The following is a 144,179-nucleotide window of genomic DNA, read 5'->3' as shown; positions in this document are numbered from 1 at the left end:
CTCGCTCTGAATCCTCTCGAGCGGAAACCTCTTCCTCTCGCTGGGTAGAACTGAGGTTGGTTGGGTGGCTGGTATCCTCCACCAGCATTGCCTCTATATCTTGAAAAGGGGTGTCAGTTGAACCGGCCGGAAGACTGCCCCCTTCTTCCGGCCCTTCCAAAAAGGTTGTTGTTGTAGTTAAAAACTTTCTTCATGTTTTGGTGCACTTTATCTAAAGCAGTAAAGGTAAATACATATTTGCCCAAGCTTTTTATTAGGTCTTCTCCAATATGTAAACCTTTAGGATTAATGGAGGTTTCCTTATCAGCCCAATCGTTAAGTTTAGGGCTAATTTTTGTCAAAACTACTCTTCTTCTTTCAGAATTAAGTCCCGCATTAGCGTTGCCTAGAAGGAAAAGGTCCCTTTGGCTCCAGCCCCGGATGGAAAGGGTATCAAGAGGGCAGCCATTAAAGTAGCTTTCTTCTACTGCGTCGATAATCTTGGATAGGGGGCCTAGAATGTCACCAACTTTATCTTGGCAGATCTTAAGGGATCTTTCCAAGCCTTTACGAGGGTCTCTTCCGAGTTTAAAAAGGTAAGTAATGAGGTCAGGGTCGAGGTTTGGAGTCTGACAAACTTTACCTTCTATTGAAGGTCTTGTGCACTCGGCTCTTAAAAGATTGCGAGACTCCTTTTCTAAAGGATTTCTAAGCCATTTAGTTATTAATTTACATACGTGCTCATGTGGGCTCAACTCAGAGCTCTGGGGTATAATCAATATTTTTACTTTTTTTATGCCTCTTACCCCTTGATTCCATGAGATCATTGTCCTCCGTTGTGTCGAGATCTGATAGATCATCATTTTCATGAGTCAAATATCTTTTACATGACATAAATTGAGAGAGAGTGAAAAACATACATGATCTCATCTCTTTATGGATACGTTTTTTGATGGCATCATTTGTGAAATCAGTTTCTATAGCATTACTATGAATTGAATCCGAATCTGAGTCAGACATGTTTGTTTAAAATATAAATGTCTGATCCTTCGTTTCTATAAATATTTAATATAGATGAACTCACCCTTTTTTTTTAATGTTCTATGTATTAAATAATCTTGTAAATATCACCTAAAATCTGTTTGGTGGTGGGGGGGGGAGAACCAGATTAAGAAAAAATGTTGGTAATTTAAATATTATTTCTTGTAAATAAAGCTTGGAAAAAACCATGCGCATTAATAAACAACCGATTTGACGCTCGAGCAGGGTTGAAATCCATTGCTCACATCTCAATCAGCTGTTTTTGCCGAAGAAACAAAGAGAAAGACCCTTGGCAGCCTGCGTACGCTACACGGCTGCTGCCAAAGCCCATCCCTCTAATCCGCGCTTTTTGCGGTGAATAAATAGAGATATAAGTACAAGGGGGAGAGGTGTCTAGACGGGCGAGGCTCTCCCCTTAACATCCGAAAAATGCTGGTCAGTGCTCGATCTTCAAGTGTTTCAAACGCGATATTCAAATGTTTAGCTTTGAAAATGAAATAAGGACAAACATGAGGGAAAGGAAGACGGAAGCCAACCTCCGTAAATTGGAGGTTGGAAATCCGAACATAAGGAGGGGTAGGCGTTATTCTACCTAATATTTAATGTAAAATAGGCGCTGTAGGGATAAAAGAGAGTTAAGCAAATGGACAATATTAACAATATTAAAATACTATTAATAAAATACTAATATTAAACTGTAAATTATACATAAACAATACATTTCAGGATCTAAAATGAAGTTGACTTATTTGCTTGGAGCCGCATTTAAAAGAGGCTGATTGCCTAGTGCTTCTTAATATTGTTGGTTCATATGTATTCTAAGTTGGAACTATTGCTTTGTGACATATGCGGCTATGCTTGGACTGCATTAAAAGTTGTATGCATAATGGTAGCATAATGGTAGCCTCCGGTCTTGTAATGAAATTTAGATAGCACACAAAAAATCAGGTTTAAGCTAAATTTCCCTATAAGGGCCCCCAAGACATATTTAGAATTCTCCCTATGTGTCTTACGCTTGGTATGCTTCCACCAACTGAAGATTGTGTGAAATGGGGTACTGCTTTTACTGCCATATATACCTAAACACTCCATCAATTGCTGTTTTGCCTGAAGTGCTAAAGCAAATTCAAAATGAATATGGAGTGGGCCCCGTCCTGGACTTGGTGATGAAATTAATTTGCAAATGTGAAACAGTATCCTCAATAAGATTTAAGGGAAGGAAGCTGCATTGGCAATGGGTCAATGGCTAACAACTATTCCGGTTGCAGATCAGGAACGTGAGGTACTAAAAATTGTTTCTGAAACCTATGCTTCTATAGATTGTAATAACTTGTGAACCAGGTTTGCTAAGCCACAACTTAAAACTAAACACGATTCAGATACCACCAAGCAGACACCAGAGTCTCTAAAAAACACTGGGATGAAAACAATATAAAAGATAAATAGAAAACACGGAGTAGATCACCCCAACAGGAGTCCACTGAAAAACACTAATATTTATGTAACCATGATACAATTTACTGCCTAATTGGTAAGAGTATTTTGATACATGTCCCTCTCGTTCCTTTCAGGTCTCTTTAGATAGACAGTTACATAGAGTGGGACGAGGTGAACATAGACTTGAAGAGTGTGTGAAACAAAAAAAGGACTCGCAAACGCTCTTTTGATATCATCACAAAAAAGGAAGAAAAACATTCATAGCAAAAACAACATTGAAAAACAGGAAAGTGGCAGGAATTTCAGCTAAATATGCCACAAATCCTCAAGAAGCTTCTCCTGAACAAGACGTGGGCAAAAACACTGCTAGACAGTGCAGCAGAGGTCACAATAGTTTGCCAGAACCTTCAAGAGTTTCTGGTAACGAGACAGGCTAATGACTATATTCAAGTTGAAACTCCAGATCAGCGGCTGAGCCCTCTTGATAGACTTTATGATATATGCACCCAAATTGAGAGTGACTTACTGAGTACTATTAAAGTAACATTCTGGCAGAACTTTAAAAATGCTGATGACATCCTCTTGGCTGAGGTAGATTGGCAACAAGGGGGCATATTTACTAGGGGATATTGGCACCAGAGCATCACTTTTCACTTTTAGCGACGTTCTGGTGACGAGACACCCTTTTCCATATTTACAATTCAAAGCGGCGATAAGCCACTTTTTCTGGCTTAACGCTGCCTTGTGAATAAGGCCCCTTTACATGCATCACTTGGTGTGAAAAGGACGAGCAATTGTTGTTGCTGTAGCCATTCCACCGCAACACTCATTGCTTTTGATGATGCACCGGATTTATAAGGAGGTGTAAATCTGAGGCATCCCGAAAAACTAATGCCATGCAAGAGTAGGAGTTAGAATGGCGAAACAAGGAGAAATACTTTTATTTTTCCTCATTGTTGCTTTTTCTATGTGTGCTGCATTTTGCAGCACACATAGAAAAAGAAAATGACAATATTGGTGTTCCTTCATGCACATAAACAAACATTAAATAATGATGATTTGCTACTTCTATGTGTGTTGCATTCTGAATCACACATAGAAGTAACACATCACCATTAGTGATTGTTTATGTGGAGTAAGGTTCACCTTCCTGCACATAAACAATCATTCCCTACAATGCTGTAGCCAAACCAGATCATTCCTATTGCATAGTCTAGGGCCTGATTTAGAGTTCGGCGGATGGGTTGCTCCATCACAAAGGTGACGGATATCCAGCGAAACATAAATCCAATAATGTCTTAACCCCTTCGACGCTGATGACGAGCTGGGCTCGTCATGGCGTAGCCTCCTCGCACGCTGATGACGAGCCCAGCTCGTCACGTAAAGTGTGTTTCCGCAAAACCCAGCGTGCGAGCGGAATTCCGCTAGCGCGCATGGTGTTAGGGGATTTATATTTTGAAGGGTGGGATATCCGTCACCAGTTTGAGTACCTTACCAAAATCTAAATCAGGTCCTTAGGGTATAGACATTTGAACAGTCATGCATGCACCTTTGCTGTACAAAATTCACACAGCACATCTTTAATGAACAACATTGTGCGTAAAAAGTACAAAACTACATTGGAACTTTTTTTCTGTCAAAATATAGCACCTGAAAGCAGATATTTGACTGTGTTTACTACTTTAGGTTCCCAAAGAAACTTTTGTGAACTCCCACAAGAGAATAAGAACAGCTTGGGTCTTTTTGCTCCCTGTGTCAATTTTACAAGAAATTGACTCAGAAGCATTGTCTTGCATTGATGACAATTATTTACAGATGATTTAACACACACTTGGCCAGAGTGGATCATATCATTTTGGGATTCGCTGAACATGGCTACAAATTACATTTTAAAAAAATCGAATATTACTTTGCTTTTCTCAGTGTCCTGTTTTTAGGATATGAATTATCAAATGAAGGCAGACGCCTTGCACCACACTTTTTAGAGAAGTGTGCTCGCTTACAACCACAAAAGACATTAAAGCTACAATCCCGTTTAGGTTTTCTAAACTTTGGTAGAACATACATAACAGATTACGGACAGCAGGTTAAACCGCTGTATGGTTTAATTTGTCCTAATTTTAGAGACAAACATGGGACTACAGAACACACCACTGTTCTCAGAGCATTGCAAACAGAAATGCTTGCATCCAAACACTTGCATACTCATGTGAACAAAACTAATTTAGGCATTCGCCGCTTTGCGAGTGTTACTGGCTATAGTATCATCACCTTTAATAAAGGTGAAACAGTGCCAATTGCATATAAATCACATTTATACTTCAATGCAGAAATACATTTTGCATCATTTAAAGAATTCTGACTGCAATTCAAACAGCTGTTCTAAAGTCACGTCCATTGACTCAGGGAAAATGCATAATTGTGGTTTCTCCCATTCCAGCCTTACAGGCTGTCACAAAACAACAAAGTTCCCTAATGCTAAAGCTTTGCAGCCATGATGGATCACTGGGCCACTTCCTTCACAGTTACTAATGTTGACTATGTCTCTGACCCTGCACTCAGAACAAAGGAATTTCCCTAACACGAACAAGATTACTCCATTTCCAAATAAATGTTGCCTCTAGACCAGTATGTTTTATAATCTACACTATGGCCATTCGCAAAGATTTCCCTGGGGGCCACCAAGTACTGTCTGTGGCATGCACTTGGGCCACACCGATGCCAGGAATGTAGGGGTCAGGATGATGATAGGTGGGCATAGTGGGATGCGAAGCAGATTCATGGTGTTGACAACAAACCAAGCCTTCATGCAACTTCTGTTCGCCACCAACGCTCTATTCTCATGCACTAAGAATTAAAGTCAAAGCATTAACTTCTAATGTTAAACAAGAGATGGAAAGAGATACTCATTTGGTGGCTATATTGCAAAATGTGAAACCGAAACCCCTGGCATAGGTCCTGATTTCCCACTTGACAAAATTGTGTGATCCAAGGCAATTCGTTTATTCCACTTTGCCTCGAATTTCTTCATTACCACATATGAGAGCCCCTTAAAATACAAGTTCAGGATGTGTGCTGTACAAAACCTTCCCTTGTGTTTTATTTAATAAACTATAATGTTGTCCCAATTATATAACAATCAAGGCTACACACAAGATGCACCTGACAAATGTTGTGCCTCTTGGTTCACTAATGGCATTGTTTTCAGAATGGGGGTAGCATGACCGTTTCATGGTCATGTTTGAAAACTTTCACTGCTAATAAATGCCTCTCAATGCAGTGATATAATCTGATCTACTAAGGTAAAACACTGATGCATGTTAATAAAATACACTTCATGTAGTTTACAGAGAGTTTATAATGTTTTTACGTTTAGGTCAATTTTATTTAAACTAAAGGGGTTCCTAAAGGTAAGTTGTCTAGGACACCTTCTTTTCTTCTTTACCATTACTTTAGTTAACTAGAGTATGCCATTTTGTTTCGCAGCTTTCTAAATATTCCTGCTCTGTCTGTTCACCAAGGGGGCCAAAAATGAAATATCAGGAGGACCGCATATGGCCTCCAAGCTGTGCTTTGGGTATCCCTGATCTACTCTTATAGGTCAGCCCAGCCCGTAGTTGGTACAAACATAAATACTCAGCAGCATGCACTGCCGTGAAGGGTGTCATGAAAGACTGTGAATTTCAGGCACAGAAAGTAGATATCAAGAAACTTTGGTTGACTATGCCGTTCAGCTGGCTGAATTGTAAGCTTTGGGTCTGTCACTGCAGAATTCAGATAGATCAACACATATTGTGTGTGATTCCTATTACTGCATCCAGTCCTACAATGATAATTTGCACTGATGGTGCTTAAATGGATTCAGAGACTCTAAAGGTAACACTATGAGCCCTAAGTTGCTTTGTGGAAAGGTGGCATCTCTTAAAGTTGCTTTGCCATGGGCTCATGTAATTCATGCATTGGGCTATCAACGTGCTGGTATACACATGTAGGGAATTCATTGGCTGATGAATCTGCTAAAGTGGCAGTTCAGACAGCTTTAGTTGCTGCAATTACTTGTTCACATACGGGAATAGATGATAACATTATGGCCATGGTCACTGCTTTAGCTAGAGGTACGTCCACACCAGAAAAAGATTCAAACAAAATACTCCTATCTGTTGCGTTCCTAAAACATTCAATTTGCCTGCATACCCGGGGTGGGTGAATACGTGACTGCAGGTTAGAGCTAATATTTGCTGCACATGAAGGATTCGCTTCTGCCCATGATTGTTTGGTGGCTAAAGTTTTCTTGTTACAGAAATGCTGGTGGTGGCAATGTCTTTATCAACATACTAAACAATCTGTCCTTGGCTGAGACATTGGCCAACAAATTTGAAGCTCCACCGTTGCTTGCCTACCACAGACATACCTTCTGGTTTCTAATAAACCACTAAAATGGGTCTATTTGGATCATTGCAGAGCACTCCATTCAGATGGTGTGTTTACATGTATATTATTGGCTGTTGATTGATTTCTATAAGTGTGGCCACAGCGATCAGCTGACGTTCAAACTGTTATGAAAGATTTGCAGCTCTTTATCAGTACATATGCAGTAGTTGCATTCAACTCGGACCAGGGGCTGGACTTTGCCGCGAAGGATTACCCAGATACCATGGGTACCTTGGATGTTGCTGTGCATTATTCCTCTACCTATCATTCTGAGGAAAATTCAATAGTGGAGATAAAAAACTGAGACTTAAAGCAGTCCTTAACAGCTAGAGTATTAGGTTCAAGTCATAGTTTGATCCATCACCTGTATGGAGTCCAGATAGTTTTAAAAGTTACTTAGAAGATCTTTGGGTTGTTAGACCCCCTATGAGGTCCTGTTCAGGGTCGAGATGTATGTCACAGATCTTGATAGCCCTGTCACAGTGGTTACTGATGCACACTTTGACATCAACAAATGTTTCACTGTCTTACAGGAATTACAAGACTTCTAAGATGAGCACTCAAATATGAATACTAAACATTCTGCCACTGATGAAATGAAGAAGTAACTGGCAACTTCTGGCTGGATTCCTCAAGTTGGGGGTTTAGTCTGGGAAGACGAGAGAATTCAGCCCATCAAACCGTGCCCCGTTGCCTGCGCTTGCTGCTCAAGGTACTCAAACTGTGATTGTGCCACTGCTGGCTGGTTGCAAATAGAAACAACACTTTTCCATTGATTTAATAAAGCTCCATGATGTGACCAGTCTTAAACAATAGGCATTGAGGGTGTCTGTGTAGTTCCTTATCTCCTCTTACTACCCTGCAACAGATCCCTCTACATGCACTTAGAAGTTCTATTTTAACTACTCCCTAGCTGGGGACTTCTGATGCTGAACATGCATTTGTGCCTATTTACACTGCAGCACCAAACAATGAAACTATATATAATCAACCACTTTAGGAGTTACCAACCTGGTCTCCTTTACTTAATGAAGTTCCTGTTTTTGCACATTCAACCTCCATTTACTTTGTCGACATCTTTTCATGATGGATGTGCACTTTTTTCTTGGTTTAAACAGACTTATGTGACTCCTCCATGGTTTTACATTTGGATTTTTTCTTCCTCTGGATTGGATTTGTTACAGTGTTTTTTGCTGCTAAATGGACAATATCAATCAGAACGTTTTTCTCCAAAACTGGTAGCTGAGGTACTTACATCTCATTTTTCATCACCTAAGGTCAGAAGAGACTTTTCCCTTGTGAACATTACTGCATTTCCTGTCCATGATGGTATCGTTTTGGATAAGGTCCCATATGACATTTTGACAAATGCTTTGAAACAAATCACACCCATAGAATGGTTACAAATTCTGTTTTTAAAATTGCAATGGCCAATACAATAACTCCAGGTTCGGTGTCTGATAAATGGGATGCTGACACTGTGTCTAACATGTTATCTGAATTAGAATCCTATACACTATTCGAAAATTAGGATTTGTATTTAAATTCTGCAAACTATGGTGAAATGTTTTGCTATCATCAGTATGTTCATCATTACTTAGAACTATTACACCACATGGTGTTTTAAATATGCACAGTGGAAACACTGCCTAACACCACATGTGGTGAGTCTGCAACAGTATTTAAAAAAGTTTCCTTACTTTAATAGTCATATCCCTACAGACCTGTTTCGTTTTATTATAAGCTTCAACCTTCCCAAGCAATGAAAAACATACTGACACAAATTAAATTAATTTATTTGGATTCTTTTATTTCAAAATTGACTGTGCAGGGTTATGATTATTGGAAAAACAATACTGATTTGAAATCTATTTGCGGTACAAGACACTGGCATATCCAGGGTATTGATACTTTATTGTAGGCTTGAACAGTCCTGGAGTAGCTAATGTAAAGAATTTGAGCACACCTAATATTCTTTAGGTGGCCCATTTTGATAAATGCAAACAATACACTAATATTACAGAAGAACAACTTAATGAGATGGTGCAGAATGGTACATACAACTTTTTACTTTATGGTTCAGATGGGTGGTTAGTGTGGCAGTTGACACTAATGACTGCAATTCACATTTTTAAACTTGTCTGCTCTGAAGCAACATTTATCGCTTCTTTCATACAACATGCACTTTCTTATTAGGTCCTAGATCTACACATTCTAAACATTTTGTATCTGCAACATATAATGAACTTTAAAAGAAGCTGCTGAAAAGATGTGACAAATTGATACCGAAAATAAGGAAAATTTAGAAAAATCATTAGCTGTTGTTGATGATGGCATGACCACATTGTCTACTCGCATCGAATAATATTGTGTCATCTGTATTTGATATCATACAAAATTACATGTCTGCACTTTTACATAGTCAAAGTTAGATAAGTTTGCAATTGAGTTGGTCATTGCTGACTGTAAAATCAAGCTCAGTGTCATGAAAACATCTGAATGCAACAGAATTGTTTTTGCCGTGTTACTTGTCATGAATGTAACAGGTTGCTATGTTTCATATAGAACATTTATAGAAACTGCATTTTACCGTAGCAGATACTGCGTCAGAAATATGGTTGATACATGGGTTTACTGTTTTGAGGATCTCTACCCTTCATATCTCTCTTGTCTCAAACACTTTCAAGTAGGAAGATATGAATGGATGGGCGGTAACTGTCTGCATGAGAGCTGGTTTCTTCTTTTCGATTACAAATGTGCGAGTGGTGACAGAGAGGTTTTTCTTAGTGGGAATTAATGCAGAATTTCCTTGAGCCATTCACTACTTTGTATAGAGATAACACTGCTTGGAGCACACACTGCGTCCATGGCTAATTTTGTGTGTCAGTTGAAGGGAGTTTCTGTCCCCCTGATCAAGCCAGTTTTTTCATTACTTTTTAATGGAAGTCACTGTATACTGATCGACCAAGGTTGTTGTGGAAGAAAGCCACATGTCCCCTACATTGTAACAGTTTTCAAGGTTGTGACTTGATGTATGAATGTATAATATCCACCTATGCACACAGAAGGGGAACTTGTCTTGTGGCCATCAGTCCCGACTTCTAATGTTATTTTTGATATGTGAAGTCGACTTAAAGCCTTATTGTTTCAAAAAGGTGTGGCACTGACATCTGCCTGAGAAACTTTTGATCTCAAAGTTGCCATCGTTGTTGCGCACTGATTGGACACAACATTTTTTGTGAACTTGTGCATCACATTTTTAATACTTCAAATACCGCTTTTGTTGTACACTTTTTTTTAAATGATTGTATCTGGATTTGTTTAGGTATTTCAGACTGTGCTTTGGGCGATTCCGCCTTTTATACATTCTCTCTTTCCAAGAATTTCTTGAGACATTTCACCTGTATTATCCCTGTTATTTTCTGTTTTGGTTCTATTTTTGGTGCTCTGCAATGGATGTTCCACAACAAGATCAAATGGTGATGGAATTACTGCAGGTCCGTCTGTACCTGAAACGCATGGTGCAGTACTTTGGATTCCCTTTGCTACTGGAAAATAATGACAACTGGTCTTTGTCTTTTCAGCCCGTGTGGTGTCAGTGTATACAACCTGTGCTTAACTGCCTCTGCTGCTCTTTCGAAAGTGCACCACACATATGCCTTGCTACACAGTTGGTGCAAACTGCAGATATGGATCTGCCCATGTATCCCTTAAGCATGCATCTCCAGTGCTGTCCTATGTTGCTACTGCTGCTACAAAATGCTTACTATGAGGTTCCCATGCCAGATTGGATGGATGCTTCTGCTCCAGGATCAATGGTATGTGGCTCCTCATCTGAGGCTGCACTTCTGGCACCCCCACCCTCGACTATTGCTGACGGGACTGTTACTGATCAAGTTGGTTCTAAACTGCTCTTAAGGCTAAAGTTGATCTGTCATCTGAGGGTGCAGGTTACTTCCAATACCCAAATGACTTTCTTGAGATGGTGGAGCATTCAGAGCTGCCATCCAGTAGCGTGGATGCCTCAAAATACACTTGTTAGTACAGCTTTTTTGCTTTTAAAATGTTTTTATTAATCTTTAAGTAGTTTGATGGATTTTTTATTTGGCATTATTAAATGGCTTTTATTGTGCCTGCATTAGTAAGGTTTTCGATTGTATTATGGTATGCCTTTTAAATGTTTTTATTGTGGCTAGTTTTTAGTGAATAGGTCTCCATCACGACCATGGAGAGGGTGTAACATGACATGTATTCTCAATTTTAGATTTGACTCCCTAAGTTGACATCTCTTTCTAGTGGTACCTTTTGTCACACGTTTCTGCTAATGCAGAAAGGGGCTGTATATGTATTTGCAATAGGCACTGATGCCCTTTAATCTGTACAGTTAGCTCCAGGGTCATACATGAAGAACACAATGCCAAAGTTGTTTTCTTGTGCTCCCTAGGAGACACTTCATTTCAGCTAGATGATACTAAATGAGCTACTGTGTGCCTCGGCCACAGTTGATAAGAGCAAAGTTCATAGTTCATATAAGTGCTATAAAATAAAATAGTATAACAGCTTCTGTCTAGAGCTCTTGGAGAAGATCATTACCATGCTGGGATTATCACTGAACTACTGCTGCCAGTGACTGACCTGTAGTCCTGCTGACTCCAACCTTCATCCTTCTAAGAAAGATAACTTGTGACTGGGACCATCTTCCTGACACCTAGATCAAGGTATTGGGGCTAGGCTATCCCAATTGATCTGGCACAATAGGGCTCCTGCTATGCTCTCTTTAGTATAGTATTAGATACTGATAGGAGTGAGCAGGCAATCATTAGCAACAATTAACACTGTTAAATTGTTCATATTGTTTACCATTATACCAAAGCTGATTACAGTAACATGTCTCATCTTTCTTATAATTGCTGCTCATGCTTTTTATGCAAGAATACAAGTTCCAGTAAATATTTGAAAATTTATTGTTTTAACTTTCATGTGTTTACATGGGTGTTCAAGAGTGACAAACAAAATGGTTACATCTATTTCCACATTCCTTGAGAGTGTCCTGTTCAAGGTTGCCAACAACATTTTTTTTTTAATGTTTATTTTAAAAGTTGTCACCGGAATACACAGCTATACGGCCGCAACCCTGGGGCCGGCAGCTTGTCAATGTAAGGCATTCTAGATAGCTTTGTAGCCTACATCCCGGAGGCAGGGCAGCGTCACAATTCAAGATTGTAGCGTTCATCTTCGTGTTGTAAGTGTACTCTGCGCACCAGTATTCAGAAACATTACACAAATGTTATAACAAAGAGATGTCTACTCTGCCTGCCGCTGTCTGGACCCCAACTTCTTACTTCAGCTTATGGCCATTGAGCCTATCTACTGTCCCCCCACTGAACGTGCTCACTCGTATTAGTCTCCCCCAATGTCGTCTGTTTTCCCATCTAAGTCATCTATGCCATCTGCCGATCTGAGCTCCTCCAGTTGCCCTGCAAGTTGTGAGTACCCCATTTCGCAAGAGGACGCCGTCTACTGTGAGACGGGGAAACGGTCCCAACTTCAAGCGCTGTCATTGCCTCTGCAGTGGTATCCTCCCCCTTACTATTCAAGCATGTTGTGTATAGCCCCCAAAGGTTCTTCGGCCTACTCCGTGGGGTGAAGCAGTTCTCTGAAGTTTTCTGATTGTTTGCAGCAGTAAAGGATAGCTCATGACCACTGGGACACCATGGGTAGGGGGCACCTCATCCAGCACATAGTTGCTCTGCGTTTTGACATCAATAAGCCCATGTCCACCAATCTACTAATTGCCTTCGGTAGTGCTTTAGAATATTCCAATAGTGCCACAGCCGGGTCGGGGGGAACCTCCAAAACAACTATGGCGCTCAGCTCATAAAATACCCGTCCCCAATACTGAGAGACTCCCAGGCAGTTCCATGCCAAGTGTATGAAATCTTCTGCCGGAGAGTGACATCGATCACACGTTGCCTCCTCCCTCAACCAGTATCTCTGCAGCATTTCTGGTGTGAAATACACTGTGTTAATGAATTTGAAATGTATAAGTCTGTGTCTACCATGTAATGATATTAATTTCCTGTTGTTGCAGCAGTAAGACCACATGGCATCGTCTATCGTCACATCAAGGTTGCACTTCCAGGCCAGTCTGGCCTTCGTATACTGGTTTGCTCTGTGGGACATTGCCAGCTTATATGTATTGGAGATGAGTTTCCGAGGGGACTCAATTTTAATGAGATACGTGAGCTCCCGCTCCTCCGGGGATTCGTCCATGTCATCCCCTAATTGTTGATGCAGCGCCCTGCGCACTCTGTGGAACTGGAAACGCTGCAACACAGTGGGGGCTTCCACTATAGCCTTGGCTTCATCCCACGTCTTTGCAGCACCACCCAAGAACAAGTCACTTGCTTTATGTAGAGCTAACGCTTGCAATGCATGCGTGACCCCTCCGTCTTTACAGGGGGCTAGCCAGCCAGCCCATCTAGTTTATTGGCATTTCCGGGGAGTATAATAGTGCCCTGCTTGCTGCTGTAGCAGGCAATGCCATGCATGCCTTGTTGCGTTGAGGGATTCCAGTATCCCTGTTCTGTGATCTATTGGTTCCAAAATAACAGCAGGTAGTGAGGGGGGTCGGGGAATAGCCTCTCGAGTCGGAGGTTCGGAATGTCTTCCGCGCCATAGATCCAGCTGTGTGCTCGCGCTCCCTGTGCGGCTCCGTAGTATAGCTCTAAGTCAGGTCGCTCCAAGCCCTCCCAAGTGGTATGGTAGGGTAAGCACCCGCCATTGTACTCACGCCTGCTTGCCTGCCCAAGCCAGTCGTATTAATGATTTATTAAGTCTAATGAAAAAAGGAGCGTGGCATCACCATCAGGATATTTACAAACAGAAATAGGAACCTGGGCAACACTACCATCTTCATGATCGAGACCCTACCAATGAGGGACAGTGGCAGGCCTATCCAGGTTTCAACATCATCTTCTAGTTTAGCTACCGGCGTACCGTAGTTTTCGCGGAACACAATTTCTGAGTCTGTGTGTAACCTGATGCCGAAATATCATACCGAGTTATCTGCCCATTGTGGGGAATATCCCATCTCGAACTGTATTGTTGCCAGGGTTAGAGGAAAGGATATACATTTTGACCAATTAACCCTTAACCCCGATAATGCTCCAAAGTGCACCATCTCTCTGAGGACCGGGGACAGGTTACTTTCTGGGTCCCTCACATATAGCAATGTATCGTCCGCATTCGTAGAAACTATGATGCTATAGGTTGGGAATTGAAAACCTCTATGGCCGTGGTATTCACGTAGAGTACATGCCAGAGGTTCAGCAACTAAGGCATACAGCGTCGGCGAAAAGGGGCATCCCTGCCGGGTTTCCCTGAAGATAGGGATTGCTCTCATGACCAGATTCCCCAAACGAATGCAGGCAGATGGTGCATTGTACAACATTCCAATCAATTGCAAAAAGGCAGGGCCTAGTCCCATTCTGGTCAGCACTTGACGAATAAAAGGCCATTTCAAAGAGTTGAAAGCCTTCTCCATATCCAAGAATATCGCAATGGCCTTCGTGTCTCGTCGAACATGTTGCATAGTGCCAAATACTGTCCGCAACTTGTAAGTGAGGTTCCTGTCCGGGATAAACCCTGCCTTTTCCGGTGCAGCCAGTTCCGGGGCTAACAGGGCCAGGCGTTTGGCAAGAACCTTGGCAAACAGCTTGGGGTCTACTTTCAGCAGAGACAATGGCTGATAAGAGCCGCACTCCTCCAGAGTCTTACCAGGCTTGGGGATAGCCACTATTATCGCTTCTCTCATGGTTTGTTGCATCGCACCTGTCACGCATAGGTCGTCGAATAATGTTGAGATATGGGGAGCAGTATTTCTATAAAGGCCTTGTAAAAGCGGACTGTAAGGCCGTACGTTCAGGTGGCGCTGGCTAACCGCATCCCCGCCAGTGCCTCCGTGATCTCATCCCTTTTGATGGGATGCATTAGGAAATCTCTATGTGTATCAGAGAGGAAGGGCAACTTAATGTGCTCCAGGTAATATAAGATTTCCTCATCCATGTTTGACGAACGGGAAGCATACAACTCCAAATAGTATTGTTTGAACCTGTGCGTAATGTCCCATTCTTTCGTAAGTAGCTCGCCCTCATCCAATCGGATTGCAGTTATTAAAGTTTTACTGCATCTGGCTTTTAGCATGTTAGTTAGCACCAATCCCGGCCTGTCACCTTCCCTGTATGTACGCGCCTTGGCATATTTTCCCATGTGTTTCACTTCACTATCCGCCGTTTCCTGATACTCTGCTAGTAAGCCCTTCATAGCGTCTGCAACCTCCTTGCCATTCCCAGCCAACTGACGTGACTCCAGATCCCCTAGTTCCCGTTCCAAAGTCGATAACTTCTGTCGTATGGAGCGGAGTACCCCCAAATGTTTATTCATGGCCACCCCCCGAATGTACACTTTGAAAGCTTCCCACACCATCTGCAAACTATCCACCGAGCCAATATTAGTGGAAAAGTATGTATCAATATCTTCTGCCATCTCTTCTATGAAGACCAGGTGCAGAAGCGAATATGGGGGAAATCGCCTAGTAAATGTTGGTATTGTTTTCTTAGGCGTGGACAAAACCAGTAAAAGCGGTGAATGATTGGACAAAGTGCGCGGTAAGACCTGACAAGCGAGAATCCCAGACACGAGGGACAACAATGCCAGCCAATAATTGATACGTGTATGTAGGTTATGGTATGCAGAGTAATGTGTGTAGCCACCGTCATGTGGATACATCTCCCCCCATACATCCATGAGATCCTTGCTAATCATGACGCTTTCAATAGCCCTGGCCGCTGTTACCGGCCTTCTCACAAGACCCCATGATCTATCGATCTCAGGGTTTCTAACCAGGTTGAAATCGCCACCCCAAAGTATTTGTGTCTCCCCATCTCCTCCTATCGTGTTAGCTATAGTTGCAAGGAACTCCGGGCAGTCAAAGTTTGGACCATATATATTCACTATAAGCAATTCTAATCCCCCGCCCTGTAATTTGAAGATCACGAACCATCACTCCTTGTCCGCGGTTACCTGTTGTATCGTGTAGTCAGATCTGGGATTGACCCATTTCATTACTCCTCTACCGTGAGTTGAGAAGCCCGAGGCATTGTTATATCCCAATATTCTTCTGTTGTGCATCATTTGGCTATGTAAGGGGAGGTGAGTCTCTTGTAGTAAATCGACATCAATATCATGTCTGTTTAGGTAGCTCAGCACCTTACGGAGCTTATGTTGGTCGTTGAGACCACTGACGTTCCACAACAGTGCTCTAAGGGAATCAATCTCTCTTGGGGTAATAGTTCTACTAGTTGTGGCCATTCTGCATCGCTACATGTCCTGTCATGCGCACTGTACCTGTGTGATGTACGTCAAACATCAGCTCAGTTGACATCTCTAATAAAACTCGGTCGCGCAACATCCCTTGTAGGTTCCCCCCCACTCCCCACCTCTCCCCCAAGCTTAGTTAACTGTGGAGGTGTTTACACTCATAGGCAGAGGTCACTCTGTATACTCTTATCTGCCAAACCGAGGCATTCTCTCGTCCGGGCCTCCGCACACCGATTTATTGTGCCTACAGCTCACAATATAGGCATTCCACGGCCATCTGTGGTGAAGCTCCATGCCGCTGTCATGCCTACCTTTCGTACCAGTGACTTACAAACAAAATTGCTACCCCTGAGATCTGCGCTGCACCTAAGATAGAATCCCTGAGTTATCCTCTAACCCAGTTAACTAAACCTCAGCAGGCACTTCCAGTGCAATTACATAGATAATAAGGGCCACCGGTTACAGTCTGCCTTCTCCAACATGTACAATAACAACACAGTATCCTGCGCCACCTCCCCCCGCCCCCGCCCCAGCGATACTTATCAGCAAAGTGCGTATAAATGAGTCTTAGTCCTTCTCCTCAAGCGGGCAACAAGCCGCCCCGTCCAGGAGCTGTCGTTCCGGGCTCCATCTCTGTTCGTTAGACCAGTCTCACACATCCTTCTGTAGAGCCTTCGAATCAGTAAAAATGTAGGAGCGCCCCTGTTTGTTCACCCGCAGTTTAGCCACAGCATGGCGTAGTCCAGGCCCAGGTCACGCAACTGCTTTTTCATGGGTGCAAATTGTCTCCATGCCTCCTGCACTTGTGCGGTAAAATCAGGGTAAAGTGATATAGACAATCCCTCATATGTCAACTCCTGCTTGTCCCTCGCCATCTGCAAAGCAGCAGCTCTGTCTCTGTAATTTAACAGTTTTGCTATAATCGGGCACAGCGGGGGCCTGGCACTAATTAGGGCCCTAATGAACGGAGCGCTCTATCCAGCGCAAACATGTTAGAGAAGACCTCTGTCCCTAAAATGCTCACCAACAGCATCTCCACGAATTGTTCCGTGTTTCCTGTTTGCGTCGTCTCCGGTAGTCTCGTGATTAGAAGGTTGCAGATTCTCGGGCGGGCCTCCAAATCCTCTGCTTTAACTTTCAAAACTCGTATGACCCTCCCAAGCTGTTTATGATCAATGTCTAGTATGTTTTGCACCTCCTCCACCTTCGTGAGCCTCCGTTCAGACATGTCCAGCCTCTCAGCGTGTTTGTCTAGCCTTTCTCCCATTCCGTCCATCCGATATGAAAGTGCTTCGATTTTGGTGCCCAGTGAGGTGATGCTGCTTTGTAGACCTTTCTCCATTGACAGCAGCATGCTCCGGATATCCTGTTCATCCCCCATAGGAGCAGAAGTCCTAGTGGCCTCCTCTGTCGTGGTGTCCTGCGACTTAGAGCGTTTTTGCGCAAACGTAAGCTTGGATTGTGTCCTGTCCGTTCTTCCCATGACCTCCAGGTGCGTGAATTGCAATAGGACTATCTTTGGTGTTTCCAAAGATGGCAAATCAATAGCGGGCCGAGTTGAGGCCCCCCACTGCTGTGGACACTTATTTCGTCACAGTCCTGTATCAAGAAGGAGTGCCCCACTGCGCCAGTGCGTTGCCTTGCCTCCAAAATGAGGGGCTGTGTGTGTTGCTGCTTAGATGTCTGCCGGCCCCCAGATCCCAGCACCACCGGTGACCATCCTACTGCACTGTCTCTAGTGTTGTCTTGCCCACGGATTCCTCACAAATACTTGCCCCCAAAGCGTCCCTCCAGTCGTATTCCTCAATACAGTTATGACTCCTCAAGGGTGTACGTGTTAGTGGCTGGCCTATGGGTTTATTCGGCCGTGGTTTCACTTTAGGGAGACGTCTCAATACTGTGCCTCCGCAAAAGGACAACGCCAGTGCTGCATCTGTATGCCCCGGGGGACCGGCCAATCCTGCCCCCTTCCCTGCTGGGATAACTATTCTGCGCCACACCACCCGCTTTTCTCTGTGAGGGGGGATGTGGGGTCAAGGATCTAGGCCCTGTCCTGCTGCCCTCTTGCCCAGCACTGAGTGGTTGCCTCTGCACAAAATGGCGGCTCCTTCAGTCGCAAGGGAGCGCTACACTCCACGACTTCCAGCTCCTGTCTCCTCGGTATCAGTGCCTCTCAGCGGGTGATCTCACCGGGTGTGGTCGCATGTGGCTCCCTCGCTACATCAGTGGTGCCCAGTCCTATATTGTGGGCCGCCACGCTATCCCCAGCACCAGTCAGGTGGGCGCTACAGCGGCTCTGCTCATCTCTCACCCCAGCCCGGGGTGATCGTAAGCTCTTGCCAAGGACACGGCTACATGCAGCTGGTCTCAGTCGATTTTGGGCCCCCGAGTCTGGGAAAAGGTTGCAGCCAGCAGTCTGTCACCGCTTGCACGCTGACTTCCCTCTGCCCCACGCTGTGGATGGTCACAGGGGAAAGCCGCTCAGTGCTTTCTCTGTTATGGCCTCCCTCCACGTACCTGCGATAGACCAGTCAGGCCACCAGTAGCTAGATTTCTGCTATGCATCAGCCTGGGACACTCTCCTGCGCCGCCGATGCTCCGGCGGTGCTGTTTACGTCTCTGCAGGTGTCAGAACACAATGCCCAGGGAGTCGGTCTCTGTTGTTGGACTGCCTCCCCACTCAAGCAGACGACGCTCCGCTCTGCACTGCAAGGGAGCCTAGGGGATTACCAGCAAAACACAGCCTTATCTTGTTGAGCTCCGGGGCGGGGGAGTTCAGGAACAGCTCATTATGCAGCGGCCGTGTTCCGACATCCAGATCTCTGGTAATCAGCTATGTAGTTGCCGCGAGCTGCGGCATAAATGTAGGATAAATGACCGGTGTTGCAGAGCTCAAGGCTCAGGCAGCCATCTCGGTCTCGAGCAAGCTCCTCCCCCTGCCAACAACATTTGTTACCCTGGTTGGTTTAGGAGTTAGATGTGGTACTCTGAGCTAGTCGGAAGCCCACCAACACTCAACGATAGTATATGTAGACTAAGTCTCTATACTATATTTGTGTTGATCTAATGCACAGTTCTGCAATGTTTGTTGGAGGCATATCATACTAGACACCCAGGGATGTCCAGGGTGGTGTGTCTCATGTGGGTCTGAAAATGATTTCTAACCACAATGCCCTGCAGACTTCAAACATGGCCTAATATTGCACATTTTCCTTATTTCTGTGACGTAAACTTCTCTCACATATCCCAATAAAAATTATTCCCCAAGTGTGTCGCTAGCCCTAGTCCCCCAACAGGAACAGATCAAAACAAGGTCACTGAGTGTCCTTTTGTGAGGAGTCCCATTGATGTTTGTTTGTGACGTCCGTGTTGAGTGCACAAAACCCAGCTACATAACTGGGGCTGCATTTGTAATTGTACAAGTGGGGAAACGCTGGTTGGTCCTTCTGTTTCTCGAAGAACATGTCAAAGAAATGCAAGAAAAATGTGCAAGGTTTGCAGGGCATTGTGGGAAAAATACTTTGTTGGATCCACAAGAGGCACACCCGCACTGTACTTCCCTGAGTGTCTAGTTTGAAAAATGCCTGGGTTTGTAATTTGTGCTTGGTGGTTGCCTAACCCAGGCCAAAAAACTTCAGCTAGCACTTTTGTTGATGTTGCCACATGTGTCTTGAACCCTGCCCTTTTTCAGACATTAGGCCCACCCACACAGCTATAGTACCATTTTTATCATGCGATGTGGGAACTCTGAGGCTCCCAGCAGATTCCTAGACTTTGCAGGATCCACATGAGCCACCCTGGAGTCCTCTTTAAGTCTAGTTTACAAAATTATCTAGAGTTGGCAGATTTTCCCTAGAGACAATTTACACATTGGCAGAGAAAGACAGAAAAGACACATTTTACTGCACAACCATGTACTCCTCAAGTACAGACACATACTGTTCAGATTTGTCATGAGGGTGAGTGAAAAGTTCAAAATCTAAATTTTGTTAAGAAATGATTTCACCAAAATGAAAATTTCTGTTAATAATATAATTGAAAGTACTGAATACTGAACCAATGACTGAAAGCTCTTAAGTTGTAAAGCCACAGCAAGACACTTACAGCTCAACAGGCCTCTCACACACCTTTCATGTGTCACTCACACAAAACTATTGACACAGCCAGCTGCGGAGCCAGCACATTCCAACACTCACATCAACAAACAGCGCCATTCAAAGGCCCATCAGTTTCATATGTCAGCAGGACTGACAGCAATCAGACCACCTGGTAGCCTGCAGAGTGTGTGGACTGGCGTTTGGCTGGCAATGTGCATGTAGTGAGCAGCAGAAGGTCACTAGACACACACCACATTCCCAATGCCAGCTCACAGACTCTGCCAGCCGGAGGCCAACCACACAGACGTCCACAGCACACACCACCGGCCAGATGCCAGTTCAGACAACAATCACACTGTCTGAAATCTGGTGGAATGTAAGGACGGACGTTTCGGCAGTGTGTGTGTGTGTAGTGACTTGCTGCTGGTCACAATACACACACACTGGTAGCCAAATGCCAGTTCACAAACACAGCCAGCTGCACACATCACCAGCCAAACACCACTCAGACATCACCATGAAGCTTTACACCACTTTCATTTCTAAAACATTCTGATAATGCACAGATTGCAAACAGACAAAGCACGGACAGGAAGAAGTAAAACATCCACCTAATAACAGCAATATTTTTTTCAAATAGAAAGAGAAGCAACCTATTGGAAGAAGTTGAAATATCAACTGACTGCATACACAACAGGTGCAAGTAAACACATCAAACTACTGCCAACGAGATACCTACACAGAACATATGTAGCAGTACAGACCATAGCCAGGTTCCTTTTACCATTGTGGCTGCTCCCAATAGTTGCATTGTGTATTGTACAATTTAAAACATGTGGGCACACCTATGCCAGGATTAGATGGACACTTAGGGCAGTACATACAACTCTCCTTTTGTCCTTCTCTTCGGACACATACTCTACATCTACGACAAGGAAAACATTTTTGGGGTGTTGGAGGAATGTATTCAGTAAGTTGGCGGTCTTTCAATCTGGCTGCATCTTCCACCACTCCAACTCTAGGAACACTTCCTGCTCAACTGCAGCAAGGCTGCCTAGTACAGACTGCTAAAACTGTAAAAACGTCATCTTGGAATTTGGAGCTCGATCTTTAAAAACAACGTACGCATTGAAAGAAATCAAATCAAACAAATGAATAGCCAACTTCTTATACCAGATGTAAGACATTTGAGCAGCATTGTAAGGCTCCAAATTTGTATTTACTCTTTCTACAATGTATGTGCTTGTTATAGTCTAAAATCCACACAGGTATGAGCACTTCTGCTAGCTGACCTCAAACAGTCACAGGTGAAGTGCTTTCATCATGAATAGTTGTGAGCATTTGGACATCTCTTCCATCTGAAAATTTCGAATCAAGTAGTTCATTACTACGCAAGGGTGCTCTGTCCCTTTGAAGCTTTTTACACACAACGGTTTATGGTTAGAGCAACGTGTGCTACATGCCACAGTGTCCATCTTGAACACTTCCTTAAATAATTGTAACCTGTGTAAAAATTTGCCTCATATAAATGGTTACCTTTATTACAAAGTCCTATGCTAAGTTCTCACACAATTTTTTCACAGACTAAAAAAGTAAAAAGGGCAACCAGGGAAGCCAATTGAAGAATCCCTACTAGTTTACATCCTGAAATTATGCACATATCTATTGGCACTTTCGCACTACATATACATCTTAATACCACATCATGCTCTCTTGCTGGGAATGTATTGCCTAAAAATGTAGCAACCTTTGAACAAAGTCAGAGAATCATCTGCAGACCTATATCTTCCTGGAACATAGATCCCTTGGAAATGATCTACTAAATGGTCAAGAGCTGCCAGAAACTTGAAGAGACAGCCACAGTCAGGATAATCTCATGGCACCACTGTAGCATTATCCACAAAATGCAACATCCTCTGCAGAAACAAATATCGATCTCGACTCATGGTCCCTGGAAATGTAGCAGTTGCCATCAAGGGGCTTGTAGACTAATTTAAAGACAATGTTGGCTCTAAACCCTGCAATACCACTAAAGGTAGGCAAAACAAACTGCACCATATAAGGGGTAACTCAGGGTTCAGCACTTCCAATGGGAGGCCTTGCAGCACCCATATGTAATCCAGCTTGCTCTTGCTACACTGCTGGCATATCAATGTCCTCCTCTAAAAGTGGCACTGCATCAGTGCTAATAGTGGATTCAACATCAGATGATTTCTCTAAGACAGAAAATTCACTGCCAGATTCTTTAACTTGATGCTCTGCCTCAAATGCAGAGTCAGACTCAGATCCCTGTTCAGAGGCAGATTCAAAAAGCACACCAACAATCTGCTGGACAGTCAGCCTACATGCAGCCATAATGCTTACTAATGAAATGCAACAAGAAAACAACAATAAACAACCCTATGTCAAATTTAAACTCAACAAATTGTGGTTGTATCGAACAGTAAATATAATTATTGACATATGATGATCTAGAAATAACTATCAATGCAAATCACACAGTGCACTTTATACTACATAAACTACCTCACACTTGCCAAAGACAGCTATACTGAGGATTCCCTGCATTTACTTAGACACAGGAAGCACTGACAATATCCCAATATAGAGGACAAACAAAAGAAAATTACACACAAGACAACACAATAAACATCTTGCACAAATCCAAAGAGAATACGACACGCAATAAAACAGAAGCTAAATCTGCTGCAATTATTACATCATTAAAAAAACACACATTCCTGCAGATCAAAGATATTCATTTGAAGTAAACAGTACAAAAAAGCTTTCTTACTAAACACATGCAAGTACACAACTGCAGATCAACCAGGGCCAAAACCGCAGGCAGGAGTTACCACAGAGGAAACAAAAGCTTGGCACTAGAATAAAAAGGAGAAATTAACGTTAAAATCACACATGCAAATGATGACAAGAAATAAAACACTTGCCATTATAAAACACTATGGGGGTCATAAGGATGACGGGCGGACTTTGTCGGAATTCGGGACCGCCTGCCATAAGGGCGGGGGTCCCGTGGGGGTATTAGGAACATGTATTAGGGTGGTGCTCTCTGCACCGCCCGCCACAATGCTAAAAATGCATTTCAGCATTTGCATTAACAAAGCATCAGGCACCGCGCGGTGCCTGGCGCTGTGTTAATGCAAATGAAGGGGGTACCACGGTAACCCCCGTGTGCACCCCCCACCTGTACTTCACTCTGGGGGCCCACAGGAGGCCCCCAGAGTGAAGACCGCACGCACCTAACAACAACCATCGTAATATGGCTGGCGGTGTCTGATAGACACCGCCACCATATTATTCCTTTCCTGCCCCGGCCGCAAGGCGACCGGGGCGGAAAAGCGGCGGACGGTCTTTCGGTCCGCCGAGGTCCCCCCGCCATACTATTATGGCGGGGGAAAACTAGTGTGGATGTCGGGCAGATTGCCCCCGCCAGGCTGGCGGTGGCTCCCACCAGCCTGGTGGGGGCAATCCGCTGGACATCATAATGGGCCCCTATGAATTTTGTCCTTCAGGCCAAATCAGCATCACAAACTTCCAATCTTCCCCCAAGAGGGGCACAAAACAAAGGCCAAAAATTAACATGCTAGACGAGAGGAACCCTTACCCCAGTCAAACACCAATTCACACACACCGCCATCCAAACGCCAGCCACACACATTGCAAGCCAGAAGCCAGTCCACATAATAGCCAGACAATTTGCAGTACACACACAGTCAGCCAAACGCCAGTTCACACAGACTACCAGCCAAATGTATTCCCTGGTGTCTTGTGGTTTCCACCCCTCCACCTCCCGGGTTAAAGATCGGTCAAAAATCTGCCCCTAGGGGGTTGGGGTAGAAAACAGCCACAACGTGTAGTAATATATTTGGGCAATAACTCTTGCTTCAGGGGCCTCTTCTCGACATGTAAATAAAATATTCCCTGGTGCCTAGTAGTTGTTTGAACCAATCGGGTGCAGATTGGCCAAAAAATATGGCTGATCTGCATCCAGAGGGTACAGAATACAGACAAAATACTCTGCCAATAATAGGGAGCGATCATTGCAAAAGGGACAGTTCCCCAACATGAAAACACAGTAATCTCTAGTGCATAGTGGTTTTCTGGCGCCCGTGGTGGTAGGTTGGCCTAAAAATATGACTCTAAGATCATCCAATAAAGGGCTTCTCATACCACCAAAGACCAGGGAAAAAAGGACTGAATGTTTCAGATCTAGCACATTCTACCTGGAAAATTCTCCTGGAGAATGAGGGATTTTGATCAACTTCTGGTGTTCATGAAATTACTGAAGATAGTTATTTGGCACTTTCTTTTTTATCCTTTTTGTGGATTTATTTTGTGCACTTTACAAGAATAGCAATTGCTTTACTGTCATTGTGTCTAATTCCTTTGGGCTCTGACACTCCAGGATTTAATCGTGAAGGGCTGAACACTGCTTGATTACATTTGACTAGCTCATACAATGAAAATCATGTCACTTGTTGGTAGACCTTGGAAGCTCCCACCATAGAAAGAACCATTTATGATTCAGCAAGGGAAAGAGACAGATCAGTACAAGCTTTCCATCAAGGAAGCTGGGTGTAGTGGGTTGGTAGACTAATGAGTCCACTGTAGGGGGTAGGTATGCAATCTCATGGTCGAAGGTTCAAATCCTGGTGGATCCACTCAGCCTTTCATTCTTCTGAGATCAATAAAATGAGTACCATTGAGTATGCTAACATGAAGCATCTGTTATTCAGCCCTTGGGTGAAGTGGGCTTTAAGAATACATGGTATGTTATGTTATCGAGCCAAACTAAAACATGTTTAAAGACATGCTGCCAATGAAAACAAAACTACGACTAAGGCATAAGTGACACAAAGCCCAAGATTCTGAAAACTGTCACGGAGCTCAGGGCAGCCCCCAAAGAGGCTTCACTGCATTACGTGACAGGGAGAGAGCATGAGAGAGCATGAGAGTGCCATATTCACAGAGATATGGCACTCTCCTCTTTCTAACGCCTGCGTGGATTTCAGCTGTATACAGTAAGCACATACCTTAGAGCCATAGTGCTATGATACATGCCTAAGTCTAAAGCAAACAGTAAAGTACAAAGTTCCCCAGGGAAGGAGTGGCAAAAAAAGGGGGGGGGGGGGAGTAGGTATCAGAAGATAGGTGACTGGAAGGGGTCCCTTGTCGGAACTTAGAGAGCCTCACACACCCAGAGTATTAGGTGTGAAACACACCCTAACTGGAGGGTGTCCAGTGTCATCATCGACTCACTGCCCCTCGACAGACCGGCGCTGCAATGTCTGTCGGAGCACCAGGAGGCACTCTTTTGGCGGGGTTCTTTTGTTCCTAGCCGACGGTGGGTGTATGTGAGGATGAAAGAAGTGTAGTCTGTGCAAGTGTGGGTGTAAAGTAAAAAAGGGTAATCAGTCCACACTGACTTTTATTAACGTGGCTGATTCCCTGGTTAAAAGGGGTGAGAGGGGAGCTAGAGACCGTATAAATATACAGCAGGCTAACTCAACCCCCTGAAGTGGTCAACATGTTTCTCGCCAACCGGCGATTTGTCAGGACCTCAACAAAGTACTACACAATAACACATGCTCATTCACTTTGAAGAAGGCAAATACAACCTCTCTGGGTCGACGAACAAGAGGGCCAGGGGGTCCTGCTCTATTTAGGCGACCCTAAAGGAATGGATTAGAGCCTCGCAGCATACTCCCGTGAGGCCAGCGCTGTAAGGTCAGTTGAACCTTGGATCGGGCGCTGGGTCGGCGGCAAACCTACCCTCACGCTCACGGCACCTGGTCGGGGTGCGGAGCAACTGGTCCAAAAAAAAAAAAACATGCCTAAGTCTAGCATAGGTTTTGTACAGGAAGGCTACCCTTTTTTTTTTTTTTTGTCTGTCCTCATCTCACCTTGGCACGTACAAATGAACACTCGCAACCCACTGTCTGTCCTGGGCGCCCCGGGTTGAAGTTCTTGCTGTACCCAGTGCCGACCCGGCTACCCCTTTATTCCGGGGCCAGGTGTAATCAATGGATAATTTCGGGATTTCTTACCAGCCTCATTTCCTTGGCCCATTCCATCAGAGGTTGCCATACTGCGCTGTTCCTATTGTGTGCTGTACTAGTTTCTAAATGTGCTATTCTTAGTACAGATTGAAGCCATTTTTCGTGTAGGGGAGGGGTAACATCCTTCCAGACTTTACATATTTCCCTACGTGCAATTAAGATAAGAGTAAAAAATAAAGATACCTGTGTCTCCCTTAACCCATTTTTAAGATCAGTCTCCAAACCAAAAAAAACCCTTGCAACATTGAAACTAAGTTTCATCTTAAAGACACTCTCCAGTGTTCTCTCGATAGTAGCCCAAAAAGAGCCAATGATAGGGCACTCATAAAAGATATGGATATCATCGGCCTCTGGCATGTCGTATCTGGGGCATACAGGGGGTGGGTTGACAAATTTAGCAATTTTTTTAGGGGTGTAGTAAAGCCTATTTATAACATAGTAGTGATTCTTTTTAAGAGAAGCAGATTTAACAAATCTATAAAGATAATGAAGGGAGAGATTATACAGATCAGCTGAGGGGACCTCCAGGACAGAGAGTCTCCATACATGATGTAATGGTGGAGCTCGAATTTCATCCGCCTCAATCAGCTTCCTATACAAAAACCCCACTTCTTTCTTCCTATGAGTTGGGGCCAAAAGTGCAAACTCGATGTCCCAGTTTCCACCTATGTTGTTTTTCTCAGAGGAATACCATGAACAGAGTTGGATATATTTAAATGTTGAAAGGGAATCCCCAATCCTAGACCGCAACACCTCCCAAGGATGTACCCCCTCTGATGATATTAGGTCAGACCAGATTGTTATTCCCGCTCTCCTGACTGATAGAGATAGGCTCTCCGGAGACATTGCGGAGTAGCCGGGGAGTCCCATATAGGGACAAAATCTGAATAATATTTTATACCCCAATACCCCTTAACTCTATTCCAAAGAATCAAGGCTGATTTCAATACCTTTAGGCGAACCTTTTTGTAAAATCTTGGCGCGCCAAATTTATACAAAAATCCAGGGCCACCCCCTTCCTAATCTAACATCGTATTCAAAATCTGCCCCCAATGAGAGTTGTCTGGACTACTTAAAAGGGTGCGAACATTTTTTAGCTGGAAAGCGAAGGCATACCACACAATGTCAGGGAGTGCCAACCCCCCCTTTATGAATCTTCTTTTCAGTTTTTTCCAGGACATCCAGGCGGTCTTATTTGCCCAGATAAAACTACCTATCTTCCCCTGGATCTTCCTTAAGATTTTATCATGGAATGTTAAGGGAATCGCGTTAAATAGATAGGTTATTTTGGGCAAAATAACCATTTTGACCAAATTAACGCGCCCGTATATTGTTAAGGGAAGGTTTTGCCATCTAGAAAATAGATGGTCAATATCTTTAGCCACCTTTTTCAAATTTATTTTCGCTATATTATTAAGATCAAGAGTAATTAATATGCCTAAATACCTGAACTGGCTGCTTGTTGCTTTCTCCCACTGGTCGACACCCCAGCACATTATTTCTGTTTTTGAATTGTTAATTAAATAACCGGAGTATGGACCATAGTCCTCCATAATCTCCTCGACTCTGGGGAAAACCTCTGCTGGATTACTAGTATAAACCAGTAAGTCGTCTGCGTATAATGCCAACTGGCAGCAGTATTCCTTTATTCTAAAAGGCGTAATTTGATCGTCTAGCCTCAATGCCTGTGCCAAAGGTTCGATATAGAGATCGAACAAGAGGGGTGAAATGGGACACCCCTGCCTTGTAGCCCTCCTTATATCAAAACGTGATGATAAAGAGCCGTTCAGTAGAATTGCCGCCGAAGCACCCTCATAGCATCCTCTTATAGTTTGAATAAAGGTCTCTCCAAACCCCATAATAGTAAGAACATCCCATAGAAAACCCCAATTGACACGGTCGAAAGCCTTCGCCGCGTCATAGGCTGCCACTGCTAAAGGCTCCGACGTCGTTATGGCAAGATGAATATTACCGATCAACTGTAAGGTTAACTCATGGATGTATCTCCCCGGGATGAAACCCTTCTGGTCCGGGTTGATCAGAGACGGGACCAGTTTGGCCAATCTCCCTGCCAAAACACTAGTAAAGATCTTATAATCTGCGTTCAGCAGGGAGATTGGTCTGTAAGAGTCCGCCTTGAGGGGATCCTTCCCTGGTTTTAAAATTAACACAATGGTAGACTCTTTCCAAGACGGCGGAATTCTACCGTGAGCACTATATATATAATTAAATAATTCACAAAGTTTTGGTACCAAAAGATCCTGAAGCGTTTTATAAACTTCACCTGGAAGGGCGTCCGGCCCTGCTGCCTTGTTATTTTTGATTTTTTTTATACACAGTTTTATCTCTTCTTCTGTAAAGCGACTATTAAGCATTTTGCTGCCATCCTCTGTTAGGCCTAAGAGAGCCTTACTTTCCAACCACTGTCGAGTCATGGTGGAATCTGGAGAGGCCTCTTCTTGATATAAATTCGAAAAGAGGGAAAAAAAATTTTTTTCCATATCTTCCTGATTATAAGATAACAGGAAGGCTACCCTTAGTAGTAGATAGGGTTTAGCATAAAAAAGCATGGGTGGTTGCATGGGAATGCCAATGTACCACCCATGTAACGCCCTCTTGACAATGCAAAGCAACATTTCGTCCTGTTTGCGTTACTTTTCGATACAAACCAATGCTAATACCAATTAGCATTGGTTTGTTAATCCCCAAATAGGTTTAGAATAGGGGTATTACAAAAATATCTCTAACCCGGAGCTAAACCTTTGTAAATCTGGGCCAAGGTGTTGATTCATTAACCTAAGGACATCACAGACATCCAATGTTCTTTGGAAGACACAATCAGCAATTTAGTAATGGATGTGACTGTTCTATGCCTAAATTGAGGAATGTTTCAGAAAAGGGGGTGGTGATGAACAGAATAGTCTGAATTAAGCAGACCACTCTTTCCCAGTCCAAAGATCAGGGCTTGATCCATCACCGTTATTTATCTCAATGCACCATCCCAGCTCAGAACCTGGCTATATGCAAATCAGTCTGTCCCTGGCCCAGTGCATCATGGGAACAGGGCAGACTAAACTACCAAGCCAATTCTTCACCAGAAAGGAGACAAGCTACCGGGGACCGGTTTCTGGCATGTGTTAGATAAAGTTGCCGAGGGAGAGGAAATTCAAACTTGTTTATGAAGGTATTTTAAGAAGATACTATTTTTTGGTCTTTTTGCTGTTTAGCAGGAACACAATACCGGAATGAAATTACCAAGAGGGACCCAGCCAACACAATTATTGCAAAATAAATACAATTATAGAGACTTAAAGTTATGGCCCTAAAGGAAATTGATACACTTGTACTAAAACTCTTCAAGAATATTTATTTTTCAGGCTACATCAGACATTCAGTACTAATAGAAATACATTGAAGGGATACCGAGGGATCAGGGCTTAACATTTTTAACATATGTCTATATTCCCAGCAAAATATAATGGACTGTGGAAATGAACATCCTTTTGATTTGAGATCTCAATTGCTACTTGAGATTAGGCAATGGAATTTGGGATCTAAACTGCTGGTCATCTGGTACAGCAAAAATGCCTTCCACAGAATGACAGGTGATGGAAGAGCTTTGTAAGAGGGGTTAATACAGAGGCTTTTGGGTTGTAGAACAGAAATAACACAGGTGCTTGAGCTAGTGGAAACAATGGTGGACAACATTAAACAGAGTGACCAAAGGGCCAAAAATGTGTTACAAACACCAATGGAGATGAAATACGGTACAGAGGGAGAGAGTGTCACATTGCCAAGCCTGCAGAGTGGTTAAAGGTAGCCAACCACCCTGCAGGCTGCCAACCCAATGCCTTGTACAGCCTTTGGTGACATGGCATAGGGTTGGCCTTCGGGCATCAAGGACCCACGCCCTGGGTCAAAAATTAAGGTGCGTGTGACCCTCCTCCCAAAGCCTTACTGGCCCTGGACTGCATCACTGCGTCAACATTTTAAGGGTAGTGGGGCACACTGCCCTTCTATTCGACCATCAATGGGCCCTGGAGACCCCATCTTCCTGAGCCAAATACAATAAAAAAGGGGAGGTGGACACAAGGTCCTAATCCCCAAGCCTTATTGGGCCTGGGTACACCATCCCTGGGTCCATAATAAAAAGAGAAGAGGGCCTTTATAGGCCTACGGACTCCATTCCCTAGAACCACATGTTAATATAAAGGGGACAGCAGCTGCACCCTCCTCCCAGAGCCTCTTTTAGCTCTAGGGAACACATCCAACAGGGCAGTATTTAGTTAGAAAGAGAGGTGTGTGTGACCCTCATCCCAGAGCCTTATCAGGCCCATGGGACCCCATTCTTCAGCACCTCCATTGATTATAGGTGGGTACCCTCATCCTGTGTAAAATTTATCTATCTATCTATCTATCTATCTATCTATCTATCTATCTATCTATCTATCTATCTATCTATATAAGGAGAAAGGGCATGAGAGAGATAAAGAGAGAGAGAGGGAGATATTATAATGTATGTCTCCCAAAAAACAAACAAGGATGCCATCCTCAGATTGAATCACTGACAAAATATCGAAGGTCAGAATATCGACCTACAGAAATATCACAGCAAGAATATCGAAATCAAGAATATCGACATCCTATCTACATTATGGTAAGTACAAAAATATCGAGAAAAAAATATTGATGTCAAAAATATTGTTATTAAAAATATATTTTTTTAAATATATAAATGTTTGTAAATAAAGTAAATAGTACATATAATTAAAATAAACATAGTTAAAAATATTTTAAAATGTTTATAAATTATAAATAATATATATATAATTTAAAAATACATCAAACATATAAATATAATATATAACATATGCTTACTTATTAACATGTTTTAATAATTATTTTAACACCATACATTGTTTAAAAAAATCTTATAAATTACAAATACATCTATACACATAAAACAATAATGTAAATACACATTAAATAAATATATGTAACAAATTAAAAAAATATATATTTTAACCTTCTTAAATCAATTATATATTACATTAGCTAAAATATTACAAAAAATATTATCTAGCAAGGGGAATAAAATTACTATTCCAATTCCAAACAGTGCAACAGTAGTGAAAATGTTAAATAGTATAGGGGTTAAACTTACTATTTCCAGTCCAGGGAGTGCAACAGTAGGGAAAAGTGTTGGATAGCGTAAGGGTAAAAACTACTATTCCCTCTCCAGGGAGTGCAACAGTAGGGAAAGTCTTGGATAGCGTAAGGGTTAAAATTACTATTCCAACTCCAGAGAGTGTAACAGTGTGGAAAGTGTAGGATAGTGTAGGGGTTACATTAACATACTTATCAATTAAATCATGTTTTTACACCATCACTGCTGCAGCAATTCCCCTCCTGTGCTGAGAACCTTTGATTACCATTGTTCATGACGAGCTCAGCTCGTCATAAGCACACGACCAGTGTACTGCATGACGAGCTGAGCTCGTCATGAGCATCGAAGGGGTTAAAATAAATAACACAAATAATAATTAATTAACAAACAAATTGTTAATAAATATCAATAAGATTAAATTAATATTTACTTAAATAACATTAAATTACTTCCCACACCATTCCCCCATTAACACACAACACATGACACATAAAAAAACACTTATCAATTAATCAATTAATAAAAATAATTAGCAAATAAAAATTCAGTAACAATAAATTAATAATCAATAACAATAAATACAAATTAATAATACGTTGAGTATAATTGATATAATTATAAATTAAACAATTAATAACAATTAATTACCAATTAATACTTAATTAACAATAAATTAATAATCAATAACAGTAAATAAAAACCTATTAATAAATTAATTAATGTATTACTTCCCACCCTATTCCCCTATAAACCCACAACCCACTACACATACAAAATCACATAATTAATTTAATTATCAACTATTCAATTAATAAAAAATAATTACCAATTAATAACCAATTAACAATACATTAATAATCAATACCAATAAATATAAACATATTAATTAAATATAATCAAATTACTTCCCACCCTATTCCCCTATAAACCCACAACCCGCTCTGATATTAAACCGCAAAATGTACTTAATTTTTTTTATTCATTTCTAAATATTTAATACATATATTTATAAATTATGAAAATACATTCAAATAAAATGTTAAACATATATGAAATACATACTAAAATACTTAACACAATTTTTTTTGATATTATTGACAACAACATTTTTGCTAACGATATTACTTACTTCTATATTACTTACTTCGATATTTTAAAAAACTATATTACTTACCTTAACGTCAATGTTTTGGTCAACAATATTCTTGACTTCAATATTCTGTCCCGACGATATTAAAAACTCAATATTAAGGTAGGTCGATATTTAAAAATCGATATTTTGGCTGTGCACCACTCAGATTGTGTTTATGTGCTTATTGGCAAACACCCTTGGGGGGCTAGAATGCTTTGGCCTCATATTGCCCAATAGGTATGAAACTAGCATAAAATGCCACATAAGCATGGGTGAATTTTGCGAATCTGGCATTCGCGAATTTGCGTATTTGCGAATTCGCAATCCGCAAAATCCGCAATCCGCAAAATCTGCGAACTCTCGCAAATTTGCGTTTTTTTGGGGTTTTTTGTGTTCGCAAGGGTTTCTGCCAGTTCGCGAGGGTTTTGTACCAGTTCGCAATTGCGAACTTACTTGTCGGCTCGCAACGGTCGCGACTATGTTGTTTCTACATCTGGTTCATCATCACAGGTTCACAGCACCCTCTGTATCAACACTGCCACCCTCTGGTTCATCACTGTAGATTATGGGGCGGAAAAGCAAGCACACCTGCCCTGCTTCAACTGATGAATTAATTTGGGGTTGATTTATTAATGTGTCACTGAACTTAAACTTCCAGTCTGGCACCTGCTTCCTTATCTGTAATTTGCTTTCTGTGCAGTGCAATTTTTTTTCCCAGGACCTTTGTGGCCTACTTGTAGCTATTCTATGAGCCTGCTGTGAGGGTCAGAGCAGGGTCATAGAATAGTTGCAAGTAGGCAACTGAACTCTGGAGGGGCCCCTCAGGAAGCACTACAGGGAATGGTTACTAATGATGAGTTTGAACTTTTGCACCTGCTGAGTGCTTTCAGTTTTGCAAAACTCGTTTTTCTGCAGAACAGCAACTGTAATGCCCCAAACAAACTTATTTGTGAAAGTTGATTTCTAATCCAAAAGTGATCCAAAGAAAGTCAAAAAGGCCTCAAATCCCAAAAAGTGCAGGCAAATGTCAACCTGAGGACTTATTCTGATAAAAATCATAATTTTCAGAAGGTTTATGCTGCTTGCTGGTGTATTTCTTGTGCAGAATTGCAAATTTTGTAATTTTGCGAGTGCGAGATTGTTGCTGCCCGCCGCATCTACGTGTTCGCAATTGCGAACTCCCGCGATACGTGATCACGGCGTACTCTCTGTGCAAGGTGGCAACCCGCAGTAAGATCCAAAATGGCGCAGCACTCACAAAATATCGAGAAAAACAACTCGGCAAACGCTGAATGATGGTAAGTCAATGCCGCGCGCCGCAATATTGTATCACCAAGCAAAAAAATCTGCCGCGTGCGAATTTGCGGATTTTCGGCAAATTCGCAAGAGTTCATGGATTGCGAATTTACAGAAAATCCGCGAAATCCACAAGCGGAACGGATTTTACGCCCATTCTTAATGCTACACCATGGTTCAGGAGAGCCTCATATAAGGTCAATGAGGAAGAATCAGTGCTTCTCTGGCTGCAGCACAACAATGCATCAACAACATAGAAGGCATTAGTAACCCTAACAATGAAGACTTCAACTTCTAGTGCTGTTTTTCACTTAGAGTGATGAGAGTCATCCTTTGCTGTCCAGAGCTTTTCTGTTCTGCTGGATAAAACTGTCTGCTAATTCTAATCACCAGAAACGTGCATCAACAAACATAGAGAAGAAGTGGCTTTACTGCCAAGGCTGCCAAATTTGGAAGCACTGGAGAATGTTCTGATTTCAGCGTTGGCTCATGATCCTGCGATTATGAACAAATCACAATCTTCCTGTACCTAAAACATGAATGTGACTTTGAGTAATATAACTGGTAGTCATGTAACACTTTCCAATTCATTTAAGATGAGTTCGGACTATATACTGCATAGCAACAGGCCAGACCCTGCAGCCAACCTTGGGTCATGAGGATGTCTGCCTGTGAGGGGGTTGGCATTATGGATGGTAACAAAATATTACTTTAATATTTAATTCCTCTAGAAATTCACTGGAAAAAAACAAAGGTTAAAGTAACATTATAGTTAGATGAAATTTTCAGTATCAACGTAACATTTTAATCTAAAAAATCACAGAAATTCAACAGTTATAGTTATTCAAGTAAATTGGTGACCTATAGCTCATGCCCCGTCAGCACTGCTACATACCTCACATGGATAATGTCACTGCAACCTTTGCAATGAAATTATTGATCAGAAAACTGTGCATGGTGGGGACGCATGTTAGTTACCTTAGGGCACGAGTTATAGTTACGTGAGATAACAATAACTGGTGAATTGTTACTGAATATTTCATCTAACCCTACCGTTGCTTTAATCTTTGGGGTCCATTAGGATGTCCGGCAGTGGCTCCACCGCGGTGATGGCAGTGCGGAAAAATGAATTTTTCCGCCAGCGAGAAGAGGAACTCACGCCCGCCATATAAGTATGGCCAAACATAGGCCAATTCCCATCAACCGTGGCGCGACGCGCAGCGCCATCAAAGTGCGCCCACTACAGCAGTGGTGGGAGCCAATGGAGACTCACCGCTGTGCGGAATGACGTCCGCCCCGCTCCACAAACAAGCAGACGCACCGCAGCGGAGACAGTGCCCAACCAGAGACGGCGGAAGGTCAGCAGCCCAGTCACGACCGCTATGGACCCTACTCTACATGTTTTTCCAGTGCTGTACCTGCTACATCACCAGCAACTCATGGACTGCCGCGGACGCCTCCGCAGGGACGCAACTACACAAATACAACACACAACACACGGGCTGACACACCGTCAAAATCCACATTAGATACCCTGCTGGGGACAGGAACACATCCCCAAGGGCACCCACACACGACCAACCTGCCACCAAGTCACCCCTCTGCATCCTGGACACACATTTTCCGCGATCATGCAGCAATGTCCCAAACACGTCACTGCAGAAGTTAACACAAGGGAATACATGCCCACAATAAAGGAGGCAGGGCCAGTCCAAGTCATGGGCAGGGCACAAAGACCCCATGGCCACACCTTCCCCCACCACACATGAGCACACCCCATGAAGGAACATGCCATGTGCCCATCCTGTGCACACCCATGCACAACAACAAGCCTGGTCAAATCACACCCGGCACCACACAGAAAACAACCAGGGAGACAGCCACAGCAAGAGTGGCTGCTCAGGAACTGGCTGTGTGTCGGGGACAGCAGGAGCGCCTGACTGGGGAGACAGTGGCCCATATGAGGTAGGGCTATCAGTGGCTTGGCAAGCCGGAAGGCCGCTTGGACCAGGTGGTATAGTGGCACATGAAGGTGGAGTCATGCAGAGTGTGGGTGGGAGATGTTTGAGGGGTGCCTTTCCACTTCTTGGGGATTCAAAATGGATTCCCTGTACTGGGGTTAATGGGAACAGGTGTGGACACAACAGGCACACGCACCAACCGAGCCGCATCAGGTGCAGACACTGGCACTCCAACTGGTAACGTGCTGGATTCTGTGGAACGCTTTGTCTGGCCCTCCTTCCCCTGTTTTCCAGGTGTACCCCCTACAGTGCCCTCCTTGCCCTGTTTGCCAGGTGTACCCTATACAGTGCCCTCCTTCCCCTGCTTCACTGGATTTGGAATGGGAGTAGAGATTGTGCAGTTAAGTGACTCTGAGCCCTTCCTATGTGAACCCTTGCCATGCACCACCTCCTCAGTGGGCACATAAACTGCATGCCTTGCTTTGTGTAAAGCTTTAGGGACAGGAGAGTCCTTATCTAGGGGTGCCTCTGAGGCTTGTGAGCCTGAGGTCTGCTTCTTTGCTTTTTGGGCCTGGCTTTTCCCTGATGGGCTTTTGTCTTTGCATTCTGGGCTGGCTTTGCTCTTCTGTGGGCATAGTGTCTGTGAGCGGGCCCGCTTGTTTTGTTTCTGCTGGGTGCTTCGTGTGCTGTATCGTGACTGTGACGCATGTGAACCGTGGTCACTATCATCAGACGTGGTAACTAACTGGGGTGTGGACAAAGGCCCTGGAGCAGGAATGGGAGTATGTGCCTGTTGAAGGGCAGACGTCACTGTGGACGACAAAGCATGGACAGTACAGTGCAACCCACGCACGTCGGAGTGTATGCCCTCCATGTAGGCAACCACCTGGGCTAATTAGTTGTCATGGTCACGAAATGCATTGAGAAGACCTGTCTGGCTCACACAAAGCTGTTGCAGAAGCTCAACAAACTCAACACTGAGGGCAGCAGGGGGGACAGGTGTAGGGGCAGCGGTGCCAGGTGTGAATGAAACTTGTCCCCTCTTACTGACACGGACATGGGCAGCACCAGAGGAAGTGGATGGGAGGGTGGGCACTGGCCGCTGTGTGGTAGAAGATGATGTAAAGTCTCCATTACCTGTGCCCGCCAACATGGATGCATCCCCGCTGGCATCAGATGATGTGGTACTTTGTGTCTCAGGCATGGAGTCCTCCTGCATACTCCAGTCCCCCTCTGATGTGCTGGTGACATCTGTGTCACTGGGTTCCTGTGCAACTGTAGTGCTAGTCTCACCCCAGTGGGGTCCGGCTCCTGTCCCTCCCTGACCACTGGTGAATCTGCATGAGAGAGATATGCAGGGTCATGTTAGTGGCAGTAACAGGAAAAAAGCAATGCAATCAATGCAGTACAAAAGAGGTCCAAATCTACCTATTGCACACAACACTCTTCAATCACATTGCGGCAACTCACTACATAGACCCCAACAGTGCATGTAACCCTGATTATCTGTCATGACTGAGCCATTTTAAGGCCACACAGCACAACACCCTGCTGTGGCTGAAGTCTACCAGACACACAACTTGCTCTGCCCACACCTACGGACATGATGGGGGCACACCACTTGTTGCCACTGACAGACCTGGATGGAACAGAAGGGGACAACCCAGACACCGATTACAACATGACAGTCAAAAATGGCAAAGAGCCCATGCCAACCACCATGTTGCACTCTGGGGCCCGAAGACTAGTGCACATTGTTGTCCGATGTCTAGACCTCAACATTCATGGTGCACGCCAAGGACGCATTGATGAGCTCACACTTAGATTGGGAACACTGATGTTCACTCCCAATTTGATTCCCCCAACTACCCCAATGCTGAAGAAAGATGAAGAGCACAACTCAGACTGCAATGGAAATGCACAGCATGGAAGCTTACTTTCGTAGGAGCAGTTTGGGCAAATGCATGATACTGGCACCCAGCACAGCAGCCACTTACAAAACACTGCTCCACTCCACCAAAACACATAGGCCAGCGCTGGCACAGGCCCTGTCCACATGCAGCTGCTCCCAGCCAAAGTCACCCTCACCAAATACTCACCCCTGCCTTGCTGCTGATGCCGCTTCAGACATGCATCCAGCTCAGGTTGAGTCACCGCCAAGATGCGGCCCATCAGTGGTGTCATGCTGCGCCGTGCCAACCACCCAGTGAGAGGAAGAAGCCCCAAGGTCATCTCCGCCACGAACTTTGCCACCTGGCTGATGTCGTCCCACCTCTTGTCGCAGTGGGTGTGCCGTCTGTTACATACCCCCAGAGCTGGCACCCTTGCTGCAATTGCCCTCCACACAGCCTTACGCTGGTGTACCTTGAGCTGCAGGCATGGGAGACAATAGGAGGAAATGATCAGTGACTCAGTGTCATGTACCAACATCTATCAGTACAGCAGCAAGACACAAACTCATTACAAAATCTACTATCTGTCCATCCCACACTGTGGTACACACATCTCACATGGGCACTCTGCATGTGCTAAGCTGATGTGATTGCATGCAGTTGTGAGTGGGTACAAAGTCCTTGCACATCTCACACACATGCAGGGTGCCAGCACTGAACCCCCTATAAAGCTTGCACACATCTCCAGTCCTTTGCATGTCTGGGCACCACAAACATCACATATCAGCCCGTGTCTGGGGGTGGACTCATTGTGTTCAAGACAGTGCAGCACTCACTGTTCATGCCCTGTGAATTTCTCAGTATGTCATGTTTGTGGAATTGAGGGACATGGACTCACAAACAAAATATTGATCCACACAAGTCTGGTTGTGTGCAATCTATGGGGCTGAGATGGTGCATAGCTGGATTTGACCGTCAAAAACACAATAGTGAGGACACAGTAAGTGAAATGATGTGACCTCGTCTTGGTGGGCAGGCACTGTGCTGAGTATCTGGGCTCACACTGGGATGGACAACAGTGCCACACAAAGCCATTCATCCAAGCAATCACTGTCCTGGCACCTGCATGACCAACATACTGCGTCACTGTATGCCTTACAATGCAACACACTTCACTCATAACTACAAATGCAGGCAGGGAGACCTGTGACATTGAAACCCACTCTCCTTCCTCTGGAGACAGAATGTTTGTCAGCTCATGACACAACCCCACACCCTCAGGCATGTACTGCATCAGTCCAACTACATGTGTGCCCCCCTGCCCTACACCTCCGCTTTTGATGACTCACCACAACATTTGGGACACCATACAGCCTTGGGTACTGTGGGAGCACCTCGTTCAACAGGACCTCCAGCTCCTCGCTTGTGAATGGACTGGCACAGATCTTCTCTGTCCTTGCCATCCCTGTGGACATGGAACGCCTGTGGTGGAATTGGTGGTGATGGGTCTCAGGCAGCAGGCTCAGGAGGCAGCAGCAGATGAGGGATCTCATGCAGCAGTCTCTGGAGGCAGCAGCAGGTCAGGGTCTCAGGCAGCAGTCCCTGGAGGCAGCAGCAGATGAGGGCTCTCAGTCAGCAGGCTCAGGAGGCAGCAGTAGGTCAGGGGTCTCAGGCAGCAGTCCCTGGAGGCAGAAGCAGATGAGGGGTCTCACTCAGCAGGCTCTGGAGGCAGCAGCAGGCCAGGGGTCTCAGGCAGCAATCCCTGGAGGCAGCAGCCTGGGGTAATTCCAAATGTGCCAAGCTGCAACAATTGGTTGTCCATGTCTGTCTCATTCAAAAGCATCCAATGACGGCCTCCGTGGTGGCGCAGCACGTCTGTCGCGATTTTCAAAATTTCATCATGCACCACATGCCACCACAATCTTCGTTCCCATTGACTCTAGGGCATGCACCATGGCGATGACACACCGTAGGAGCCCGCTGGGCGCTACCGCGATGGTGCATCTTTCAAAAGCATCTAATGTCCGTCTCAGCGGTGGTAGAGCACGCCTACCACGATTTCTAAATTGCATCATGCCACCGCAATCATTGTTCCCATTGGCTCAAAGGCATGCTCCATGGCGGTGACACACCTCAGGGGCCTACTGTGTGATACACTGATGATGCATCTTTCAAAAGCATCCAATGTCCGCCTCCGCTGTGGCGGAGCACCCCTACCGTCATTTTCAAAATTGCATCATGCCACCGCAATCATTGTTCCCATTGGCTCCAGGGCATGCTCCATGGTGGTGACACACTGCAAGGGCCGCAGTGCGCTACTGCAATGGTGCATCTTTCAAAAGCATCCAATGTCCGCCTGCGCGGTGACAGAGCACGCCTACCGGGATTTTAAAAATTGCATCATGCCACCGCAATCATTGTTCCCATTGACTCCAGGGCATACTCCATGGCGGTGACACACCGCTGGGGCCAGGCGGTAGCTACCATGATTTGGGTGCTATACAATCACATGAGGCACCGCGATATGGGTGGCGGAACATGCCCACCGTCATTTGGGCATGTCTCCATGCCGATGACTACCACACGTTTATGAATGGGGGGTGCTGGTGAAACATCACCGGGGACAGGTGGCAGCTACCTCGATCCTTGCGGTGTAAAGTTGTGGTGAGCTTTTGATTCTGTGGCGACACCTCTACATCCAAGAATGTGAGGCGGGCATTGCTAGAAGAGATGGTGAATTTGATGTCTGGGTGTCTCGTGTTCAGCCAATCATGAAAACAAATTAAAGTTTCTGTGGTACCGTTCCATTGACACCAAATATCATCAATGTAACGATACCACGTTATGATGATCACCATCTCTTCTAGCAATGCCCGCCTCACATTCTTGGATGTAGAGGTGTCGCCACAGAATCAAAAGCTCACCACAACTTTACACCTCAAGGAAACAGACAAAAACACAATCCTCCACTATAAAAGCCACCACCCTCAAAATCTAAAAGCAAATCTCCCCTACAGCCAAATGCTTAGGATCAGGAGAAACTGTTCCAGAAAGGAGGACTTTGAAGCCCATGCAGAAATCCTAAGTAATCAGTTAAAAGCAAGAGGCTACCCGAGCAAAATGCTCAAAGAATCCACCAAAAGAGCATGGAATACACCAAGGGAAGAGCTCCTGACCAAGAAACAAAAAGCACCCTTGGAGAAGCTGGTATGCGTAACGACATTCGGACCATACACCAACAGATTCAAAGCCATTATCCTAAAAAACTGGCACTTAGTCTTAGTCTGGGCTAGACATACAATTTGAAAAACCACTATTTGCTCTCAAAAAGAACAGAAGTATAGGGCAACAGTTGGTTAGGGCAGATTTAGGAACAAGTCAGGCCAAATCGGATTTACGTGCCCTTTGGAGACTCAAACCAATAGAAGGACACCACAAATGTGGCACATGTTTTTCCTGTGCCAGTACAGTCGAAGGTACAGATTTCAAACACAACACCATTAAGTGGACACACAAAGAATTCGCAAACTGCAAAAGTCGCAATCTGGTTTATGCAATCACCTGCCCCTGCCCCAAATTGTACATAGGCAAAACAACACAACAAATCAACCAAAGAATAGCCCAACATCGTTCCCGAATCAAACAAAACATAATCACAGCCCCAATGGTGCAGCATTTTCAACAATGTGGTCACACAGAAAAAGAATTCAAGTGGACAGTACTGTCCGCAATTAAAATTCCCACACGTGGAGGAGATGTTGAGTCATTACTATTACAAAGGGAAGCATACTTAATATTAAAGTTCAATTGCGTGGTTGATGGAATGAACGAACTGACAGAACTACAGAGAAATATATACTGAACTCCGTGAACACTGCCCACACGACTGTATCCACCTGCGAGTCTGCAATTTACATCCACACTCGCAGGAGCAATCACGAAAGGAATCATATGTTACATAATACAGCCCGGTTCAATAAGAACTACAACTCCCAGAAGTCTCGGCCACATACATAAGCATGTGACTGAAGTACAGACTTCCGTGACCATTTTAGCGCATTCGGAGGAGCACCCCAAACAGCAGCAGGAGCCAGTGAGGCAGAAATTAACCAAGAATAAGGTGAGCAGACACACACTCTAAACTCGTAAATTTAAAATCGTGCCAAAAAGAGTCAAATTACACCTAGTCTCTTGATTTATTTACAGCAGGACAGAGTTCCCGCGGTAGCGCAATCATTAAAGGAGAAGCACCGCGACCAAAAAGAGTGCCGCCCCAAGTAAGCCGCTTTTAAACAATCTTATACATTAAGCTCCCACTAACTGAGACCCACAGACAAATAAAACCTGTCTTTTTTCATCAGATGGGGTAAAACACACGAAATACGCCACAACAGAACCGGGCCACATTACAAGCTATTCCCAAGTAAGAGGTGATTCACACCATTGTTATGTAAAACAAGAAATGCCTTTCGTTCTGAAAACAGGGACAAACAATGTCTCCTTTCATAACTACAGGTTAGAAAATTTCCTCCACTGCATCTTGATGACTTCACTGCGCAGGAACAAAAAGGTACTCCCATGTTCCTGTCAGCGTTAAGTAGAGTTTTAAAACAAACAGGAGTAGGCACTAAATAAAGTCTTTTTTATTCTCTACACCATCAGGTACCCAGGTTGCCCTGAAGAAAAACCCGACACATTTAGGAACGGGTTTGGAAACGCGTCGGCTTTCTTAAAGGATTCATCCCTTTTTTCACCAAAGGCAAAAAATATCAGCCCCAGGCTGTTGGACTTAATTTGATTTAAATATAAGCCTATGGTGACTTCCAGTCCAAATTAGCTAAAGAAATAGGCAGGCAGGACTGATTTAATTGTTTCTGGTGTACCTATGAACCAAATGATTGTACCTTGAACGCATGAAATTTTTATGTCATTTATTTGCATATAACACTTGTTTTCACATTTTGAACAATATTTTCAATTATGTTTTCACTATAAGTGTTTAATGTTTATGCACAGTTTATGTAAAGGTTGTGTGGAAACCTCGTAACCATAAAAATGTTTCTAAATATGTAAACATGTGAAAGTATACATGAGCTTTCTAATTAATTTGAAGCTTTGTTGCTGACAATTAAAAAACAGCACTCAAACTCGAGACCAGGCACCCTTGTCTTTTTCCAAGTATACAATCACATGAGGCACCGCGATTTGAGTGGCGTATCAAGCCCACCGCCATTTGGGCATGTCTCCATGCCAATGACTACCGCACCTGTGTGAATGGGGGGTGCTGGTGACACTTCGCCGGGGACAGACGGTAGCTACCGCGATATGTGGGCCATACACTGATAAGGGACATCATGCACACTTCAACAGTGTATAGTGGACACATGGTGAAGGGCATATCATCATGCACACAATGCCAATGTTCCATTGACTCCACTGGTGCCTACAGATGCCATGGTTGTGTATGTGTGACATAGATTGGTCTGTAGTCCCTCACATGTCACGAATAAATCAGATGGTTGATGAGGCAGGACAGTGTAGTAGTGGACTCTACAATGTGTACACATATCAATGTGATGAGGTGCAGTGATGACCTTGGCAATGCTTGTCTCACTGTATGATGTAGTTACTTAAATGTGCTCTTCTGTCTGCTCATACACGCAATTGTCAGTTTACAGCTAACTGTGGTCATAGTGTTGTGGATGTGTGCCAAGTTTGATAGATGCAATGAGGTGTGACAGGTACAGCAGGTAAGTATGAAACAGTGGTGTTGATTTGTTACACATTGGCTGGATGCCACACTCCCAGGCGTGCACCAGTGAAATGTGGCCATATCTCTATGTGCATTCACATTGACCTATGTGTTGTTTGAGGTACTTGTGCATTGTAAATAGAGAGGTGTGCACCTTGTGTAGCTCAAATTCCACCCATGTAACCTGGTGTGTCACTCAATTATCAAGTCAGTCTTTGGATTTGCTGTGTGACCCAGAAGGTGATATGCTGTGGCCATCTCATGATGTATTTTATTGACGTGTCCACTTTCATCTCAACTAGGATGCGGCCAAATCTGATTTGTCACTTGACAGTGCTGGAGGACATGGAGGATATGGCGATCATTTTCAAATTCTGTTGTGATAGAGCCACCCTGAACACCCTTTGTGATATGTTGGAGCCCCACCTGCAGCCTCGCCGGACATATCCAACAGCTTTTACCCCAACTTATAAAGTGATGGAAGCACTCCATATTTTTGCCACCGGATCTTTCCAGGAGACTGTGGCCAGTGCTGGTGGGATGTCTCAACCGATGTTCAGCATGGTGCTGCGTGATGTTCTGTCCGCCATGATGATATACAAGGACAGATCTATCCATTTCTCCAGGGGTGCTGAATTGCCAGCTGTGAAGTGGGACTTCTATCCCCTAGGGCAAATCCCCCATGTTGTTTGAGCCATTGATTGCACACATGTTGCCCTTGTGCCACCAGAGGCTAGTGAGCACATATTCCGCAATCCCAAACATTACCACTCCATTAATGTGCAAGTGGTGTGCTTGGCAGATTTGATCATCTCGCATGTCTGTGCAAGATTCCCCGGCTCAGCCCATGACTCGTACATCCTGCGTAACAGCATTGTGCCCCGGCTGATGGCTAATCTGCTTCCTGAGCATGCATGAATTGTGGGTGAGTATGCCTAGTTGTATGGCATGCTGGGTGTGTGACCTGCTGCCCTCTGCCTGTGCAACATTGCAATGTCTATTTGTCATACCTAGGTGACTCTGCATATCCCAACCGTCCATGGCTGCTGAGCCCACTGAGGAATCCCAGGACCCTGGCTGATATCAGATACAAGGAGGCCCATGGGAGGACACATCGTGTGGTGGAGCGTACTTTTGGTCTGCTCAAGTCACGTTTCCGCTGCCTGGACAAAACAGGGGGTGCACTGGCATACTCACCCAGGAAGGTGTGTCAGTTCGCAGTGGCATGGTGCATGCTCCACAACCTGGCTATTCGCAAGGAGATTCCCCTGCTCCTGGATGATGATGAGGACCCAAGGCCCCCGCCTGTACAACAACCTGAGTCTAGTGAAGAGGTCAGTGGAGAGGAGGAAGGTGGTAACATGCGTCAATCACCCGCTACTTCACTTGAAGGTGTGTGACAATGTACAACATAACCATTGTCTGGTGATCTTGCTGTTGTGGTGAAGTGCTATGTGCGGATAGAGAAAACTGACAGTTGTCAACTCAGCTGTGGGTGGATATGTTACTGTGACATGTCATTTGAGAACGTATATGGGATGTGTATGTTGACCATTGTGTTGTCTGCATGTTGGCTTATGCAGATGGTCGGTCTTGTGTAATGTCTCTGATGCCACACTCACACCAGTGAATGTTGTTCTGTTGGGTTTCCCTAGGTGCCTTGAACTTATCATTGCCTACATACAGTACATACTCCTGATACATTATGGATATGTTGAAGACTGTACATCCTGCACTAAAGACAAAGCTGACACAATAAAAGTTTGTACAGTATTTTATTTTTAAAGTTGACATGTGAGGGGGCGTTAAATTTTACGTAGAGGTGGTGATGGAGCAGTGAGTTGACAGTCATGGTAAATGAGATAAAAGAGTAGATCCCACATTGATTTGGTGACCCAGTCCAACAGACAGATGCCATTCCCAAGGCAGTGTGAGAAAGGACAGTCCAAACAGTCAATGCAGTGGGGAAGGGGGTTGCCATCAGGGCTGGCTCTGTGACTGGTATTTGGCAGGTGCCTTGCCTCCAGAGACTCCCTGGCTCTTCTTAGGATGGCCCCTTGGTCGTTTGGCAGAGGGGGCCTGCTGCAGGGCCAGTGGTGTCTGAGGATTCACCCCTCTCTGTGGGCGCAGGGGATGATGGTGAACTGTCATCCTGCGGCTCACCAGAGGGAGGTGGAGGTGTTGTTTGGGACGCTGGCCTGTCCCTCAGTAACGCCACTTGCTGGCCTATGAGGTCCACCAGTTGTCTAATGCGAGTGTTGATGGACCTCATCAGCAGGACGAGCTTGCATAAGAGTTCATCTAACCGGCCACTTTGTCCCTGGGCCTGTTGTTATGCCCCAAGGACTCTGGTGATGTGGTCCAGGGATTCGGTCCAAGCGCCCTGGTATCTTGGGGTGACCCCGGCCCTCCTACCGACCTTGCCGCCATGGACATGTCACCTTGCCACTGTGGGTCCCTGCACACTCTCCCTGCCATCCTCAGTTGGTGGTCGGGGGTGGTCATCCTCTGCAACAGAGATGGTGTTGCACGAGGCACTGGTGGTGGTGGTGCTGGTGGTGGACGCACAGGCCATAACAACAGGGGTCTGCCGTGCAGTTGGTGTTGCAGCAGATGTGGTGGTGGGGAGGATGGGGTTCTGGGACCTGTTGTTCCCTGGCACACCAGATGGTCCGGCCTCTAGCTCATTGTCCTGAAAATCCTGGGAGTGCTCATCAGAGAGTCCATGTACCGGGGGAGACTGGCTCTGCAGGTCATTGGTGTTGTCCTTGCAGTAAGTTCTTGGTCATCTATGGATTATATGGGAAATGGAAATTGCAGTGCACTCTGCAAGCATTGTGTTAACTGTGTGTCATCCACTGTCTGTACACTACACAATAGACTGATCTTCACATCATTTACTATGTGCATTACTGTGCCTCCTAACATGATGCAGTGGTGCATACATTATTTGTACATGGTGTGAGGTATCAATGCATGCCATGGAACTTGTGCAGGAATCATGTTCAAAGGGACCTGTTGCCATGTAAGGACCAGCACACCCTTTTTTCCTTGTTGACTCCTTGTTGATTTGTCTACACTGGCAGACATCAAATCTGGCCATGGAGAGGGCAGTGTATTGTCCTGCATACCTTTGTCTGTCATGTACATATCTTAATTTGTAACCCGACACATGCTTTCTCTTTTTTTAAATGGTCTTTATCATTTGTGGCCCATGGCAATGCACTCATCAGTGTGTGCTATGCATGATTGTGTCCAGTCTTCCTTGTCCATCTGCATTGGTGTGTGACTCGTTGGTAGCTGTGACAGTTCCCTTTGCTTACCTGTATGCACACTGTGCATGGCAAGCGGGTTCGGTGAGCATATTTGTGCTATGAGAGGGCTGGTATTGCCATATGGCACAATTTCTTTAGTGACAAATGTGTGGGTGCATATACTGGCTACTTACCTGTGATCTCCTCACATTTGGATTGGTGGGATGGCAGATCTGTGAGTGCGTGGGGGAGGATTACATTCTGCTCAATGGTGTCATGGGACCAGAGAATATGTCTACCTACCTAGTAATTTAGTTGAGGTGATCCATTAGATGACACATGCCTCTTGTGACATGGTGTGCTCCATCTTGCTGTACTGAGGAAAAAGGGAGCATGGTAGGAGTATGGATGCAGGCCTCTTACCCCCAAACAGCCCTCCCAGGTGAGATGGCTACCAGTACCTACCTGTTAGTTCATTTGGTGTACTGCAATGGCTGCCAAGTGCTTCTGGGTGGGGTGGAGGAGGGATCCATCTTGATGATGCAGTGGGACAGGGGGCATGGTGAGAGTAGTGGTACAGGCCTCCCACCCACAAACAACCCTCCCAGGGAAGATGGCTACCTACATGTTAGGTGAAGCTGAACAATGCAATGGCTGCCAAGTGCTTCTGGGTGGGGTGGGGGAGGGATCCATCTTGATGATGATGTGGGACAGGGGGCATGGTGGGAATAGTGGTACAGGCATCCCACCCCCAAACAGGCCTCCCAAGGAAGGAAGATGGCTACCAACCTGTTATGTCATTCGGTGTACTTCAATGGCTGCCAATTGCTTCTGGGTGGGGTGGGGGAGGGATCCATCTTGATGATGCTGTGGTACAGGGGGCATGGTGGGAGTAGTGGTACAGGCTTCTCCCCACAAACAAACCTCCCAGGGAAGATGGCTACCAACCTGTTAGGTGAAGCTGAACAATGCAATGGCTGCCAAGTGCTTCTGTGTGAGGTGGGGGCAGAATCCATCTTGATGATGCTGTGGGACAGGGGGCATGGTGGGAGTAGTGATACAGGCCTCCAACCCACAAACAGCCCTCCCATGGAAGATGGCTTCATACCTGTTAGGTGAAGCTGAACAATGCAATGGCTGCCAAGTGCTTCTGGGTGGGGTGGGGGAGGGATCCATCTTGATGATGATGTGGGACAGGGGTCATGGTGTGAGTAGTGGTACAGGCCTCCAACCACAAATAACACTCCCAGGGAAGATGGCTACCTACCTGTTAGGTGAAGCTGAACAATGCAATGGCTGCCAAGTGCTTCTGGGTGTGGTGGGGCGAGGGATCCATTTTGATGATGATGTGGGACAGGGCAAAACAACACCACTGGGTGTGGGCTCCCAAAGGTAAGGCCAAGCTACTGACCTATTAATAAACAGAACAACTGCCACTACTGTTTTTCCTTTTTGTCCTATCCTATCAGAATTGTGATGGATTAAACCCAGTTGACTGCGGGTGAGTGTTCAAGATAGCCTGGCTGATGAGGATTATGAATCCGAAACCGGTCCCAGGATGCTTGTTTCCGGTCCAGGGAAGACATGGCTTGGCAGTTCGGGCTGGACTGTTCCCATGAGGCGGAGGGTAAGACTGATTTGCATATGGCCATGTCTGAACTGGGGTGGCTGAGTGAGCTAAAGAATGGTGATGGATTAAACCCAGATCAGTTGACTGGGGTGAGTGTTTGATTTGCTCAAACGCTCTGTCCATCATCCCCTTTTGTTTCGCTTTGTTCGCCCTAAGTTGGCAGGGTATGCTCAGACGCGAGTCCCTTGCTCACTTGGCAACTGGATTCAAGATAGCCTGGCTGATGAGGATTATGAATCTGAAACCGGTCCCAGGATTGTTGTTTCCGGTCCAGGGAAGACATGGCTTGGCAGTTCGGGCTGAACTGCTCCCATGAGGCACAGGGTCCAACTGATTTGCATATGGCCATGTCTAAACTGGGGTGGCTGAGTGAGCTAAAGAACGGTGATGGAATAAACCCAGATCAGTTGACTGTGGGTGAGTGTTTGATTCACTCAAACGCTCAGTCCATCATCCCTTTTTGTTTCGCTTTGTTCGCCCTAAGTTGGCAGGGTATGCTCAGACGTGAGTCCCTTGCTCACTTGGCCACTGGATTCAAGATAGCCTGGCTGATAAGGATTATGAATCCGAAACCGGTCCCAGGATGCTTGTTTCCGGTCTAGGGAAGACATGGCTTGGCAGTTCGGGCTGGACTTTTCCCTTGAGGCACAGGGTCAGACTGATTTGCATATGGCCATGTCTGAACTGGGGTGGCTGAGTGAGCTAAAGAATGGTGATGGATTAAACCCAGATCAGTTGACTGTGGGTGAGTGTTTGATTTGCTCAAACGCTCCGTCCATCATCCCCTTTTGTTTCGCTTTGTTCGCCCTAAATTGGCACTGTATGCTCAGACTTGAGTCCCTTGCTCACTTGGCCACTCGATTCAAGATAGCCTGGCTGATGAGGATTTTGAATCCGAAACCGGTCCCAGGATGCTTGTTTCTGGTCCAGGGAAGACATGGCTTGGCAGTTCAGGCTGGACTGTTCCCATGAGGCACAGGGTCAGACTGATTTTCATATGGCCATGTCTGAACTGGGGTGGCTGAGTGAGCTAAAGAATGGTGATGGATTAAACCCAGATCAGTTGACTGGGGGTGAGTGTTTGATTTGCTCAAACGCTCCGTCCATCATCCCCTTTTGTTTCTCTATTATTTTTCACGGCACAATGGAATCAAACCAGAGTGGGTTCTGAGACTAATTGTTCAGTCTGATTGAATCATTATTTAGTTTTATTCACTTTAAATGCATATGTCAATTATTTTATACACTTTTTACAAATTTTACATCCCTGCATTCACAAACATTATATACAATCAGTAATTAAACGAACAATTCAAGTACAATACAAGGCATACATTAATTCTCAACCAATCCAAGCATTCAACATTCACCCAGTCACTTTCATACTCATAGAACAATTAATACTCATAGAAAAAGTCAACCATTTACATGAAACAATCATTACACCATAAACAGTAGTATTTTGTGTTTGTAATATTTAAACAAAAAATTGCCATTTTTTGAGATCATATGGTGTGTAAACTAGCGGTCTACACGTTTCGAACTCCGGATGGGTTAGGAGTTCTCATCAGGACCTCATGACTGTGGAAAAAACAGAAAAATCTGTTTAGAACTATCTCTTAATGATGAAAGAAAAGCTACCCCCTATATGATGCTACTGCCTCTTACCTCCTTCCTGGAGAGGAGTCTAAAAACTTAATCTGACGAGGGACACTGTGACAGAAACAAACAAGCCACCATTATTCAACTAACCTGTGTACCCAAACAGTTCCTTACATACACACCACATACTGCACACTGTGCGTGAATACTCACAGTAGCCCCTGGTCTGGTGGAACAAAAGCGTTTTTTTGATGGAACTGTTGATGGAGCAGGGATCCTGTGTGGATACAATAAATGCTCCTATGAAATCCACTGTTGGAACTATCTATCTATCTATCTATCAGCGAACATTGAATTTGGGCAAAGATGGAGAAATTACCTAAATCGCAGTCTTTTTGTAAGAGTCACGCATCATATCACCAATGGGGTTTGAATAAATCACGTTTGTATTGTTTCCTGAAAGACACAAAAACAAAGTGTGTCAGGAGGTTACTTAATGACAGTGCCTTATGCGTATATAACGGTCTAAGTGTGGTTCCTACCTGTTCGCGGGCAGTCCGGCGTTCATGAATGCGACACGGAAGCAACTGACGAAAGCAGCTGTGGAACCCGCGTATGCGCACTGACTTACTTCAGCGAAGGAGGCGCCTACAAACCCGGATGTAGATGGGAGTTGTAGTTTGGTATTAGGTCTGCTCACGGGATGTTCGTATGGGAGTTGAAATGAAAAAATTTATGAAAGCCGCATAGATGAACAAGGTGGTTATTCCTGATAAATTGGAACAATGGCTTTTGTTTGAGTTTTTGCTACAATACATGTTTATAAAATACGGTGGATATTGCCTACGAAAACCCCGGGCGGGCTTGGGATTGTAGTTTTCCTCGTTTTGTGAGCGAACACATAAAAGGCCGTTATGAAGCATGGACTGCTCGGTGTGACCTGAAACTACTCGAGCAACACTGGTATTGATAAAGTTGAGCGTGTCAATGATCGTGCTGGATCCAAATCGTGTGGTGTATTGGGCCCCTTGTTGTCTGGAGGAATTGGGTCTCCCAGAGACAGCACCCATACCCCCTCCTCTGAAATCACTTTCGACCTTTGACTTCTTTCTCAAACAGTTCATGACCACCGTTAGATCGTTCTTGAGAGACACTACTGATTTTATGAACAAACTTGTATCAATTCCTTTTGAAGAGAATGTAAATTTTTTGGTTACAATGGACGTGGTGTCTTTATACACCCAAATTTCCCAAGACGAAGGTATGGATGTGCTGGAATCATTCCTGGATACACGGGAAAGACCAACAAAGGTACCCACAGATTTTATTGTGAGACTGGCGAGTTTCGCATTGAAAAAGAATTACTTTTATTTTGATGGTGACTTTTACTTCCAGACCAGCGGAGTAGCGAGGGGTTGTCCTTTTGCCCCTGAGTTAGCCATATTGTTTATGGCACGTTACGAGGAGACCTTTGTCTACAAGAATAATCCTTTTTCAGAAATGATTATGAATTGGAGTCGGTTCATTGACGGCGTTTTTTTCGTCTGGACGGGGACTAAGGAAGACCTTAAAGAGTTCCACGGTTGGTTAAATAACCGCACAGAAGAAATACAATTTAGCATGAATTATTCCAAACATCGCATGCCATTTCTGGACACGACTGTTTATCCCTCCAATGGGGGTTTGGTAACAACTCTCTACAAAAAGGAAACCGAACAAAACAATTCACTACATTTTACAAGCAATCACCCGTGCAATCTAAAGGAAAACTTACCCTATGGACAGTTCCTTAGGATCAGGCGTAGTTGTCACTTTAGGGATGAATATGAGACTCATGCGAACAAATTAATTTAAAATCTGGCAGAAAGAGGGTATCCCAAAAAACTACTAAAAAGATCTCTCAAACGGGATGGTGGACCTCTCGTGAGTGTCTGCTAGAAAAAAAGACCAGGAAAGAAATGGACAGGATTGTCTGTGTATCCACATGTTGCCCGAATTCAAATCTTCTGAAAAAAATGATACGTAGCAATTGGCATTTGGTTAAAAATCTGGATGAGTCACTCAGCAGGGTACCTTTGTTCGCCTTTAGAAAGAACCAAAGCATTGCAAACCAACTGGTACGGGCGTCACTTCCCCAGAAGGAACATACAACAATGAGGTCTTATCTAGGCCTTCCTCCAATAAAAGGACATAAAAAATGTGGCACATGTGTGTGTTGTGCAAGTACAGAAGAGGGGGACACCTTCAAATATAAAAATACATCCTGGAAACACGAAGTGTTTACAAATTGCAAATCCAGATATGTCGTGTACGGAATAAAATGCCCGTGTGACCTGCTGTATATTGGCAAAACTAACCAGGAAGTCAGGACAAGAATAATTCAGCATAGCTCGAGAATAAAGAAAAATATCACCACAGCTCCCTTGGTCAACCACTGGCTAATTATGAAACACACTGAAATGGACCTCAAATGGACAGTGATCTCAAAGGTCGAAAGTGGTTTCAGAGGAGGCGACCTAGACAAAAAAATTGACTAGAAGGGAGGCAATGCTAATTGTCAAGTTCAACACAGCCATGGAAGGATTGAACAAAATGACAGAGCTTTACAAACTGAGCTAAGTCTCCTTCTGCTCAGAAGGAACTCATTTTGGACACATAGAGACGAACCACTAATGCTCACAGGGAATCTACTTTACACTCATGTTACATTCCATCCATAATGCCCTGGCTATTTATTAGGGGTATGGGCGCTGTCTCAGGGAGACCCAATTCCTCCAGACAACAAGGAGCCCAATACACCACACGATTTGGATCCAGCACGATCATTGACACGCTCAACTTTATCAATACCTGTGTTGCTCGAGTAGTTTCAGGTCACACAGAGCAGTCCATGCTTCATAACGACCTTTCATGTGTTCGCTCACAAAACAAGGAAAACTACAATCTCTAGCCCACCCGGGGTTTTTGTAGGCAATATCCGCCGTATTTTATGAACATGTATTGTAGCAAAAACTCCAAAAAAAGCCATTGTTCCAATTTATCAGGAATAACCACCTTTTTCATCAATGCGGCTTTCAAACATTTTTTAATTTCAACTCCCATACGAACATCCCGTGAGCAGGCCTTTGTAGGCGCCGCCTTCGCTGAAGTAAGTCAGTGCGCATACGTGGGTTCTACAGCTGCTTTCGTCAGTTGCTTCCGCGTCGCATTCATGAACGCCGGACTGCCCGCGAACAGGTAGAAACCACACTTAGACCGTTATATATGCATAAGGCACTGCCAATAAGTAACGGGCGACCTCCTGACACACTTGATGAGAACTCCTAAACCATCCGGAGTTCGAAATGCGTAGACCGCTAGTTTACACACGATATGATCTCAAAGAGTGGCAATTTTTTTGTTTAAATATTACAAACACAAAAAACTATTGTTTATGGTGTAATGATTGTTTCATGTAAATGGTTGACTTTTTCTATGAGTATGAATTGTTCTATGAGTATGAAAGTGACTGGGTGAATGTTGAATGCTTGGATTGGTTGAGAATTAATGTATGCCTTGTATTGTACTTGAATTGCTCTTTTAATTACCGATTGTATATAATGTTTGTGAATGCAGGAATGTAAAATTTGTAAAAAGTGTATAAAATAATTGACATATGCATTTAAAGTTAATAAAACTAAATAATGATTCAATCAGACTGAACAATTAGTCTCAGAACCCACTCTGGTTTGATTCCATTGTGCCGTGAAAAATAATAGGACAAAAAGGAAAAACAGTATTGGCAGTTGATGTGGGACAGGGGGCATGGTGGGAGTAGTGGTACATGCCTCCCACCCCCAAACAGCCCTCCCCGATGGGATGGCTACCTACCTGTTATGTAGGTTGGTGTACTTCAATGGCTGCCAAGTGTTTCTGGGTGGGGTGGGGAAGGGATCAATCTTGATGTTGCTGTGGGACAGGAAGCATGGTGGGAGTAGTGGTACAGGCCTTCCAACCCCAAAAACCCCTCCCAGGGAAGATGGCTACCTACCTGTTAGGTGCACCTGAACAATGCAATGGCTGCCAAGTGCTTCTGGGTGTGGTGGGGGAGGGATCTATCTTGATGATGATGTGGGACAGGGGGCATGGTGGGAGTGGTGGTACAGGCCTCTCACCCCCAAACAGCCTTCCCAGGTGAGATGGCTACCTACCTGTTATGTTGTTTGGTGTACTGTACTGGCTGCCAAGTGCTTCTGGGTGGAGTGGGGGAGGAATCCATCTTGATGATGCTGTGGGACAGGGGGCATTGTGGGAGTAGTGTTACAGGCCTCCCACCCCAAACATCCCTCCCAGGGAAGATTGCTACCTACCTGTTAGGTGAAGCTGAACAATGCAATGGCTGCCAAGTGCTTCTGGGTGTGGTGGGGGAGGGATCTATCTTGATGATGATATGGGACAGGGGGCATGGTGGGAGTGGTGGTACAGGCCTCTCACCCCAAACAGCCTTCCCAGGTGAGATGGCTACCTACCTGTTATGTTGTTTGGTGTACTGTACTGGCTGCCAAGTGCTTCTGGGTGGGGTGGGGGAGGGGTCCATCTTGATGATGATGTGGGACAGGGGGCCTGGTGGGAGTTATAGTGCTGACTGCCTGTACACATGCCCCCATGGTAATGTTGGCGGCTACGTTTAGGGTGAATGGGAGGGGGTGATTGTTGGATCTATGATACATGTTTTTGTGAGTGTGTGGTGCAGATGAATGATATTTATCCCAGGTGATGCAGCTTTGTAGTTGTGCAAGACAGCACATATCAGTGTGGTGGTAGTCATTTGTTTGTACTTACCAGCCTCCACTCCCCCGGTTAGTCCTGTGAGACTCTCTGGATGCAGTATGGCAAGCACATTCTCCTCCCATGGTGTAAATGTTTTTTGTGGAATGGGAGGGCCACTGTCACTCCAGTTTGCCAGCTCCCAGTTCTTGCTCTTCTTCTCTTTGACAACCCTCTTCAGGTCATGCCACTGCTTCATGATCTCCTTCTTTGATGGCAGGGTTGTTCCTACTGCGTTGACCCTTTGTCCTATATTTTCCCACATTTGAGTCCTTGTGGCTAATGGTGTCTGTTGGACCAGGCTACCAAACAGTTGTGGTTCCACTCTGACTATTTCATTTACCATGACTGACAACTCACTCTCTGTGAATTTTGGCATTTTATGTGTGGACATGGTGTGTGGTGTGCACGGTGTTTGTGGGTTCAGGGTTGTGGGTGGTATGTGTGATGGTGGTTTGTATGTTATGTTATGTGCTGGGGGCTTGTTGGTGCTGGTGTGATGGTGGTGGTGGTGGTGATGTGTGTGTGCTGTGTTCTTTTGCCTCTCCTCTGAGATCTGGTGAATGCCCTTTTCTTCTGGAGTGTTGCAAAGGATTGTGGACAGGATAGGGGCTAGTTTTATACTCAGGTCTGTGGATGTGTCCAAATGGGGTATTCCTGTCAGGCGTGTTGTGGGGGTTGTCCTGGGAATTGCATGTTTGTGTTTACATGTCTTTGTTTCATTGGGATGTGATGCTGTGTATTTGGGGGGCATGGCTACTTTGAATAGTTCAATGTTTTGCCTTATTGTGGGGTTTTTGCATCTTCCGCCATGTTTTCTACAGATCGTCCGCAGCGGTGGGTATGCTGCAGCTCTTCCGCTGGCTCTCCTATTCATTCCAGTGTGTGACCGCAGTGGTCGGAAACAGCGGATCGTAACACGGGCCCATCGCGAATATCCTAATTTTCCATGCAGTGTCTTCGCTGCGGCGGGTTGTTGATTTTCCACTGCATTTCCGACCGACGCGGTCGGATTTTGGCCATCACTGCCCGCGACGGGCAGTTTTTCTTGGGCCGGTTCCGCCGCCATCGGTCTTTTTTGGCAGTTGATCCTAATTTGACCTCCGGTTTTTCCACGGTCACGGCAGGCGGTTATTTTCTGCTTCCATGGCAGTCGGGGTGATTTTCCGACTGCCATCCTAATGAGTCCCTTTGTTTTTTTCAGTGAATGTAAAGATAAATAGATATTTATATAATTCATGCAAAACCTTCAAATTGCAGTAGCTTGGGCACCTCCATAGACAGTGTATTCAGTAGTCAAACTGCATTAACTATAACTCAACACTCTACCATGCACTGTTCTTGCAAAAGATTTGATTTGCGATGTCATAACTGTTCTTGTTAATATTATTATTTTGCAATGTATAAGTATTACATGGAGAAGGTGCAAGTTATAGTTAATGTAGTTTGGCTACATAGTTGAATACACTTTGTATGGAGGTGCACAAGTAATTATAATTTGATTTCAATAACTAAAGCAAAGGTTAAACCTTTGTTCTAGTTAGGAAAACTCTATTTATAATTTGTAATTTATTTCATAATTTGAAGGTGTTGCATAAATTATAAATTAAAGGTATATGTATAGAAATATGTTTTCTGTACTTTAACTCTTTTTGTATCTATATTATAACTAAGTTATGTTAGTATAAAGGTGGTCAGTACATTTTGAATTTAAAGGTGTAACTATAAATTCTAAGGTGTGTGCATTATAAGTTTGGTTTGTATAGAAAAAATAAATACAGTTTTCCTAACTAGAACAAAAGTTTAACCTTTGATTTAGTCATTGAATTAAAATTTGTATTCATTTTTAATAAATTCTTTTTTGAAATGGTAGAATGTTTTATTGTTTAATGGAGTGGAGGAGAATGTTGTAAAGTGCACTGCTGTACAGTGTCATAGAGTGGAGTAGATTGGAGTAGAATAGCGTGGAACGTGGTACAGTGGAGTGGCAAACAATGGAATATCACACAGTGGAGTGGTATAGAGTGGAGTGGCGTAGAGTGAAATAGCTTAGAATGGAGTGTCATAGAGTGGAGGGGCATACAGTAGAATAACGTACAGTGGAGTGGCAAAGAGTGCAGTGGAATAGAGTGTAGTGTGGTTGTTGGACTTGGCCTTTTTCCCCCAAAATTTTTCGCTTTTGACCCCCTTACCTAGGATGTCTCCCCCATGGGATTAAACCTGTATAGGCCATGAGTGGTGTGAGACACCTTGTTGAAAATGTAAAATTACATGATGTTAAATGGTGTACAGAAAATATCCCCCATTTTAAAACTGCACCTGACTGAAATGTACTGAGACTTAAAATGGATGCCATGGCCCTGGGTAGTGCCACCTGATTGCGTTAGGTTGGCGGTCTAGTTAATATTACCCAGCTACCCCTAGCTTTTGAAGGGAAAGCCTGGCACCCAGGGTGCTCACCCCCTCCCCTAGAACCAGTTTAGGCTAGTTGTGCCAACATTCTAGAAGGACCTGGCACTGCCTGGGAGGAGGGTATAAATAGGGGGAAGTGTCACCAGAGAGTCAGTCAGCGCTGGGACAAGGAAGGGAGGGGGACCTGCTGTGAGGTGCTACCGCCACATGGGCCTGTGAGCTGGGCCCTGCACCCCTATAAATCCCCCCGCTGCTGTCCCCATGGGCCCCTGACAAGGGAGGACTCTTCATAGGTCCCTGACGCCGTGGGACCTTGAACTACGCCAGCGCTGAGGGAAAAAGGTGCCCAGAAGAGGAGGAATGCTGTGGGCTTGAACCCCCCAGGAGGTAAGGAGTGTGCCCCTGGGGCTGGCTGTGGAACTGTTCGCCCCCCCCCTCCGTGAGGAGCCTACTTGGAAGTCCTGCTTTGCCTACCTAAGCGCTGTAAATTCCAAGACTGTTGCTGCCCTGACCTGAACTGTCCTGCCTGGGAAGCGTTATAAGTTGGAAGCGCTAGAGAAGGACTGGGAGGAGCTGCGTGTCCCTAGAAGCCCTGAACTGCCTCTATTCTGTTGGGCTAAGAGGGAGGAGCAGTGCGCTGTAAATAGCGGCATCTGCTGAGGAGAATCGCGCTGTGGCCGGAGGGCACTGTGAGGAGGATCGAATGTGAGGAGCCTACCCTCGTTTTGGCGCTGTCCGCCATTTAATTAATTAATTAAAAAGGGAGCCTACCCCTTATTGCCGCTGGAGATCACCGTCGCAGCCCGGGCGCTGAGGAAACTGTGGAGAAATAGCGCTGAGGAGCCTACCCTCGTCTCAGCGCGCTGTCCGCCATATAATTAATTAATTAAAAGGGAGCCTACCCCTTGTTAATGCCGAAATCAGCGCCGCTTCGCGCCAGCCAGTGAGGAGACCCCCGCTGTGGGAATAGCGCCGGCGGCCCCCGGAGTGAGGAGAGGGCCGCCAAAGTGAAGAAGGGGCCGCGCCAGGCCCGAGAAGCCAGCCTCGACCTGCCCACGTGACGGGGGCGCCCGACCACGTCATTGGTCGCGCCCCCGCTCTTGTCGCGCAGCCATTGGCCCTCGCGGCCGCACCCCTACAGGGCCGCGCACGGATTGGCCGCCCCGCCGGGCAGCAGGAAGAGGCCTCTAAAGCCCGCGGAAGCCGCCGCAAAGCCTCGGGTTCCCGTGAAGAAGAGGGAACCCGGGTGAAACCATCGAGGTCACCGCGGGAGAGCCGGTGAGGAGGGGCCTCGAGGTACGGAGACCCCTAGAGAGCTGCCCGACATCTGCAGGGCTCCCGTTGGGAGGCGAGCCCTACAGCCAATCTTGGAGCCCCGGGTCCCCATGAGGTAGGAGGGGCCCGGGTGAAGCAAGGGAAGCGCCGGTCAGAGCCCGCAGAGGCCGCTGTGAGTGAGGAAGGGGCACTGAGGCACGCTGTCGGTGCCCGCCCCTTTGTGACGACCAGCCCTGCTGACTAGTGGAGCCCCGGACCCCTGGGAGCTGGACCCGGGTGACGGGGAGCGAGGAGCTGACGCTGCAGGGCCCTGGAGTGCCGGTGGAGCTCTGCCATTTCGTAGAGGAGCCTCAGAGGAAGAGAAGCCAGAGCCCTACGGACGCCGGAGAGGCATCGGGAGCCCGGTGAGTGGGGCCTTGGGCAAACTGTGTGGGAGTGGGGTGAAGAGGGCAACGGGGCACAGGGTCAATGCTCGCCCCCCCCCTCCCCTTAGTTTGGACAGTTGTAGTTGGGCCCCGTTGGCCCCAGACGCCACGGTGGTGGCCCGGACTAACCCTGTGGTGGGACTAAGCGAAACTGTAAGGGCCTGGAGAGAAGGAACTGGCCCCCCCTCCCCTTTGAACTGGGACGGAATGGGCATGTCTTCAGATTAGATGCTCTGAGTTAGGCTTAGTGGCCATACGCCCGGGTTCACCTTCTATCCACCCATGAGCTAGTGCCCAAGGAAATGTTCTTCTTGATGAAGGGAATGTGTAACCTGTCATGAGGAAGTGGATGTCCTGGTTTAAAGAAAGGTTGCCCGAAGCCTGGTACTCGCAAATACTAAAGGTGTAGTGCACTTCTGTGCCTAGCTGTATTGTAGGTGGATTACCCTGCTAAGGTGAAGATGCTAATGTTATGCCTACACTAAAGTTATTGAGGTCCAGGTATTCTGTTGTTTATACATGCTGGGAGTTTGTATGCTTTGGTACCCCTAGGTTTATGATAGAGGAAACCTTGCTGTGTTTCATTACAGGTACTCCTGTCTATTATTATATGATGTTTTTCCCTTATATAGGTTGGGTTGGCGTTGTCACGCATGAGGTGTAATTACGCTAATATGCAATTTACAATTTCAGCCAACCTCCCAAGGATGAAGGCCTGAGTAGGCCCTGCCTGATGCGTAGTTCCCTAGGTGGAGGGGGGAAGAAACCTAATGTTTATTATAGGTGTTCCGGCCTAATGTTAATGCCAGGTGATTCCTATTCTTTTTGCAGGAGTCGCCAATGCCAGCTATTTTGGGGTTCTTACCCCTAATGTTTGATTGCAGGTTTAATGGGCGAACACGCCAAGTGAATTTGTCCCTTACATAGATGTCATTGATGTTATGTACCAAATGCTAACCTTTTTATATTTCAGCTAGACACTATGGACTATGGACTAAACCCTTTTTGTCCCATGTAAATAATCCCCCACTGAAATACTTGGCTTGGGTGCCAGTTGGCGCCATGTTATGATTACCAGTGTATTTTTCCTTTTTACCTTACAGGTTGGAGATATCACTAAACTACTTCTTTTCCAACCAAAGGTGGAGTTGCGTCTCTTTTGTAGTGTGCCTGGTGTGTTGTCTGTGGATACTGCGTGAATGCTTCACATGTCCTTGGAGTTTGGCCTGCCCGCTTGATGCCATGCTACCCCCTTGAAGATTTGGGCAACCCCCATTTCTTACATTGGTGGCAAGCGGTGGGATAGGACTTGTGCTTGCGCAGTACCACAGCGGCCACGGGTTACACTGCAAATAGAGCTTTGGATGTAATCTGAGCCTTGTTGTGGGGATTATTGTGTTTTTTATTGCTTCCTCCTGAAGAGTGTTCTGAATTGTCCCCTTGTTCCACTGGGAGGGTGTGTCCCGGGTGTACCTCGCCACGATGGGGTTGGTCTACCAGGAAGTGGACCTGATGGAGTACACCGAACAGGAGGTGATAGACTTCCTCCTGGAGAGAGGGATACCCCCAGTAGGGAACATTAGGAGGAATTTGTTTCTCTATGAGGCCCTCAAGAGGGGAGAGCCCTTGGAGATTGGTGGGGACTTGTCTGACTACCCCCCCGAGGTTTTAAAGGGTCAGTGGGTTAGAGACCAGAGAGAGGGCTCCCCATCCAGAATCCTGGGAGGTAATTACTCCGATGAGGAGGAGGAAGAATTTGAGAGGGCGGAGATGCCAGTAGCTGTGGAGGACACCGAAGATAGGGAGTCTCGCACTGGGTCCAGTCCCGGGGGCACTGCCCCATCCCTTTCCCTGTCCCCAGAAGAGTGGGTAGATAGGAGAGAAGAGAGGGAGTATCAGCTGGCGCTGGCAAAGCTCAGGCATGCCGAGGGCTTAGCGCAGCTGAGGGTAGAAGAGCAGCGACTAGAGACTGAAAGAGTCCTAGCGCTGGAGAGGATGGCGGAGGCGGAGAGGGCCTTCGCCAGGGAGAGATCAACTCAGGTGGGTAGTTTGTCCCCTGAGAGTGGTTTTAGGAGTCTGGATTCACCGAGGTGGGTGGGATCCAGTGGTGGCAGCGAGTGTAGGTCCAGTGCAAGGAGTCCCACTCCCGAAGCCCAGGAGACTGTGCCTGATTCCCTGGAGGAGGAGGACGGGTTAGTGTTCAGGGGCAGGGGAAAGCTGTCCCATCAGTCCTGGGGAGAGTTTGAGGAGGAGTATTGGACTGTACTGGAGAATTGGGTGGTGAGGAGAGCAGTGGAGGATTGGGAAGGGCTGTGCCATGCCGTTATCCGGGAGCACATGCTGAGGAGTTGTTTCCCAAGACTGCGTCACCATCTGTTGCAGTGCGGGTTCTCAGACCCCAGGGAACTTGCACGGGAGGCAGACCTCTGGGTAAGTGCCAGAGCGTCTGGGAAGGCTGAGGGGAGTGATCCTGAAGGGAGTGAGACGGGGAGGTGTCCCAAGGTGCCCCAGCTGCGGCCACCAGGCCTGGAGTGTTCTTTAAGAGAACCCCAGCTTGGGAGGCTAGGCTGCCCCGATGTGTCATCCAGAAGGAGGGATCCCCTTATGTCAGGAGAACCCGAAGCATCATTAATCAGAGCTCCAGGGGTTCGGGGGTCTGACCAGTCACAGGGTCTAGATCTTGGACTGGGGTTCCAGGTTCAGGAGTTGCCTGGCCTGGAGGGTGGGGTTCCTGTAAGGCAGGTCCCTACCAAATTGACTCCCAGGGGTACCACTTCCAGTGGGAGGGTGCGGAACTCTGGGAGGGGGTGCAGAGGGAGGAAGGTCTCCTCTCTGTCACCGGCTCAGCCACAGGGCATAGATCCCGGGTTGGGTGGCCAGGGACAGGAGTTGCCTGCCCTGGTGGGAGGGACATCTGTAATCAGAGTCCCCCCGGAAGTGACTCCCAGGGGTACTTCTCCGGGTAGGAGGGTGCAGAATTCTGGGAGGGGGTGCAGGGAGAGGGAGGACTCGCCCCTGTCACCGGTTCAGCCTGTGAGTTTCGACTCCAGGTTGGGGAGAGAGTTGTGTGAGGGTGTCCCCAGGCGTAGGAGATGGAGGAACCCAAGGAGGAGAAGTAGGGGGAGGGGAGCCTCGCCCCTAAGGGCTGGTCATTCTGAGGGTGTAGACCCCAGATGGGTGGACCAGTGGAAATTTGGAGAGAGGAGAGTGGTTCAAGAGAATTCCAAGCCTGAGGCTAGAGCCTCCCACTCTAGGAAGGAGAAACATCCCACTAGGGAACACCAGTGGGGTGGTTTTGTTAGTGAAGGGAGGGTTGCGAAAGAGAACCATTGGGTTCCAGAGTGGAGGAGAGACTGCAGGTGCTCCTGTAGTTGCAGGCCTGCGTCCACCTTTTTCCGCCCCAAGCAGGGAAGCCCATCAAGGCATTGATCGGTCTACCCTGGCTTTTGGCTGGGGGGGAGTCGTGTTGGACTTGGCCTTTTTCCCCCAAAATTTTTCGCTTTTGACCCCCTTACCTAGGATGTCTCCCCCATGGGATTAAACCTGTATAGGCCATGAGTGGTGTGAGACACCTTGTTGAAAATGTAAAATTACATGATGTTAAATGGTGTACAGAAAATATCCCCCATTTTAAAACTGCACCTGACTGAAATGTACTGAGACTTAAAATGGATGCCATGGCCCTGGGTAGTGCCACCTGATTGCGTTAGGTTGGCGGTCTAGTTAATATTACCCAGCTACCCCTAGCTTTTGGAGGGAAAGCCTGGCACCCAGGGTGCTCACCCCCTCCCCTAGAACCAGTTTAGGCTAGTTGTGCCAACATTCTAGAAGGACCTGGCACTGCCTGGGAGGAGGGTATAAATAGGGGGAAGTGTCACCAGAGAGTCAGTCAGCGCTGGGACAAGGAAGGGAGGGGGACCTGCTGTGAGGTGCTACCGCCACCTTGGCCTGTGAGCTGGGCCCTGCACCCCTATAAATCCCCCCGCTGCTGTCCCCATGGGCCCCTGACAAGGGAGGACTCTTCATAGGTCCCTGACGCCGTGGGACCTTGAACTACGCCAGCGCTGAGGGAAAAAGGTGCCCAGAAGAGGAGGAATGCTGTGGGCTTGAACCCCCCAGGAGGTGAGGAGTGTGCCCCTGGGGCTGGCTGTGGAACTGTTCGCCCCCCCTCCGTGAGGAGCCTACTTGGAAGTCCTGGTTTGCCTACCTAAGCGCTGTAAATTCCAAGACTGTTGCTGCCCTGACCTGAACTGTCCTGCCTGGGAAGCGTTATAAGTTGGAAGCGCTAGAGAAGGACTGGGAGGAGCTGCGTGTCCCTAGAAGCCCTGAACTGCCTCTATTCTGTTGGGCTAAGAGGGAGGAGCAGTGCGCTGTAAATAGCGTCATCTGCTGAGGAGAATCGCGCTGTGGCCGGAGGGCACTGTGAGGAGGATCGAATGTGAGGAGCCTACCCTCGTTTTGGCGCTGTCTGCCATTTAATTAATTAATTAAAAAGGGAGCCTACCCCTTATTGCCGCTGGAGATCACCGTCGCAGCCCGGGCGCTGAGGAAACTGTGGAGAAATAGCGCTGAGGAGCCTACCCTCGTCTCAGCGCGCTGTCCGCCATATAATTAATTAATTAAAAGGGAGCCTACCCCTTGTTAATGCCGAAATCAGCGCCGCTTCGCGCCAGCCAGTGAGGAGACCCCCGCTGTGGGAATAGCGCCGGCGGCCCCCGGAGTGAGGAGAGGGCCGCCAAAGTGAAGAAGGGGCCGCGCCAGGCCCGAGAAGCTAGCCTCGACCTGCCCACGTGACGGGGGCGCCCGACCACGTCATTGGTCGCGCCCCCGCTCTTGTCGCGCAGCCATTGGCCCTCGCGGCCGCACCCCTGAAGGGCCGCACACGGATTGGCTGCCCCGCCGGGCAGCAGGAAGAGGCCTCTAAAGCCCGCCGAAGCCGCCGCAAAGCATCGGGTTCCCGTGAAGAAGAGGGAACCCGGGTGAAACCATTGAGGTCACCGCGGGAGAGCCGGTGAGGAGGGGCCTCGAGGTACGGAGACCCCTAGAGAGCTGCCCGACATCTGCAGGGCTCCCGTTGGGAGGCGAGCCCTACAGCCAATCTTGGAGCCCCGGGTCCCCATGAGGTAGGAGGGGCCCGGGTGAAGCAAGGGAAGCGCCGGTCAGAGCCCGCAGAGGCCGCTGTGAGTGAGGAAGGGGCACTGAGGCACGCTGTCGGTGCCCGCCCCTTTGCGACGACCAGCCCTGCTGACTAGTGGAGCCCCGGACCCCTGGGAGCGGGACCCGGGTGACGGGGAGCGAGGAGCTGACGCTGCAGGGCCCTGGAGTGCCGGTGGAGCTCTGCCATTTCGTAGAGGAGCCTCAGAGGAAGAGAAGCCAGAGCCCTACGGATGCCGGAGAGGCATCAGGAGCCCGGTGAGTGGGGCCTTGGGCAAACTGTGTGGGAGTGGGGTGAAGAGGGCAACGGGGCACAGGGTCGGTGCTCGCCCCCCCCTTCCCTTAGTTTGGACAGTTGTAGTTGGGCCCCGTTGGCCCCAGACGCCACGGTGGTGGCCCGGACTAACCCTGTGGTGGGACTAAGCGAAACTGTAAGGGCCTGGAGAGAAGGAACTGCCCCCCCCCCCCCTCCCCTTTGAACTGGGACGGAATGGGCATGTCTTCAGATTAGATGCTCTGAGTTAGGCTTAGTGGCCATACGCCCGGGTTCACCTTCTATCCACCCATGAGCTAGTGCCCAAGGAAATGTTCTTCTTGATGAAGGGAATGTGTAACCTGTCATGAGGAAGTGGATGTCCTGGTTTAAAGAAAGGTTGCCCGAAGCCTGGTACTCGCAAATACTAAAGGTGTAGTGCACTTCTGTGCCTAGCTGTATTGTAGGTGGATTACCCTGCTAAGGTGAAGATGCTAATGTTATGCCTACACTAAAGTTATTGAGGTCCAGGTATTCTGTTGTTTATACATGCTGGGAGTTTGTATGCTTTGGTACCCCTAGGTTTATGATAGAGGAAACCTTGCTGTGTTTCATTACAGGTACTCCTGTCTATTATTATATGATGTTTTTCCCTTACAGGGGTTGGGTTGGCGTTGTCACGCATGAGGTGTAATTACGCTAATATGCAATTTACAATTTCAGCCAACCTCCCAAGGATGAAGGCCTGAGTAGGCCCTGCCTGATGCGTAGTTCCCTAGGTGGAGGGGGGAAGAAACCTAATGTTTATTATAGGTGTTCCGGCCTAATGTTAATGCCAGGTGATTCCTATTCTTTTTGCAGGAGTCGCCAATGCCAGCTATTTTGGGGTTCTTACCCCTAATGTTTGATTGCAGGTTTAATGGGCGAACACGCCAAGTGAATTTGTCCCTTACATAGATGTCATTGATGTTATGTACCAAATGCTAACCTTTTTATATTTCAGCTAGACACTATGGACTATGGACTAAACCCTTTTTGTCCCATGTAAATAATCCCCCACTGAAATACATGGCTTGGGTGCCAGTTGGCGCCATGTAATGATTACCAGTGTATTTTTCCTTTTTACCTTACAGGTTGGAGATATCACTAAACTACTTCTTTTCCAACCAAAGGTGGAGTTGCGTCTCTTTTGTAGTGTGCCTGGTGTGTTGTCTGTGGATACTGCGTGAATGCTTTACATGTCCTTGGAGTTTGGCCTGCCCGCTTGATGCCATGCTACCCCCTTGAAGATTTGGGCAACCCCATTTCTTACAGTGGTAGAGTGTAATAGTGTACAGGAGAGTAGCGTAGAATTCAGTGGTGTGGAGTGGTGCGGCATAGAATGGAGTGAGGTACAGTGTAGTGGCATACATTGGAATAGCGTAGAGCAGAGTGGTGTATACTGCAGTGGCAGACAGTGGAATAGCATACACTGGAGTTGGGGCGGGTGGAGTGGCATAAAGTGTAATAGCATAGAGTGGAGTAGGGCATACTAGAGTAGTGTAGAGTAAAATGGTTTTGAGTGGAGTGAGGTACAGCGGAGTGTCGTATAGTGGAATAGCATAGACTGGAGTGTTGTAGATTGAAGTGGCATACAGTGGAATAGCATAGAGGGTAGTGAAGTAGAGTAGAGTGGAGAGTCATACACTTGAGTAGAATACAGTAGAATTGTGTAGAGTGGAATAACCTTCAGTGGTACTGGCATTCAGTGTAGTAACATAGAGTTCAGTGGAGTTGCATATAGTGGAATAGCATAGAGTAAAGTAACGTAGAGTGGAGTGTCATATAGTGAATAGCGTTGCGTGTAGTAGGGTAGCGTGGATTGCTATAGAGTGAAGTGACATACAGTGTAGTTCTGGACAATGTAGTAATTTAGTGTAATAGCGTACAGTGAATTGCAGCAGAGTGAAGTGCTGTATAGTAGAGTTGTCTACAGTGGGGTGGCGTAAAGAGCAGTGGTGTACAGAGGAATAGGATACAGAGCAGTGGTGTGTACTGCAGTGGCAGACAGTGGAATAGCATACACTGGAGTTGGGGCGGGTAGAGTGGCATAGAGTGTAATAGCATAGAGGGGAGTAGGGCATACTAGAGTAGTGTAAAGTAAAATGGTTTTGAGTGGAGTGAAGTACGGCTGGGTGTCGTATAGTGGAATAGCATAGACTGGAATGTTGTAGATTGAAGTGGCATACAGTGGAATAGCATGGAGGGTAGTGAAGTAGAGTGGAGTGGTGCAGAGTGGAGAGTCATACACTGGAGTAGAATACAGTGGAATTGTGTAGAGTGGAATAACCTTCAGTGGTACTGGCATACAGTGTAGTAACATAGAGTGGAGTGGAGTTGCATATAGTGGAATAGCATAGAGTAAAGTAACGTAGACTGCAGTGTCATATAGTGAATAGCGTTGCGTGTAGTATGGTAGCGTGGATTGCTACAGAGTGAAGTGACATACAGTGTAGTTCCGGACAATGTAGTAATTTAGTGTAATAGCGTACAGTGAATTGCAGCAGAGCGAAGTGCTGTATAGTAGAGTGGTCTACAGTGGGGTGGCGGAAAGATCAGTGGTGTACAGAGGAATAGGATACAGAGCTGTGGTGTACACTGAAGTGGCTAACAGTGGAATGGCATAGAGTTGAACAGCATATAGTTTAGTGTCATAGAGTTGAGTTGCAAACAGTACATTAGAGTGCAGTGGAGTAGTGTAAATTACAAGGGCATACAGTGTATTGAGTACACTGGAGTGTCATAACATGGAGTGGCATAAATTGTAATAGCATACAGTGATGAGGTGTAGAGTGGAGTGGCATAGAGTGGAGTGGAATAGAGTGGAGAGGTGTACAATGTACTAGCATAGAGTGGAGCAGGGTATACTGGAGTAGCTTATACCAAAGTGGTTTTGAGTGGTGTGAGGTACACTGTAGTGGCATATAGTAGAATATCATAGACTGGAGTGTTGTAGATTGAAGTGGCATACAGTGGAATAGCACAGAGGGTATTGGTGTAGAGTGGAGGGGTGCAGACTGGAGTGGCATACCGTGGAGTAGAATACAGTGGAGTCGTGTAGTGATGTAGAGTAGAGTTGCATATAGTGGTATTCCGTAGAGTAGAGTGACGCAGAGTGGGAAGTCGTACAGTAGAATAGCATAGAATGTAACAGGATAGATTGGATTGGCTTAAAGTGAATTGACATACGATGTAGTTCCAGACAATGTAGTAATGTAGTGTAATAGCGCACAGTGGATTTCCACAGAGCGAAGTGCCATTTAGTAGAATGGCATACAGTGGGGTGGCAGAAAGAGCAGTAGTGTACAGAGGAATAGCATACTGTGCAGTGGTGTACCCTGAAGTGGCTGACAGTGGAATGGCATAGAGTGGAATAGCATAGAGTGTGGTGTCCTGGAGTGGAGTTGCTTACAGTGGAGTAGAGTACAATTGAGTAGTGTAAAGGTCAAGGGTGTAAAGTGTGTTGACTACACTGGATTGTCCTAAAATGGAGTGGTATAGATTGTAATAGCATACATCGATGAGGTGTAGAGTGGAGTGAAGTGGCATAGAGTCGAGTGGGGTAGAGTGGAGTGGTGGACAGTGGATTAGCACAGAGTAGTGTGGTGTATATTGGTGTGATTTAGAGCGGAGTGGCATAGAGTATAATAGCGTTAAGTGTAATAGCATAGAGAAGAGTGGTGTAGAGAGAAATGGCAAAGAGTGTAGTGGAGAACAATGGAGTATACAATGGAGTATGGTAATTGAAACAGACCTAGCGTGAAAGTGTGTTAACAGAAGTAATGTGGCACAAAATAGATTATTTCGTATAAATGTTAATTTTTTATAGTATAGGTAGTGTGAAAGTTATCATTTCTTAAAATCTTAGTTATATATTGTTTCACAGTATCCTGTGTTAGGTTTGCAGTATACTGTGGTACATGTGCATGATGAGTCAGTATGTGATTGGCTAATGACTGTGTTTACCAAACATAAAAGGCACTCATGTAGTTTTTAGCACATTTTTTCTGTGTTCTGCGTCTCGATGCTTTCTGGGTTAGGGTATAAGACCTAGATAAGTAGTAGGTTTTATTGGTGTTCCCTGCCTAGTACTACTTTTTTAAAGGGGTAATAGGTAGAGAAATGTATTTATACATTTCAATATATTTTTACAGCACTTTAAGGGGAACTCTGCATTAAAAAAAAGTAATCTAAGCAGGAGGCAGAGGAATATATAGCTATTCTGAACAACAATAAGGTAAATCTACACTTCAGCGGAGAAATAAGTGCTACAGAAGTGAATTTTCTTGACTTGAGGGTATTTATAGCAGAAGGGACCATTTGTATTTCTCTCTATCGTAAACTAACAGCAGGAAATTCGATTTTAGAAGCCAGTAGTAATCATCTGACACCTCTGATGAAAAGTACACCCTATGGGGAATTTTTGAGATTAAAAAGGAACTGTACTAGACCAGTGGATTTTGAAAGGTTTGCGTTAGAAGCCTCACAGAGATTTCGGAAGAGAGGGTACTCAGACGATATAGTATAAAAAGGGTTGAGAAGATTCCTAGGAAATTATTATTAAAGAATCAGAGACAAAAATCAGAGAATCTGAATAACCCAGAATCTCGTCTTATCATGACCTTCACAGATAAGACCCATGATATCTCTTGAAATATTAAACCTAATTGGCATATTCTGCAAACGGACCAATTAATAGCAAAGGATTTATCGATCTATTCTAAAATCACGTACAGGAGGTGCAGATCACTAAAAGATAATCTAGTCCAGAGTAATTTGGATAGTAATAAAAAAAATCCCTGTTTGATTGATCTAACTAGCTTCTTTCCTTGCACAAGATGTAAGGCGTGCAAAAATAGCAGGAAAGCACTGACCTTTATGGTTCCAGGCCTAAATAAAGAGAGAAAAATCAACAAGTTTCTTACATGTAACACTCCATACTGTGTATACTGTCTTGCCTGTCCATGCAACCTATTATATGTAGGAAGCACTATACATCCACAAAAAAACATATCCTTGAACTTGCCCAAGCCACTGAGAAAAAAGATCCTGCATTTCCTATTGCGAGACATTTTGCCAAATCACATTTCAGTAATAGAAATCTCTTATGACTCTTTTGTTTTGATCATGTGCCTCCCAATGAAAGAGGGGGGAATAGAGAACTCTGTTTACGGAGGTTGGAGTCAAGGTACATTATTGATTTGCAGACGAAGGCCCCCAGGGCTCTGAACACGGAAGAGGAGTTTTCTATTCATGTAGGTTAAGATTATTCTTATTCTTAAGTTCTAACATCTATTGAGTCCCCAGAGTTTTGCAAGAAAAGGAATGGTGCACCAAAAGATAAAATCAAAGAAGGCTTCGGATTTATCCAGAATTCCTTTATTCTTTTCAATCCTTAAAATCTCAGCCAACGCGTTTCGTTCACTAGGAACTTCGTCAGGGCTGAAAGACTATACAGATAAAAACACCCTGAGTGTACAAGTATAAAACAAACATATATATGATATATATAATTACATACTACGTATAAAAAGAGCACATAAGTACACATATGATATAAGATTTCAGGCACTTTCAATAAACAATAATACGACAATTTCGACTGAAAAAAAGATCACACAAGTGGGAAAAACAAAATCAACTTTTTTCAAAAAAAGGGGACATATAAGACTAATATTTATATAAAGACACATGTGTGTGTGTTCTAATATCCCTGCTATTGGACACATTAGGTGTAACATATTCATAAATAAATGACCCATAATTGACATAACATAATCTTATCTCAAACCAAAAAATTATTATCTACAAAACATGATTCTTAAGTCACAAACGGTATGTTGTCTAACACGTCTCAAACAACTCTGTGCATCAATAGCTACAGATAGAGTTTGGAGGAGTGAGAATAATCAACACAAAAGAGGGGGAGGGAGAGGGGAAAAGAAAGAAAAAGAAAGAAAAAAGAAGAAGAATACAAAGCCTAAGTGCCAAATACATCAATGAAAGTAAATGATGAGTATCTATAACCCACGTATTTAAGAACAAGAGAGATCCAAGATCACTAAAAGAAGAGTTGAGAAAGGAGGAGAGGGGACAGTTTTGCCTGCTTAGTTAGAAGGATACAACCACATCTCAATAAAGATAGCATCATCACCAATACGATCGGTCCATGAATGCTACAAACAAGCCCTATCTCTCACCTTGTTCGGAGATTATAAATCCAAAATGGAGTATTGAGATGGGGAGGAAAGATATTGACCTCGTTCTAAACAACATAGGAAATCATAAGATTAAATGGACTCTCTACCTGGTAGGCCAGAAAGATCGTTATTCTTGATGTTAGGAAATATAGCCATTAAGGGTATCAAGTCCCGGTAGGGTGATCCCTTATTCACACATTGATGAAAACGACCATCCCCCCAACACAAAATCACCATCAGTATAGCAATACTTCCAAAACAAAACACACTGTGCCATCATATCATATAGGTGAGTCTCACCTCCAATTGTCAATCTCAATACGGAGTTAGTATCAGGCTAGACATAAGCAGCTCATAGGTGCTAGTCCAGAGTCGATCGATAGAAAGCCAGTATGCCAACGATCTGTTATAGGTGAAAGAAAAAGGGGGGGGATATCACTCTCCAGGTATAAAATCACTCTCTAGGTATAAATCACACATTCCTATGTCCAGTGGGGCAGCAAGGGAAAAATAAAGCTTAAATGCTAATCACTATATATAAATCTCTATGTACAAATGACATTGGAAAATTGATTATTCCATAAAATACGACACTACACACCTTTAAAGTATATATTGTGGGCGTCCTTCGTTTGATCGTCACGATAGATAAACAGGAATAACTGCTGTCTATCCTACAGTGTATCCAAAATAAAGAAATTAAAAAAAATAAAATTAAATTGATTGAAATTAAACGGCGAAACCACCCTTGTAAATAAAAAACCACCCCCAGCCAACCCAAGATGTATCCGCTTACCTTTAGGAAGGATCTACCATCAAGGCCCAAGGAAGGTAATAAAAGAAAGGAATCGCCGACCAGTGTAGCAGTCGTACGTCCTAAAAACAAATGTCAAAGAAAGAGACAAACCTAAATAATCTAAATAGCTTCCAGTGTAACTGTTACAGTTAATCCTCATATCCCAAAAGTCAATAATCTACCATCAACCTAACCCCGCCGAGCAATCCGCATTGCAGTTAGAAAGTTCATACCCCAAATCACATCATTGAAGTGATACAGTCATTGTGATTACGCGGCCCACAACATATTGAGATACACCCACACCCCTCTACGTCTCTCATTTCCCCAGGGGTAGGCAGTCAGATATCACAGTCTCAAGTGGCCCATACTGCAGTAAGCATACTCAAACTCACAATACGGCGAATGCCCGTTACCCGCGTTGTCCAGTGCATGACCTTAGAGACAGCAACAGAGACCTGCACCCCCTGCGCCTCTCATGCCAAACAAAGCGCTGTACAAACAAACCAACATCCTGAGTTACCTGTATGTGGCGCTTAGACCCGTGTGTATCAGGTCCCCGAAACCACAGCATTTCCATTTTGCGGCTTTAGTAGGCATAACCGTTGCCATGGTACGTCCCCCAAACAAAACACGTGGGTATATACCATACTTAGAACGTGTAAACAAGGGCGCCATATTTAGTATTACATATGTTTATTGAGAGTACAACAGGTGGTAATTCAAAACTGGCATTTTCAGAATGACAAAACTGTCCGGGATCAAACCCACCAAGCAGAGTTGAGGAGTGCCCAAAGCCTGACCAACGTGTGAGAAAGCAAACTTATACACAGCAAGCCGCCTGCAACCCAAGCAGGGCCGGCCGCGTCATAAACAAAAGGTGGAGAGTGTGCCACCCTGAGGCATTGCTACATCCCCTCCCGCTGAAAGGCCAGAGATCTCAACGACCTGCGTTACCGCCGCCGAGAGTCTGGCACTCCATCTGCAATCGCTGGTAATTGTCATTATTGCATATCTGCCACCCGATGCCCCTCGCCCGAAAAAGTTCAGAAACCAACTCAGAACAAAACAGGAAAGAAAAGAAAGGGAGGGCTTATCATAGTCAGTCTCAATGTCTCTCGAACCTAGAACCCCGTCCCCCCCTCCTATCTTGACCCCTCCCCCCCGAACACCCCGTCCCCCACCCCATGGTCCATGGTCTATTGGCGCTCCGGCCCGGGGCCTACAAAGTCCTCGATGACTGATCACTGAACGTTTGGCTCCGTTCCGACGTCCGTCAGCCTCAACAGCCGGAGGTACTTGGGACAGGTCACCTCCGTGAACTCAGATGCCAATAGGGACAAGAATGGTTTCCACAGATCCGCATAGCGCGCTCCCTCCCCCGCTCTTGATAAAGACAATTTCTCCATACCCAGAACCATCCACAGGCGATGTAGCCAACCCAGGTGTGTGGGGACGTGTTTAGATCGCCAGTGTGCCACTATATTCTGTACCGCTGACCCAAGTGCGATTGCTATCCAGCTTCCACTCCGTGACTTCAGCGGGTAGGTCAGCGCGTTAGGTAACCCCAAAAGCACGTATGCGGGGAAGCGTGGGATGTCTGTTTCAAAGTGTGTGTCTACCTCCCTCAATATCTGGCTCAAGTATTCCTGTAGAAGTAGGCAGTCCCAGAGTATATGTACCAGTGTGCCAATCTGTCCGCAACCGCGCCAGCACAGTGGGTCTTGCTTGCTATCCATTTCGTACAGGCACTCGGGGGTATAATACCAGTAGGACGCAAGTTTCGTAAGTGTGTCTGTGAGGCCCATGTGGTAGGCCGAATGTCGTGCCCTGTAGTAGACCCCCTCCCACTCTTTGTGTGTCAGGGCTCTCCCCAACTCCTTCTCCCAACGCACCCTGCCCGCATTATACGTGTATTTATGTTTCTGCATCAGCATCTTGTAGAGGTCTGTGATTAATTGTTTGTCGTTGGTGCAGGAAATTAGCCAGCGTTCGAATTTGGTCAGGTGTCTATCCGCCAACGGCCTCACGGTGGCGCCGAGCGCCCAATGCCTCACCTGTAGGTAGCGGAGCCTTTCGGTCTCCGGCAGGTCAAATTCTTGTCGAAATTGCGGGAAGGGGATCATCCCTTCCGAGTCGTAGACATGAAGGAGAGCCCGACAGCCGGCAGGCTTCCAGCGCGCAAACGCCCTCTCATCCAACCCTGGGTGGAACTCTGGATTTCCTATGATGGGCGTAAGGGGGGATGGATGGGTGGTGAATTCCTGACTAATCCCCACTCTGCCCTAAATTTCTAGGGGGACCCGTGTGATGAAGGATGCATCGAGATTGGGCAGCCTATGTTCTCGTCTCATGAAGGGGATTTCCTGCAGTGTCCGTCCCGCTACAGCCTGATCCTGAAACAACCAATGTTTCCCGGACTCCCACCTGACCCATTCAACTAGAAAACAGAGCTGTGATGCTTGAAAATATGTCGCTAGGTCTGGTATCCTGATTCCGCCCTGTTCTGGCGCCAGCATGGCGATCTGGCGCTTCATGCGGGGTTTCCGCCCATTCCAAATGAATTGTGACAAGTCAGACTGCGTTTATTTTATCCAGCCTCGAGGAGGTGCAAGAGGGATCGTTCGAAAAAGGTACAGGATCTGGGGCAGGACTGTCATCTTCACTGCCGCTACTCTACCCAGCCAGGACAGCGGATAATATTTCCAACGGCTCAGTTCGTTTCTGATCTTCTGCCGCAGTTTGGTGTAGTTGACGTCTACTGATTTCTGAAGAGAGGGTGCTAACTGAATCCCCAAGTATGGGACCATGTCTGACGTCCACGGTATGGGGAACAGCGCCTGTAGGTGAGTGCGTGTAGAGGGGTCAAGGGAAAGGTCGAGGGCCACCGATTTGGTCATGTTGACCTTAAAGCCAGAGACACTGCCGAACCTTTCTAGGACCGCAACGCACGCCGGCAGGGAACTCCGAGGTTTAGCGAGGGAAATCAGCACGTCGTCGGCATATAGGCTGACGGTGTGGACGCTGCCACCAAACTTAATACCCTGTATCTCCGGGTCGGAGCGCAGGAGGTGTGCAAAAGGCTCCATATATAGGGCAAACAATAGAGGGGACAATGGGCAACCCTGCCTGGTGCCGCATTCGATATCAAATCGGGGAGATGTGCACCCATTGACTCGGACCGTTGCTGTCGGGAATTTGTAGCAATTGAACACTCTATTTCGGAATTTAGGCCCTATCCCTGCTTTAAGTAGAACCTTCTCTAAGTAGGGCCAGTGAACCCTATCAAATACCTTTTCGGCGTCAATGGTCAGCATCATGTACTCACCCTCCGTCCGTGCGGCTTTTTCCAGGAAGTGAAAGGCTCGTTTAGTATTATCCGCGGTCTGGCGCTCCGGAGTAAATCTGGATTGGTCCGGATCAATCAGCCCCCCCATATATGGCCCTAACCTGGAGGCGAGGATCCCTGTATACAGCTTGAGGTCAACGTTCAAGAGGGAGATAGGCCTATACGCTCCGCACTCAGCCGGGTCCTTACCTGGCTTAGGTATCACTGCGATAGATGCCTCCAATAGATCCTTATGGATCGCCCCCTCTTCAGAGAAAGAAGTGAAGAGCCGAGCGAGTGGCGGAGCTATTCGGCAGCAGAATGTTTTATAAAAGCTCACCGGAAAAACGTCTGGGCCCGGGGCTTTTCCTACTTTGAGCCGAGAGATAGCCGAGATGACCTCATCGCCCTTCATCTATAAGATCCACCTCATTCCCTTCCTCTAGTGTAGCCCTGAAGCGGCCGGGGCCGTAAGCCTCCAACTTGCCTCTGCTCCATGATTCCAACCTCCGGACCCAGTGTCGCCCCTGCCAGTAATCGAACCATGGAACATTTTCCCCTCCCCAACCCCAACTCCCCTCCCCCCCCCCCCTAAACAACTGCAGAATGTCATTGTCTCTCATCCAAGGATGAAAAGGAGAAAAAACAAGGGTAAGTGTAAGGTAGTCTTACTAGTCTGTTCGGGAGTGCCTTCCCGCCAACGGCCACGTGGCCAGAATGAACATCCATGACATTAGGCGGCAATGTGCCTCTCATCCTGTGGAACCGGCACCGCTGTCCGTGGCCACGGCTTCTACTGCGGCGCGTTGACCTGATCGATTTCCATCGCCGGGGGCTTCTTGACTCGTTTCCGCCTTCTCTGATGGCTCCACTGCGACTTTCTTCCATCTGTGCCTGGTGCGGATCCCTGGGCCTCGGCCTCGTCTTCGGGCTTCTCGATTCCTAACAGCGTGCAGGCCTCCGATACCGAATGAAGCTGATATTGTTTGTTCTCCAATTTGAAAACTAGGCAAAAGGGATGGCCGCAGCTGTATGGAATGCTGTACTGTTGTAAGTGGGTCGTGACAGGTTTGAAGAGTCGACGCTTGTGGAGCGTGAGCGCCACCAAGTCCTGAAATAACTGCGGGGATGTGCCTTGGAATGCTATTGGTTGTTTCTGGCGCGCTTTCTGTAGTATTTCTTCTTTAGTACTGTAGTCCTGAACGCATACCAAAATATCCGGGGGGGGGGGGTGCAGTCCCCGCCCGTGGCGGTCCGGTCCTGTGAGCTCTGTCCAGCTGTAGAGGAGAGTCCAGCGGTCGCCCCAGCACGTGGTTGAAAAGTTCCCTAGCGAAGCGAAACACATCTCGGGTTGCATCGGGCGTGGCTACATTGCGAATGCGAATGTTATGGCGCCTAGAGCAATTTTCTAAGTCTTCCAGGTGGAGATGTAAGTCTACTTGCTGGTCGTGCAGCCGGATAATCTCCTGCTGTTGGGCCGCCAGTTCCGTGTCCCTGTCGTCGCTCTTGGTTTCTAGGTCTGCCACCCGCTCCCCTATATCGTCCATCTCTCGCCGCACCTCTCCGATTTCACTGGTGAATTCTGACTTAAAGGTCTGTATGTCGTCCCGTAGGGACGCAAAGAGGGACTCCAGAAAGGCCTTCATGATGGGTTCCGTCCCGCTGTCAGAGGCCTGGTCCATCTTCTTCGGTGCCGGGGCCCCCGCGTCCTTCTGTGGGGGGTCAGTGTTTCGCGAATAGCTCTTTCACAGTTTTGCCTCTAGGAAGCCTGGCTGACGACATCCCGCTCTTCCGGTGTCTTTGCCGTCCAGTGTAATGATCTCTGCGCGCGTCCCCGTGAATGCAAATCTTCACCGTTGTAACGATGTGGCGCTGGCTCGTCACGGGACGGCGTGATCCCGCCTCTGTCCCCTGCAAGGGCTTCCTCAGCGCAAGTGGGCCTGTGTGCAACCTGTCTCAGGCTCGTGCTCAATTGGCTCCGATGTGGGCCGGGCCTCCTGTGCCACATGGACGGGTCCCACTCCCTTCGGAAACTCAGCCGCCACCTCCAGCGTCCGTGAGAGACTCTCCTTGTGCTGCAGCGCCCCCACCTCTGAAGCCAGGGGCACCCCCTGTCAATGTGCCGGGGCGGGCGCCTCACGTCGCAAAGAAAGTCAGTCTGCCCCGGCAGGGCCCAGTTCTGTGGCTCCACCCGCTGCTGCTTGTCAGGGCCCCTCAATGTCGGTCTCCGCCGAGAAGGACACAGTCTGCCAGGCCTTTGTCTGGGGCGAAACACTCTGAGGGGACTTCGTTGCCACCGGGCCGATATGCCCGCCGAGGGGGGTCCTCAGCCCCGGGCCCCCACACTCTGCCCCCGCTCGTGACTCACCACACTGCCGCCTGCGATTCCCGGGGCCGACCCCCGCCTCCGACTCTGTCACCTGCGTTGTGCCTTCGTCGCCTTCTAGGCCCCGCGGCATATGAGCACCGCTCCGCCGTCTGTTGGGCCGACTGCCCAGCTCCGCCGTCCGCCCGGAAGCCTCTGCCGCCGCCGCGGGTCCTTGTGCTGCATATCATCGATAGCCGCCATTAATGCGTTTGTATAGATCCAAGACCACACGAGGGCATTCGGAAAAGCAAGGCGCCATATTGCAACAGTGACAAAACGGAAATTCAAGTATACATTCGCTTAGATATAGATGAAATATATACAGAGACCGAATTTCGGTCTCACCCAATTACCAGCAATAGCACCAGGAATATTGCATGCAAATAAGCATACAAAAAATAATAGAATATACATATAATTTTGGACACAAAAAGTTACCATAATTATGGTCCACATAAGTACTAGGATGAAAACATCCCGGATGTATTTATAACAATTGGTATTGATAGTGATTAACGTCAGCAGAAATACAAGAGTGTACACTCAAGAAGAGGGAATAAGCAGTACACTCAACCCGAAGGGGCAGTAATATATGTAAAGGGGCCATTAACGAAGTCATACATAAAAAATGACAGTAATAAGGTACATAGGGAAATGTGGCGCCTGATCAAGTCAGCGGCGCAAAACTACTAGTAGAGAGTGGCAGTAGAAAGGTGCATACAGAAATATGACACCTGATCAGATCAGCGGCGCATGGATTGCTCAAGTATAACAGACAATGAAAATATTATAATCACCTCAAAAGAGAAGCATGGAAGCCAGATGATCCCACATTGTCAATAACAACAACAAGGGGCCATTCCTGTAAGAAACATTTACAAAAGTACTGTGTTCCATAGTATAAGTCTAGGCCTTCCAAAATTGTAATCTTGTTTACAATGAATATGCCGTACTTGTAATATATGTAGTTGAATCCACATGACATACAAAAATTCTATTTGTGTTAGTATAGGAAATTATCCTATCAGACAGAGAAGAGGGATAAGACAGAGATAACAGATAACAAAAGACAAACAAACACAGTTTTACAAAAGCAAGCAATATATAACAGAATGAAATGAGGAATTTTACAAGCAAAAGTAAGCTGAGCCCAGCACACCTAATACAGTATCTTACAAAATCAGTTACAAAGTCAGTTACAAGAAATAGAGCATTTCCCCATCTGTATTGTGTCTCAAGCTGGTCGCCCTCAAACGGCAAATCCACTTTGCCGCCTTTTGGCGTAGCACTAGCTCCCTATTACCACCCCTCTTTAGCACAGGGACATGCTCTATAGCATGAAACCAGAGGGACTAATCATCCAGATGTACATTAACATAGTGATTGGTTATTGGGTATCTGGTATCCCCTGTTCTTATTGCACGACGATGTTCTTGAATCCTGAGTTTCAAACTGCGGATCGTGCTCCCTACATAAATGGTTCCACAACAGCAACCCAAAACATAGATCACATGTGTGGTATTGCATTTGATAGATGATCCTATTTTATATCTCTTGTTGGTATTATAACAGAAATCAAGGGTCTTATTTATTCCCAAAGGGCAGACATTGCACATCCCACATGTAAAATAACCTTTCGGTTTTGCTGGTAACCATGTCTGCATGGGTTTTGGTGTTGTAACATAGCTGGGACACAAAGAATTCTTCAACGACAAACCCCTCCTATATGTAATTGAGGGTCTGTTCTCAATGGATTCATTTAGTATTTAGTCCTCCTAGCTCTTGTATATTCATTTGTAATGTGTCTCTGCTAAGATGTGTATCCTGTTTCTCACTTCGAAATACCTTACAGTATAGAGTGTCTTAATGCTCATCCAGAGCTCAATCACATACAGAAGCTGTGACATACATATAGTTAGCTCACCTAGAGCGGAATCAGGTCACGGGACTGTAAACATGTTAAAACTCTATCCTGGTAATATATCTGGTGTTGGGATAGATAAGCATTGCCCTGAACAATAATGTTTAATTTTGTGTTCGTTATTAATTCATAAGACTGGTTTCGCAAATGTGGTTATTTATCATATGATTATTTGAAAATAATTAATCCTCATAAATTGCTTAAATCAATTGAATGATGAAATTATGTAATACTGCAGCTGATAAGTGAGGTAAACCAACTCACTCAGCGATGGCGTCCGTCCGTTGTCAGTTGCTAAGATCAACTTTTGCAAAGCCACTTTTTATTTCTATGCCAAATATATTTGCGCATGTGCAAGAATGAGTTGAAATGACTCGCGCAAATAAGGACTCTCACACAACTCTGAATATAGTATAAAAGGTCACCTTTATTACCAGGACAGCCAAAGACAGACCCGCAACATAACTTTTCCAACAAACTTTATCTTTATTTATTTCTCCAAACCTTTCATATAATCATTTCCTTTTTCCAATTCTTTTCTTTTCCGATAACATAACTTGTTTTGATACCATCCTTGAGTTTTCCTTCTTCTTTTTCCATCTCTTCCCCACCTACCCTCCCAAGCCCTCCCCCTTAGAGAAAGGATGAATCCGCTCTAGATTATCCAATCCCCATCACACACGCCGACGAGACAACAAAAGAATCTGCCTGAGTTGTCCTGAGGTGACATCTTGACACTTTGACCTGAATCAAGAGGTAGGCATGCTTGCCTGACTTTATTATCAAGCTGTGAAAACTTTCCTTGCAGCTTTTTTTTTTTTTTTTTTACTGAACAACGTAAAGACACCACAGACAACAACAAAAACACCAACCCTTGATTTGTTGAAATCAGGGCTGGTGGGTGGGTCAAAAAGCGACTCCACCGTTCTCCTCACTCGCTCAGAGTGACGTCGCCCTCCCTCCCCACCCTTCACTTGACCCTAACCCCTCCCACCACCCAATCAGGTCGCGTGAGGTCGTCCCTCGCGCGAAATCCCCCAGGGGGACATTGGCTTTGCCAAGTGCCCCTGGGGGCCCATCGCGCAAATAAGGACTCTCACACAACTCTGAATATAGTATAAAAGGTCACCTTTATTACCAGGACAGCCAAAGACAGACCCGCAACATAACTTTTCCAACAAACTTTATCTTTATTTATTTCTCCAAACCTTTCATATAATCATTTCCTTTTTCCAATTCTTTTCTTTTCCGATAACATAACTTGTTTTGATACCATCCTTGAGTTTTCCTTCTTCTTTTTCCATCTCTTCCCCACCTACCCTCCCAAGCCCTCCCCCTTAGAGAAAGGATGAATCCGCTCTAGATTATCCAATCCCCATCACACACGCCGACGAGACAACAAAAGAATCTGCCTGAGTTGTCCTGAGGTGACATCTTGACACTTTGACCTGAATCAAGAGGTAGGCATGCTTGCCTGACTTTATTATCAAGCTGTGAAAACTTTCCTTGCAGCTTTTTTTTTTTTTTTTTTACTGAACAACGTAAAGACACCACAGACAACAACAAAAACACCAACCCTTGATTTGTTGAAATCAGGGCTGGTGGGTGGGTCAAAAAGCGACTCCACCGTTCTCCTCACTCGCTCAGAGTGACGTCGCCCTCCCTCCCCACCCTTCACTTGACCCTAACCCCTCCCACCACCCAATCAGGTCGCGTGAGGTCGTCCCTCGCGCGAAATCCCCCAGGGGGACATTGGCTTTGCCAAGTGCCCCTGGGGGCCCATCGCGCAAATAAGGACTCTCACACAACTCTGAATATAGTATAAAAGGTCACCTTTATTACCAGGACAGCCAAAGACAGACCCGCAACATAACTTTTCCAACAAACTTTATCTTTATTTATTTCTCCAAACCTTTCATATAATCATTTCCTTTTTCCAATTCTTTTCTTTTCCGATAACATAACTTGTTTTGATACCATCCTTGAGTTTTCCTTCTTCTTTTTCCATCTCTTCCCCACCTACCCTCCCAAGCCCTCCCCCTTAGAGAAAGGATGAATCCGCTCTAGATTATCCAATCCCCATCACACACGCCACCCAGGAAAACCCTTGAGTTTTCCTGCCCCACCCTCACAAAACCCTCCCCTAATGCAGAAAGTCCGCTCAAGACAATACCTAATGTCGGAGAAGGAAAAACTTTTATCCTCAAATTCTCCCCTTCATTTCTTTGGTTTGGAGCACCACAAATCGACACACCAGAGATTGGACAAAGTATCTCTGAGTTCCATCAAATAATATGACTGCCCCATTTGTGAGAGATGAACCCCATCCTCCCTTAACAAGTGCAGCATTTCACCATTAAAATGCTCGTGGGCAATGACCGTAATTCCCATTGCCACGCAGTATGTCTTCAATGCTTTATTAACTTTCTTGCGGGCCCTCTCAACCGCGGCATGAACCCTAGCACCCTTCCACTGGCTCCTGTACAGAAATTCTGTCCACACAACCCTGGCCCCTTGCCATCTGTCCTTAATCACAGCCAGATCCAGCTTCATCTGTTTGATTAAAGCAAGACCTGAACACTCCACCAAGTCATTTTCCCCCAAATGTAGGATCAACAGATCTGGGATGCCCCACACTTCAGCCATTTTGTTTAGTACCGAAAACAACTCTCCCCATTTCATCCCCCCTAAGCCCTTCCAAATCACCTCATGGTCATTGCCATATAGTCCCAGCCCTCTCCCACACAGCTGCTGTTCAGCAAAGTTCGCCGCCCACTTCACTATAGAATGGCCGACAATCCAGGTCCTCTTTTTTCGAGGAAAATCCGCCACTCGACCTGTGATGGAAAAAGTAACATTAACTACCTGACTTCTGTAATGAGTAACTTTTTTTTTTTTTTTTATAACCGAACATATTTAAAACAACAATTCGATTTCCATCTACCAATTCGCTGCAACTCTTCTGCCCCCCAACCCAACTTTGCCGCTTCTGTAGCCGCACCTATTCTGAACGAATGCGTCCCAAAACAGTGCGAATTTTCACCCACTAAAGTCAATGCCTTCCGTAAAACCGCTAAGAATTGAAAACAAGTTAACTGTGTTTTGTTTTTATGGCAAATTATCCCACCCTCTCGAAACACCCTTGAAACCACAAATGCCTCCCACTCCCCCACAGGGCAGCAACCCTTCACCCCACTCCTGCCCAGGCGCACCAACATCCCTTTTCCTGCCTGGTCTGTCTTTGACCTTCTCAATGTGATTTGCAACACACCACTGCCCAAAAGAACAACATCAGATGACCGGATCCCTTCCTGATTACGTAACCCCAACAATTCAGATATCCGAAATGCACCGAAAAACAACCATATCATGCATAACTTGAACCGAAACCATTCCCACTCATCATAACAGCAGGAGGGCAACACCCCCAACAATTTTTGTAACAAGTCGAACGTAATGGGGTCCCTCAACTTCTTTGCCTGCCCAAAGGACCTCCCAAAACCCTTCAGCATTTTCTGCAAACGAAAACCTTTCTGCACCTCACACCCCAATTCTAGCTGACTATAAAATGAAATGCCCGCCAACTTGCCCGAAATAGTGGAAGGCGACAAACCTTTGTCTATTAAACTCAGAACAAAACACCACATAAACTTTTCATCCCGCACTGCCGTACCATCCCTGCCGTGCTGTGCAGTGTAACTCAAAAAACCAGACCATGCTAGCTGATAGCTGCGTCACGTGGATTCTGATAAGGACTGCTCCGCAAACTCTGCCATCCTCAATTCCCCAGGTCCCACATGTTCGGCGGAATCGGTGTTCTGCATTGGTCCGCTCCAGGTGCCAACTCCCGAAACCTCTGCCACTGGCAACGAGACAAAGCGTCGGCAATTGAATTGTTGACACCAGGGATGTGTTGGGCTTTAAACACAATATTCAGCTGCAGAACACGCAACATGAAGGCCCGTAACAATTGCAACACCTTTAAATCCTTTGCCCGCTGCCCGTTCACCAGAAAAACCACCGCCATGTTGTCGATGTGAAACAACACACAGCGGTCCCTGAACTCATTGCCCCAAATCTGCAGCGCCACCAACAAGGGAAAGAATTCTAAAAAAGCAATGCTGCGGCCCTGCTGCAGCCAATGTGCCGGCCACTGCTCTGCGCACCACCTTCCGTCCCAGAACACGCCGAAACCTAAGGCCCCAGCCGCATCCGAGAATATCTGCACTGGCCAGACGGTGTCCTCTGACACAAAATTGATGGACACGCCATTGAAATCATCAAAAAATCGCAGCCAAATGCTCAAATCCTCCTTGATTTTTGCTGTCAAACGTATGTGGTGATGTGGCAAGTACGCCCCAGCCATCGCAAAGCCCAGCCGCCTGCAAAACGTCCTGCCTGCCCTGACAACTCGACAAGCAAAATTTAAATAGCCCAGAAGCCTCTGGACTTGCCTCAGCTGCACTTTTTTAGCTCCCAGGATTTCTTGCAAAAAAGACCTGATCTCTTGAACTTTTGTTCTGGGCAAACGGGCCACCATCTCTATTGTGTCAATTTCTATGCCCAAGAAGGTCAACCTAGGCGTTGGGCCTTCCGTTTTGTCCTCCGCCAAAGGCACACCAAACTCTTTAGCCACGTCCTGGAAACAAGCCAAGACTTTAGTACATTGCTCCGTCTCCGCTTTGCCCACAAACAAAAAATCATCCAGGTAATGGCATACAGCTGTATGACCTGAGCGCTGGACTACACACCACTCCAAAAATGTACTAAAGGTTTCAAAAAGTGAGCAAGAGATAGCACAGCCCATGGGTAACACCCGGTCCACGTAATATTCTCCTGCAAAGTACATACCCAGCAAACCAAAATCTGCTGGATGGATAGGCAAAAGGCGAAAAGCGGCCTGTATGTCACATTTTGCAAGGTCAGCTCCCACCCCCGCCTTGCGCACCAATTCCAAAGCGTCATCCACTGACGCATATGTCACTGCCGAATCGGAAGTAGAAATGAAGTCGTTAACTGAAAGCCCCTCCGGCCAAGACAGATGATGTATCAGGCGGAACTCACCCTTTGCCTTCTTCGGGATAACACCAAGTGGTGACACAATTAGGTTTGGCAAGGGACAAAATTTGAAAGGGCCAACTACTCTGCCTAATTCCACTTCTTTCAGCAACTTCACCTCTACCACCGACGCCATCTCCTTAGCTGACTTCAAGTTATCAGCCCAACGTGAAACTCTGGGGCCTTGATAACCAATCCTAAAGCCAAGCCTAAACCCCCAAAACAACTTGGCCGCTCCTTCCACATCCGGGTACACTTCCAATGCGCTCAACATGGCCTGTAACCTAATTGGAGTAGGCGCCTTTTGGCATAAGAGGCGGCACAGATCCTCTCCCCCCCCTCTGGCCCCTACCGTGATCTCCCGGGTGTTGGTTGGGGAAGCATTGGAAGACAGCATGTCTGCCCCCACACTGGGAGCACTCATGTTTAAATTTACAATACTGGCGCACGCAGGAACCTCTGTTGAAGCTCCAACATGCTCCAGTTGTGGGCAACTGTCCGCGCCCGACGCCATTTGCCCCTTGTGTGGTGGGACGCTGAGAAAAGGGCCGGTAAGGAATCGGCAACCCACTAGCTGTGTGGATCGTGTTGACAGAAGAATGACCTGACATCCACTGCAACCACAACTCCTGATCAACCTCCCCCCATGGCTTATCGTGGAATAAACTCATTCGCGCCCGAAACTCTTCATCATAGTTCAGCCAAGCGTAGCCCCCTGCCTGCAAATGTGCCTTTCGTATGACATCTAAATATTTGAACAGCGAAACCGCCCTCTCAGGGTATCGTTCACTGTATACGCTGGCATATATCAAAAAGGCCGCTGTCCAATTTTCTATTGTTTTAGGAACTTTGGGACGGCGGGATAATTCAGCTTCCTCCTCTTTAGAACCTTCCTTTGCTTGCAATTCCCTATGAAGGAGCCTAAACACATCCACATATTCATGATCCCAAATACGCTGCCTAGTTCTGGTTGACAAATGTATGCCCAATGGCATTGATATTCCCATGTAAGGCAGTCTCGTACCACTCCCTCTCGGCAAATCACTCTGCTCTGAACTAGTAACCGATGAACCTGGGCTGTCACATCCCGGCCTCCCCCCATCCCCTGACACTGCCTTCACAGTTTTACTTTGCTTTGAACCCGAGCCGTCCCCAACCTCCACCCTCACTTGCCCACCCTCTGCAGGCGCCCCACCTGCAACACCCGCCAACGGCCGTGTCCAAGCAGCCCACCAGTCTGTCTTACCTGCTGGTAACTGCGCAGCCCGTTGTCGAAAGTCTTCCAGACCGTCACGCCGATGACGTCCGCCTTGCATCCCGTGTGCCGGTGAGAGAACCGCTCCAGAACTCTGTAACACACTGGCAGAAGTTAATCTCATCTCCCCCCTCCCAGTCCCAGCTCTACCACCATGAGACAGACCACTTCTTGTCCCATAAACATTCTCCTTATCATAATCATTATCATCACCTTCCAGGTGTTGTCCACATTCCGACCTTACCAAACTCCTACCTGGCCTATTGCCAGACGCCGAGTTAGTAAAATCACCTTGAAACTCAGACTCGGACCTCCGTGCAAAGCGCCCAGTCGCTGATGTTAAATCCGCACCAGATCCGCCTCTCAAATTCACCCCCCCCCCTAAACACCGCGCTCTGCGGCGCCGCCTGCGAATAGCAGAACTGCTCATCTGGTACCAGACCAGCAGTTCCAGAAAGGTACTCGCCGCTCGAGCGAGGACCCACACCATACTTACCTGCCACCTGAGTAGCTGAAGTACCCGCCCTGTCTGGCACAGGCAGCTCTGTATGTTCCACCCACACCCATTGGCCTTGTGAATTCGCAGACCCCATACTATGAATCGCCTCAGGACACCCAGGCGGGGGCCTGGCATTCGGAAACATTGAAGTGGCTTCCTGCAACTGCCTGCCCTCAACCCTGTCACCCATGCCCCCCCACCTCCCACCCTTGAACTGCCTTGCTGGCGGTTTCCATCGCACACCACCCAAACCATGCTCCTCCTGCAAAAACTGAAAATCACATTTTAAATCAACATTAGAATCCTCCTCCACCAATTGTCTCGGGGGGCCCCTGGGCCGAGGAACAATAATGTTCTGGCAGTCCTCGAACTCAACTATATGGTGTTGTTCATCGACGTCAGCTGCGCCTCCCTCGACCTCCTCGCCTTCCTCAACTCCAGAAAGCTCATACTCCTCAGCCTCGCTATCGCTGGAATAGTCCACTAACATTGGACTCCGCCTGGCAGCCTCTAAATCTGGCGCAATTTCAATTGTCTTGCCACTCGCCTGCTGCCCTGCTGCCCTCACAGGTAGACCTGATGCAGCCCTCATGCTGGGACGTGGCGCAGCCTCGCAAGGCTCCTGGGATGTCGACGCTCTCTGCGCTTCAAAATCCCTGTCAGCCTCTCCTTCAAACAGTTGGACCTGAGACACGCGCGTGTCAAAACTACCACCAGCGCTGCCTCCTCGCCTGCCAGCTCTACGTCGAAGGGATGCCACACTAACACTGCGGCCCCCCCTGAACTCACTTGGGGCTGATGACGAGCGCGGGGGCGGCTGCTTCTTACCCCGACCTCCTCGGCTCGTCGAGCGCGCTCTCCTGACCCTCGCCGCTGACGTCTTCATGACAGCGTCCTCCTCATGACGATCGCTGCGAGCCGACTGACAAGCCGCCACCGCTCGGGACACCCCTTCTGCTGCCAAGCGACGTGGACGCTTCACCACAGCTGTGTCATCGAAAGCGCCGGGCCTCAGCAAGTCACTCCTCCCAACCGCCACCAAAGCTCGCACTGCCTCAAGGGCAATCTCTTCCGACGACATGATTCAGAAAATGACCGAAAATTCCGTCGAAAATCACTCGCAACAGCGACTGACAGCTCTGACAGGAAAGTAAACAGGGCGCCTCAAAAAGCGACTCCACCGTTCTCCTCACTCGCTCAGAGTGACGTCGCCCTCCCTCCCCACCCTTCACTTGACCCTAACCCCTCCCACCACCCAATCAGGTCGCGTGAGGTCGTCCCTCGCGCGAAATCCCCCAGGGGGACATTGGCTTTGCCAAGTGCCCCTGGGGGCCCAATGTGCCACTGGTAAACAAACTATGGCGGAGGAAGGCGTCAGCCGAAACGCATCCCGCCATTTGTGATTAAACAGATGCAAAACTTATACCCGTAAGTGCGATGCCTTCTTTTCCGTTGGAGGGGAAGTTATACAGACAGACAGATAGGTAGATATCATGTTATTTACATATTATTGGATGTACTTAACCGTTTAATAAAAATGAGTATTAAAAATATTGTTCTGTTTGCTATTAGACCACCTTTTATGAAACAGTGAGAGTAAAGCATGGAATACAAAAGCCAAACTGCAGCCGTATGAATGCTTTTTGTATATTTTTATTTGTGCAATTCAGTTTTTATACTGGATAAAAAGTAAAGCAAAAATATTTTACACCTCTGAGCCTTGATACCTATTAATTAGTTACTCAACAATAACATGAAAAATGGTAACAAAGAGTTGAAGCAGAATAAAACACTTGCATAAGATGTTTTATGGAGTGCAGTAAATTACCAGGCCTCTTGGCGGGCAGCCTCCGAATGTGTCAATGCAGCTTCCCTGAAATGTTGTACATTGAGATGAGCTCTGACAGTTTCTGCGAGAGAACTCAATGAGTGATGTGATGTGTGAAAAATGTGTCATAGCTTCAGACTTGGATGCCCTATTAAAAAATCTGTACAGTTGATTGAATCCAGATAGATTCTCCTGAGAATCATAAACACTGTATCAAGGCCTCTCCTAAGGCACTAATAGATGCAGGCGTCAGTCGGCAGGATCACAAACAGCTGTCTGTGCAGAGTGCCTTCAGAACACTCACTCTTCTGCTAGGCTTGCAAATGATGCTCTTCTCCACCTGAAGGGAGAAGCCATTTTCATCTTTTTTATGGGAATGTGAAACTTGTCAAGATACTGATGTTTTCGCATAACACATGTGACTGCCAAGCCTGCCTGGAAACAGGAACCACACCTCGTAATATGGTGCTGCTCTATACCTAAAGAATGCCTTATTTTAGTGATTGCACTTAAAGTGTTTAACATTGCGTTAATATTAGCCAGGCAAGTGAGAAGTTATATTCATGCAAGTGTTCTTTACTTGATATGTGCACAGTCATTACCTGATAGTATTTGTCAAATTGTCCTCCCTTTTTCTCCAGCTTAGTACTGATTTCAGAGACCTGTGAAGTGTGGAAAATAAGTATGTATATGTGTTTTTAGTATCTGTATGATGTGAAGCTAGTGCTGTAGATCATCAAGTGCAGAGATGCAGCATCAAGTGCTTGGAGGTGTAGCTGGGTTCCAAGGGGCCAGATTACAAAATCTGTGTGAGAACTGCCCGCTGTATTATGACTGTTTTAGTCACTGGCAGGCCGTTCCTTTGGCATGCCCAGGGCGGTGCCAATGAAATAGGTACCGCAATGGGAACATCAAAAACAGTTCTAGCATGGCATGGACTGAAAAGTATATGCCGTTCTGGAAGTTCTGCGCATACACGGGGGGCACATGTTGTGCCCCCCTGTTTGCATCCACAGGGCATGAAGCAGTCCCGCCAAGGATACCGATTCCTCTGGACCGCCGCACCTTTTCCAGGGAACAGCGGTTCCCTGGGGTGTTGGCGGTCCCAGGGTAGCACAACCACTAATCTGGTGTTCTGTGGACCACCAGACTCGTAATCAACCTCTAAGAAAGGAAATCGACCATTATTGCTTCATGATACAGTGTTCTTTAAAGAAGTGTGTCTTCATAAATTAGAGCAGTAGTGGGGCCATATGGTGGGTAAGGAGGTTTACTTTTCGATCCTCGTTACATACCTAGGGAAAGCCTGTAGCTTCGTTTTTTTATTTTTCACACTTCTTCGTCTCTTGTCTGATGGTTTTCCTGCTGGTAAATCTGATGTGCATGGGTGCTGGTAAAGATGACTATGTATATGTCACAGACGGTTTTAAAGATGGTGCAGGCTGGGAAAGTGAGCCAATTGAGTTTCTTCTGGGTGGAGGTGATGTTGTTGTATTTCTTCAGGCTCCTGATGGCCTGCTATGGTACATATGATGCTGTTAAGTGAGCCTACTGGGATCCACCATCACAATATGAGAGTAAAAGGGCTTAAGTTACAGTATTTGATGGGGCAATTACCAGACCTCCTGTTAGTATTTCAAATTGGCCATGCTCTTGCTGTACGTCAATGAAATAGCTGCTTCCTGGGGCAAGATTAATATTTGTTGAAATGCACTTAGGGGCTGTGTTGTGTTGTGTGAATGGGAGAGAGCTGAAAGCTCCATATCTACTAATATATGATACTCTTTAGATTTCTCCGTGTGCTAGCTACTTGAGGCTACATAACAAACCTGGATACCCTCACAGGTTATTAGATGCTCTATACAAATCCAGATTAATTTATTAATTAACACCAATCCCAACACTTGTGCACCATGGTGCAAGGGGGCATGGGTTATGAGCAGGATTGATTTTTTAAAGGAATACCTTCCTGCACAAAAACAATCCTTATAGGCATATTCCTCTTTTATGTGTGCCACCGAATTCATAGAAAGAGGATACAATGAAAAAAAAAGGATATTTCGCCTTGTTACGCCTGCTTCTGGGAAGCATAGCTTTTTGATGCATTCCCATGTTTACTAGCTTTAATCAATTGCGCCAAAATCCCTGGGTGGCAGCTTGGGAACACCCATGCTCTACCCATGGAAGGCCTCCTCGTTATGCATGGCAGCGTTATGCACTAACTTGAATTACTTTGCATTTACTAAACCAAGCAAAGCCATGCAAATTACCTCTGCGCTGGTTAGTAAATGCCAAATGTCATTTCACGTTGGGACTGCGCCATAAATGTGACACAACCCTGATGCAAAACCTTAGTAGAAATGCCCCTAATGTTAAAATGTCAATCAAGTGAAAAGTTAACGTCCAGTCTACTTTATACAAACCTGAATCACAAACAACAAAGATCTCAGAAGAGCCCTTTGTGAAGATGTATGGTATGGATTTTACCAATATTATGTGGTTATGCACTAAGCAGACCCTTAAAAGCAATATACACAAACATGCTCAAATGTATTTTTTTTCTGTATTTTGATTGAACTTGACAAAGAGTGGAGCTAAACCTCAGGCACAAATGGCTCTCTGAATAAAATGATTAATATTAAAGGTTGGGGCTTTTATGTTTTGAGGTATCTAATGTAAAATGTTCCCTCTCGGAACAAGTTTCTATCCGAAGTCATAGAAAATATGATCATTGCATAGCTCTTAACACTCTTTGAGGTTTTCAGTAGCTATTTTATTAGAAGCAAGCAAGAATATAAACGCTGCATAAAGGTGACTGAATAGCATGCAGTACTTATGGCAAAATAGTGGTATTCGTAGTATCTTAACAAGCTTTCATTGTTTTTTGGGATTTATGTACCAGGGGGCATATTGACAAGATGCTTGCACCACCAGAGCATCACTTTTTTTGATGCACCAGTGGAGCACAGTGCCGGCCAATTTCTACAAGGCCACAGAAAGCTACCCTGCGTGGCTTTTCTTGGCCTTGCAGATAAGGTGTAAGGCCAGGCAGTCCAAGCCGCTGCATTGCCTTGACCCAGATTTACAACACAGCGTGAATCTGGGGCAGTGCCAATAACGTACGCCTCCCCAGAGCAGGTGAAATGTGGAAAACCTTTCTCCTAATTTTTTCTTCTTTTCACATGTGCTTCATTCAGAAGCACACATAGAAAGAGGAAAATGCCTTTCATGATTGTTTTTGTTCAGGAAGTTGCTCCTTTGCACCATGGTGCCAGGGTGCCTGCGTTGGCACACTTCAGCAATCTTTGTGCTGGCTCAAAGGACAGGAATGCACAGTATATTGTAAATACAGTACATTTCTATCCTTTTGAAGAAGCGTAGGGTAGCGCAACAATATTAGTTGCATCGCTGCCTATGTCATTTCTTTGTAACTATGTCCCAGGATATTTTGTGTATGTGAAATTGTGTGAGTTCTTCTGTAGCGATGTAAACTTACTTAATTTCATTTAAAATACATGTTTGGATGGTAAACATGAATGTATGTCCATGAGGATTAGAGAGTTGCTAGTCCTGAAAATATAAATAAGATTATGGTGGGAGTACTTCATGGTTGCTTGCATTCCGTCCCATCCATGCATGCACATGGGCACTAGCCTGAGGTTCGAACTATTTAGTGAGTGAAACCATATTTGTGCTGCATGACCTGGGTGTGTTTATGTGACACTGGGTAAGAAGTGTGTTATTGTCAAGCAGAGTTGAACTGGTAACCCAAAAGAAGTTCTGGCAAAGATGATCAAACCAGCCCCAGTCTGTTTGTCTTCACATTTAATCTCTCCCTCCTCTCTCTCCTCTACTTCTCTGATTGCTTTCTCCTTACCTTCCTTTCCCTCCCTGTTTTTCTGTGACTTTCGTGAAGCTTTTATGTGCCTGCTGTAACTCCTCAGGAAGCTGGAGAAGAAGAGACCTAGGGCATTCAAAACCAGACTTTAAGGGCTCCAGCCTACCCGGGAAATGCTCAGTGGACTAAAAGGCTTGACCAGTCCTGCTCTCTGTGCTGTTCTCATGAACAGGTGGTTGCGGATGATGATCACAAAACTGGTCAGGTTGACCTATTTTTTAAAACTTTATTTTCAACATTACATCAGTGCGAATCACCATTAATTCACAGGAGCATTTAGGAGATATACAAAATTAAATACAAGGCCATGACATACCAAAATATTCTCACATTTGTCGTAGTACAAGCTTATCCTCAAACACAAACCCATTTCCTCTTTTGTCGGTGTTTGTCTTGAAATAACGTCCTTATATACAATGTCCCAATAAGCTCACATCAGTTATAAATTCCTGTGCACAAGGGTCGTCCATCATAGATGAGGTTATGCCACGGCCATGACATATAGATTCTTAGCATGTATTAACTATTACCCTCATTTAAACTTCAAATTCTCTGATTTCTTGCTCAGTGGTGATTGGGTGTGTCAGAAAGTATGCTTGGAGTGGGGCCCATGTATCCCTTGGGCGTGAAGTAGTCAGAAACAATTCGGCATATCAGAATGTCTGACCCTGCCATAGAATCATATCCCCAATCCAGTTTTTAAAGTTAGGTGCCCTCCCACGACCCCACTGACATGCAACCCTCCTTTTCGCCAGCATAAGGCCAAAGGACACAAATTTGCGGTGCTTCGCCTATATCTGTTCAGTATATCCAAGTACTGTCACTAAAGGGTTTTTTGGGATGTGTATAGAAACCATATGGTTTAGGGCAGTGAGTGCTGTGTGCAAGTATTCATACACACCTGGACAATCCCAGGCAAGGTGAAGGAAGTCAGCAGCTTCTGCTTTACACCGGTCACATGTACTCATATCACAGAGCCAGAATTTATGTAATTTCAATGGAGTGAAGTAGCTACCCAGCAAAACTCACACTACCCATCTGTGAGCGGCTGTTCCAATTCCGCCGACCATTTTCCCCTGGCCGCACATGTGGGATATGAAGCATCTGCATACATGAAGCGGTATAGTGTGGACACTAGATGTGAGGCTGTAGGTGCTCGTAGTACTTGGTGTAGCTGCACGAGTACCGCACGCTCCATTGGATATTCTGGTGTGCAGTCTCCCATCCCGTGTCGTAAGTGAGTATATAGAAATGTGTCCATTATTGTGGGCGGTAGGTCCTTTAAAAGTTGGTGTATGGTGCGGAATTTGCAGTTTATGTATAAATTGCCCCAGTGGCGTATATTACGGGACCTGGCCATTTTCTTAAAAATCCCTTCTTGTAGAAGGGGCATCCATGGATGGTATGTTAGTGGAAGTAACAGTGAGCACAGATGTGGTGTTTGTGTTTGAGCAGTGTTACGCTGCCAGGCCTTAAGCGTGCATTCCAGTGAGGTGGGCTGTGATTCCCAGGATTTAAGTGTTGAGAATATTACCCCCTCTAATGGGATAGGATCTGCAAGCCAATGTTCGGCAGCTACGTGTAGTGTGTACCGCGGTGGGTTGAACCAAAACTGGGCAAAGTGTGCTTGAGCATGTAGGTAGCATAGTTCTAAGTTAGGGATATCAAATCCTCCCTGAGCATATTGTCGCATTAGTGTGTCCCAGTTTATCCGTGGTTGTTTGCCTCCCCAGACCAGTCTGAACAGCTCTGCTTGGAAGCTAGAGAAAAAATCTCTCCCCGGGTCGTATGGAATGTTTAAAAACAAATATAAAAGTTTAGGTAGAATTACCATTTTGATTAGGGAGACTCAGCCCGCCATGGTCAACGGTAGTGCAGTCCACTGTGTTACGCAACCGGTGATATGATCTATTGTGCGTCCATAATTCTGCTGCATTAGTTCATCTCGGTCTGCTGTAATAGTGATCCCTAGATATCACACTACATCAGTACACCATGCTATTGGGTAGTCTATGTCACAGAGTGTGGTCACTGCAGTAAGTGAAAAATGTGGGATGTAGCCCAGTTTATATGTAAACATGAGAGGCCCCAAACCTGACAAACACCCTCAGAAGTGGATTTAAGTTTTGGCGAGGCTCTTTGACAAAAAGTGTGACGTCATCTGCATATAAGGATATTAGTATGGGACGCAATAGACATCGGAGCCCTTTCTCTTGATGATGTTGTTAATTATTTTGCTGCTAGAGGCTCCATTGCAAGCGCAAACAACAGGGGTGATAGTGGGCATCCCTGTCGTGTGCTTCTGAACAGAGCAATCGGGACGAGGCATGCCCATTAATTTGAATCTTAGCATTTGGTGTTGTGTAGAGGAGTCTGATATAGGCCATAAAACTATAAGGGATCCCCATGCACTGAAGTAGAGTGAAAAGGTAGTCCCATTCAACCTAATCAAAGGCCTTTGTGGCATCCAGAAATACCACCCCAAGTGCCAGTTTGGGGTCCACCCTCTGAAGTAGGGAAAAAAGTGTCCGTAGGTTGTGAGAGGTAACCCTGCAACTATGAAGTCGGCCTGGTCGGGCAATACTAATTTCTCCATGAGGGGCTTGAGCCGGTTGGTGAGTACCTTGGCGAGTATCTTGGCATCTGTATTTATCAGTGTTAGGGGCCTATAGGATGCGCATTGATCTGCGGGTTTGCCAGGTTTTTATAATGAAATAATGAGCGCTTCTCTCATCATCCCAGGTAGGAGCTGTGTTTCCTGAGCTTTTAGGAGTACCTCTTTTAAAATAGGAAGGAGTTGGTTAATGTATCTTTTGGGAGGCCATCCGGCCCAGGGGCTTTCCCTGATTTCATCTGCATGATGGCTTCGTGAAGCTCATCATCTTCAAATGGTGCCTCTAGGAATTCATGTCGCCCATCTCCCAGCCATTCCAACACTATGTCTTTGAGATAATTAGATAAGTCCAGGGGAGTGGTGTGTCGTGAGCTATATAGATCTTGGAAGAACTCAGTAAAGGTATGTAAAATGTCCCGGCTATCTCTGTGTCTTATCCCATCATCTGCAATGTATATTGAAGTTAGGGTCACTAACTTCTAGACTGGGCTCTCCAAATTCACACGAAAACACTGTTTTCTCATTGCATTATTCACTTTTATTTGCAGTTCACGTTGTTTTCAATTTTGATTATTAGATTAAATATTTACTGTTGACGTATATTTCCAACATAATAACATCTTATGCTGTCTGCACAATAGTTGAATTCATCCGAAGTTTTCAACGTTTCACAATACCCAATGCATTTCGGGTCAAACCATAGCCAAGACCCTTCGTCGGGGGTCTGAATAAGGGAAAGCAAACAGGACCAAATTAGTCACCCTGCCACATCAACAAAAATATAAACACCTAGCTGAGCCTAGCGCTAACGAAGAAACCGGAAAAAGAGGGTGCCTTGGAAACCCAGTACAGCCCAAGATTAAACTCTGAATAGGTTGACTCAATGCAAAACAAACGAGCCCAAGGAGGCTCCACCATACGAAAAGTGAGAAGATCTTACGCATTACTGGTAGGCTGGAATATACACACGCTCACATAACAGTTCACAGTGAAAAAACTTACAAGTTTGAACGCGCGTGGACGCTTCTATGGGAGTCTGCTGAATAACCATAGTCTAACAAGCTGCGTGCTAATAGGGAGAACTGCATGGCACATGATCGCGGTTGCAACCAATAGCGTTGCAGCTAAGCGGTCACATGTACTGAGTGCGAAGGCTTCAAAACAAACCATGGGAAATTGGCGCGATGCCAGGACTGAAGTGAAGGCATAGCAAAATCAAAGCATAAACATAACGTGCATAATCAAACCCGAGTGGGCTGATGAAATAACCAAAATTAAAGGCAAAGCTATTAATTTACGAAATTTCAAGGCAATTTCACAAGTTCAAAGGGGAAACCAGGAATTGGAGAACAAGTCGATGCATTATAGGACCCACGCATATTCTATGCGGTCGTTCAGCCCGATGGGCTGGGCTGAGTTCAGTTTTTTCATCCAAAAGTACTCTGCTTTAAGTCTTTGCTTAACGGGATCCATGTCAGGGCGCTGATGGATGACTTCAAGAACCGTGAATTTTAACTGTGATATTTGATGATGAGATTCATTCCAATGACATGCTATAGCTGACTTAAGGTTGCTAAGCCTGATGTTACTTTTGTGTTCTGTGATTCTGATTTTAACTTTCCGCTCAGTTTGACCAACATAAACCTTGCCGCATGGGCATTTTATTAAGTATATGCAGTTCGAGGTGTCACAATTGCCGGAATGCTCTAGTTTGATGGGAAAGCCTTTGGTGGGGTGCATTAAAGTGTTGCCACAGATGACATTGTTGCAGTGGATGCAGTTAAAACATTTAGTCATTCCTTTCCAGTTCTTTTTCTCTTTATTGGGAGTGTTTAGCAATTCCTTCAGGTTTTTTGATCTTTGATACGCAAAAGTTACACGATCACTGTATATGTTTTTCAAATCTGGCTCATTTTGTACCAAGTGCCAATGTTTATTGATGATTCTTTTGATTTTAGAAGCATCTGTAGAATATTTCAATACGCACACTGTTTTTTGCATGGTCGATTTGTTTTTTGGTGTCAATAAATCAATTCTCTTGATTTTGTCAACTTTAGATAAAGCTTGAATGAGAATGTCGTTAGGATACCCTCGTTTTTTGTACTTGACTGATTGTTGCAAGATAGCTTGTTGCGCTTGTTCTCCATCAGAGGTTATGCGTTTTAGTCGAGTGTACTGCGAGAATGGCAAATGTTTTTTCAATGGCTCCGGATGGAAGCTTTGAAAAAGTAAACTTGAGTTTCTATCCGTGGGTTTTTGGAACACTCTAGTGGTGATCTCATGGTTAGAGATGTTGATGAATACATCCAGATAAGATATTGCATCCTGGGATATGGTGTGAGTAAATTTAATCCTTTCATTTTGAACATTTAGTACCCTGATGTTTTCTTCCAATGTTTCTCTTGGACCGCACCAAATTAAGAAAATGTCGTCAATGAATCTTTTAAACATGGTGAGACCTTCAATCCAAGTGCGGTTGCACAGTATGTAATCATTTTCAAACTTCTGCATAAAAATGTTCGCATATGAGGGGGCCCCCCCAAAACCCATGGATGTTCCATTAGATTGATTATAAAAAACACCATTCCATTCAAAATAACTGTGATACAGTGCGTACTGCATCAATTCCAATATCAAAACTCTCTGGTAGTCTTCCAAGCCACTGTTCAATAAGCTCCATTCCAGAGCTTCAATACCCTCTTTGTGTGGAATTGAGGTGTATAATGCTACAACGTCAATTGTGCATAGCCAATATGTCTCGTTAGGTGATAATTTGACACTGTTTAACATATTCAAAAACGCAGTGGTATCTTTGATATATGTGACACCTTTCTGGACCAACGGTTGTAAAAACTTGTCGACAAACTTGCCGATCGGTTCTGAGATCGACCCGCAGGCCGAGACGATGGGTCTGAAAGGAGGTCTCCAGGGATCCTTATGTATTTTGGGCAACATATAGAGTTGCGGTCTCCTGGGAAATTTAAGGTGAAAAAAGGCATGAGTCTTCTGGCTTATCCATTTCATATTCAAAGCGTGGTCCACAATATTATACAAAATTTTTTGATATTCAATTGTAGGATCAGATGTTAGTGGTAAATAAATGTCAGCGTTCTGAACATGCTCATTCACACCATTCCCGACCTAGAAAAATTACTGGAGGAAACAAATTTGAAACTCGACAGATACGCAAAGGAAGTGAACGAAAGAAAAATCCGCAAGTATCGTCGTGATACACTAGATTACAAATTAGAAGAGGTTTATTCTTGGGCTGAAATTTACAACAAAAGGAAATGGCAACCACAAGCTCAACAAAAACAATCAGCAACCACCTCCTCTCAAGAAAGTGTAGTATCCGATGGGGATATTGCGCAAAACAGACCACCCTTAAAGAAATCCACCAAACCAGCGGAAACAACATCAGCCGGTTCAACAGACGTGTCACAAACATCTTTTTTAGACATAAGTCCAGCAGCAAACGCCCCTCCAACCACGTCGCAACAAGAAGGGCAAAAAGGAAAAGAAACAGCAGAGGAAATCGCGAAGCGAACACGCAGTCAAGTACAGAAGACAACCTAGTCATTAATATCTCGGAGAAACCGTTGACCTCCATGCAGCTGGCAGTACTCAACAAAGGAACCACATTTGTACCTACCTATAGGTCCAACATTGGAGAGACAGAACTCTCTCTCTTCAAGTTTTTCAGGAGCTTAAAACTCAAATATTTCTTCAAAGACACCAGTCAAACAGATTTCATCCCAGTGTGGGATCAGGAATTCAAACCACCTAGCACCTTCTGTGCTTCAACCACTCACAAAACACTTGAGGCATTTGAGAGGTCAGTGATGTCTGAAATTCAGAAAATTTCCTTCAGCAAAGTCAATAAGCCCAACTTAAGCACGAAAGAATGGAACACGCTCAAAAACCTCAGTAATGACAAAGATCTCACATTCCAAAAAGCCGATAAGGGCGGCGCCCTTATTGTTATGGACACCAAATTCTACACATCCAGTGTGAATGAGCATGTTCAGAACGCTGACATTTATTTACCACTAACATCTGATCCTACAATTGAATATCAAAAAATTTTGTATAATATTGTGGACCACGCTTTGAATATGAAATGGATAAGCCAGAAGACTCATGCCTTTTTTCACCTTAAATTTCCCAGGAGACCGCAACTCTATATGTTGCCCAAAATACATAAGGATCCCTGGAGACCTCCTTTCAGACCCATCGTCTCGGCCTGCGGGTCGATCTCAGAACCGATCGGCAAGTTTGTCGACAAGTTTTTACAACCGTTGGTCCAGAAAGGTGTCACATATATCAAAGATACCACTGCGTTTTTGAATATGTTAAACAGTGTCAAATTATCACCTAACGAGACATATTGGCTATGCACAATTGACGTTGTAGCATTATACACCTCAATTCCACACAAAGAGGGTATTGAAGCTCTGGAATGGAGCTTATTGAACAGTGGCTTGGAAGACTACCAGAGAGTTTTGATATTGGAATTGATGCAGTACGCACTGTATCACAGTTATTTTGAATGGAATGGTGTTTTTTATAATCAATCTAATGGAACATCCATGGGTTTTGGGGGGGCCCCCTCATATGCGAACATTTTTATGCAGAAGTTTGAAAATGATTACATACTGTGCAACCGCACTTGGATTGAAGGTCTCACCATGTTTAAAAGATTCATTGACGACATTTTCTTAATTTGGTGCGGTCCAAGAGAAACATTGGAAGAAAACATCAGGGTACTAAATGTTCAAAATGAAAGGATTAAATTTACTCACACCATATCCCAGGATGCAATATCTTATCTGGATGTATTCATAAACATCTCTAACCATGAGATCACCACTAGAGTGTTCCAAAAACCCACGGATAGAAACTCAAGTTTACTTTTTCAAAGCTTCCATCCGGAGCCATTGAAAAAACATTTGCCATTCTCGCAGTACACTCGACTAAAACGCATAACCTCTGATGGAGAACAAGCGCAACAAGCTATCTTGCAACAATCAGTCAAGTACAAAAAACGAGGGTATCCTAACGACATTCTCATTCAAGCTTTATCTAAAGTTGACAAAATCAAGAGAATTGATTTATTGACACCAAAAAACAAATCGACCATGCAAAAAACAGTGTGCGTATTGAAATATTCTACAGATGCTTCTAAAATCAAAAGAATCATCAATAAACATTGGCACTTGGTACAAAATGAGCCAGATTTGAAAAACATATACAGTGATCGTGTAACTTTCGCGTATCAAAGATCAAAAAACCTGAAGGAATTGCTAAACACTCCCAATAAAGAGAAAAAGAACTGGAAAGGAATGACTAAATGTTTTAACTGCATCCACTGCAACAATGTCATCTGTGGCAACACTTTAATGCACCCCACCAAAGGCTTTCCCATCAAACTAGAGCATTCCGGCAATTGTGACACCTCGAACTGCATATACTTAATAAAATGCCCATGCGGCAAGGTTTATGTTGGTCAAACTGAGCGGAAAGTTAAAATCAGAATCACAGAACACAAAAGTAACATCAGGCTTAGCAACCTTAAGTCAGCTATAGCATGTCATTGGAATGAATCTCATCATCAAATATCACAGTTAAAATTCACGGTTCTTGAAGTCATCCATCAGCGCCCTGACATGGATCCCGTTAAGCAAAGACTTAAAGCAGAGTACTTTTGGATGAAAAAACTGAACTCAGCCCAGCCCATCGGGCTGAACGACCGCATAGAATATGCGTGGGTCCTATAATGCATCGACTTGTTCTCCAATTCCTGGTTTCCCCTTTGAACTTGTGAAATTGCCTTGAAATTTCGTAAATTAATAGCTTTGCCTTTAATTTTGGTTATTTCATCAGCCCACTCGGGTTTGATTATGCACGTTATGTTTATGCTTTGATTTTGCTATGCCTTCACTTCAGTCCTGGCATCGCGCCAATTTCCCATGGTTTGTTTTGAAGCCTTCGCACTCAGTACATGTGACCGCTTAGCTGCAACGCTATTGGTTGCAACCGCGATCATGTGCCATGCAGTTCTCCCTATTAGCACGCAGCTTGTTAGACTATGGTTATTCAGCAGACTCCCATAGAAGCGTCCACGCGCGTTCAAACTTGTAAGTTTTTTCACTGTGAACTGTTATGTGAGCGTGTGTATATTCCAGCCTACCAGTAATGCGTAAGATCTTCTCACTTTTCGTATGGTGGAGCCTCCTTGGGCTCGTTTGTTTTGCATTGAGTCAACCTATTCAGAGTTTAATCTTGGGCTGTACTGGGTTTCCAAGGCACCCTCTTTTTCCGGTTTCTTCGTTAGCGCTAGGCTCAGCTAGGTGTTTATATTTTTGTTGATGTGGCAGGGTGACTAATTTGGTCCTGTTTGCTTTCCCTTATTCAGACCCCCGACGAAGGGTCTTGGCTATGGTTTGACCCGAAATGCATTGGGTATTGTGAAACGTTGAAAACTTCGGATGAATTCAACTATTGTGCAGACAGCATAAGATGTTATTATGTTGGAAATATACGTCAACAGTAAATATTTAATCTAATAATCAAAATTGAAAACAACGTGAACTGCAAATAAAAGTGAATAATGCAATGAGAAAACAGTGTTTTCGTGTGAATTTGGAGAGCCCAGTCTAGAAGTTAGTGACCCTAACTTCAATATACATTGCAGTTTTCAAGGCACGTTAAGGCTACGTGCGACGACCAGGGCACCCACCTGAAAAGTTAAAGCAATATTCGTTGAAACGATTTACAGAGTGCTCAGGATAACACATATCGTTTATCCCATCATCTCCCACCACTTCTAAGACGTAGTTAGAAAATCGGGGTAGTCTCATCTCTGACGCTAGCGCTCTGCCTGGTCTTTCCCCCCATACCTTCGGCCTGTGTAGTATTTACCCCTAAATTTAGCTTCCCGTTCCGCTGTATCTGTGTAGTCAGTTAATTTTCCCTGCAGCAGTGCTTTTTGTGCAATCCGATGTCTCATTCCATATGCTGTGTTCCAAGTTCCTTCTGTCAGTTTCCCAAACGCGTAGAGTGTCCCGTAAATCACAGAGCACTCTGAAGCTTTTAGACATGCAACTACCCCAAATGGTGACCATGACGGCCTCCATACCTTTCCTACGTGTTGAACAGATCCTTTGTTCCTAGCAAAGAAGTCAGCAATGTCCTCTCCTATCTCCGCCTGAAAGACTGCATCCAACAATGATTCCGGCACAGTCCTCCAACTTCTTGGAGTCATGATTTAATTAGGCGGCACAATCGTCAGATGCACAGGCGCATGATTGGAGTATGTCCAAGCTATATGCTCGACCGATTGTATCTAGTTGCTAAGCCCTATAGAACACACCCAGTAGTCTAAGCGCGACCAGGTTAAATGACCAGCAGTGTAGAAAGTGCCTTCTCCAGTGGTTGGGTGGGTATGTCGCCATGCATCTGTAAGCCCTTGGTCAAGAAATAGTTGGGAGAGGACATCCTGTGTGTTGTTGTAGAGTTGTGGGAGAGGACTGGACCTATCTTGGGAGGGGCGTAGGGTGATATTAAAGTCTCCCCCCATGTTATGTGAGTCGATCCCATTTTAATTATCTGTCCCTATAAAGCTGTGAAGAAGTCTGGGGCATCTGTATTTGGCCCATAGCAACACGCTAGTGTGACCGATTGAGTACCCAGTGTACCACATGTTAGGCAGCTACGTCCATATGGGTCGCAATATGTGCCTCCCGCTATGAAAGGTGTGTTCCTTTTTATCAGTATGAGGGTGCACGGTGAGTACGTTGAGTAGGAGGAGAATACCCTAGTTGATGCCCACTTACTGCCAAAGCATGATTCACGTCGCGGGTCTATATGTGTTTCCTGAAGCATCGCTATCTGTATATTATGTCAATCTAGATATGCCAATATATGATGACGTTTGCGAAGGCCTCTTACATTCCACTTGAGCAAGTTGATTTTTAGCTTTCATTATTCGAAGACATTACTAATGCCATTTTTTTTAAAAATATGGTAGGGTTGTGTGATACTGATTGTGTCTTTGAGCGCACCATGTAAACATGGTCCACAAAATTCAAGTATGGTGAGGAGTCGCTGTCTCCTAAGCATAATGACATACAGTAACATCCCCTTCCTATTCCCCCTCCCCCCATCTTCTTGTATTTCAACTTTGAGCCTTTCCACATTCCAACTCTCCTGCACAGCAGTTCTATCAAGTCTCAACGTATGAGGGTGTTAGAGTGGTAAGGGATGGGTGCTTGGCAAAGTTAATTTCAATATTGCCATTTCACAAACCAAATTATCATGAGGAGCAGAAAAGAAATCTAAAACAGAAAATTATAAGCACACTATAGGCAGCCCCTGCCTTGCAATCATGTATCATACAAATGTCATGCAAAGCCCTTCAGGGCACTTAGCTGTTCATGGCCAACTTGAAGATTCAGCAGTTTAGCCAGTGAAATGCGGTGGTCTCAGTATCCAATATCCACCCAGTGTGGATCAATGTGGCGGAATGTTATGTCAGTGTCCCCCATGATGTAGGCATTCAACCATCCTTGTTCCTCTAGTAGGGAGAGCAGTTCATGTTCATGCTCTAATTAGTCCGATGTCAGGGATAGAGATCTGGATAGCCGATCCTGTCGCGGTAATCACCGCTGTGTGGACTTCAGGAAATCTTCCACTTGCTGCAGGTTGTTGCAGATGATTTGTTTACCAATGTGTGTAATCCGGAGTTGTGCGGGATACATGAGGGCGTATTCGATCTGAGCTTTCCTTGGTTTCAGTTTTACCAGCAAAATTTCCATCTCGCTTCCTGCATGGCCATCGTAAAGTCCGGGTAAATAGTGCGTGCTTTCCTGAGGGACACTTCCCGATCCCGATAATTTAATAGTCTGGCTATTATGGGGCATGGAGTGCTTCCTTGGGGGGCCTGGGGCCCAGGGAGCGGTGAGCTCTTTCCACCACCATATGCACCGAGAAGGATTCTGCTCCGAACGTGGTGATTAGTAGGCGCTCTATATAGTCCTCCATACGTCCTGTGTTGGTACTTTCCGTTATTCCAATTATGCGAATGTTGTTGCGGCGGCTTCTGGCCTCTAAATCTTCATTCTTGGCTGCTATGACTTTCAAAATTTTGTCAATCTGTGTCATCTGGGCCTGCATTTGGGATGTGGAATCCTCGTTCTCTGATATTCTTCTTTCTGCCTCCTTTAATTGTCCATTCCGATTCAGGAAAAAATGCCTTCCTAATGCTATTCGGAGGTTTACCAGATGACAGAATCGTATCTGGAGATTTATACTCCTTACGTGCAAGTACGATGTGAATTCCAGTCAAATTCCGACCGAATCATCGGGTCCGATTAGTGCTCTATGTCAGTACCTAACAGGCTCAGGAAAAATGGAGTACGCGTCGTACGGAGGCTCCAACCAACACATTTCTGAAAACGCAAGTACAATGCGTATTGAAAACGTGTCGTACAGGGCTCCGCTTCCCGCATGTCTCAGCATTCGGACGAGGCAAATTGATGCTTTGAATTGCACCAGAACACGAAAATCGGGCATGAGACGGAGTAGCGTACGTGTCTAATATGCTGTTTTAATACTGGACTAAGTGGCATCGGTCGCGGACAAGTCTGTCCTACTGAATCGTACGTAGAGTGTATTACCCGATTGAATTGTTAGGAACTTTTACACTTCGCATCGTACTTACACATTGAGAAAGAGTGTGTACGATTAGGTCGGAAAAAATAACGGGTCCGTGTCGGGTAAAGTGATTTTGTTCTCGAATCGGAATCGACCCCATAGTGTCCATCTTCCCGGAGAGGTAACTGAGGCTGTGGTTCATGGCCAGTAGAAGCATTTTAACATCGTCTTCCGGGGTTGGGGAGGAGGTGTGTGGTTTTTCTGTGCTGGTTTGCCCAGAGTCCGCAGATGTAGATCTGGAAGAGGTCTTCTTGTTTTCAAAGGTGAAGCGGGGCTGGCGGCCGTCAGGTTTACCCATTGTGAATTATACTGTCAGATTTTTTTGTTGGCGTCCCTTGTCAGTACTTGCTGATGTTGCTTTCGCCATACCCCTGTTCACTGGAGTTGTTTTTGTTTTTTTAAGTTGTGGTTTGTCCTGCTTTCACCTTATATTTACTCTCTGCTGTCCTCTGCCGCTTCGATCTAATACTCCGCGGTTCGGTGCACAGTCCCGAAAAAAATGCAGAGTCTTTGACTGAGATCTCCCGTGTGATGACAAAGGATTTGCAACGTTGTTGTTTATCTGTGGAACCCGGGCACCGGGGTCACCCAGTCTCTTCAGTTATGGCACTTTAATCCCCAGTTGTGGCTACCTTCAGAGTAAGCTGGGCAAAAGTCCTTTTGAGTCCGTATCGCAGGGAGTGCGTCTTCTCAACAGGTTCCTCTGCGCTGCAGATCCGAGGCTTGATTGTGCTGTGTCCATCCTCTCCTTTTGTATCGTGCTGTGTCACAGCAGCACAGGGCCCCAGGCTATTAGTGAAGGGGAAATGGGGATGACACAGTATAGTTTGTCAAGTCCTCGCCAATACTCTAGTAGGATCTAAGCAGCAAATACTGGTCTTATCTCAGTTAGAAACTGACCTCGGGCCCGCCACCCAGCCGCAGATCCGCACTTCCAGGGACTTCCAGCGCAGCAACCTCAATAGCCTGCCATGGCGCTTCTTTGAAGGAGAGCAGGTCAGCACTTGTTTGCAGAGTCAGTAAAGTCGGGGGAAGGTGTAGACCCCCCCAGCGTGGCCACCATCTCCCTCACTTTAGAGTTCTGTGCGAGCATACTGCATGTCCTCAATGGTGGCGGGCACATGGTACGCTGCCGCCGCACTTCCCTCTCACTCTCCTAACTGACTGCCAATAGCACCGACCACCCGGGGCAGTCTCCTAATTAATCTGCAGGTGTGATGCAGGGTCTATCTCATCCCTCGCACTGCCAGGCACACGCCCCTACAACTGTAGGGAATCCGTCGCCTGTGTCCCCATTTCACTCCTCCTGTTTGCCTCCTCACCTGCCCGTGCAGTATACTATTTTCCGCAGTCAGCAGCGAGTCTCTGATAGAGCCTGGGCGGAGAGGGGTCAGCACCGGGCCCACCGCCAGGTGGTATCCCCAAGGCCGCATAGGTGTAGCACACCGCCCTCCGGGACCAGAGCTCCAGTGCCTCAGTCCCCCACGATCAACGTTCCACTCCATCAGCGCCTCCGCTTTGTCCGTGAGTCCTGATATTTGCACTGTGTCTTCTGCAGGGGGGAGTGATTAGTTTTATTTTATTATTTAGACACAAAATCCCCCTTTGGGAGTTTGTTTTCGAAAAATAAAAACATTTGGAAAGGCCATCATGTTTGACCCAGCCGTCCTTTAAGCTTTTCTCACACCGCCATGACAGTGGTTCCTGTCATTATGCAGAGATGTCCACCAGGCTGACGGACATCTCTAAATTTGGTGGGTGTAATAAAAGCAGTTAAGTCCTTACCAACCTTCAAGGAACATTTCTATTGGTGCAGATGTACTTTTTTGGTAAACCGATCATTAAGGAGCCTATTTACAAAGAAGTGGAACAATGCATAGAAGCAATAAAAGTTGCACTTCTCCTCTCTCATGCACGGGCACACTTTGGGCTGACTAGGACCAGTAGAGGAACCCCATGCATCATAATGTGAGGGTCTCTCTGTTCTGGTCAGGATAGCTTTATACAAGGAAAGGAACCTTTCTGGACAGAATTTTTTTGGTAGGTTTTTCTTGTTTTCATCTGTGCTGCAGACCTTGAGATACAGACCCATAAACGTCTGCCTCTCAAAAACACCCCCTTTTTTAACCATACCAGCAGAGGGTCTTTTTAACTTTAACTTAGACCCTTCCACTCTTATACTGTCAAACCTCTAATAGTAATTACTACAAGTGCTTCCACTTCTCCATTGGTCGCAGCATGCATCAGTTCTGCAGCAGGATGAGAAGAACCCGATGATGGAGCAGGCCACCAAGGGGACTCTTAGTGGGTGATAGTTATTTTAAGAAAACTGTTTTATTCCATTAAATAGAGTAGAAATATAGTCAATAACAGCACAGGGGACTCTTATTGGTTGACTGCAGAATGCAGCACACATGCAAAGTGGAAATTACGAGAATAATTAAGGATATTTCTCCTTGTTCTGCCAGCCTCAGGCAGGAGCTCAATTTTTGTACAGACCAATGTATTTAACTCTTTGTAAATATGGGTTTCCATCAAAATCCATGGGTAGATGCACAGGAACACACATACACCACCCATGGAATGCCTAGGTGATGCAATGTAAAGCAATATAACGCAATATAACTCAAGGCAGTGCAATATGCTTCATTAGCTTTTCTTTTAAATTCTTGCAAATCGACATTTAAATAATTTTGTACTCTGCACAACCTCCTGCATGGCGTTCGGCACTTCACTCTGCACAGTCTGGAAATCAGCATCATGGGGTGAGGCAAAAACAGTTAATTATCGATGCCTCCCAGCACGGCATGGGGCTGGGTGGAAAGAGCTCACACTAGGTCCATCTTGCTCTTGAATGGCTGTCTGCCAGATCAAGTTTTAAAGGGAGCAAGGGAGGAGGTTGTGCATGGTGCAAGCACCGGTCAGTTTTACTGCTTGGTTTGCGGAGATGCACCGGCTACTACAGGCTGCTTTGCGGTGTGTGTCCTGGTCAGAGCACCTCAGGAGCCTGCTATCTGTTCACCGTCCCACTTGGTTTCTACCCTGATGGAAGTGGCGTCCCAGCTTAATCTAAGGCAAACGTCGACCTGGGGAGTGAGGAGCACTAAAGCAAAAGCAGCTCTGGCCAGCGCGGCTCAAGGAGATTAGAGGATAGATACTCTTCCTAAAGGTAAATGGGAAGCCCCTGACTGTCCTTACATCAGTAGACGACCCTGGCTGCCTATTAACAGTGATTTTGGCAGATGGGAACTCAGTGCAGTCAGGTGATCCCCAAAAGGCTACTTGTGCCTCTGTCCAATCTGGGAGAGACATAACATCTGGGGTCCAACTTAGTAGCCAGGATAGCTTCAGGAATTCCATTGAAGCCATAGACTCCTCCTCAGCGCTTTCCTTGGGAACCAATAGTTCTAATGCTGATCTTAGGCTGGTGACTGTATACGCCTATGGCTCCTCCATCTCTGTCCCTGCACTTGTAGCCAGCCTTGCTGATGTGGGCTCAAATTCTCAAACCGATGGAACCGCCAATTATAACCAAGGCTTGGAAGACAAACTCTGCACACAGGCTCCTCAGACTCCCAAAATTACTGGAGCGCATTTTTATTCAGTCTCTGATGGTTCTTTAACAGAGTATGGTGTGATTAGCTCAAGCAATGACAGTTTCTCTAATATTAAGGAGTCTGATCCTTCCTTCAACACTGAAACTGTACAGAGGCAGAAAAAAATTTGCAATAAGGCTAAAAGATGCAGCCAGCTCAGATGGCGTTATTCAGATTCCCAATTGTCTTTTCCTCTGGGCGATGAAACAGTCAAAATTGTGCACTGTGAGAGCGTTAAATCAGCACCGGTATATAGGGCGGAACCTTCTCTAACCTCCATATTGGCCTCAATAGAACAATTCCGAGAAGAGGTTCACTCTTACAGCCGCCTTGCTAAAGGGGCTGCCAAAAAGCTGCATGGAGGTATGCGGAAGCTGAGCAAGATCTGCATTGCTCCTCTGTTGCTTTGTTATCTTTAGCCTTTTTTGCTGTTGCTACTGTCTGACACAAGGGAGCAGCGATACAAGGCCACTAGTATGCTTGTTCAAATAGGGAAGGGCACTATTGGCTGAAGTCAATTTACTCTTTTTTTTCACAAGCTTGGCAGCTAAGCCCAGCATGGCCTGGTGACGGGAGTTTACATGTGATGACCATCACTCAGGGTCACCCTGATTGCTCTACCTGGGGGGGGGGGGGGAAGGGATGGGGAGACAACTGTAATGCAGTGGGAGGAATGCTGGTGTTTCTTACTCTATGGGCTATGACCAATTTGAATGGTACACATGGAAGGGTTAACAAGGGGAGTGATTGGAATGGAACAAGAAAAAAGAAAAGAAAAAGGGGGATTAAAAAGAGAAAAAGTATGTTGATAAAAGAAAAATAACTTTCTATATTTAAATGTCCATAAGAGAAAAATAATGTTTATGCTTGTAAGGGTATAGCTATTCATGCTGATTTAAAGGGGTGTTTTGCTTATTCTTTCAATGTCATTCTATTTGGAACTTGCATGATGTTTAGCCAAGATCAATTGTCCCAGACTCTAACCCGAACAAGATGAGCAACCTTGGAATTGTTTCTGTAAACATCTGCGGCCTGAATGATGCTCTGAAGAGACAAAAGGTAGCACAGGGGCTACTCTTGTTGGTGGTCAACATTGTCTGTCTCCAAAAAACACATTTTGAGGGAGCGCAGAAACATCTGTTGAACTCGCTGGGGTATAGAATCATTGAGGTTCCTCTCAAGGTGCACGTTTGAAAGGAGTAGGGATTATGGTTCAGAAGAAGCACTCACTCAAAACCCTCCGAGTAAAATCTGACTGTCTGGGGAGATGGGTCATTGCTGAATGTTTACCCCCTAACACTGCTATTACTATATGCTCCATTTATGGGAGCAAATTGTTTGATGCTCGGGTAATTAACTGGGTCACAAGAGATCTAGCTCACTGGCTGCTTCCACTTATTGTTTGCGGCGATATTAACACTAATCTGTACAGTAATTGGAGGGCAAGGGGTCAGTGGAACTATAGAGGTAGAAAAACCAAAGTATATAAGGCTATATTAAACTTAATGCATACTCATGGTCTTGATGATGCATTTAACCTAACCAAGAGGGTTTAGCTTATTTTTCAGCCCCTCATCTATCTCTTGCAAGGCTGGATTATTTTCTGATCACTTCTTCTCTGGCGCATGATTGCTCTATTGACACTGCTCTGCGATTTATATCGGACCACAATCCACTCATACTAAACATTGGGGGGTTGGGTTCCAGAGGAGAAATCTCAAACTGGAGCTTTGAAAAAGCGATGCTGTATGATGAAGGATACAGGTCGTACATGCTGGGCTGGATTAAAGAGTTCCTAGAGTTTAATTTCGGGACGGTCTCAACCATAGTGGTGTGGTGATGGATTAAGGTTTTATACGTAACAAAACTTGCTTGGATTCAGCCCTCTCGAAATAGCATGTAATACATTACCCAACATGTTTTGTGAAACTTGCTTGGATTCAGCCCTCTCGAAATAATATGTAATACATTACCTAACATGTTTTGTGAATACTAATAATGCACCACATGAACATTTCAGTATCTAAGGGAAGCTTTACTATGTGCTTTACTAACAAGTAACCTGAGTGTTTTAATATGGACGCCGAAAATGCAGGAACTATTTTGCGCATGCGTCTACTGCATCTACGTAGTATGAAGTACTTTGCATTTGGTGGAATTTTTTTTGCAGCTGTGCAGTAGGGCCAGAAATTGCTGCTTTGAAACTCACATGCTAATGCATATTCTTCTGTCTAAACTAAAAGCTTGTGTGTTTTCTTAACTGCTAATTCATTAGATAAAATAAAATAAATGGGATTAGAGTAGGAATAGGTGGTATACAGTGCATTCATTTATTTTTGTATTCTTTCTTTGACTTTATTACTAGGTCGTAATTGGGCCTGAAGGGTGCCTTGTATCGCCATATTGAAAAGCCGGGTGTACATGTCCTGAAAAGTACTTCAAGACCTCGAGCTATGTCATTGAATAAGTGCCAAGTCTCATCTTACCAATGATGCGCCTGGGAACCTAACCTTCTGACCCGGAGAAAAAAAGAAAATAAAATAAAATGTTTTACATTGTATATGAAAGGAAATTAAATAATGCTGGGTGGAATAAAATTCATGGGAAATAAATGTATGTGAGGGAATTTAATACTATTAAGTCAAGGAAAATGAGATCATACTAGTATGGTGTGATGACCTCTCCCCTTCTTTTTGACCAATCAAGTAAAGGGAACACACAAATTTAGAACATTGGGGGGGTGGTACATACTCTGGAAATTGGTAAAACTAAGGTAGGCTCAGTTAGTTAGATTGTCTGACTTGTCACAGACCGGTCACCGACCCAACCTATGCTGAAGGAGAATCGAGAGCAGAGTACTGGTTGAGCACTCTGACAGAAGAATTGGGAATTTGCTGAGGGAGAGGAATCGATCTACCCAGTCGGGGTCCGAGAGTAGCTGTAGAGAGGGGTGTAACACTGGCTTTGCACTTAGCGGAGGTTACCTGTCCTGTCCTGCACCTATTCTGACATGTGGACTCCTGTCTAGTCTGGAACTCTTTTTGGTCCTCGCACCGTTCTAGGTATATATAAATCCGTATGGTATGTCCTTGTACTGTTTTCCCTTCTTCACCCTTCCAGGGTACAAATGTCTGGAATTTTAATTAAGTCTCCAAAATTGTTTTGCTTTGATCATTATTCTTATTCTTGAAAAACTGTTGGATAGTCTGTACTGGTATTTGACTCACAAAATATTGCATAGATAAAGTGTTTAAACTGCCCGAGTCTGTGGTTATTTTAAGGTAAAACTACCTATTACTCTAACTGCCAGATCTATGTTCCTCAGTGATCAGAAAAAAATATATATGTGACAAGGAATTGGTAAGTTATGGTATTAAGGTATATTTCATAGAACTCATGATAGGCAGGAAATAGATTACCGGTTTAAAGTGTGTATGTAAATGGGCCCAGGTGAGTATGTGTGTATAGAAATATCCTGAACTGGTAATCTCGCACCATCAGTATTTTTTGGTAGCAGAGCTATGGTTAAGTTTTATTTAAGATAGGTAGTTATTGTATATTGATTTTTTATTGATTTATGTATTAACCAAAACCCATTTGTATTGGTATATGTTGTCTAGAACTCCCCGGGGATATTTAATAGTGGGTGGTAAGTGGAAGCCACACTGCAGTGAGGTTACTTGCCTTGATGAAGTAAGTGTGGAAAGTTAGGTAAAACTTGAAGCACTAATTAGGGATTATTATTTGTTGTGTGAAAGTGAGAGTGATTGATAGCAAAGGAAGTTGCTGGTGAAATTTTGGTCTTATGTCACATAGAAAGGGTAAGTCTAAAGGAGTAACAGGTTCTTCGATGCTTGAGTGAAGGGTAAGCGGAAGAGGTCTTACTCGTAGTGTGTGAAGGGTGAACGGAAAAGTTTTACTTGCTGTTTCTTTGAATTTAGTCAATCAGGCACAGTAGCAAATGTTTTTAGGTTGTTAATTTATGAAGTGCGTAAGTAAAATTAAAAGAAATTGAGTTGTTGTATGACCTTGCAAAGGAGGGGTCAGTTGTGGGTGCTGCACTGGCATCACTGAGAGATGAGCTGGGATAGGTAAAATTATAAAGGAGGGGTGAGTGCAGAGAGCAAAAACTCATGTCATAGAAAAGCCGCGCAAGCATTGATTAAAGTGTTTCTGTAAATTGTATGTCAATTGGTCATTATAATAAGAGACGCGCTGGTATTGGATAAGCATTTAAAGTCAAATAAACAATTGATTAATTGCCGAAGTAGGATTTGCAGTATTATTAGATAGTGGTGATTATATGTGGAATCCTGATCCAACAATAATAGGGTTCCGACTAGTTAGAAGATTTATAGGTTTTGCCCATGAGCAATACATTAGAGGAAAACCAAGAACCATGTACGGAGAGAGAAAAAAATGGCATTTATGCAGAAAATGAAGAATTATTTTAAAAAAGGTAAACCCATTAAAAATAGAGAAGGGATTATTATTCCTCCTCCGAATACCCCTTCATCATATATGATGGTTAGAAAATTGAATAGAATACACAAAAGATGATGGAATATTTGCATTTCCAGAGTGCGGAACCTTCAATGGTAGAATATTGCATAATTTACGAACTTGCATGAATGAACTAGAACCAAGGCCTAGATTAACTCTTTACGAAGCTTTAGAAGAATGGGAGACTGAGGCTTTTTAACAAGATAGACCACTGTGCAACAGAAATTTAAGTAAATATTATCCTAAATTTCCCCGAGAAACTAGAGACAAACAGATGAAGCAATGGAGACAGGCCATGGTTGTAGAAGGGTTATATCCTGTACTGACCACAGAAGAAATGACAGGAAGTAAATGTACAGAAATGACAAAACACTTAATGACTGGAGATTCTGAGGATGATTATCTTGAAGACCTTTTAATGAAACATCCTCCACCTTACCATGGGAAACTAAATAGAGTTACCCCTAGTGCCCCTTTTCTGAAAACTCCCTTGGTTCCGCAGGTTGTACATGAGAATACATTAGAGAGCCAACAAGAGAACCAATAAATGATTTGTTTAGAAAAATTACCCCTGGGCACTCCAGAGAGGTTCAGATTGAAACATCCACAGGAATGAGAAGTGCAACTGTAGTAACCCCAGAAGAAATAGAGAGATGGACACAAGATATAGAAAAGCCAAAATCTCAGCCAAAGGTATTAGACATTTTTTAATTAAGGGCAGAATTTGAAGAACTGATAGCAGGGAATGTAGGGCTAGAGAGATTACATTCTTTCAGTGAAGAGGAATTGCTATTCATATGCAGAAGTATCACTTGAAATACAAAAATATTTCATGAAAAATTAATGAATTTGGCCTCAGAAATGGGAATTGACATAGGTAAATCAAAAGTATTGCAGAAGCCATATAGAGCAGAGTTTTCTGATAAAGATTTAGAGAATATGAATGTGTCAGCAAGAATACTGCAGAGAAAAGAATTATTGTCATTATTACAGAAATGGGGAGATTTCGACAGATGGAAACCAGATGGACAAAGAAAAAGGAAGAAGCACAGGCAAATCAAACGACATCTGAGTATGTAATGAAAGAAACAGAAAAAGTTGAAAGGTTGTGCCCAATGAGAGAAGTTCCTGGAGGAGAGTATGTACATGTCCCATGGTCCCAACAGGATATTTTATCATTTAAAAATGATTTCCCAAAGCTTAGAGAAAAACCAGTGGAATGGTACAGGCAAGTGGAAAGGTTTGTGAAGGTTTCGAAAGTGTTATTAAAGGTTTTGGATGGTTTGTTTGACATAGTTCTTCCTGCTGACTTATGGACAGAATGTAAAATTTCAATTGATTGGCTTAACCCCTTAAGTGCCGCGTCGGTGCATTGGCCGACGGCAGCACTACCTCCCCAGTGCTGCGCACGACCATTGGACGTCCATTCAGCACTAGTTCCAATGGACAGCGCAGCACTGGGGAGGGATGTTTACTAGCATCTATGAGGTTAAGGATGAATACCCAAGAGATGCAAAACAGGAGGCCCATCAGATGATGTAATGAAAAAATATCACCAAGTAATAACTTATTTGAAGGGAAAAGTCTCCCCAAAAGAAACCAATTGGATTAAAATAGATAGAACAACTCAAGAGAAAGATGAATCTGTACATGTATATTATGAACGCCGTTTACAGGTATTAAAACAGTACAGTGGCTTGGAAAACATTGATAATAAAGACATGACACATTTTATATATCGTTTTGTGTCTGGGTTGAGGTCAGATATATCCCAGATTAAAGAGCATAAGTTATGCTGGCAAGCAAAACCTATAGATGAAATCCTCAAATATGTATAATACTATGGGGATGAAATTGATAACAAGCAAAAGAAATTGGAAGAAAAAGTAATGTGGGCTCAAGTGAAATTAGGGGAAAAGCAGGAACTTCAGTTAATTTAACAGGAAAATAATCAAGGAAGAGGGGATGGTCAAGATGAGAACAATGGGGGCAGACCCAGAGGGAGAATGAGCAAAGAGGAGGCTAAGAAAAAGTTTCTTTGTCACTAGTGCATAAAATTGGGGCATTGGAAAAACGAGTGTAAACTTATACAAAATAATAATGTCTAAACTCAAAATTGAAATCCGCAGATGCAGAATGAGGTGTCAATGAGACAGCCGCAACAGGTAATACAGAATCAATTGCCACCTGCCCCTATGCCAGATTTTGTGAGTCAAGCCAAAAACATGGTAACTCCACAGTTTCTTTTACAAGACACATTTTTTGAAGACAAGACTTACTGACGGTGTCTGAGAGGGGGGGAAGAGATGTGCGTACTTGGCGCATCCTTGCTGTTAGACCAGTCAGGCCCATACATAGAGGGTAAAGTTGAGGGAAATTACATTACCTTTTTATTGGACACTGGTGCTTCCCGTTTTACTGTGAGGACATCAGACATCCCAAACCTACCCCTCTCAGGAGAAGCTATCCAAGTGGTGGGCAATTCTAATAAACAGAAAAGGACCCCATTTACCGAACCAATGGAGGTATGTATTGGCAATTTTAAAGAAATGCATACATTTGCAGTCTGAGACTCGAGTCCTGTAAACTTGCTAGGAAAAGATTTGTTGTGCAAAATGAGTTGGTGTTGCAATTCAAACTCCTGATGAAGATGGAATATATAAAATTATGTTAGCCAGACAAGGAACTGCAGTAAATGACCCAGTTAAAAAGATGACTTCCAATGAATTACCAGAAGAAATCCAAATTACCGTAAATCCTGATGTATGGAATTTTAACAGAAAAGAAGTAGGATTAATGGCAAATGGAGACCCTGTAAAAGTAACCGTAAAAGAAGGTACAGTTTACCCAAATACCCGACTATACAAAATGAGCCCAGAAATAAAAGCAGGTGTTGCAGCAGAGATTGAACATTTAATTGAGCAAGGCATATTAAAAGAGATTATGAGTCATCCCTGTAATTCACCTATAATTGGCATAAAGAAACCCAACAGAAAATATAGGGTGGATCATGATTTGAGAAAATTAAATAAAATGGATGTACCATGTTGTTCAATAGTACTGAATCCAATAGTGAGTTTATATCGGATACCATGGAGTGCAGGATGGTTCACTGTAATTGATTTGTGCCATGCCTTTTTCTCCATTCCATTGCATCCAGACAGTCAGTTTTTATTTTTGTTTAAATTTGACGAGCATGTTTATGTGTGGAATCGGGTTCCTCAAGGGTACACAGCAAGTCCATCGATCTTTAATCAGATTTAAAAAAAGTGTCTTGAATCTCTGGTGCTGCCCAGACAGTCTGTCTTGATGCAGTACACTGACGACTTACTAAGTCGCCTCTAAGACTCAAGATGACTGTGTCATTGATTCAGTTGTATTATTGAATCATTTGGCTGAAGGTGGACATAAAGTGTCACCTGAGAAATTCCAATTTTGTACCACTTTGGTCAAATATTCGGGACACCAAATAGAAAGAGGGTTCAGAAGAGTGACTTCAGAAAGAATAAAAAAAATCAGAAATATGAAATTACCTCAGACTCAGAAAGAGATCAGGATGTTTCTCGGAGTGGTAGAGTATTGCAGACAGTGGATTGTGGGATTTGCAGTACTAGCAAAACCATTGATACAATTAACAAAGAAAAGTTCAAAAGAACCTGTCAAATGGGATGATGAATGCATGACAGCCTTTGTGAAATTACGCAACTGTCTGTGTGAAGCCCCTGCATTAGGTATGCCAGATTATTCTAAAGAATTCGCATTATTCCGTTATGCAAGGGACAATTGTACACTCTCAGTCCTAACGCAGACACATGGCCTGATACGACATTCTGTGGCATATTTCTCTGCTACTTTGGGCCCAGTGACATCTGCATTACCTGGGTGCTTAAAGTCTGTAGCTGCAATGTGCATGAGTCTGGAACAAAGTGAATCTATTGTAATGGGACATCCTGTAACAGTATATGTCCCACATGCAGTCGTGATTTTGCTGATGCGTATTCGCACACAATATCTTACTCCTAGTCGGCTGACTAAGTATGAGCGAGTGATACTAGGTGCAGAAAATGTGACAATAGTCAGATGTACTGTTTTAAATACTGCAACTCTGTTAGCTGATTCACACTTTGAAGAAGTAAAAAATGAAGTCGAACAGGATTGCATCGACCTCACTGAATACAGTACTAAACCACGCCCAGATATGTAAGAAAAACCTTTAAAGAATCCAGAACATGAACTGTTTGTAGATGGCTCGTGCATGCATCATGAGGAAGGAGGTTTGAGTGCAGCATATGCTGTGTGAACATTGGCTGGAATAGTCGAAGCATCTTACTTACCAGAAGTCAAGTCTGCACGAATAGCTGAATTGGAAGCTTTAATCAAAGCTTGCAAAATTGGGAAAAATTGGAGAGTGACCATTTACACTGACAGTCAGTATGGTTTCGGGTTTGTGCACGACTTTGGCCAACTTTGGATGCAGAGGGATTTCAGGAATTCTTCAGGAACCCCTATTAAAAATTGACATTTTGCAAAAGAATTAATTGAAGCAATTCAATTACTAAAAGAAGTGGCCGTGGTCAAGTGTGCTGCTCACCAATCTGGAAACGACAAAGTGACAGCTAGTAACCGTTATGCTGAGAAAGGTACCCAAAATTGTGCTAAATACAAAATAGCAGTAAATAAGAAAATTGATGTATGTGGAATCAGCTGCCAACTTATGCTGCTTGGGGGATGTGAGAACATGGGAGGAAGTAAGAGATTTACAAAATGAAGCAGAACCCAAAGAGAAGGAAGAATGGGAGAAAATAGGGTGTCAGAGAAGAACTGATGATGATGCATTAGTTTACCTAGATGGAAGACCAGTTTTACCTGACTGTATGCTTGCATCTATGATTAGGATGTACCACGGAGACACACACATAGGCAAGGATGCAATTATAAGACTATTTAGACAGGATTGGTTTGATGCTAGGTTCAGGAACTTAGCAGAGAGTCTTTGCCAGAGATGCTTAATTTGTCAACAAATTAATCCAGGCAGAAAACCTGTAGTTTTCCTGGAGAAAATTGAAAAAGCAGTGGGTCCATTTATAAGACTCCAGATTGACTTCATTCAGTTGCCCGCTTGTCGAGGATTGAAATGTGCCCTTGTCATTGTTTGTTTATTTTCCAAGTGGGTGGAAGCGTACCCTACCAGGAGAAATGACAGTTTAACTGTGGCCAAACTCTTGTTGAGAGAACTCATTCCCCGATTCGGTTTTCCAGTAACGATTTAATCAGACCGATGGTCTCATTTTAATAATGAAATAATTTGATTCATTTGTGAAGTATTCAAAATAGAGCAAACGCTGCACTGTGCATACCGCCCAGAGACTTCTGGAGTGGTAGAACAACTGAATGGCACAATAAATCAAGACTAGGAAAGGTGTGTGAATCCACCCCTTTGGAGTGGCCTGATGCTTTACCTCTTGTCGTGATGGGACTCAGAAGCATATCAGACAAGAATACAGGCTTAAGTCCCCATGAGATACTCATGGGAAGGGCAATGAGGCAAGCATGTGTGCCAGGACACAAGGTGTTGAATATATCTGATGATTTGGTATTTGAGTATTGCAAAGGGTTGGCTGACCAAGTGCGTTCTATCTCTCACCAGGTTGGGGAAGACACTGTGCACATGATCTGAATCCAGGTAATTGGGTAGTGATAAAAGATCACACTCGAGAATCGTGCCTAGCACCAAGGTGGGGAACAAGTCATACTGGTTACCACCACAGCTGTAAAGTGTGCAGGTATACCTAATTGGATTCATGCCAGCCACACCAAAAGAGTAACTGAGCCTGACGGAGCAGGAGCTAAAGGTTGTACAGCTGAAGGATTGCAAGAATTGGATCCTGAAGTAGCAGATGATGACGACAGAGCACCAGTCAGGACAAATGGATTCCAATAGTAGATATACCTGAAATAACAGTGAGAACAAGAAGCCAGACTTATTTAGACAGACAGAGTGATAGTGAGGGTGAGATATGAATAGAAGAACACACTCAGACAACAGAAACAAAAGGACATATAAAATCTGAAGAGGACCCGATAAGGAAATAGCAATACACTCAGACAGAAGAAAGTAGAAACAGCATTCCTGAGTCTGAGGAGGGACAGGCAAGTATTAAAGAAAACACACAGGCAGAAGACAATCAAGAGATTATGAGACCTGAGCAGGACCAAATAGGTAAAATAAAATAAGTTCAGAAAGAAGATGGAGAACAAAGACACAGTCAAAGCAAACAAACTCCTGGACAGGGCCAGACTAGTGAAGAAGAACCCATCAAGGCAAAAACTGCAAAGGTAATAAGTCCTGGATCAAGTCAGATAGAGAGGGAATCTAAAGATGAGAAAATTAAATGTGTGCCACAAATCAACGAAAACAAAAGAGCATCTGAAGAAAATAAAAGCACAGTGCCAGCTAAAAGACTCAGAAAACGTGATACATGGCCTAGTTTTATCAAAAGACTGAAATATCGCCTTAAAACAGTAGATGAAGAACCAGACCAAGTAGATAAAATAACAAGCCAGTCTGCACCATCATCAGAGAAACCAAAAAGGAGAAGTCCACATTTGAAAAGACTGAAAAATAAATTCAAAGATCCTGAATGGACTTATGTGATTCTCGAAGATTTCGAGAACCTGGAAGTCAGTGGAGACAGTGATGAAGAATTAATTCCTGATCAAATTGATGAAGAAGTGAGGCCAACTTAAAATTTTAAAGTTCACAATCTATATTTGTGAAAATGTTCAAAGAATTGATTAAATCTCCTTAGACAGAATGGCTGATAATAGAGCTACTGGAAACCCGAAAAGAAATTCTATAAAGACATTTTGTAGAATATGCATATGTAGTATATTGATAGAGCTCATAGTATGGTTAGCACTGACAATAGCCATACCTTATCAGATGACAGCAAGTAAACAGAATAACACTAGTACACAATGAAAGGTAGCCAACCTTAAGCAAGGCAGAGTAGAATTAGAAGCACCAGAAGAGACAGATTTACACAATAGTATAAATAGAAATGAGACAGATTTAAATGTTTTTGCAAACTCGATAGTGCACTATGTAGAAACAATGGAGGTTAGTGATTGCTATGTATGTATGAAATTAGCAACATCAGTAGCAGAAGGAGTAACATATCATCATTTACCACTGACATATGGTATTTCATGTAGTATTTTAGCTAGTTTATTTTATAGAACTGGGAAGTTACAATATTAATATCCTAACCTAGATGTAATTTTTTTCTGAATTAGCCCTACGTGGAAACATGAACCCTGTCCTTAGCAGTAAATATTCACAATTCATGGGTGAATATTTTCTAACAATGAAAACTATAGATATAGCTGAAGCACATGGAGAAAATGTAACATTCAAGTTACATGAAGAAGAAAATATATTTTTGAATTTAGGAGAGAAAAGGAGACAGGATTTCCATAGAAGGGCTACTGAACCAAACCTCAAATACCCAAATGGGCTGTGAGGGAGGATTTATTTGCAACTGGCAAGACTCATGCTGCTATGTCCCTGGACCTTGAAAAGAAAGGGAAAATCTGTCTCCATAGGTTAAAAACAGAGTATAACAATGTATTCATTGGTTCCATTGAATGTGAACACAACTTCTTAATAATTGGGGTTGGGGTCTAAAAGGAGGAACTCATCCAGTATTTCCTGGAGTCTATTACATTTGTGGAAACAAAGCTTACTTTAAGCTGCCTGATCATTGGTATGGGAGTTGCTATTTTGGAATAGTTTTCCCAAAGGTATATCATGTAAAAAGAATCACTAGAAGCAATGAAGAAAATAATGGACTAACACGACAGAAAAGAGCTAGTTTTTCAGAAATTGTAGGAGATATATTCAGTGCATTGATACCTTCAGTGGGAGTAATTCTGAATACACAAAGAATCTGTAAATTGTCTATAGTGGTTGATTGTTTATCGACTGACACTGCTGGAGGATTTTTATTGATCAATACCGAACTAGTGGCAGAGAGGTCTATGGTTTTACAAAATAGTCTTGCTCTTGACATATTATTGGCAAAAGAGGGGGGAGTCTGTAAAAGGTTGAAGGCACAACATTGTTGCACCTACATACCTGACAAAAAAATTGAAATTGGGAGATAAGTCAGGAACATTACTAATTTGGAAGAAGAATCGAAACCACTGGAGGTTGATAGTGCATGGAAGGGACTAACAGATGGTCTCTCCAATGTAGGTAGTTGGTTATCTAATATTGGAAAAAGCATTGTAGGTCAAATACTGATGCCAATAATGGGAATAGCCCTATTAATAATAATGATAATGATTTGGTGCAAATGCTGCAGAAACAGAAAGTGGTATGCAGTAAATGAAAAAGGAAAGAAGAGAAGATATGATGAGATTCAACTTGAAGAATTAAGGGGGATATTTACAAAAGAATGAAAGGTTTCCTAAAGAAAAAAAGAAAGAGGAAACTCTAAAGTAATAGAAGAGATTGAATTTGGAAACTGCTAAAAGTTGGCATCTGGTTCTAGAAATTAGTCATGGCATAGAATGCCATCAAAGGGGATTGATGGAGCAAGGTTACATACGTAACGAAACTTGCTTGGATTCAGCACTCTCGAAATAACATATAATACATTAAACAACATGTTTTGTGAATACTAACAATGCACCACACAAAAATTTCAGTATCTAAGGGAACCTTTACTATGTCATTTACTAACAAGTAACCTGAGTGTTTTAATATGGCCGCCGAAAACGCAGGATTTATACTGCGCATGCGTCTACTGCATCTACGTAGTATGACATACTTTGCTTTTGGTGGGAATTCTTTGTACCGGCCAGAAATGGCTGCTTTGAAACTCACATGCTTATGCAGATGCTTCTGCCTAAACTAAAACCTTGTGTGTTTGCGTAACCGCTAAAGCATTAGATAACATAAAATAAATGGGATTAGAGTAGGAATAGGTGGTGTACAGTGCATTCATTTATTTTCATATTCTAACAAGTCTTTCTTTGACTTTATTAATAGCTCGTAATAGGGCCTGAAGGGTGACTGTATCGCCATCTTGAAAAACCGAGTGCGCATGTCCTGAAAAGTACTGCAAGACCTCCAGCTATGTCATTGAACAAGTGCCAAGTCCCATTATACCAGTGATGCGCCTGGAAACCTAACCTTCTGACCTGGAGAAAAGAATAAAATAAAATAAAATATTTTACATTGTATATGAAATTAAATGAAATAATGCTGGACCGAATAAAATTAATTGGAAATACATTTATGGGAGGGAATTTAGAACTATTAAGTCAATGAGAATGAGATTATACTAGTATGGTGTGACAACCTCTTCCCGTCTTTCTGCCCAATCAAATAAAGGGAACACATACATTTACAACATTGGGGGGGGTGGTACATACCCTGGAAATCGGTATAACTAAGGTTGGCTCAGTTAGTTAGATTGTCCAACTTGTCAAAGACCTGTCACTGACCCAACGTATACTGAAGGAGAATCGAGAGCAGAGTACTGGTCGAGCACTCTGAAAGAAGAATCTGGAATTTTCTGAGGGAGCAGAATCGATCTCACCAGTCGGGGTCCGAGAGTAGCTGTAAAGTCGGGTGTAACGCTGGTGTTGCACTTAGCTCAGGTTACCTGTCCTGTCCTGAACCTGTCCTGACCTGTTGGTGCCTGTCTAGTTGGGAACTCTTTTTTCTTTCAAGGCCTTGGCCTGGGTTGGTCCTCACACCATTCTAGGTATATATAAATCTGTGTGGTATGTCCATGTACTGTTTTCCCTTCTTCACCCTTCCAGGTACCAATGTCTAGAATTTTAATTAAGTCTCCAAAGATTTTTGGTTTGATCATTATTCTTCTTCTTGAGAAACTGTTGAATAGTCTGTACTGGTATTTGACTCACAAAATATTGCATAGATAAAGTGTTTAAACTGCCCAGAGTCTGTGGTTATTTTATGGTAAAGGTAAATTGTCATACTACCTATTATTCTTACTGCCAGATCTATGTTCCTCAGTGAGCAGAAAAAAAATATATAAGTGACAAGGAATTGGTAAGTTATGGTATTCAGGCATATTTTATAAAACTCCTGATAGGCAGGAAATAGATAACAGGTTTGAAGTGTGTATGTAAATGGGCCCAGGTGAGTATGTGTTTTTAGAAATATCTTGAACTGGTAATCTTGCGCCATCAGTGGGACACCCTGAAAGTCGGTATTCATGGAGAGTCGTGACGGTTCTCCAATAGGAAAAACAAGAAAGAGAAGACGCAGGTCTTGGATATGTAAGATAAAATGAAAAAAGCAGAGGAGAAATGAATGCAGGCAGTTTAGCTAAGGGTTGAAATTGAAGCTGCACAAATCGAGGTAGTACCTGTCAAGGCTGAAATCGGGTCTATTTTTGCAGAAAGAATGGCTGCAATATGGGCGTCGGACCGCAGGAAAGTATATGAGTGTAGTGAACTTATTGGTCACCAGCTGGCCATTGGGACCAGACAACATGTTTCCAACAATGCAATACTCTTGTTTCAAACCGCCACAGGAGAGATTACTGATGACCCGGATCAGTAACTGAGGGCATTTCGAGAGTTCTATAACAATCTCCATACTGAAGAGAATACTTGGTCCCTGGAATTGAGAGATAGGGAGATCTCCAAATATCTTAACGTTACATCATTGTCTCAACTCAGCGCGGAAGATCACAATCAATTGGAGAACACTCAAACTTTGGAAGAAATTTCTACAGCACTGGCAAGTCTGCTGGATGGCATAGCTGCTGGCGCTGATTGTATCCCAGTCGAGTTTAATAAAATCTTTTCCCCCCAAATAAAAGACCTCTTTACAGATTCGGTAATCTCTATATTCAACGGGTCTTCTCTACCCGCTTCTTAGTCTACAGCTAAGATTGTAATTTTTCCGAAAAAAAGAAAAGTCAACAATAGAGATGGGCTCATATAGGCCAATTACTCTTATTAATTGCTACTCCAAGGTATTCTCTAAAATGTTTGCATCCAGATTATCCTCTATAATTGAGCCACTTGTCTGTAAGTGGCAACATGGGTGTATTCCCAAAAAGAGCACCGTAGAACATTCCGGCAGACCATCACCCTATTTGACACTGCCCAAGTGTCCGGAGACACGATCTTACTAATTTTACTCGATGCTGAAAAGTCATTTGATCGGGTCTCCTGGCTATTTCTTTGGGGTGTTATAAGGGGGATGTGTTTTGGGCCCAAGGCAATTCAAGCTATTCAAGCTCTGTGCCTAAATCCCACAGACAAAATTAAAAAAAATAGGAAATTGACAACGCCAATTAGAATATCACGCGGGATGAGGTAGGGCTGTCCTTGTTCTCCACTGGTCTAAGCCATTTATATTGATCCCCTTATTAAGAAAATTGAAATCAACCATGAGATTCTGGCTGTGAACTGGTTTGGCACAGAAACCAAGATCATGGTTTAAGCCGATGATCTGGCTGTGGTGACCCCTGACCCCAAATTAGCCACTAAAGCTTTGGAACAGGAGGCTCAAGAGTTCGGGAAAATATCCGGTTATGCACTCAACAGGGAAAAAACGCATATTATTCTAAATGAAGGAATCAATTGGGATGACAGTAGAGTCATACACAAAGCCAAATATTTGGGGGTAACCATTGTCGCTGATATTGACTCTATTGTAAAAGTTAATCTGATCCCGCTGGCTGCGGAAACAAAGAGTACACTTAGCCAGATTAATAACCTGAACTTGACCATAGTAGAGCGGTGCAACGCTTTAAAAATGATCTTTTTCCCAAAACTGCTCTATTTCTTCAGGGCTAGCCCCTTAGAGTTTAACAAATGTATGCTTCAAAAATTTGAACAACTCTTTTCTCAATACATCTAGGCCTATTCTCAGCTGAGGAGGGCCTTTACGCTTCATTCTCTTCCTCTGGACAGGGGGGAAGGATGCTCGCCAATCTAAGACTGCATTACTGGGCCACGTTACTACAATATTGTATGGAACTGCTACACGAACATCCAGGTATGACCACCATGGGACTCCTGCCCCCCTTTACTTTATTACTCGATGAGAAGGCTCGGGGGTGTCTTAGCAGCAACTTGAATTTGGCTATTATAAACGGGTCGGCTTCAAGACATTGTTCAGTGCATATAGGGTATTTTCTAATTCACACAGACTCTTTGGGCTAGGTAGATTACATTTCTACACTCCTATTAACAACAATACTAATTTATCTTTGGGAAAACATATCTCCAAAATTAGTATAAAGCGGGAATCTCAAAGCTCGGAGACTTATTTATTTCTGAAGGAGTATGGCCTTTTAGTGAACTTAGATTGCAATTTAATCTGAGTGATAATCAGTCTTTTAACTATTTTGCTATAAAAGATTTCTTGTCTCGTAAGGATGGTGCGTTTGACAGGGTTTGCAAAAATAGACCTTATCTATAAATTGTAGGACTCCACTTTACCTTGTATTGGGTATATCTATTTGACACTGAATAGCCGAGGGGCTGATGATTTGGACAAAATAGATAATAAATGCCAGCAGCAGAAATTGGATGTCCCTTGCAATACATTTCGTTCGCTCTAAGCTCCGCTCAGAGTGATTCGTTGTCAGCCAAATTACAGGCACAACTCTATAAGACTGGTTTCTTCCTGTATATCACACCCAGTAGAAGCAGGTAGAGGAACGCTCTGCCCTAGATGCTCGGCGTTTAGTGCAGACTCAGTTCACATGTTTGCTACCTGTTAGAATTCTATTGCAGGAAATCTAGCTAACTCCAGCTATTGTTCTGCTAGGGGTACAAGATATATAAACAAAAGTAAGAGAGGCACATGTACAGAGACAACTATACAACAATCCTTGGATTTAGTCCACAACACACAAAAGAGTAACGATGACAGGGACAAGTTTTGACTTGATGAGATAGATCTTTTATTCATAATTTGGAAACAGACGTGGAAGGAGTACGTTCGTCGGCCGTATAAAGTTCGGCTGTATAGCGCAACACATGATGTAGTTGGGTTCGCAATGCTACCATTCGTGAACATCTACTGTTAGCTATGATTCCTTTATTTGTGACTGCTGGTGTGGTCAGCATTGTATGCATATTCAAGATTTGTGCTAGGACCCTGCACAAAGTTTCATCTACCAACCTGGGCAAATACCTTGTAATATCCTTGCTCGTTGGATCACTTCTTGCCCTGAAGAAGCCTGCAAGGGTTAAACACGATGGCTGTTTTACACATAATTACAAATAAAACATCTATCTGTTCCCGTCATCTTCACTCTTTCGTGTGTTGTGGACTAAATCCAAGGATTGTTTTGTAGTTGTCTCTGTACATGTACCTCTCTTACTTTTGTTTATATATGTTTTATTCAAGACCATTATGGTGGCTGGTCTTTAGAGGTGGGCAATATGGTGGAGACTTCATAGAAAACCTCAATTGCGTTCCCATATTATTACTATTTTTTGGATAATTCCGGTAGTGGTGTGGCAGTATTTATTTCCAAGGTGTGGGGTGGAGGTGGGGGTCTCAGTTGTAATGAATGTTTTCAACTTCAATTTTGATGTTTGTACTGCATATTTATAAAAAAAATTACATGAATAAATAAATTAATAAGTAGTTTTGTAAACACCAATTGGTTTTGAGTCTGGGCTATGTCAAAAAAGTGCCACAAACCACACACAAAACCTTTATAAATTGTTGGCCTAAATATGTTTACGTTCTTGATCTAAAAAGGAAGAAGTTGAAACTGCACAGTACGACAAAAAAAACAGAAATAGTAGACTTGACTAAGGCCCCCTAGACCCAAATAAGCTAAAAATGTATTTATTATGGGGTGTCACAGCTCCAACGCCCCTTCGAAGCTATGCCCTGAATAATAGATATTTACTGATAAATGCTTCAGCATGCATTCAGCAGTAAAGTCCTGCATGACATATTTACAACTTGCATGGCATTCATTTTGATCCTGACAAGAGAATTACTCACAAAATTAGCCAGTGTTGCTGAATTTTCGGTTTGCGTAAATCTAGGTAGCCTATCTATCACAGCAAACCCTTGGTAAGAAATGGTGAAGACCCACTAGCAAGAACGTTTGTTGGTTATTACAAAAACTTTGCAGGTAGGATTTTCTACCATCAAGTTCTTGGGTACATTTGTTTTCAGGGTGGAAAAGAGTACACACATAAAATGAAGTGGGTGTAGGAAGTAGGGGGCATATTAACAACAACTTGTGATAATTATCGCAAACCGCGCTTAACGCAATATTTTTTTATCGCCTCCTATTGCTAGATTTTATCGCGGAGATAACGCAGTATTACCAACGTTCAAAATCCAGTGATAGTGGCAAATCCCATGTTTAACGTGAGATTTCCAGCGATAAAAATCCTTTCGTTAAGGAAAATCTCGCTAATGGGCAGGTGGGGAGTTAGCCGTAGAATCCACCTCCCATTGACTAATATAGCTAAGTCAGGTTTTTACCAGGTGTAAAATCCTGGCGCTAAGCGCGGTTAGCGCATGTTTTTTTATAGCGTCGCGGGCATTGCTAATAGGCAATAGCTGTGCTAGTGACTGCTTTCCCTCGCTACCAGTTTGGGTATGCCCACTTTGCATGTCATGTTAGCGATAAATATCGCTGACATGCAAAGCGGGCCCCAAACCAGTTGCAATCGCCTTTAAGCTGTTGCTAACTTCTGTTCGAGACAACCTGGTAATTGTGCGATAAAAAAATTGCTGCTTTATCGGCAAAAAGTACGCCCTTGCTAATATGCCCCTAGGTTTCTGTAGGGCTTAATAACGGCATAGAAACTGTTTAAGGGTTAAACAGTACAAATAAATGCATGATTCATATTTACACATGTGCAAATGTAAATCTGTATATTTATGTATGTGTAAATACTTACCCATAGGAGTACCATTGAGCGAGAGCAACAGTCACAATTCCTCAGGACTGCTCATGGAATATTTTGTGAATTTCCAAAAGAAATATGCCCCAAACATATGAAAGATTGTGGTACCCTTGAAATAGGTATAGTGGTATGAGTGTGTGCATGAGTTGTACTGTAGGATGAGGGAACAGGTGAGTCCTTGTGGAACATAGGGCTAGGGAAATTCTGAATGGATAGTGTGGAGTCAGATGATGTTGACAGAGGAGAGCAGTTTATTCCTGTTTGTGTTTCTGATGTTTTTCATAATGAATCTGGTATCACTCCTTCATCTCAGGATTTTTCTTTCCAAGAGTAGCCAAAATAATTGCGAACACAACTCTGCTATTCTCAGCAGATAATTTGGGAATTGCACCCACTATGACTGAGATGAAGGATGACTGAGTGAACATGTATGGCAAGTGTTCTTAAAAATCTGATGACATTTGAGTTATGTGTGCATGAGAGGCAGTAGCCAATAGTTTTCGTTAAGGCTATTTAGGAAATAGATATATGGATATATACAAATATTTCAACAATTTAAATAGACTGCTTTAATATTAAGAATAACTTAAAAATTAAAATAAACAGACATATCCTAACAATAGCATGTATCACAATGAATCCATTCTATAACAATTAAAGTAATATATAAAAGTAAAAATGATATAGTTATATAAATACATTAAATAATATAAAAATAAAAAAAGCACACTATTAAAAAATCACACAATCAGAAGTAAACAAAACTAGCAAAAGAGTTGGACTTAAAAGGAGTCAGAATAATTAATCTACCTCTAAGTTAAGCAAATGTGGATACATTGTTGAAGTTTGGATGGATCAGATGTACTATTCCCTTGCCAATCTAAGTACCAGCAGGGAAATTATGTGACTTTGAAGGAGTTAGATATAGGGCATTATTATTAGTTTGTCGGCTTCATTGGTGGGATGGCTACAGCCACATCGGTGGTCCGACCGCTCAGTTACTAGTAGGGCAGTTGGACCGCAAAGGGCTGCTGCTGCCAACAGGGAGGGATCTGTGATTCCTTATGGTCTTGCAAAGGTCTGAGGTCCTTAATATGTGGGTGGTGCTGCTGCGGCACCATCAGGCATAAATTAGGAGTTTCCTCACTACCACAGTTTTCATGGCAGCGAGCCCACCATAAAAAGAGTGTTGGTGAGGAAACAAGGGGGCCCTACTGGGATCCATTTTGCCTCTGCACCAGGGAATGCATGCATGGGGGAACATGGTGTGTTGCCCTGTATTCATGCACCCCAGTTCCTGCAGGGCATGGACTTGACAGTCTATGTCCTGCATGAACGTGCAATGGTGTTCCCATTGTAGTTCCTTGCTAAGGCTCACGTATGTGCCCTAGCACTGCACCGCTTCGGGCCAGCCACTTCAGGGCCGCCTGACTTAGGTTCCAGTCGGAATCCGGCTGGTGATCTCAATATGGCTTTGGCGGTGTGGCAATGGAGCGCTGGCGTGGCAGCCCGTTGCCACACCGCCAAAGTCATAATAAGGCATTCCAAATCCTAATAATTTTTAAACAAACATGTACATACCTAACCATTTAAAATTATTAAAACATATTCAATATCCTCAATACATACCATATACATAAATAATATTTAAGTGTAAAAATAATACAATAATGCAACTGATAAAATGAATTCACTTCGATAAATTGCCTTTCCCTCCCTACAACCAAAAAAAGACCACAAACCACCCAAATTATATTAATGGATAAATAAAACAATTATAACACTAAAACTATAAATTAAATAGATCAAGAAAAATTAACATCAATAACAACTATAAAACACATTTGCACATTGTATTATTAAATACAGTAATCAATTAACAACCAATTAAAAAACAAAAAGAAAACTAACTACTTGTGTAAAAATGGCATACATAATTACCTATTAAATATTTCATTAACAAAATTAAATAAATATAAAAAGTAGTATAATTAAAATCACCCTATTTCCCACCCACCTAACACCTCACAACTAAAATGTAAATTACTAATTTAACTATACAAAAATACAATGTGCATTTAAACCACAAAATACACTTAAATATTTGAAATAACAATCAATTCATATAATTATTAATCAAATAAATATTTAATTTACCTAAAAAGGTAAATAAGAATTAAAAACAGTAATTTTCAACTTTAATAACTACCCACCCTATTCCCCTTCAAACCCAACAACCTGCTACTAAATTATAAATTGCTAATGGAATGTAAAAAAGAAAGTAATGACACATTGAAATTTGCACACTATACTTAAAAAGTCAAAACAATTATATAAACAAAATTAACATCCACATTTAATATATTAACTGCTAAATATATGACATTGATTAAAAACAATATTTAACATAATTATATTAAGGCGCGCAGTATTACATACAATATTTTTAAAATCCATACACTATACAAAAATAGTGATAGTCTTTCCTTTTGTTTTGTCAGTCAATATGTTTGTCACAATAATGCTTTGACACAATAATCATGTCACACGACATTTTTGAGATCATATTTTTGTAATTCTCTATCTAAATGTCAGGCTGCTGAAAAACCTTTTACCACTACATTATGATATGCGGCAATTGGAAGCAGCAGGCAGAGGGAACGATGGACAATTCCGACGGGCTCAAAGATCCTGTCTCACCATTTTTGCTTATGTAATCCTCTACAATGGGGAGGGGCCTTAGGGATACTGATGTCCCTCCGACCAGCATTGAAAGGCTGTCGGAAACGGTTTTTGGGGGCTCCTAGCAGGACCCTATCCCTCCCCGGCCCCTGCTTTGAGGCCTGGGAGGGGCACCTGTGGTACTTCCTCAAACATCCATACTCTATGTTCCAGGCACCATATGGTGCCTGGCTCACCTTGCAAGGATGTTTGTACACACCCATTTTCCCAAAGTGGCCTGTGCTGTTGCCCTTTTCCGGCCACTGAACTAGCCCCAATGGGAAAATTGATGTTTCTGACTGCCCCATGGACAGTCGCATCCTAATTCGATGGATGGACCACCGACTACTAGTGAACCGGTTTTCCATACCGACACAAGACGAGTCGATCACTAGTCCAAACGGCATCGTAATCAGGACCTTGTTAATTAAAATGAGATCATTGTAGTTGCCACCAGACCTCTTTCGTTGTGCCTCAAATAAAAAGAACTAAGGGCCAGATGTAGGTAGGCAAATACCGGTCGGTAACGGACGAAATTCGGTCATTTTAGCTGTTACCGACCGGTATTTGGAAAATGAGATGCAGGGCCACCTAAAATACAGATTCGGTAATTGTACTGAATCGGTATTTTTACCGATTCGGTAAAATTACCGAATCAGTAAAATTACCGAATCTGTATTTTGCGATGTATGGAGCACTGTAATCAGTGCTACAGGGCTTTCAGAATTCGTTATTTACCACCAACTAGAAGTTGGTGGTAAATAATAAAAAGCCTTGAAAGAGCATTTTTTTTTGCTTTTCAAACGCTGCCATGTTGCAGACATACATGCCCTTAGGGCATGTATGTCTGCAACATGTGCACCCATACACGATTGAGGGGTGCAACAGGGTGTCAAAGTGACACCCTGCCACCCTTCAATGTTTCCCCCAATTACCTACAGGCCCATAGGAATGAATGGCAATTACCGAATCGGTAAATACCGATTCGGTAATTACCGAATCTTACCGATTCGGTAATTTAAAAATAGAAATTACCTACATCCCATTTACCTACTCCTAAATACCGAATCGGTATGATTCGGTATTTAAGAGTAGGTAAATCGAGATTACCTACATCGGGACCTAATTCTACAAATATGTATTGTTCTCTGTATTGCTGTTCCGCTTATTTTTAAGCACACTATTTGCATGTGTAGTTAGTCGAGGTCAATGGGTTAAATTGCCTATTCTTGATATCAGTGTGCAATCTGTAAACCCAAGGTCTATAAGAATTTTTGGGTTATGGCTCCCACCAAAATGTTTTGTACTGGACTGTACCTAAGCTTGGAAAAGCTCTACATATTAGTTAATCAGTTCTTTTGTTAAATGTTACTTTGGATTTTCTCTTCAACAGAAAATTCAGATATGCTCTTGTCTTCATCTAATTACTTTCTTTAGTATTTTCCTCTTTTCTGTAAATGGTTCAGGTTCTCTGCATGTATTCATCACTGATTGCATTTCTTAGTATTGCTCACACTTCATCATGAGCATATAAATGGACCTCCATAAGAATAAGGAAGAAAACAATATCACTGTGTCGAAAGGATATAACTGAGTATGTCTGAAAGCAAAAGAAACAATACTCTCAGGAATAATTATTAATACTTTTGTCAGACATTTAGGCCCACATGCATCAAGCTAATTTGCGATCGCAAACGTTGCGATTCGCAAAAAAAGGCCGTTTGTTATTGCAACATAGCTTGTTCCTATGCATGGAGTAAATTTGCTGAAAATCTTAGTTCTCAGAAAATTAAGGATTACCAAAATACCAAATCGATCATAGCGATTCTGTATTAGGTAATCGCTTATAAGAAATCGCAAAATCGAATGCAACAACATTTCTCAAATACAGATTAAGTTAAGAAATGCACTTTGCATTTCTTAAATAAGATTTTGCATCCTCCACAAAACCGGTGTGGATTTACAGTATAGGCCGGAGACATGATGTAAAATTGTTGCAACATGTGCTATGTTGCACAACATAGTCACTCATAGGGCCATTCCCTTGGAAGACTCTGATAGAGAGCCAGAATTAGACATCCAGCCAAGTCAACCACCCCAAGCAGCATGCGGTCCAAATGCAGCAGAGCGGAGACGGGCAGAATTCACTCAATGTTACTTCTAAGGAGGGTAATCACAAAACAACACAGTATTTGCTTATAAAGTTTATTGTGGTAGTTGTGTAGTGATGTTGATGCACACAAACCATGTGCTGACAGGTGCTGTGTGGGTACAGACAATTAAATGTCATTGCCTTGGCACTACAACATCAGTGTGAACAAGTTACACATTTCTGGTTAAGTCACCAGATTTGTACATGTCCAAATGTCTATTTCTTCCTGCCAAGCACTCCTGTGGCCCTTTCAGTAGGCTCAGCTACACCCGTCATTGAGCCTTCTGTGCTGGCAGGACTCCTGCTACTGCGCATTCTGCTATGTGTCACAGGTTCCAGTAGGCTGTTGAGGCTGGAGGCCTCCTCACTACCCCTCCATGCATGCTTGAGGTTTGCACTAACTGCTGCTGTCTGGAGTCCTTCCACAGCAGAGGTGACCTGGATGAGGCCCCTAGCCACATTCCTGCAGCAGTGGCACATCTCCACCTGCATGCTGACAGCACGCTTGGAAGGCTGAGCTGTAGTAGTACTCAGCCTGTTTATTGCATTGGTGTAACTGTGCATGCGCCCCATTGAATTATGATGCCTCCTGCCATTTGGGGCATGCTCAGCCTGGATGACCCTGTACATATCTTCCCGTGGCTGTTGCAACACAGTCAAGTTTTTCACTGTTTTCCCTGTGCCCTTCAACTACTGCAGTAGTTAGCTCTCCCAGGTAGTCATGAATCCCACCCATGTTGTCTTGCCATTGTTCCCAGTTGGCCCTCCATAATACGCACATTCTTTCCTTCCAGGCTCTGGACCCTCAGCATCCTGGCCTCAAGCACACTGCAGGCAGGTTTACCATTGTCCTCAGCAGACACCAGGATTGCCCTGGGCCTTCGCCTGCAGAGCTGCATGGAACATCGTAGCATTGTTAGCTCTGGTGGTGGTGTATGGGCAGGCTGCTGTGTGTGAGCTCCTGTTTGGCTGTCCTCATCACTCTCCAAATCATGCAGTGATTGGACCATTCTCCTGCGGTGAGTGGGAGCAGGTATGGGTGAGGATGCTGGCATTTCTTGTCCCTCATCAGGCTGTTCCATATGTCCCTCTGACTCGTGGTCATCATCCACGTCACTGTCCTGTGCTGCATCTGTGATTAAAGCAGTGCAAGTTCAGTTGATATTTGTTTGCACATGTTTGTAACATAGCGCCTGCAAAGGTCTGTTAATTTACTTATGTAATGTAAAATGTCTACTGTTGTCACTTCCTTGCTGTACTCTGCTGCAGTATAGCTGTGTTAGTCCCTCCATGCATTGCTGTTACATTTGTCTGTATACTACTCCCACAATGCATTAGGGTGTTGCAAGTAAAAGGTGGACTGGACTCAGGTGTGCTACACTACGCAGGGTATAGATAGATTATGTAGAATCGGTAGTAGCGTGTTGTTGCCTTGTGTCATACCCCATTTGGGGATCCATGTCACAAGGAGGGACTGCTAGGCCTCCATGGTGATGGTTGATGTCCTTTGCCTCCGATGTCCTGAAGCCCATCATACTAGGGTTCTTCAAATAAGGCCTAACAAAACCACTGCAGCACCTGGCCCTCTGTGAGGCACTCAAACTCAGAACTCAACAATCACACAGCAGCAAAACAACTGATTGTCGAACCCCTTGCTTTACTTCTAAACAGAAAAGTACTACAATATACACTAAAACCAAATCCTGCATATGCAATAATGGTCAGGTACAATTCTGTGAAATGGGAGCTGGAGTTCACTGCAGTGCAATTAGCCATCCTACTCCTCACCCCGGTGTGCCCCTCCTTTTCGGTCTAGGTGGCTCCTCTCCTGCAGCATTGGTAGTAATAGTGTGCATCTGGGCTCACCTGCAGATTACTCCCTCATGAATTGTCAATGCAGCAAGTCTTTCACAGTTTATGAACACTTTCTGTCACCAGGAAAAACCCAGAGTTACCTGAAGTTGTGGTGGCCCCATGGAGTGGGATCATATAATGACCACACTCCAGTAGAAATCTAGGTGCTAACACCTTCCAGTAGGCCTCCACACCAGTGGCAAGGAATAAAAAACACTGTATAGTGCCACAACTACTCTATTTACTAAACCCACAACAGCCACAATAGTCCATTCTCACAGCAATTGGGGCATATGTGGTACACCCCTCAAGGTCACAGAACAGGTCCAGGACCTCATTCATGTCAAGAAACATACATAGTGTGATGCTATTGCCAAAATCATGGTCAATGAATAGAAGATGCATGCAGTTGGGCACTCAGGGCAGGGGCACATGACTGTGCACCACACAGAGAACATTTCCTCTCAAAAGGGAGTTGAATTGGGAAAGTGATATGCTATAGCACAATTGTTAGTAATCTACACCTCACCTCCCTCTGAAATTTACCAGCCTGAAATTTTGCAACTCATACTTACCTCTCCTTATGTTACTGGACAACCATATGCAGACTGTGAACATCTCTTGCAATGCTCTGCCACAAACCCATCAACACTGCACTCAAGAGATATGGCCCCAACTCATGGAGCATCAGCTATCCTAAAAATCTCTTGAATAATGCAACAAAGAATTTCAAACACAGACTACTTAAACAACTTCCAAAAACACTAATAGCGTATACCTACCAAAGCTTGAGCAACGGCAACAAGAAAACCAACTATGTTTTCGACACAAAACGTCCTTCAAAGTGGAGAAACATTTTCCTTCTCCACCCACAAATTACATAATCAATTAAAATCCCCTATCTAACTAAAGTCCCTGCCTCCCCTTCACTAAACTATAGAGGGGAAAGCTCCATTTCTATTTTCGGACAGGGAACATACTTATACAGCTACAGACCGTCACCTTACCATCTCTGACCGACACTTTCCATCACTTCTCACTTCTTTAACTAAACATGGCATTGTACCTCAAAGTTGCCTCCTCCATCACCCCTGACCAGCAACCCCAATCCTTCGTGCCTCCTTGCCTCCACTGACTCACTATGCCCCACTACTGCACCTTCCGACAAGATTAGCAACCGTGGTGCCCTTCTGGTAATGTTCCTACAATAAGTCTTAACTAAAATAACTTCAATTGAATCGACCTTAACCAATGAACACACAGTAACTCAACTCGCTTACTAACACCATAAGCCAGTTGGTGCCAGTCCCTATTCAAGACCGTCCACAACGCAGTCCCCTATGGACTCGGCCTTGTCTGATAATGCAGACACAACTCAGCCCGCACAATCTGTCTGCCTTTCCAACCTCAATGACAATGGCCTTCCCTATAGAAAAGCTCACTCACCTCCCTTAAACATGAGACCCGACACTTATGAGTCCACTTTCAGAACTGAAATATTCACTGGCAGAATCACCCAGCTCCTGAAACAACTAGAACAAAAACTTGATTCCCTAGATAAAGACATCTTGCATGTAAAGAATGACCTCACGATCAAGGCCAAGTGTACCGACTACCACACCCATTAACTGGAGAAGTTGTCAGCTAACATACCTACTGGACTTCTAGTCACTCGAGTCGATTGTCCCACAGACCCCACCAAGCCATTAGCCCCATAGCAGCTAGTGTAGCTGATGCACTCTGTGAATCTTACATTACAATAAACCAGAAAATGGTCTACAAGCCTCCTTACAGAGTTCCAGTTATCGTTATCGTTGGATCAAATAGAATCCCTCAAATGATCACCTCACCTAGACCACCAGCTCAATACACCTCCATTCAGACAATTGATACCACTAACTATGGTCCTAGGTCTCTAACTTGCATGTTCCTTAACTGCAGATCATCAGTTAAACATGCCACAGATATTGCTGAATCTATTCTTAACAAAGAAATAGACATCACATTAATGAGTCATGGCTTAACAAACACTCAAACCCCATACTTGACCTGCTAGCACCACTTGGATACTCCATCATTAAATAGGACAGACAAAAGAGAAAAGGCGGTGGACTAGCAATGATCCACAAAGATGGAATCCATCTTTCCACCTTAAAGAGCCCAAAATACTCGAGTAGAACTCACTGTCAAAGGCCCCTCTCCTATCTTTGTACCATCTACCACCCTCCTGGTGATCAAACCCTCTTGTTAGAAGAAATAGCAGACCTAAAAACACGTTTCTCTCAAACTGACTCAAATGGTGTGTTCTTATCGACTTCAACATTCACTGGAACAACTCTGAAGATAGCACAGTCTGTAATCTTATAAACGTTTGTGAAATAAACTACCTCAAACAACTCTGCAATGAACTGACCCATATCAAAGGGGTCACTCTCGATGCAACAGACCAAAGCACTGGGCTAGGAACTTCAAGCAAATCCCAATAACAGAACTGGAGACCAGGATCTGTGCCCAACTAATGCATCATCCTCCCACTCACACAGTTGAGGACCTCCCTGCCCACTATAACACTGCGGTGTCTGTTGTCCTTGACCAAGTTGCACCGCTCAAACTTAAACAACGTAAAACTATCAAATCTAAATCTTGGTTGAACTCAGACCTTAACAAAGAGAGAAGACAACTCATACAGTCAGTAAGGTTATGGAGACAAAACCCCTCTACAGTGCACCTCTCATTCCTAAGAACAGCATGGCCTTCCTATAAGAAACACATCTTTAGAGAAAAAGCCACTTTCTTTCTCAATCGACTTGACCACGCTAAGAACAGACTCAGTGAGCTCTTCAACATTATTAAATGGCAAATACCCTTTCCTCCCCACACAAAACAAGTCACCAATGAATGCTGTGAAGAAATTGCCAACTTCTTCACTGATAAAGTTGCAAAACTTGAACAATCCCTCATCCAATTCACAAATCTGACATCCCTAGCAACCTTCCCCTCTGACTCACTCCCCACCATGGCAGCCCCATCTTGAGGACCGTATGGCCTCTGTAAAACCTAATTTCAACTTTAATCACCTTCAACTGAAAAACAATGCAAATTCTTCCGTATTTAAACCCATAATAGAAAGTGGAGTCTTCAATATGATTGCAAACTTGAAGTCCACATCCACCAAACAGATCCTATCCCATCCACAATAGTGCAAAACAGCAACCATATCATTGCCCCATTCTGGACTTAAATCAACTCATCTCTCTCCTCAGGCAGTGTTCCTGACTGCCTCCAATTAGACCAGTGACCCTCAAAGAACTGCCCTGGAGCCACATGCAGCCCTCCTGACCTATACCTAGGGCCTTCTGGGCAGCAACAGCACGGGACTGCAATTTACTCGACTCAGCACTAACGTGAAAAAAAAAGTTCAATATACTGCAAACACTTATTTAAGGTTCATTGCAGTTAGGGAAAGGAAGTAACTAGTCCCTTAACTTTAGGAACCCCTTTATTTGTAAAGACAGTCACTAGATATACATGCCTTGTTTCCCCTACACTCACTTTACACCCTCCCGCTGGCATCAGTGCGGCCCTCGGACACACCATAGACCAAACTTTGCGGCCCCCTGGAAAATGTTTGTGAGTACCCATGAATTAGACCAAATCACACCCATACTAAAAAAAAAACAGGTGATGACCCCAATGACCTCATATAACCTCAAACCTCCCCTTTCTAGCCAAAATAAAAGAATGTGTGCCCCACAACAATTTAACCAACATATAGAAGAATTCAACCTCCAATGCACCTTCCAATCTGGGTTCAGGAAAGTATGTAACACTGAAAATTCCATGTTCAATATCTCGGATGACATTTGCAGATCCATAGATGAAGTTGATGCATGCCTCCTAATCCTGCCTGATTTATCGGTGGCTATCGATACCGTAAATCACCCAGCTTTACTCGAGACACTCAAGAACCACACTGGGATCAATGGCATAGACCGAAAATGGTTCACATCTTACCTGCAACGTTGCTCACAACAAATATAAATAAATACCTGTCTCTCTAAACCAACACTAGTACCTCATGGTAAAACCCTAGGCTCAACTCTATCCCCATCCCTTTTCATTCTCTTCATGGAACACCTTACTATTATCCTGAACCAAGCACGGGTCAAATATCACATGTATGCCAATGACACCCAACTCTATTACAGAATTAAATCACCCAGTGACATCCTAAATCTGAATAACACACTAATCAAGATACAAACTTGGCTTAATATCAGCTACTTAAGGCTGAACCCCAACAAAACTGAACTACTAATTTTCTCCCCGAAAAAAACCCATTACCAATCCAAGTCTGGCTCAAGAATTTGGATCTCCTAGATTGTTCTCTAAGACTGCCAAACACCTTTAAGTCCTTGGGCATCATCCTGGACAAAAACATGTCATTGGAGGACCACATCAACAACTCATCCAAAGGAGTGTGCCATCATCACAAGAACTCAGAAAATTCACTTTTCCCCCTTAAGCTTGATTCTCAACATGGCAGTCCGGCTAGTAACAGTTTGCAAATGGTTTGAGCACATCACATCAGCCCTCAAGAGTCTCAATTGGCTCCCAATCAAAGGAAGAGATTTCTACAAGACTGCTTGCATCACCCTCAAAGCCCTTCACACACATAACCCGAACTATCTAAAGAACAAACTTCTGAATGCTGGAAGAGCCAGATCTCTAAGGAACTCCAACTCACTTCTTCTCATACCTCCAAAACTTAAAAAGAAATCCTCCGAGCCACGCTCATTTTCTGGAAATGCTCCCAGGATCTGGAACTCACTCCCTAGAGATCTGCGCTGCAATCCCTAATTTTTTTGCATCAAACAACAAGACCTTAAACACCTACTGCTCAACAAATACTTTAACACGCACCCTAACTGAGCTATGTTCCCAAAGCTCACACCCACTCTGACTTGACCAGTAGCAGTGGTTAATTTAGTGTTTCAGTTGTCTACTATGTCTTGTACTCTATTAGCTCAAGCTGTTCCTATGTCTGCATCCTGTAACTACCTTTGCGGCCTACCAATTTTCTTTGTCTGTATTTATGCATGTACTTAATTCCAATGATCTCGCATTATATGTGAAGCGCTCTGATACCTTTTGGTCTAGCTAGCGCTATATAAAACCTATAAATAAATAAATGAAAATGGCCTACCTTACTTTTATCTACCCTGTTGACAGAGGATGTAGCACAGCAAAAAAATTAAGGATGGGTCGAATTGCTACCTGCATATTTATGTTTGATTTTAATGCATCATATTCACCAGTACTATTTATGAGGTGAGTAATGATCCACATATTTAGCCTTTAGTTTTTTTAATTATAGGTTTCACTTGTAATTGTAGGTTGGAAATATATGTTAGATATTATAGGCTCTCTCTTACTCCTTAGTTTTTCATCGGGACTTTGATGTTGTGTCCCTTCCTCCTGCTTCTTTATGAGGGCCTGCAGAATGAGGAGATGAACCTCAAGCATGGATATGTTTTGCATTATGTGTGCTTGCTCCATTATCTGAATACAACTAAGTAATTTTGCTGCAGGCAATATATGATTTTATTGAGGTTGTATTTAAATTCAGTCAACTCTGTGTTCTTCTATAAGGATATTTAATAGCGATTTACATAAAACTAAAACAACATGTAAACATATTTTAAAACTTTTTTTCATTAAAAAAGTCAAAAATATTTATAGCATTATACGTGTATTAAATCTGTTCTAAAGGGTTTATCTACTTTTGAAACATTTACCACTTGCACTGGGCAAGAGTAAAATGTAGGAATTTAGGTGCAAATTCAGTTTCATCAGCATTTGTAATAGTAGATTTTTTTTCCTAAATCAAAGCTTAAGGTTGCAATACCCTTCTCCTCTCAGGATAATGGTAATTATTGTGCAGTCAGCATATGTTTGCGTGCTGCTGTTCCAGGAATGTGCATTGTATAACGCTATTTGACTGCATGTACATAACACAGTCTTACTGTGGTTCAGGTTCAAAGAACTGAATAAAAATGATGTGGGTATTGATTTTATTTCTGCTCGGTACATTATCTGCTGCTACAATGACCTACAAGCATTAAAACTAAATAAGCAAATAAACTGTCACTGAGTCACTGTGTTACCCATGCGCTGTACGATAGGACAAGGATCAACTCTTTTGGGAATATGGCACCAAAGAAATGCCATGCTTAGTAAAGAAATGAAAAAGAGACACAGAGCAGTATAGGATATCAGTTCATTAGGATCGTCATTTACGCCAACAGAAGGTGATGGGATGTCAATTGGGTTTTTCGTGAAAATGGAAATCATACGAATTCTCCATACACATCTGTGTGCACTTGTTATAAGTAAATAAAATATCCCGCTGTACTACTGTCTTACTGTTCCTGCACAGCTTCTGTAATGCTCCTCACCGCACTTACCGAAATCCTCTTTGTTCATGATCTGTACTTTCACATGCGATGTAGCCCTTCATTCAACATTTTTAAAGCAAAAAAGTCTGTAAATCTCATGCCTAGCTGAATCTTGATTGGATAATATGTAGCCCCAACTCATAGGGAGAGAATCAGGGATAAAGGTAAAGGGGCCCCTTTATTCAGCGATGCCCAAAGAGAGCTGAAACAAACCCTCCGCCAGCGTGAGAGAGCCTGGCGCAAAGCCTATGACCCAGACTCCCGCTCAGAGTACCTCTCCATGTTCGCAGTCTACAAAAAAGCAATCCTAGCAAGGAGGAAAGCAGAATTTTAGGAATTCAGGATTGCCACAGCAGACGATAAACAAAAAGGAAACCTTTCGGGTGCTAACAGAGCTGAGACAAGCCCACGTACTGAAGCCCACCCCATGTCCGGAAGACTTTCTATCTAGAGAAGGTGAAGGACTTGTTGATGGAGATCTCTGCCACTCCCATTGTCCCCTGCCCTCTGACACCTGAACCTCCAGCCTCCACTTACATTACACCTCTCACCTTCTTTCCCACACTGACCAGCGACTCCGTGCCTTCTTTAATGGGGCGGGTCAAATCAGGTTCTCCCGCGGACCCCTGTCCACCGAGGATTTTCAAACTGGCACTACCAGGGATCGAAAGCGAGATACTCTTGCTCCTTAATCAATCCTTGGTACTCGGCCAAGTCCCCGCCAACTTCAAAGAAGCAGGTGTTATCCCACTACTAATGAAACCAGGGGCAGATGGAAGAACTTAAAAATCTTCAGGCCGACCTCCCAAATCCCCTTCCTGGTGAAAGTGTTGGAACAGCACTTACTGAAATCCCTGTCCTACCATCTGGAAGCAAACAACCTTCTGCAAAACAACCAGGCAGGGTTTCACAGCACGGAAATGGTCATGCTGGAAGTGCTGGATGATCTTATGTAATGGGCCGACAGAAAAAATGTGTGTGCCCTGGTTTTGCTGGACCTGTATGCGGCATTTGACACGGTCAACCACAACCTACTTTTGTCGCGGATTGCTAAGCTAGGCATCCAGGGCCCGGCCCTCATGTGGCTCCTCAGCAGTCAATCCCAGAGAGTACAGCTGACGGACCACGCGTCTGACCCAGGCAAACTCTCCTGCGGGGTCCCACATTGCTCGGCGCTGTCACCCCTTCTCTTCAACGCCTACCTATAGCCCCTGATAGCCGCACTAAATCTCATGGATTGTCAGATCTACAACTTCGCCGATGATACCCAAATCATCATTCTGATAGATAGCTCCCCAGCTGCCCACTCTAGAATGCAAAACATCTTGGACTTTACAGTCAACTGGATGACGGCCAATTCCCTCAAAATCAATCCTGACAAGACTGAGGTATTGGCCGTCACCACTTACTCCAAACCCTGGAGCAACCTCTTCTGGACTCCGGAGTTGGGCACCAACCCAGAACTGGCTGTGGCTGTGAAGAGCCTAGACATTAAGATCGATGCGAAACTCTCTATGACTCAGCAAGTGTCTGCAGTAGTGGGAACATGTGTCGGCCTGATGAGACAGCTACGGAAGCTTGCCCCTCTTCTCACATTTGGCAATCTCAGACTGGCCATGTCGGCAATGATATTGTCACGTCTCGACTACGGAAACGCCCTTTCCATTGGCCTCCCGAAAATCCTGCTGGCTGGACTACAGGTCATCATGAATGATGCTGCCAGACTAATCTTTAGACAGCCAAAGAGGGCCCATGCCACCCCTCTCCTACGTCGGCTGCACTGGCTCCCAGTCAGGCAGAGAACGAAGTTTAAGGGCCTCTGCATTGTGCACAAAGCCATCTATGCCAAGCCCCTACTTACATTAAAGATCGTTACCCCCTATATCCCTAACAGGCTAACAGGGTGTTACGATCATCAAAGGCTGGCTTGCTGGCCTGTACCCGCTTCAGCCTCACCTCCAAAGGGGGAAGAGCCTTCTCTACTGCTATCCCTCCACTCTGGAACAAAATGCCGGAGAACCTGCACAAGGATCACGCCCTCCTCCTTTTTAGGAAGAAGTTAAAAACAGACCTTGTTGCGGAAGCCTGGGGCCTCCCCTAAACCTATAGGCACCCCCATCTTAGGCCAGGACGTGCCTCTCTCTGACGGCGCTTAGAGACCTGACGGTGATAATGCGCTCTATAAATATGAATTACAATTTACAATTTACAAGTGAAAAAACATAAACTTGTAAAACGAATTCCTAATCTTTGCTGTATCCATAAACACATCTTATCTCTCACCATGGTACAGAACGGGAATATCGTTGCAAAAATATCGACTTACCTAAATATCGCTGCAAAAATATCTACAGGAAGAAATATCGATGACAAAAATATAGTCTGACCAGAATATCGACAGACAGGTAAGTAATATCAATAACATTAATATAGTTGTAATAAATATTGTTTACAAAAACATAGTTTACAAAAATATCGTTTTTTAAATAATTATAAGTAATGTAGTGTTTTTAATGATTATTTGTAGTCAAAGTAGTATTTTTTGTAGTATTTTATTAGTTAATAATGTATTTTATGTTGAATTTAGTATTAATAGTTCCGTAGCGGGTTGTGGGTTTATAGGGGAGTAGGGTGGGAAGTAATTTAAATATAATAAAATATTAGATTAATTAATGTTTTAAATGAATATAAATAGTGTAATAAATAATAGTTAATTAATTTCAATTAGTTAATTGATTAATAATTATGTAATTAATTATGTTAATTTTTTTAATTAATTTTAGGTGTGTACTGGAATTTTTTAGTGAAAATGTAGTAAATTAATTACATTTTAATTGATTAATTATTTAATTAATGATTAAATAAATAAAAATAAATATTTGTTATTTTATAAATGACTAAATACATTTAGTAATTTTTACCCCTACGCTATCCAACGCTTTCCCTACTGTTGCACCCCCTGGAGTGGGAATAGTAATTTTTACCCCTACGCTATCCAATGCTTTCCCTACTGTTGCACCCTCTGGAGTGGGAATAGTAATTTTTACCCCTACGCTATCCAACGCTTTCCCTACTGTTGCACCCCCTGGAGTGGGAATAGTAATTTTTACCCCTACGCTATCCAACGCTTTCCCTACTGTTGCACCCCCTGGAGTGGGAATAGTAATTTTTACCCCTACGCTATCCAACGCTTTCCCTACTGTTGCACCCTCTGGAGTGGGAATAGTAATTTTTACCCCTACGCTATCCAACGCTTTCCCTACTGTTACACCCTCTAGAGTGGGAATAGTAATTTTTACCCCTACGCTATCCAATGCTTTCCCTACTGTTGCACCCTCTGGAGTGGGAATAGCAATTTTTACCCCTACGCTATCCAACGCTTTCCCTACTGTTGCACTCTCTGGAGTGGGAATAGTAATTTTTAACCCTACGCTATCCAACGCTTTTCCTACTGTTGCACCCTCTGGAGTGGGAATAGTAATTTTTACTCCTACGCTATCCAACGCTTTCCCTACTGTTGCACCCTCTGGAGTGGGAATAGTAATTTTTACCCCTACGCTATCCAACGCTTTCCCTACTGTTGCACCCTCTGGAGTGGGAATAGTAATTTTTACTCCTACGCTATCCAACGCTTTCCCTACTGTTGCACCCCCTGGAGTGGGAATAGTAATTTTTACCCCTACGCTATCCAACGCTTTCCCTACTGTTGCACCCTCTGGAGTGGGAATAGTAATTTTTACCCCTACGCTATCCAACGCTTTCCCTACTGTTGCACCCTCTGGAGTGGGAATAGTAATTTTTACACCTACGCTATCAAATGTTTTAACTAATAATATATTGTAAATTTTAATTATATGTATGTATTATTGTTGTTATACAAAGTAATGTGTTAAATATATGTATATGTACACATTTATTAAGTTTATAATGAAAAAGTGTAGTTAATTTGTTTTAAATATTTAAAAAATAAAAGT

The sequence above is a fragment of the Lissotriton vulgaris genome, unplaced genomic scaffold (genome assembly GCF_964263255.1).
Source record: "Lissotriton vulgaris unplaced genomic scaffold, aLisVul1.2 SCAFFOLD_1063, whole genome shotgun sequence".
Classification (NCBI taxonomy): Eukaryota; Metazoa; Chordata; class Amphibia; order Caudata; family Salamandridae; genus Lissotriton; species Lissotriton vulgaris.
This window is presented reverse-complemented; position numbering follows the sequence as displayed.